At 33.3% G+C, this 124,584-nt stretch overlaps 8 protein-coding genes and 5 pseudogenes across 11 annotated transcripts; 8 read left to right on the top strand and 5 right to left on the bottom strand.

The window, feature by feature from the left end:
- Positions 1 to 3,748: 3,748 nt before the first annotated feature.
- On the bottom strand, positions 3,749 to 6,786 carry LOC120161448 (farnesyl pyrophosphate synthase-like). Its single transcript, XM_039171693.1, has 4 exons — positions 6,351 to 6,786; positions 6,139 to 6,225; positions 5,862 to 5,955; positions 3,749 to 3,840 (listed from the first exon to the last, which is right to left on the bottom strand). The coding sequence occupies exons 1-4, from the start codon at positions 6,459 to 6,461 to the stop codon at positions 3,749 to 3,751; spliced, it is 384 nt and encodes a 127-aa protein (XP_039027624.1). The 5' UTR covers positions 6,462 to 6,786.
- A 2,578-nt stretch (positions 6,787 to 9,364) lies between these two features.
- On the top strand, positions 9,365 to 12,047 carry LOC120162359 (protein CWC15 homolog). Of its 2 annotated transcripts, none has more exons than XM_039172520.1 (8): positions 9,365 to 9,463; positions 9,989 to 10,155; positions 10,737 to 10,843; positions 10,965 to 11,006; positions 11,085 to 11,172; positions 11,450 to 11,546; positions 11,685 to 11,785; positions 11,891 to 12,047. In XM_039172520.1, exons 2-8 carry the CDS (start codon positions 10,025 to 10,027, stop codon positions 12,012 to 12,014), a joined length of 690 nt encoding a protein of 229 aa, XP_039028451.1. In that variant the 5' UTR covers positions 9,365 to 9,463; positions 9,989 to 10,024; the 3' UTR covers positions 12,015 to 12,047. The 2 variants fall into 2 exon arrangements, with proteins under 2 accessions (XP_039028451.1, XP_039028450.1); XM_039172519.1 differs by having other exon boundaries at positions 11,447 to 11,546.
- A 3,958-nt stretch (positions 12,048 to 16,005) lies between these two features.
- Positions 16,006 to 20,744, bottom strand: LOC120161447 (annotated as a pseudogene).
- Positions 20,745 to 23,162: 2,418 nt separating this feature from the next.
- On the top strand, positions 23,163 to 25,603 carry LOC120161903 (heterogeneous nuclear ribonucleoprotein 1-like). Its single transcript, XM_039172110.1, has 6 exons — positions 23,163 to 23,311; positions 23,478 to 23,518; positions 23,733 to 23,896; positions 24,140 to 24,239; positions 24,339 to 24,508; positions 24,789 to 25,603. The coding sequence occupies exons 1-6, from the start codon at positions 23,256 to 23,258 to the stop codon at positions 25,296 to 25,298; spliced, it is 1,041 nt and encodes a 346-aa protein (XP_039028041.1). The 5' UTR covers positions 23,163 to 23,255; the 3' UTR covers positions 25,299 to 25,603.
- Positions 25,604 to 39,813: 14,210 nt separating this feature from the next.
- Positions 39,814 to 40,497, bottom strand: LOC120161446. The gene is made up of 2 exons (XM_039171692.1): positions 40,111 to 40,497; positions 39,814 to 40,020 (listed from the first exon to the last, which is right to left on the bottom strand). The coding sequence occupies exons 1-2, from the start codon at positions 40,495 to 40,497 to the stop codon at positions 39,814 to 39,816; spliced, it is 594 nt and encodes a 197-aa protein (XP_039027623.1).
- A 576-nt stretch (positions 40,498 to 41,073) lies between these two features.
- LOC120161905 (ER membrane protein complex subunit 8/9 homolog) lies at positions 41,074 to 43,456 on the top strand. 3 transcript variants are annotated; one of them, XR_005519510.1, is made up of 5 exons: positions 41,074 to 41,436; positions 41,658 to 41,804; positions 41,916 to 41,975; positions 42,948 to 43,121; positions 43,220 to 43,456. XR_005519510.1 is itself a non-coding variant. In XM_039172113.1 (4 exons), exons 1-4 carry the CDS (start codon positions 41,227 to 41,229, stop codon positions 43,229 to 43,231), a joined length of 429 nt encoding a protein of 142 aa, XP_039028044.1. In that variant the 5' UTR covers positions 41,074 to 41,226; the 3' UTR covers positions 43,232 to 43,456. The 3 variants fall into 3 exon arrangements, 2 of the variants coding, with proteins under 2 accessions (XP_039028044.1, XP_039028043.1); XM_039172113.1 differs by lacking the exon at positions 42,948 to 43,121; XM_039172112.1 differs by lacking the exons at positions 42,948 to 43,121; positions 43,220 to 43,456 and adding an exon at positions 42,600 to 42,931.
- A 1,154-nt stretch (positions 43,457 to 44,610) lies between these two features.
- Positions 44,611 to 47,912, top strand: LOC120161902 (annotated as a pseudogene).
- A 2,881-nt stretch (positions 47,913 to 50,793) lies between these two features.
- On the top strand, positions 50,794 to 54,487 carry LOC120161908 (annotated as a pseudogene).
- A 675-nt stretch (positions 54,488 to 55,162) lies between these two features.
- LOC120161904 (SEC14 cytosolic factor-like) lies at positions 55,163 to 63,828 on the top strand. The gene is made up of 11 exons (XM_039172111.1): positions 55,163 to 55,444; positions 55,569 to 55,597; positions 56,386 to 56,469; positions 56,586 to 56,639; positions 56,786 to 56,863; positions 56,995 to 57,048; positions 61,985 to 62,044; positions 62,132 to 62,227; positions 62,482 to 62,583; positions 62,672 to 62,752; positions 63,323 to 63,828. Exons 1-11 carry the CDS (start codon positions 55,390 to 55,392, stop codon positions 63,644 to 63,646), a joined length of 1,017 nt encoding a protein of 338 aa, XP_039028042.1. The 5' UTR covers positions 55,163 to 55,389; the 3' UTR covers positions 63,647 to 63,828.
- Positions 63,829 to 79,308: 15,480 nt separating this feature from the next.
- On the top strand, positions 79,309 to 79,958 carry LOC120161444 (annotated as a pseudogene).
- An 860-nt stretch (positions 79,959 to 80,818) lies between these two features.
- On the bottom strand, positions 80,819 to 83,189 carry LOC120161907 (protein NOI4-like). Its single transcript, XM_039172114.1, has 3 exons — positions 83,102 to 83,189; positions 81,263 to 81,445; positions 80,819 to 81,126 (listed from the first exon to the last, which is right to left on the bottom strand). Exons 1-3 carry the CDS (start codon positions 83,105 to 83,107, stop codon positions 81,082 to 81,084), a joined length of 234 nt encoding a protein of 77 aa, XP_039028045.1. The 5' UTR covers positions 83,108 to 83,189; the 3' UTR covers positions 80,819 to 81,081.
- Positions 83,190 to 98,540: 15,351 nt separating this feature from the next.
- Positions 98,541 to 99,515, top strand: LOC120161443 (annotated as a pseudogene).
- Positions 99,516 to 100,042: 527 nt separating this feature from the next.
- On the bottom strand, positions 100,043 to 102,411 carry LOC120161898 (protein NOI4-like). The gene is made up of 3 exons (XM_039172106.1): positions 102,335 to 102,411; positions 100,484 to 100,666; positions 100,043 to 100,349 (listed from the first exon to the last, which is right to left on the bottom strand). The coding sequence occupies exons 1-3, from the start codon at positions 102,338 to 102,340 to the stop codon at positions 100,305 to 100,307; spliced, it is 234 nt and encodes a 77-aa protein (XP_039028037.1). The 5' UTR covers positions 102,341 to 102,411; the 3' UTR covers positions 100,043 to 100,304.
- Between the last annotated feature and the right edge of the window lie 22,173 nt (positions 102,412 to 124,584).

The raw sequence follows: 124,584 nt of genomic DNA, 5'->3' as shown, positions 1-124,584 counted from the left end.
GGCTGCACTAGGGCAAAATATAAAGACTTTACGGGTGTATGGAGACTCAGCCTTAGTAGTCTATCAGCTCCGAGGAGAGTGGGAAACCAAGGATATAAAGCTGTTAGAGTACCGAAAACTAGTGTTGGATCTGCTCGAAGAGTTCGACGAAGTCACCTTCCACTACGTGCCTAGAGAAGAAAATCAAATGGCTGACGCTTTAGCTACCTTGGCAGCCACATTCAAGGCTGGCGGGGAGTCTGAAATGATGCCAATTAACATGCAGTCATACGAGTACCCAGCTCATTGTTACCAAATTGAAGAAGTGAAAGACACTAAACCTTGGTACTACGACATTCTGCAGTATATCAAGCATCAGAGTTATCCAGAAAAAACCACTGAAATCGAGAAGAGAACCCTTAGAAGGTTGGCAGCTGGATATGTCCTTGACAGAGAGGTTTTATACAAGAAAAGCCATAACCAAGTTCTGTTAAGGTGCGTCGATGCCGAAGAGGCAAAAATGATAGTGGAAGAAGTACATGATGGGGTTTGTGGAGCACATGCAAATGGGCATATGATGTCAAGACAAATATGAGATGCGGATATTTTTGGTCCACACTGGAAAGTGATTGCATCAACTATGCTAGGAGATGTCATAAATGTCAGATTTATGGAGACAAGATAAATGTTCCACCCCATCCACTTCATGTAATGACGTCACCATGGCCTTTTTTCGTGTGGGGCATGGACGTTATCGGGCAAATCCATCCGAAGGCTTCGAATGGTCACCGTTTCATTCTCGTAGCAATTGATTATTTCACGAAATGGGTAGAGGCCGCGTCATACGCCAGTGTCACTCAATCCACTATTTGCAAGTTTCTGAAGAAAGAAATTATATGTCGGTATGGTCTACCTGAAAGGATTATCACCGATAACGCAACAAACTTGAACAACAAGATGATGAGTGCTGCTTGCGAACAATTCAACATAAAACATCACAATTCCACTGCTTACAGACCAAAGATGAACGGAGCAGTAGAGGCAGCAAACAAAAATATTAAGAAGATAGTGGAGAAAACAACTGAAACCTACAAAGACTGGCATGAGAAGTTGCCTTTTGCTTTGTTCGCCTATCGAACCTCGGTACGTACATCGACTGGGGCAACTCCATTTTCACTAGCCTATGGAATGGAAGCAGTGCTACCCATTGAAGTCGAGATTCCGTCTCTCAGGGTCTTGTCAGAAGTAAAACTAGATGATGCAGAGTGGGCACAATCCAGATATGATCAGCTTAATCTGATAGATGAAAAAAGACTGAAAGCCATTCATCATGGTCAAATCTATCAGAAACGAATGATCCGAGCACACGACAAAAAGGTGCGCCCGAGAATATTCCGTGAGGGGGATCTAGTGCTAAAAAGAATTTGGCCAGTCCAGAAAGATTTCCGAGGAAAATGGACGCCAAATTGGGAAGGACCTTATGTCGTGAAGAAGGCTTTCTCCGGAGGAGCCCTTATCCTGGCTGAAATGGACGGACCTGAGCTGCCACATCCCATTAACTCGGACGCAGTCAAGAAATACTTCGCTTAGGATGAAAACCCGAGAGGGCGTCCTAAGTTGAAAAAAAAATGAAAAAGAAAGAAAAAAAAAAAAAAAAAAGAAAGAAAAAACGTTTGGGGTGAAAACCCGAAAGGGCGCCCTAAATTGGAAAAAAGAAAAAAGGAAAAAAAAGAGAAAATAAGGTGGGTTCAAGATGAAAACCCGCAAAGGGCGTCTTGCAACTAAGGATGGGTCCAAGTTGAAAACCCGGAAAAGGCGATTTGGTTATCAACGGTGGAAACATCCCGGCACATGAATCTTCCACGAACTCAACAAATCGGAGAAATGTTGCACCCTCCCAAACGTTGTCGCATTTTCAAAGATCCTTTGGCAAAGGCTGCATTCAAAGTCACCAAACGGCTTTTCAACTCAGAAGTGCCCACGTTATCGAGGTCTAAGACATTCATTTACACATCATTGTGTATTCGTTTTCTAGAATGTTTGCCATGTATTATTTGTTCTTCTCCTCCCTTATGAATAAAGACCATCTTTCCTCCAATACCTTTTGAGCATCTTGAATTAGATTTAAACCTAATGGTTTATTTATTTTTATGAAAGATAATCACATATTGTTGTACAAAGATTCATTGAAAAGTACAGGTACTCAGAAGCCGATCAAGGCTCATGCACATGCTTGAGATGGTTGAGGGGCATCTTCAAAAAAAAAAAAATCATCAAACATTTGAAGAATTTAAGATCAGAGATCGGAACTTCAAGCTCAAGAGTCAACAACGACAGGCCACCGGAGATCGAGATTACTCTCCAGAGCTCAGAATAACATATGTTGCATATGCATTTTAGGCATACCTAAGAGCATGACATCCATAACATCACATATATGCATATCTTTGCAGGTTTTACCCAGAGCCAATTTCAACTTCACAACGAAGGATATTGGACTCCAGACAACGCAAGTTCAACTTCACGACGAAGGGACCGCTGGTTGTCAACAAACATTTCTCAATTTCAGAGCCAATTTCAACTTCACAACGAAGGATATTGGACTCCAGACAACGCAAGTTCAACTTCACGACGAAGGGACCGCTGGTTGTCAACAAACATTTCTCAATCCCAGAGCCAATTTCAACTTCACAACGAAGGATATTGGACTCCAGACAACGCAAGTTCAACTTCACGACGAAGGGACCACTGGTTGTCAACAAACATTTCTCAATTTCAGAGCCAATTTCAACTTCACAACGAAGGATATTGGACTCCAGACAACGCAAGTTCAACTTCACGACGAAGGGACCGCTAGTTGTCAACAAACATTTCTCAATTTCAGAGCCAATTTCAACTTCACAACGAAGGATATTGGACTCCATACAACGCAAGTTCAACTTCACGACGAAGGGACCGCTGGTTGTCAACAAACATTTCTCAATTTCAGAGCCAATTTCAACTTCACAACGAAGGATATTGGACTCCAGACAACACAAGTTCAACTTCAAGACGAAGGGACCGCTGGTTGTCAACAAACATTTCTCAAATTCAGAGCTAATCTCAACTTCACAACGAAGGATATTGGACTCCAGACAACGCAAGTTCAACTTCACGACGAAGGGACCGCTGGTTGTCAACAAACATTTCTCAAATTCAGAGCCAATTTCAACTTCACAACGAAGGATATTGGACTCCAGGCAACGCAAGTTCAACTTCATGACGAAGGGACCGCTGGTTGTCAATAAACAATTACCCAATTTCAGCTTCACAACGAAGTATCTTTGGCTAGAAGACGATCCATGAGCTACCTCCAGAACTCTGAGTTCGATTTCAACTTCACGAGTTCGATTTCAATTTCACGACGAAGGATTCAGGCTCAGAATCTTCCAGTTTTAACTCAACCTCACGACGAGGGAGTCATCTCGTGTTTTAAAAACCAGTCTCAACATCGAATTTCAACTCTACGACAGAGGATATTCGATGTGGACGAAATTTATGTCTTTTAATCTTTGCTCTATTTTCGTTACACGACAATGAGCAAAGAGGGGCAGCTGAATACACAAAATTTCGTCCTTATATATATATTTATATTATAAATTATATTATATATTTATTACATTTTTTCTTTTCTTTTCAGGGCCCAACAGCACCAGGCCCAAACCCACGTCAAACCCGTGTAGACTTAGGGTTTCCAGAAACCCTAAGCGCCGCATGCCCTCCCTCGATCTCATCCAGCGCCGTTCTGCTCAAGGATACCATGACCAAATTCCTTGATCCACAGCCCCCACGAGTCTTCGCCATACACGCCTCTATCCCATGCTTCTCGGCAACAGATCAACATCGTGGATGTTTAGGACACCAAAATAGCAAATAACAAGTGTTTTAGTCCAAACAAACCTCTTAAAATTCGGAACTAGAGATAGCATTATTATGTGTATAAATACCCATGTAATCAACAATATCAGGGGGTGGATACGATTTTACAAAAAGATTACACGAAAATTACCCAAGAACGTTAGCAGAGATACGAAAGGCAAAAGCAAGCATTTTTTTTTTGTAAGATTCCTCGGAAATAAATAAGAGAAGGTATCGTTTTTACCTTGTTCATTTGTATTTCACTCTTGCATGTTGATTCCTCCTCGCGATTTAGCTCGAAAATACCAAATAAAAAATTTTGGCCGATGAACGGGAAAAGTTTCTGAGATCTATCTTTGTAGATCTAGCAATCCCGAGGCCCGATCAAAAAAAAACTATTCGGATTTTGGAAAACCAGAGGAAAAGAGCTTCGAAAAAAAAAAAAAAGGGTTTTGCCGCCGATGAACGGCGGCCGTCCCGTTCAGCGGCGGCGGCGAGGCGGCGCAAGGTGGCCATCGGCCGTTTTCTGGATTTCATGGTGGCCGTGTTCTTCAGTTGAAGAACACGGTTGAATGTGGAGAGGAAATGAGAGGGACGAGTATTCGGGCGAAAGAAGAAGAGAAAATGAAATAAAAAAGCATTTGATCCGTTTATATCAGATCCGCGTTTTGCAATAAATTAGGGTAAACTACCCTTTTGGTCCCTCGCAGCTTTTAAAGAGTTATTTTGACCCCGAATTTGCTTTTGAATTGGTCTCTAATTCTGATTTTCTTTCACTTTAGCCACCTAACTTGTTTTTTGATTCAATTTAATACTTATACTAACCTTTTTTTATTTATTCCATATCATGTAATTATATATCTATATACGTATTTTCTATATATTTCATCTATATACTTAGTGTTAATACATATATTATTTTAATTAACTTTTTTTTATCTAGCTACTACATCTTATAATTTTATACGTTATTTATGTATTTTTTATTATTTACCAATCTTACTCATTTTATCTTATAATTATATTTCTATTAATATATATATATATATATTTTTTGCATTTACATATGTATATACATATATATATATATATATTCATTTTACCTATTATTGATATTTTTCCTTTTTAATACTTTAATATATATATTTCTTGTTTCATTCATTAATTATTTATTCCATTTTTATTTTATTTATTTCCCCTTTTACTTTTTACTATTATTATTATTTATTTATTTATGCTATCATATTATATTTTTTATTATTATATACGTATATGTATTACTCATTTTTTACTCTTTATTTCTATATATCTTTTATGTATTTTTTATATTCTACATATATATATATTTTATTTATTATTTTCATCATTATTATTTCATTACTATTTTTACTATTATAATTGTTATTTTTATTATATGTATATTACGCATATTTTTTTTTCCTCTTTCTTTTTTTTCATTTTCATTGCTTTATATTTTATTTTATTATGTGTATTTTTTTATCCATTTATATTTTATTATATTTTCTTCTTTTTCTTTATTTGTATTTTCGTTTTTTTCCTTTGCATATTTTATTTTATATTTAGTCATATTTCATTCTTTTTTTATACATTGTTTTTTTTTATTGTTTCGTTTGTTCGCCCTATTTTTCTATTTTATTACTTCCATTACCTAACATTTTCCTTGGCTTTTTGAGAGAACTTCAAACAATTAGTGGTAAGCAATTTGGATCAATATTTTACCTTTTAATTTAACTTTCAATTTTCTTAATTAAAGACAACTGGAAATTACACAGTACCGAAAGGGCAGTTCAAGGGTGCTAGCCCTTCCTTGACTGTAACCGACTCCCGAATCCGACACATCTCTGGTAAGACGCAGATCAGGTAAGAAATAGGGTATCCGATCAACCCATTTATTTTTAAATAAATGATCGGTGGCGACTCCAATCCCCATTTTCCTAAGTCGAAGCCCAATTCCGGGGCCCAACCGAAAGACGGTTCCGACACCGTGAAGTGCCTCTTGAGAATTCTGAAGATCTGATTACGTAGAATTAGCCCGTCGTTGACAGCAATCATTCCAACCTACAATGAAACTGTAAGAAACCGGAGTTTTTCACCCAATCAAGAAAGCTAACTGACTAACCTAGGTCGAGTTCCTAACTCGTCCAACAGGATCAAATGGTTTGCAAACCAATTTAAAAATGAATTAAAGGGTTTCACTTTGTACTAATACAGAGATAGGGTTATTCTGGTTATATCATATACCTTTGGAAGCCTGAACCAGCACGGTCGACCTCTGCGAGTATGAGATCGATCCATGATATCATCATGAACGAGAAAATATTCTTGGAGCTGCACAAATCGATGTTAAAGGAAGTCAATAGCAGTACAACAGATATTAAACAACTCTTTAAATTATTGATGAAAACTGAAAACGAATATGACTAATAGAGCGTTTATGTATCCTTCAGCCACACCCATTCAATGCACCAACCAAGGGCACAAGCAAGAAAAACTTCATCATCACTCAGTTCTTTTCCTTCTTTCATTGACTTGAACACGTCGATGACCGACAATCCTCGGTTCATCTTACCTGGAAACAGTATAGTCAGTAAGCAAACATTGATTCCGATACAAAGCCTATTTACTACGGATTTCTGGTTATCGAGAACCCCAATCAATCCGCACCTTGAGGTACATTGTAATCGAGCACCAGCAACAAAAGGAGAAACCAGACTATCATGATTTACATTTTTCTCAGTAAGAAACCACTAAAGAAAGGAGATGAATGAAAATAATTAGTTTCACATAATAGGGTATATGCTATTTAAATACCAGAGTGCACGTATAGCCTAAAAAAACAGAAAAAAAATATGATGCATCAATTCATGATCAGCGTCATTTTATACTGAATGCAAAGTTCAATAATGAAACCATCGACGACGGACAATAACCACACGGCTAAAACCAACGATTATAACTCCCCCCACCTCCCACTGACAAGTGACAAACATGTTCATCAAAAGCTACAACCATGCAACACTAAATTCAAAAGAATGAAATTTTAACAGAATCCAAACAAAGAACTCCATAAACTATAAAGCATCCACTTTTAAGACTTAAGAACAAGAACCAAACGTGAAACCATCGACTACCAACAATAACAATAGAAAGAAAGAGAGAGAGATGGGAAATTACACGCTCTACCCACTGTCGGGAATCATCGGTAAATTCAAAACAAGTGTCATTAAGAAGCTCTGATTTAAGTACAGAATAAACCTGCATAAACTTGGATTTTAACTCACTCGTATCTTGGATTTCCACTCTATACCTTCTTTCCGGTGGTGGAACTAGAAGAAAGAAAGAAAGAAAAAAAGATACTAGAACTGAACTGAGATTCTCATAGATATTGTCATTGTTATTACAAAGAGAAAGTGGTACTCAAACCACTTAGATACACGCATTCCATGAATGCATCCATATATATAAGGTTTAGTTTAGTATTCTAACCTAAAAAGGAGTTTGGAAATAATAAAAGTTTTGATATATTGAGATAATAAGATTAAAAACACTAATTTCTTAGTTATTTTAATTTGGTTTGTCAAATTACCACGAGTAGCTAAAACATTTTTACTCATTTAGTACAACTTTTATCATGCATCGAGTTTTCTAAATTATCATGAACGAAAGATACTACATTTGTGTGCAATTAATGAAGTTGTAATCTTTGATTGTATGCAAGTTCAATAAAAGGTTTTAGCTTGTACCTGTTATTGAATAAGATCGGATCGAATTCGGATTGAATCCATGTAAAATATTTATATTCATTTCCTTTGTTCAAGTTCGATTCAACCCAAAATATGGATCGAGTTCTGTCCAAACCCGGCCGCAATACAGATTTGAGAACCCGTGCTCGACTTGTTACGCTCATATTAAGCTTAAACTAAATTGAGTCTTTTGTAAACGCAGCCAGTACAAGGATTAAAGCCTTCAAAATGGATCTGCAAAAGCAATTAAAATTTTAAATTAGCATATAAATATATTCTAAACATTCTGTAGTCTGTACTAACTCAATAATTACTTCTAAAAGCAAACAAAGTTTACTACAAGAAACATATATATTTAGACAATAAGTTGCCTTTTTCTTTTGTCGCAAAAAATTAAATAATAATAATAAAGAGTGAACCATTCTCTTATTTTTCTCTACTTCATTATATATTTTAGACAAGTTGTACCTAACGGAGTAAAAATCAAATGGTAAAGAGAGAATAGAGCATACCAGTAAGTACTTTACTCCAACGCAACGCTGCAAGATAGCTGGGGACAAAAACACTGAGATTTAAAGGTCGGTATTGCAGTTGAAGATAGTTTTAGACTTTTAGATTTTGTTTCTTACATTAAAATTAGGTTCCGGGTTGGGTTTGGGGCCATTTGGACCTTTGAAGTCAAGTGTAAAAATGGGTTTAATTAATTGTTTATGTTTTAAATACAGTTTAAAAAGACAGAACATATACGAAATGTAAATTTTTTAGGGAAAATTATATAAATAAATTTTCGATTATAGAGGGTTACTTTATTGAGTTATTATTATTAAAGTTATAAAATAATTTTTTAACAAAGAGTGGTTGGAAGAGGTTGCCTCGTCAATTGGATCAAGTAGGTTTTTGCTAACCTAATCACCTTGTTTTGGAATATATGAAATAGGCACAAGAAGTGGATTCATGATAAAGAATTTCAAGTGGATAAAGATGTTAATAATGCACTAGTACTTGCTACTGTTTTTTTCAAGGCCAGTACAAAAAATAGCACAACAGCTTCCACCACGAGCACTCACTAGTGTCATTTTTGGAAGTGTCCAATCGATTGTTTAAAAATAAATATAGATGGAGTTTTTATTGTGAGAATTGATGAAGCAATCATAGATGAAGTAGCTTGTGATCATCATGGTATCGTCCTTTGTGGTTTCGCTCATAAGCTTGAGTCTCTTCAAACTCTTGAATCGACTGAAGCAATTGTATTTATTCATGGTTTAATAATGACGACCAAGAATGACCGGAAGAATGTTTTTTATTGAAGGAGACGTAATCACCATTGTCAGCCGTTTGATCAATTGAAGAAAATATATCTTGGTCACTAGATTGTTGTTCAAGGCACACGCAACGCTCATTAATTATTCAAATTTCAAAATGTTTTATAAACATCGAGAGGCGAATAAGATGACACACATCTTGGTACATCAGATCTTCTCGAGGATCAATTCTCTGTTTCCTTTATAATGAACCTAAATGTATTAAAAATGATGTAATTCTTAATGTTATTTGTATTTAAACGAATACATTTTATCTTAAAAATAAATAAATATACGTCAGAAGGCCCAAACAAGACACGGTCCAATATTAAAGTAAAGAAATTCAATTGAGCTGATGTAGACCCAAGTCGAACAACCCGTTTAACCGACAATACCTTGCTCAGATTCGAAATCCGAATATTGTTTATTTATTTGGCTTTCTTGTGTGAAGGAGAAATTCTTTTTCTCTTCCTCCCGCGAGCTTTCTTCGTCCTGTCGAATTTATTGGCGGTTCAGACAAAGGTAAAACTCTAATTTTCCTTTTGTTTTAATTTATTTTCTGATTTAGGGTTTAATCTGATCGTTGGAACTTTTTTCCCTTTACTTTTTCTGTTTGTTTGCAATGGAAATTAGAATCGGAAAGAGTTGGCGTTTTTTCGTATGTGATCAAATTTTTGTTTTAAGTTGAATCAATTATTCTAGTTAGTTGACTCTTTACTCTTATTTTAGTTTTTTAGACTTTTATATGCCCAGCGTCCCCCCCTCGATTATTTTGCATTGATTGTTATAAGAATATATGTTGAATTAGGCGGATTATGGTTATTTGGTATGCATCGATTCATCGAATGAATATTAGGGTTCTGCACTTGTTCTGATATGATGAAGTTTGTTTATAAATTAAACCAACTGTTCAAATTATTTAGCTTTTTCTGCTTATTCCCAATTGTAATTTTTGAAAAATTGTGTCTTTCTTAGATACCCAGAAGTTATTTCTTTTCCCCATTCTTTTGCATTGAACGTTAATAGAATATATGTTTAATTAGGCAGGTTCAGTTTATTTGTTGATAATATTTTGAAGAAAACATGACAACTGCTGCTAGACCAACATGGCAACCTGCCAAAGGTGGGAATGAACAAGGTGGTACTCGCATTTTCGGCCCCTCTCAGAAGTATTCGTCGCGGGACCTTGCAGCTCATACTACTCTAAAGCCTAGGTAATTTTTTTAACTTCTCTATAATGTATATACTTGTTTTCATATGCATTAGGGTGTCAATGGCCCAAGAATAAAATTTAGGATATTAGAACATGTTTTCATTATGTTGCTAGTTTTGCTTTTGTTCTTAATTGAATGTGTGATGTGTGTAGATAGAAGGTAAATAATTCTGGCTGAGACTAAATCTTGTTTGTTCATCAAATATTTACTGTTATCCTACTCTTGTTGTCATTTCACCTGTATGATGTTGGCGTAATGTGTTTTTAAGGGTTGATTTTGGAGATTTTCCATATTCGAAACCTATGTTACTTGAACTTAGGTTTGAGGTATTGGATATGAGTATGTCTCACATGGGTATAATCAATATTTTCTATGTTTCATGTATTTGGAGGATTTTTGGAGGTCATATCGCCATACTCTGTATTAGGCACAAGTGTCAAATGCTGGTATTCAAGAAAAATGGATAGTTGGATCAACATAGTTCAAAATCATACTTCTAGGCATTAAGAGATGTATTGTAGCTCTAGTTGTATCATGAATGAGCTTATTTATCGGTTTGTTTTGCATGTGCGGGAATGCAGAAAGGATGGGCAGGACACCCAGGATGAGGTGCAGAAGAGAAACCTCCGTGATGAGCTTGAAGAACGTGAACGGAGGCATTTCTCATCAAAGGACAAGTCATATTATGGTAAAGAGGAGAACATTTTAGCAACCATTCTTTGTATATTTGCATGAATTCTCTTCTATATTTATGGTCGCCATAAATTTCCTATTGTTTTGATTCTTAATATGTGAGTATATTTTTGTAGATGATAGAGATCATAGGAAAGGGAACCATCTTCTTTTGGAAGGTAAATTGCCAGCTGGCCTATTGTTATCGAAATAATGAGCTCTTAAAGCACTTTACTAACTGTGAATGTCACTTGTAGGGGGGAAAAGGGAGATTGAAGACCGAATTGTTCCACGCAGTGTTGACGCTGATGATTCTGACGTGGAAGTCAACAATGACGATGAAAGGTTCTATTTGTTGCCTCTATCTATGTTTTTTATGCTAGCACAATTCATCTCTCTGATGATTGAATTCTAAGTTTTTTGGAGTGTTTAGAAAGCCGACTGTAACATATGGCATATAGTTTCATGATTTCTGTCTTTCTGAAGTCGATAAAACACTAAAATGCAGAAACCTATAGTTTCATTGTGTGAAATCTATAAAAGAATTATCCCTGTTGTTGGTAACTTGTGATATTGCTGTTTTTCTACACTATTTTTAAAGATCTAATTTTTGTCGTAGTGATGATGATGATGATGATGATGATGAGGATGATGGAGAAGCTCTTATGGCAGAGCTTGAACGAATAAGGAAAGAGAAGGCCGAGGAGAAACTCCGACAGGTAAACTCTATGCATACTTTCATTGCTACTTACTCTAGAGTTTCTATGCTGTTAGATATCCTCCTGATTTTACAGATATAGAGTGTATCATTTAAAATATTTCATCAATACCAAAAGAAATGCTTTATGCTTGTGCAGGAAAAACTAGAGCAAGAAGAACAGCTAAAAACCAAAGAGGCTGAGCTTCTTCGGGGAAATCCACTACTCAATAACCCAACCTCTTTTGGTGTAAAAAGAAGGTACCTTGCATGAAATATCAAAACTTTCCCCATTGTGTTATTTAAGTAAAGCCTGACATTGCAAATGGCTTAAGTTCTTTCATGATCTTTGTTTATGTGGTTTAGGTGGGACGATGATGTGGTCTTCAAAAACCAAGCCCGTGGTGAAAACAAGCCTCAAAAGCGTTTCATTAACGATACCATAAGGAACGACTTCCACAGGAAATTCCTACTGAAATACATGAAGTAATTCACTTGTCCAGTAAAGTTATTACGAATCAAGTAGAGCTTACCGGTCTTAAGTAGTGTGCATTTCTAGCGGATTTGATAATGGTTTTGCTTTCCTAGAATGTGCGATGTTGTGTGTTAAACCTATATCTCCTAATGCATATGGAAATGATGCGCGTTTCCTTGAATTGGTTTAGACTTGCTGAAAGATCTATCGACATATTGTTTTGCTTTACTTTGCTAAATTTAATTCGGTCGGTGAGCTGTTCCTGGTTCTAGTAAATACGGGAATTGGTTATAGCAATCGATACAAAGAATGGTGACCGAATTTTTGGTTTCAACAGATGGTTAAGGTTTTTGAATTGAAAGCGGAGGTTTGTGCATATTTTATGACAGTTTACTAGGACTCAAAACAGTTCAAATTTTCATAATATTCATGTTTGGAGAGTTATTGGAGGATTATGTTTTAATATTCATATTCGAACGTGTATTGAGTGTACTTTAACCAAAAACAAAATTATTTAACCAAAAACTAATTTACTTATTTGAAAACTTAACTTCTGATTTTTTTGAGTTAATTATCTCTCTAAATTATGATATTTATTTGAAACTGGTTTTCATATTTTTAAATGTTTTAATTATATCATTATCTTTATTTTAAATTGGTTTCGAACATTTTGAGTGTTAATAATTTATCTCTAAATTATTGGTATATGTGTTAATAATTTTATCTCTAAATTATTGGTATATGTTAACTGGATCTCTTATTAATAAAATGATGTTATATAAACGATAAGTAGTGTATTATATCTTCGAAATTATTACTTAAGAGTGAAATTATTTTTTAATTTATTTATGTTTAAAATTAAGTTTTATTTAAATCCAAAATAATTATTTTTATATCACATTATATTATTATACAGTATTTTTATGATAATTAATAATTTTTATAATGATTTTATTAATAAAGAATATGATTACTGTATTCTGATCATTTAATATGAAATTAGAAGGTTTAGGATAAAATTAAAATATTTAGAATTAGAATCATAGTTTAAGGGGGGGGTAAATTAAAATATCTAAAAATTCAGAGATTGGTTAAAAATAAGAGTCATAGTTTTAGGATGTGTGGATAATTCAATTTTTTTCCTTTGGTTTTCTTTTCAAATAAGGAAAAGCATTTATATATTTCGTCCATAAAAAGCAGATGTGAAATAATAAATTCTAGGGGATTTTAATTTTATTTACAAAGAGGGGCACAATGCTTAATTCCAATTTTTTGGGGTCAAATTGGGCATTTTAAATCCTTGAAAAGCCTTAATCGTAAATTTGCAAAAACCAGCACCTAAGTCTTTGATGTACTTGCTCGACATTTGTCACCATCAAAACGACAGGATTTTGTTTGTATCTTAGCTTCGAATTCTCTTCAGCTCAAAGCTTTTATTTTTATTTTCCAAAACAACAATGGAAGTCTCAAGAGATTCTGCTAAAATCTTTAAGTAGCTTCGGCATTTTTGTCCCGCAAAACGTTTCGTTGTTTAACGAATTCTCTACGACAACGTTGATTTCTATCTGCTGCCAATCACTCAACATCCTCGGGAAGGGAACAACGAAGGCGACGATCAAAACCACATATCGTTTCCCGTTCCATTTGAAGAATGTTTTCATGGCCGACAAGTTGAAGATCTATTCCGACATCTCGCTGGCTTTTAAGAATCTGGATTATGTTGTTGATATGAACTATCACTGGATCACAAGGTACTGTATTTTTCTTAGCTGTTTTAAAAATAAAAATCATGTCAAATGTGGAGCTGAATTTTAATGGAACTATACTGATTTTATGCTAGAGTTATTATATTTTGGATTTTATAGTGATAATTTCTTATTGGCTATGGTGGATTTTGCTGAACCATTTTAGTTTTATGGTTGAATTGATTTGGGAAGCCGAACCTTTCCCTGAAAAAAAGGAAATTTTCCGTAGAAAAATCTGTTAAAATTTTCTTTATTGAAGGAAAATTTAGAAACAGATAAATCTAAATACTGGCTTAATGCAGAGTTGTAGCTCTATTTCATGCACTATAAATTAAATAAAATATTTAGTTGTCATGGATTTTCGTTTGATTTCGGTTTTTTTTTATTGTTCTGAAATTATGTTTAAACAGATTATATGTATTGCTTTTACGCCAGTTCTTGTATCCAACGGAAGGGGACTTATATAAGTTGGTAATGTTCTTGGTGGAGAAGCTTTCTGGTTCATCTGCAGCTGTAAAAATTTCTGGGGAAAGAAATGCCGATTCTAGACACAAATTCAAGGACTATAACTTGGAGCAAGTTTCAGTCTTCTACTCAAAATCTGTACGAGGAAGAGGTCAATCAAAATCTTCAAAAGGTTGAAGCTATCTTACAAGTTCTTAGAGTAGACGAATTCTCAGAATCAAGTTAGAGCTTTTAAGTGTAAATATCTATGGAACTTGAGCGGAGCTTCAAGAATCAGATTTGGGTTCAAGCTGGAGCTTCTTAACAGGATATAGAACAAAAAGCTGTTCATTCTTCTGTGTACGACCCCATTGTTTTACCAAACACAGTATGGAGCACAAAACTTGCTTTCTCAAGAAAAAGTGCTAGAGAAGGAACTAGAACCAAACACTTGACAAATGCGATATCTAGAGGAAGAGCTTGGATCGTGGAAGGCGACAGCAGATATAGCATTCGATGGAAGTCATCCTACGGATTTTTTTTTCTTGGAGCAACTTAACAAGCGGATTGATGCCCAAATGCATAACATTCTGGAACTGGAACCACAGTGGTATGATAACACTGTTCATAAGAATCTTTTCATGTTTTTCACAGCCACGATTTAGATCGTGCAAGTTAAACTCGCTCAAGTTATTAGTAATAAAGATTGCCTATATGCAATAGAAAGAAGAGCAGTATTTTGGGAGCATACTATCGAAGGGGATAAAAAGAAAGAAAGAAATCTTGAGGAACGTTTATATACAAACATCCGGAGGCTCTAGATAAACTCTAAAAGTTAAAGGGAAACCGAGCTAGAAACCTCATCCCAAATTAGAAAAAGGTGTGTTTTGCACAATGTCGTTGTTATTGAAATCAAATAATACATATTACAAAGGAACTTTTATCCTTGAACAACACTGTTTTACAGCCGAAAATCTTTAAACAATCGGCTTAACACATTCCCTAAATTACTCTGCTTTGATGTATACCTTATATCTTGGTAATTTTGTAGGGTGGGAGAACGCTTGAAACTAGCTGCAGATCTCAAGAAGCAGCCCGAGGTTGCATCTCGGAAGTCCTATATCGAGCGGATAAAGGAGATCACGAAAAGTAGTGGCAAACTCGACTCTGACATAGAACACATCTAAAGAGAAACTAGGGTCAATTCCATTCAGGAGAGCCACCTATGTTGTATTGGATGAAATTGTCTTCCTGTATGGGCTGATGTTAATTCAGCCCTCTTGGAGCTCCTCCATTTCCGGCTTTGGGGCCTCACTATAGGCGATATATTAAAAGAAACTCGATTACACTTTTTCCTTAGAAAGAACTTTGTATGTGCAGGGAAGCAAAGATAGACGTAGACCGGCAACAGGTTTACAGACTGCTCGCCAGCATCCATGAAATCTCAAAATGTTTTCATCCAATAGAATTACAAGAGAAACAGCTGTTCTTGAAAATACAGACGAACTACAACCTGACATCGACACCATTCTGAAGGAAAATGAGTGCCTGGAGCAACAGCTTCGACACAATTGAACCAACTGTACATCACTAGAATCCATTTTTTCGATTGAAAGTGATTTTGTTATTGGTTGTAATCATATTTTTGTTTGGAACTTTGAATTTAACCACAGGTTTGTGTCTCATTATAATGCTTGGAGAACAATAATTACAACTGTGACCTCTTATGTGAAGCAAGAAGAAAATTATGAAGTGGCAGAAAAAATAACTAAGTTCAGGAAGAAACTGAAAAAAGAAACTAGGCAGCTTTTGATTTCAACTAAACAGATATAGAAGCTCCTCATATACCAATTACAGCTTTATATCGTCGTTTCCTCACTATTCAATTCAAAATTTAATATACAGGTGAAACATAATCGAAAAGAGAAGGAAAAATTGGCAAAACCCCACCTAATTCAAAAATCTAATTTACCTCTTCAATTCCTATAGAGTTCTCTTACGACAATAATTAGAGTTCCAATTGAACAACAAACAAAAGGTTTGCTACCCAGGAAAACACAAATTGCGGGGCGAAAAGGCAAAACAAAGTCAGCAACAAACATATTTTCCCCACCACACATCAACTCTAATGTATGAGATGCCTTTCATATATACATTCCAAGAGTAGGACAGAGTTTCAGTGTTTTACCTTCCGAAAGTTCCTCAATGGTTTTCTTCTAGATTGCATCATCGCAGGATTATTATTGGTTCAGTAATTAGTTTTCCAGTTTACCTGTTCAAGTTGAGGGTGCTGATAAGGGCCCGTTGGGGACCTACAGTTCCGACAGCATCAGCCATAGGTTGAGACTGTTGTAGTAGGGTGTTAATGTTGGAAGGAGCTGCCATTGTTTGTGGAGGCGACGGATAAAGTCCAGAAAAAGCAGCATGACCAGCTTGTTAGGAGAGTAAGGAAGCTGCTGGCCATGAAGGGAAAGATTGTATAAAGAATTAACTTGCAAGTTGGATAAATCTTGCCCCGGTGCAGGCATCCACAGAGCTGAACCTTCATTCTGACCCACAAAAAAATTAATTAACTTGCTAATAGAAGTACAATGAATATAACAATCTACTATATGCATATGCAGACAAAATAAAACAAAACCCCCAGTACTACAATGCATATAATCCATCATGGTAAAACAGAGAAAGTATAAAAGGAAAAGGACAGCAAAACCAACCAGTGGACCAGTTGTGTATATATGATTTTCCTTCAACTGCAATGCTGCAATATCCTCCTTGCTGCTAGAGCTTGCAGAAGTCACTGATGGAACAGGTAAACTGAAACCAATAGGTGGGGAAGTCAATGGACCGTAGCCAGATGGAATTGCGAGGTGAGCCGGATTTCCTGCAAGAGTTCCAGGCTTGAACTGTGGTAGAGGGAATTTGACCTCAGGTGGAGTTGCTCCAGGTGGCATGTATACATTGCCGGTTGAAGGTTGCTGAGGAAGCCCAGTGGGGCTTAGAAACTGATGCATTGGATGCATATAAAAGGGTGACAGATAGTGGGGAGAAGGGAAGTGATTAGGTGGAAATGGCTGTCGGAAAAGATGTACTGCCTGTGGGGCAGCAGCAACAGAACTCTGAATAGGTGAAGCTGAATTGCCAGATGGAGCTGGGGAATTACCACACTACAAATTTGACAACACAAGTGTAAGAAGCATGCAATTATAATATAGTACAAAGCACATTGTAGGAGCATGCAATAACTGATTCTTTTTCTCATCATATTCCAAACTACTCAAGATCCATGAACCATAAAAGTAAACTAGAAGCTGAAGCAAAATACAAAAAGTACATATGCCACATTATATTAATTAATTTTTTTAACTATAGCCAATGAGGGGATGAATGGAGTACTATAACCAATTAAATCAAATGTATATACGATTATTACAATTAAGTAGCAAGTGCTTACAACAAGGTTTCTCAGACGAGAAACATCATGGTTCCTTGCATCAGGTCCATCAAACTGTGCAAGGTGGGCTGCCGATGCTGGCATGAAACTGAGCCCATAGCTTGGCACATTTGGAATGATACTATGATTACTCTCTGAATGCATATGCATTTCTTGATTGGACTGATCAACTTTCAAGTCAGTATCAGATAAAATACTGCAATCTGATTCGGGCACTTTCTCAAACTCAAGAGGAGCTTCTTGTTGATGAGTGTTGTCCCCATCCACAGCCGGTAAATACCTTGGCTACTGCAGAAATCATAATGGCTCAATAAGATTTAATGATTAAGGAACAAAATAGATAACTCAGATTATTGTCTAATGATTTCCAACATTCTAGCATTTTGTGTGTGTAAATCAATAGCAAATCAGGTGCATTTTAAACAACATATGTTATCCAAACATGATTTCATTGGTTAGTATCAAACAGAACTATTTTCGTCTTGACTTAAAACAGCTGAAGGACAAAAGACCAGGTAGCCATTACCAGTCCCTCCCTGGCTTATGTAATCGCTTCAATCCACTAAAGAATTAGAACTGCTTTCTTTCCCCGGCTAACAGGCATCAAACAAGTGTAGACACAATCAAGGCCGGTTTCTTTCCTTGGCTAACAGGCTTGGCCTCTTGCTGGTTTTCACCCGTAGTAATTTAGAAATTGGAAAACTTCAATTGGGAGGGTTTTTTCAATCTGAGGCCTTACAAAAGAGTATGCACCTGACCAAGTGTGATGTTCCTGAAATAGCCTACAGTGCTTTCATTGTCTGGCATTAAGATGCAGCAACCAGCTGCACACCTTAATAACACTGCCCCAAAAAGATATAAATTGAGTCAGCTAAGCCACTGATGTAGTGGCAAATGACCTAGGTTGCTTAAGTCCTTGTTGACATCAAATCCTGGGATCAAACATTGGACAACCCTCCTACCCCTGAGCCAAAAAATTATGTGTATACATATATATATGAATTCAAATAAATATTGAAGCTAATATTCACCAACCATGAAGCAGGCTCTCCAGCAGCACCATCAACACCCTGAGAAGTTTCAACAGGCCTTGCAGAATTAATTTCCAAATTAGTGACATTAGAGGGTTTCAATACTTGTCCAAAACTAGCATCAAAGCTTCCAAAAGTTAAGCAATTTTTCAATGCTTCAGAAACTTGGAAGTGGGTTGGGAAAGTAACATGTTGACCATTGCAGAAATTTGAACTGGCAAGCAATTGATAACTTACTTTACCAGCGACGGTTGTAACCTCAGAAGCGACGACTGTTTTAAAACAAGAGCAAAGTCAAATAGACAATTAAAAAAAGAGCACCTAAAGGCACAGTAAGACAACTTTTATGTCAATATCTAAGCAAAGATGCTTCAAAAGCAGGGAAAGTAATAAAACAATATATGAATAAATTAGCAACATTAACCACCAATGCTTCAAAAAAAGGTTCTCTGACAACTGTTTGCTCTGAAATATTTTCTGTCTTGTTTACAGGTAAGCCACCTTTAGTTTCACTAATTATACCACCAATGGATGATCGGGGTCCACGTCCATGACTGGAGTTCCCATTTGGTAAAGTAGGAGTACCATTGGGTATGGCAGTCGATGTTCTGTGAAAGGAGAAATATTCTATATAAGATGTAGAAGTATTCCCTAGAATTAACAAATTAACAAGGACATAAAACTCATGCTAAGATACAAAAAACTGTCATTATGCATATTTACTTTTTCATGTGAGATGATGCATTATTTTTCACTTTCTGAGATACTTGGGAAGGCATATAACCTCCATCTGCAGAATGATTAACCCCATTCTCTCTCCTAGGAAATGAATTCCTTCCACCTCCAACATCTTAAGAGAACAAAACTTGTCACATTAGCAACTTACAAATAAACAAATATGTTAAATTCATAAATTGATGTATAAATTGAGGAGGTAAAAGGAACCAATACCTTTACCAGATGATGAATAATAGCTCCGTCGACTGCCCTGGCCCCTTCGTTCTTGTGTACCAGAGGTCTGCATGAGGAAGAATTCAGTTACAATTCACAATTTACCAAGCTAACTAAAGCAAAATTCAACCAAAAGAAAAAAAATCAAGGAAAAGAAGACTTGCCTCCTTTTTCTTGTCACGCTTTCTTTTCACATCATGAAATGTAAACAATGGGACAGTCATACTTTCAAAAAGTAAACTGTAAGATACATTAAGCAGAGACAATATGGGCTAAATGAGATAAGAATACCCAAAAATGATAAGAAAAAGACTAGAGAGAAGCTAATCACAGTATGTCAATTCAGAAGGTAGAAAGCTACCTTCGATAGAAACAATAAGAATTTGTACCTATGTAAAATGGAAATTTTGAATTTTAGAATATTGATTTGTTAACTAGAATAAAATTATGATTTTATTATGATGGTAAAATTATAAAAAATAACTATTGAAACATAAAAAATATTAATTAAAGAGGCGGGCTGCTATAGCTGATAAATCAAAACAAAAGGCACAGGTTATTGAAAGGATTGAATTTCCCAACAAACAAAGAACATCCATAATCAAAGAAAAAGACCTAACAAACCATTTTACTTTAATAAAAACATAAAAACTAGCCAAAACCAACTTTCTTCATTAGCCAACACAAAACACGATATCAACAACTCAAACAATGCACAATTCATTTTTCCATTAGTCAAAACATAAGAGAGGATGAAAACGCCACCTCTCAAAAATCCCAATTTTCTAACGCTTTTCAACGCAAAATTTCGTACAAAAACAAATAGCTCATTAACCCAGCAAACACGTGGGAACCGAGAAACCCGAAAAGGACATCGAAAGCATCAAAAGAGCAGGTAAATAAGTCCATAAATAAGCATTTAAATCTTGATTCGTTTTACCCATGTAAATAAGCTTTTGGGCAGTTTCATTGGGATCCATAAAACAATCTTTGAGGATTGCATAGATTTCTTCATCGCTGTGTCGTTTCCCTGTGATCTCCCTTATGCTTTGGATCGTTTTCTTTGCATTGACGGGGATCGAAACTCTTGACCCGTCCCGCCGCCACCTTGGCTGCTCATGGTAGTAGAGAAAGAAAAGGAAGTAAGAAGCGAAGAAACAATGAGAGAATTGAAAGTCTTTATGCAATGACATTTACATTTATATTTATCCGATAAAACATTTATATTTTATATTTATAATAACTAGGGCATTAATACGAAAAGATAAAACTAACTAAATAATCAGTTTACATACTGTATATTTAATGTGAATTTTTGTTAATTTATTATAATAATATTATTTATTTTTATATAAATAATATTTAAACATCATTATTTATCTAAACAATATTTTTTGACAACGACTTGCGTGAAAGCATTTTTAAAAAAGCTCATCTTAAAGGGTGTGTCTTTGCTTATATGCTGGACATACGAGTGGTTTCTTCAACGCTGATATCATTCATGACTAAAATAAAAATAAATAAAAACTTTAAATCAAAATATAAATGATAGCGACGTACGTGTATAGGTGATATCTTCAATTACGAAGCCAGAGACACTCACTCCAAAATAAGCCTTTTGAAAATTGCTTCCACGTAAATGTGTCTTTATCTAAATAGTGTTGTATTAGTAAATAATATTGTTTGGATACCATTTTAATAAAAGAATTTTAAAATATGTTATTTTAATAAAATTACCGTAAATTTTAGTTTACATAAATGAATCGATTATAATAATAATAACATGTGTATTATATAAGATTTACGTGTTTAAATTCTAAAATCTAAAATTTAATGAAATTTTTTAAAAAAAATCAACTAATTATTTTACATAGTTTCAGTGGCGGATCTAGAAATTTAAAAATGGGATTTGAAATTTTAATTTTCTTTTCTTAAAAATAATGGGTATGTAAAAATTGTAATTTTTTTTCCTTAACGCATTAAACTAAATTTAACCAATTTTCTAAAATAATAGGGATACACTTGGCCCCTATGGGGGCGTAGTACATCCGCCGCTGCATAGTTTATGTATCCTACAAAAAGTTACTATGATTAATTAATTAATTAATTTTCAAAATTATAATTTTTTAGTTGTGTAAAAATTGTCTTATCTTCATTCATTTCTTTAAGCCTCTTGCGGGGTCCATTGCAACAACAAAACCTAACAACTTCGAGTGAATAATATATTATATTTCATCAATTGTAGTTGACGTACAAAATCTTCATGCAGCTTGCAAGGGCTCTATAGCCGAATCTTTCCATCATCGAGTTTTGCCGCTCAAACTGAGAACCAATCCACCATTGTCAAAAATCGGATCTTCCCATTTGAACCTCATCGCAAATCTTAATTTTTTAAATCCAAACTTCACCAAATGATCATATCCACCCAACTACCCTAATCAGATATAATTTTTAAATACAACTGAATTAGCTCATAATCAAAAGATGAAATCATAATTCATTCTCGATTACCTTGCATTCTCAATGTTTGGAGATTTTTTTTAAGAAAATCACTATTACAAATTAAATTGTTTCGAATAGAAGGACAATATACTTGAAAATTAAATTCATATGATGAGATATAATAAAAGTAGTTAACAATTATAAAATAAGTGGTTAGAAATTTTCAGATGACGCTCCTCTTCTTCCTTAGATTGTGTGTTCAATACACGTTATAAAGTAAAATTTTTGTTCTCTTACCTTAATAAGGAATTATTAAAAAAAAGTACGAGAAACAAAATTAGACTCATTTTATAATTTAGAAAACCTAGAAATGACTTTAAGAGAAAATAAATTCATAGTAGAAAAAGAGAGGGGGACAGTGAATTTTTTGAGGATGTAGTTAGTCGAAGAAATTACTGTTACTAACAGAAATAACAGCAGAATTAGAAGAAGCCATCAATGATAAAAAAGAAAAATCATATTGAAAATAAAGATTTTTGTATAAAGAAATGCATTGAAATCTGTGAGATATTTTCTTTAAAAAAATAATTAAAACAATGATTAAATTGATAAATATTTTAAGGTGAATGACTTATTTTATGGATTATTTAAAATTCTATTCGAATTGATAAACGTATAAAATCAAAATTATATATGTTTTTAATTTAATTAAAAATCATATAAATATTTATTTATTATTTAACTATCATTTACTTAATTAATAAATTTATACTATAATGCTATTATTTTAACTGATTTTATTTTTTAATGATCAGAACATATCATAATGTAATGAATAGATAATTAGTTTCCCCTTATAAACTATATTTTAATATTTTATTCAAAATTGGTAATTTAGACAAAAGCATGTAAATTGATACCTTAAACAATCGAGCCGACAAGACAACAGCATTTTGTCGTGTCGATATCTATGATATAGCTTACGTGGCAGGCAGATAAGCCGGTCGGTAGGATATATTAGTCCATTAATTTTTATTCGAAGGCAAAATAGTCATTCCAAGAAAAGAACCGGCTTTATTTATTCTTCTTCACGTTCTCTTGTTGAATAGAAAACCTAATCCCTTTCGTTTTGCCCTCAATTGTTATTGATACTTATTTTATCGAGCAATAAACAGAGCGAATTAACTCCATGGGTTCCAAATCCAAGAGCGATAACCCCCTCAGTGGAGATGGAGCTAGCCCCGGGTTAGTATTTATTCTTTTCCCCTTTGTACTCAATTCAAAATTTCCCCTTTAGATCCTCAGAAAAAAAGAAGGATAAATTCTTTATGCCTTGTTCAATTCGTGCGTTTTTTAGCTATCCAATTTGTCTGGAAAATTTCTTCAAGTTGAATTTTGTTTCTTAATGCAGGAAGATATTTATCGGCGGATTGGCCAAAGATACTACTTTTCGTGAGCCTTTATATTTAGTTTTGCTTTTATTATTTTGTTCTCAGATTTTTTTCTTTGAAGTAAAGAAAAAAAATCAAAATTTGTGCTAGCAACGAATTAGAAAAAGCACTAAATTGGATTTAGTTTTGTTGATTATTAGATTTTATTTGTTATTAGTTTAAGGATGAAGTTATTTACTTGATGACTTTAGGTTTTATTTTAAATGTATATTCAGCTCAATTTAATAAGCACTTTGGAAAGTATGGGGAGATAATCGATTCTGTAATTATGAAAGACCGATACACAGGCCAGCCTCGAGGTTTTGGATTTATTACATATGCTGATCCATCTGTTGTGGACAAGGTCATTGAGGAAGATCATATCATCAACGGAAAGCAGGTAAATTATATCTTTAAATTACCAAAGACTAGGTTAAGATAGATTCAATATTTCATTGTCTGGAGAATGCTATAACCGTGGGTCAAATCAATATAGGGTCAAAAACAATGAAATTTGTAGCCTAATTAGGATGGCGGTAAAAGTTGTGGTCAATATAACTACGATTACTTATAGATATATTTGTATCAGTAAGTATTATTTAAACAAACTAAGGATGATGCTCACAAAATCAACTTTAAGCAGGTTGAGATAAAGAGGACAATTCCTAAAGGCTCTAGTCAGTCAAAGGATTTTAAGACAAAAAAGATATTTGTTGGTGGTATACCATCCTCAACCACAGAAGGTATGATTGCCAAGTTAGGTGTTTTGATTTTAGTTGTAGCGTGATTATGGAAGTGTGTTCAATGTTAATTGTTGTTTTTGTGGTGCTTTTTTTATTCAGTTGAATTTAGGAATTTCTTCTCCAAGTATGGAAATGTGATCGAGCACCAGATTATCCGTGATCATGCAACCAATAGGTCTCGTGGATTTGGCTTTATAATTTTTGAAAGTGAAGAGGTTGTAGATGATATGTTATCAAAAGGAAATATGATTGATATGGCAGGTACCCAGGTAAGCTTAGTGAAATTGGACATATCTTCCGAGGAATCGGCATGTAAAAGGTGTTTGGTGGGATTTGCATAATTGCATTCTTCATTTGTTGTATTAATGTAGATATTAATAGCCGTCTTGTTAGTTTGGTTAATCATCTCTTCATAATCACATAATACCCCTGTGGTCTGTGTCAAATTATAGGTGGAAATTGATATAGGTTTAGATCTCCCTCGGCAATGGCCTATCAATTTAGTTTACATGCAGCCAAATCTAGGTTAACTGAATTGCTTTATTGTAGGTGGAGATCAAGAAAGCTGAACCAAAGAAATCCTCAAACCCACCACCTGCTCCTTCATATGGTAGCAATTCTAGGGGCCGTTCTTACGATGATGGTTTTGGTGGATATAGTGGGTCATATGGGGGTTTTGATGGAGGGTTTGGTCCTGGTCCTTATAGAACACACGGGAGTCTTGGTGGTAGACTTGGTGGTGGTTATGGTTATGGTAGCGGTGGTGGTGAATTTGGTGGAGGTTATGGCGGTTTTGGAGGGAGTAGCTTAGGAGGCTACCGAGGTGAATCTTCCCTTGGTTATTCTGGCCGCTTTGGTTACGTTGGTAGTTTTGGTGGGGGTTATGGTGGAAGTGGTGTAGGTGGCTATGGTCGAGGAGCTGATGGTTATGGTGGTTATGCAGGTTCAGGTTATGGTGGTGGTTATGAATCTGGTCCTGGTGCTAGTTATGGAGCAGGTGGGATTTATGGAAGGGGGGGCTATAGTAGCAGTAGTCGATACCATCCATATGCAAGATAGAATGGAGACGTTGTGATGAAGTTGCTTAATGTTTGCCATAGAAGTTCCATTCAGGCTTTAGATCTGCACTGTGCATCACTAGGCACTTTCTCACAAGTACTAGAAGCTTCTACTTATAGCATGTGGGAAAGGCTTTCAAGATCAGAGGACATATCATGTTAGACTATTGTTCTATTGTACGGTTTAGAAAACCTTCATATACGTGTGTGATTGCCTTGTTCTAGTCTATTGTTATTTGATTTATTATGTAGACTATAGCAAGATATTCTGGACTTCTCTAGTTAGATATTTTTTTCCCCTTAGTTCTGTTTTAGCTTCTTATCTACCAATGTTAAATCTTTAGTTTAGTCTATCTTTTTTTTAGTACTCGTCTAGATTGCTGCAAATGTCAACTTATCAGGGATTAATGCTGTCGAGGGAAACAAGCTAGATTTGCAACTTTCGGTGCTAGATTATTTTAGTTAGTTTGACTTAGTCTATCTTTTTTTTAGTACTCGTCTAGATTGCTGCAAATGTCAACTTATCAGGGATTAATGCTGTCGAGGGAAACAAGCTAGATTTGCAACTTTCGGTGCTAGATTATTTTAGTTAGTTTGATTTTTCAGTCACTTAACTTGCTACTACTATTATAGGATCAAAATAGGGATGGTTGGAAAGTGTGAGGATCTTGTAGGGACATTGATCCAATCCTGTCAGCCGTATTCCTAATGTTCTTCTGAGATATCATTAGGAAGGAACATTTTACTACTTGCTTTAATTTATGCTTCTTTTGGGTTTTTTAGTTGTAATTGCTCTTGTTTGGTGATGAAGATTGTTCTTTGGTGGTTATGTTTTTTATTGATGAAATAGCGAAGTGCTAATCTATGAAACTTGTTTTTTTAATCTCATCAAGTCGAAGAGGAAGAGAGAGAGCTTGTTGGTTTGTACCTTCCCTTTTTTAACCTTTAACTGTTGTTGTACCATGAACATCTCGTATTTAATGAAAAAAGAACTTGTTGCCTTACTATTTTGGAATACGATTGATAATGATTAGGATGTTAATGCCTAAGGTTTGCTATCTCATAATATTATGCATATTGATGGCTGGAAAAAACCCCTACTTCTGAAATGTGTTGACCATTGTTATTCCGTTACCTGTGTATGCATATTGCATCAAAGGTACCTGTAGCCTGAAAGACTTGGTCACCATAAAAGTATAGAGTCGTGTTCCTCTTATCTCAAGTGTCCTTTTGCCGACAAAAGCATTTTTGTCCAATTGCTTGAAACTCCCTTGAAACCCCAGCTTGTAATTCTCCCGATCGCCGTGACAATGCGTTCTATACGTGCCAAAGTTTGAGTGCCTGGCCATTACATAATGAGTTTAATTATGTCATGTTATGAAAGTATTGTTTAACCTTGCTAATGGATAGGGATAGTCATTACATAGTGAGATAATACATGCTTCATGCATGCATGTTCGAACTCAATAGTTCTGTGCCAATCAATAAATTACTATTAGATTATATAACTGGATTCACAACATTATAACATCAATGATAGTAATTGCAATGGTACCGAAGCTTAATAGGAATTAACCTAATATTAGGATACGTTTGAATGGAATTGTCAAAATATGAGATTACACGCAATCGTTCTGATTCTATTATTATTAATTCTGTCTGTCTATGTTAATTTTAGGTTTTGGGTTTTACTTTTGGTTTTATTATATTTTAGTTTTCAGATGAATTTGTTTAATTGGTTTTAAGAAACGTTTTATGTACTTTAATGCCATCTTTATTACTAATAATATATTTCAATCGGCCTCTTATAAGAAAATGGATATTTTTATCTTGTTAAGAGGAGGATCATTCTTCAGAATCTCTTTTTATGTTTTATAGATGTTTACTTTAATTAAATGTTTTTGCAGTGACTAGTTTCCTTATTATCCTTTTAGAATTGTATTCTTACATTTTTATTATATTTACAACATTTTAAATAACATTTACAATTTTTTTTACTAATATATAACTTTTAAATGTTTTATATTTTCAAATAATTTTATGATGTCCAAACATTAAATATTTTAATCATATTTTAATATTTTACATTTTTATGGTATTTAAGTTTTTTTTATTCAAACTACATCAATATTAGTGAAGTGACAAAATAATTGATGTGATTGTAATAGTTTTCTGTTTTCAATTGATTCAATTTGAACTTTTTAGAAGTTCAATGATAAAAGTAAAAAATCAACAATTAATGTAATTTTTTAGATAATTCACATACGAGAAAAGTCATTATGTTAATTTTCAAATAATTTATATAGATAATCTTACGTTATTTCGATTTCAATATTGTAAAACCAAGCAACTAAACCACAGTAATAATTCAAACCGACCATCCATTTTGTATATTTCACATATTATGAATGAGAAAATTAAAATTACTAAAGAATATTTAAAGAAATAGAGTGAATAATGTGTTAATCGATAGATAGGTTTAAAACGCGCGACGCATACTGTAATGTACTACTATTACGGCATACCTAAACATACAAGTAAATTTGTCCTTATTTTATAAGTATTAAAAGTATAAAAATTTATTTAAAATTAATTATTTATTAATTTTTTTTAAAATTAATTATTTATTAAAATGTATTTATAATTTTAAGTAGAATTGTAATTAAATTATAACATTTTTATTAAAATAATAATTAACTTAAGTAATTTCATTTGTTTAAAATTAAGGTTTTTAAATTATATAAGTTAGAACCGGCCATCAGCACCAGTCTCTGTTGGTAACCACCTTAATTCGTCGAAAAATAAACTGTTACAACACCCAACGTTTTCGTTTGTCGTCGTTCAATAACAAAAAGTGGATAAATCACACGTTTAGTGCCTAAACTATTATTTTTATTTTGTTTTAGTAACTCTACTTTTAATTTTTTTCAAAACCATACCTATCGTTTACTTTTTGTTTCATTTTAGTATCACGCTACTAAAAATTTAATAGGACAACTGAGGTGGTATTTTTCTATTTGGGTAAACTACACAGTTTATCATTCAACTATCTTCTCACTCCTATTTTGATCACTAAAGTTTAAAAAAAATGAATTTAATAATTAAACTTTTGAATTACTTCTATTTTGATCATCTCTAATGATGTGGACTATATTATTATAATTTTTAGTATAATATGATAAATTAATTAATATTTAATATCAAATAAGATTTAAACAAATAAAAATAAAAATTTATAATTTTAATCTAACTCTTAATCCCCAATCGTCGATCCAAACCCCAACCCCACGAACATCACCCTCCGACCATCACATAAGAATCCATTGAAATTTTTTTTGTGAACCGGAAACAAATGAACACAGAGAAACAAATTTAAGTGTCAATGATACAACAACCACCATCACCCTCACAAAGACAAGTTAAAAAAATGTAAACATTGTTCAATGTCCATTGTTGAAACAACAAAAAGCTCAAATTATTTTATATAAAAACAAAAATAGCAACAATAAGGGAAAACACATGAAGTGGATGAGAAAGAAGTCGCCATCCATGCTTCTTCATTTTCTCTTAAAATGTTACAGTTCCAGAAAAAGTAAAACTAAAATAAAGAAGACATAAAGAGTATAAAACAAAAACAAAACAAAAAATCTAGATTTCTGCTTATACTTATTTTATTGCACTTTCACTCATTTTCCAGACAAAATTAAGATAACACGTTTCACTATATCACCAATCAAACAAAAGCAGCATCACCTCCTTTTTACTTTTACGGACCTAATCATAAAATCAAAATGAAAAAGGATAAAAAAGAAGAAGAATAAGAACATGATGAAGATAGGTATGGACTGCAAGGTTATTTTTTCATTTATTGTATAGTTTCACTTAATCGTATCAATGCCTCATGCAAGGTAAGAGAAGGAAATGAAGAAGAAAAAAACAAGGGCTAGTATGAGTTTTTGGGTATTATTTGTTTCATGAAGATGAAGTTAAGGATGAGTTTATATTGGTGTTGTGGTTTGGATATTTAGGATTAAAATTAAGGATTTTGATTTTAAATTTTATTTGACATTAATAATAATAAATTTTTGTCATACTAAAAATAATAATAAAATAATCCACATCATTAAAGAGAGATCAAAAGACAAGTTATTTAAAAGTTTAATGATTAAATTGAAAGTTTTTAAATTTTAGTGACCATAATATAAGTGAGAAGATAGTTGAGTGATGAATCGTATAATTTTTCCAAATAAAAAACACCACGCAAGTTGTGCCGTTAACTTTTGAACTGTGGGGTACTAAAATGAAAAAAAATAAACATTATGTGTGATTTAAAAAAATGAAAATTGATGTACTAAATCGGAATAAAAGTGATAATTTAAGTACTAAACATGTAGTTTACTCTAAAAAATTATAATTTAATTATAATCCTATTAAATTATAGTTAAATTTTAATAAATGATTAATTTTAAATAAATCTTTATAATTTTTAATATTTACATAATAAGGATAAATTTACTTGTAGTTTATTTCGGTATGTTATTTTAGTGGTACGCTACGGTATTCGACGTGGGCTATAGAATTTTTTGTTAATCTATAACTTTTTTAGTGAAATCTGTCAGTGTATTTAAGTGAAATAATGTCATATATAGTGGGAATTGAAACAATAAAATATAATAATATATTTTATTAAAAAATGTATTTATTTAATTATATTTATAAATATATTATATGAAACAATTCGTTGGATGTATATATTAAAGATTAGGTGAGTTTTCATGTTCATGTTGGTGATGCGGGGATGATTTTAATTTTTTTTTGGATAAGTAAGATTTTTATTATTCAAATAAGAGGAAAGTACAGAAATTTCAATCAAGGATCAAAGACTAGCTATTTACAACAAAAGAATGGTTAGCCTATTGTAACATCCTCCATGCCGGGTTAGTGATTAATTTGCAAAGTTTCAACATTTGGTGATTAAAGTAGAACAATTATATGGTTTAAAAATAAAGGTTGGTAAATATGAGATTAAGGTGAGGACCAAATGGTCATTTGCAAGGGGAATTTTTAATTAAATAAAATGCTATGGGGTATATGAGAACACGTGTATTCCAGAACCTCCCATTTCTTCTCCCTTCTTCCTCATTTTCTTCTCTTCCTTCTCTCAACGTTGGGCTTGCATTTAAGGTAAGAATCTGAACTTGATAGTTTCTTTGATGTTTTATGATTGGAAATGAAAGCTTGGATGTTATATAAGCTAAAGGAAAGCTTATATGACATTAAAACAACAAGATTAGGGTTTTAGAGATAGATTTGGAAAATGAGTTTATAGATGAGATTTTGATATGGATGAGGTTTTGATGTTTGAATCAGAATTTTGACTTGTCAATAAGCTAATTAAGAAGTATGAGGGGTTAGAATTCAAATTAGAACATATTGGAATTTGAGTTGGATTCTTAAATGCTACATGGAGAATTAGATTTCTAAGTTTTAGAGGTATTTAATGGATAATAATTAGTTTAAGTAAGTGTATGAGAGCTAAGAGTAGTAAAGGGATTGAAATATGTATGTTTGAGTTGAAATTAGATGATTTTCGGGCTAAAAATAGGATTTCTGGGTTAGGAGAATCGGTACCCATTCAAGGGGAACCGATACCCCTTCAACGAATATGATTTCCAGAATGCTAGAGGGGAATCGGTACCCCCAGGGGGGGAACCGATACCCCCTCATCGTATATGAATTCCAGATTGCTTAAGGGGAATCGATACCCCAGGGGGGGAACCGATTCCCCCATGAGAAAAAGAAGAAGAAAGAAAAGAAAGCAAGACTAAGCTATTAATTCTTTTAATTAGTAAGCTATTAAAGCTTAATTTCAAGACACAGACGTCTGATGATCATCTTAAAAAAATTATGTTTATGTAGATACCGAGCCTACTCGAGTTCGGGAACAATCTACAAGTAGGATCGATCGAGGAAAAGGCAAAGAAGTATAGGTGAGTGCATATGCATAGCATGAATACAGTAGTATATTCAGTTCTAGACTTGTGATAAGTCTAGATTCCATATTTTGACACATGATTACATTCCATATTATGATACATGACATGAATTTGTATTAAATGTATTACATGACATGAATTCATCTTATATGTATTACATGACATGAATATGCAGAAAAGTTCTATGCACTATGTGATAAAAGTATGTAAATGATATGCCTATGTGTTAAAGGTATGGAATACTATGTCTACGCGATATGAACTACGGGAAATGTATAAGCCCATGTTATGTAGATGAGAACTCTAGGTATAGTTGGCATGCCAAGGGTAGAGGGTATACTCGGTTCTTTAGGACATATGTATATCCTTTGGAACCTGTGTGAAGTCTCGAAAGACACATACTTGATCCATAGTATATGTATATGATTCTTAAAGGATTCTACGTGGTCCTTATGGACAAAATTCTACGGGCACTTCGGTGTAATTCTACGGGCACTTCGGTGCATTTATACGAGCTGTGGTGACAGCATAGTGCACAACCTCACATTACTCAAATACCTTAGGTTCTCAATATGCTATCATGGGCCAATAAACTTATTAATACTGAATAATGAATGTTACAGTCATACGCTTACAGGTATGGATATTGTTAAAGTATACTACATTGATTAGTTACATGTTTGCATCTCATCTCATATGATCCTGACATATTCAGTACAATACATTGCCTTATTATTGTTGCCTCACTAAGTCGATGACTTAGCGTGTGAGTGTTTCACACGTAGGATCCGAGGAAAATAGAAGAGACAGGTGAAGCAGCTTGACAGTATTACTCCTGCAACCATCAGATCAGAAGCAACTTATCAGTAGGTTATTTTGTTATGTAAATAGCAGTTGGCATGTAATTAAAGAGTTAAGTTGTGTATGCTCTGAATATTTTTGTAAACTTATATTACAGTATGTATATTATTGTATTTTCTTAATACAAGTCCCAATATTTTACTATTATTTATTAAGAGTGTGTTTTAAAGTCAATGTAGTATCTCTGACTCATATCCGGGTCGGGTATGGGTTGGGGGTGTTACATTTAATGGTATCAGAGCTATGGTTTAGCCGATTCTAGGCATAAACCAGAGTCTATGGAGTCTTTAAATGGAATACATGCCAACAAATGGTGATAACTTCTGATCTGGTATAGTATGAGTATGCTGTTTTGCTAATAGAACAATGTGTATATTCTTATTAGATGTCCGGACATAATAGCTCCCGAAGTGAAGCGGGAGAAGATAGACATGCTGAAAGCAGTAATTCACCTGCCCTGGCCAGGCAAGGTGAAGAACAGGCATCTCAAGGAGTGCCTGTGCAAGATCAAGATACGTTCTTCAGAACGTTAGACGCTATTCTGACGCGTCTTCAACCTCCTGCTCCACTAACTCCACAAATTAATGTAGCAAAAGAATTGAGAAGTTTAGGAGCTCCCGAGTTTAAGGGAGAAGCTGATGAAGGTCCGGTGTCAGCGGATCTTTGGTTGAATGATTTGAAAATCATGTTAGATGGTCTCCACTGTTCCGAAGTGGAGAAATTAGATGGAGTTGTGTCTTTACTAAGGGGTCAGGCGAGGATATGGTGGACGAATGTCACCATGAGGATGTCAACCGACCAGTTGACTTGGTCTTTGTTTTTAGAAGAATTTAAAAGCAAGTACATTGGGGATCAGTTTATCCGCCAAATGAAGCAGGAATTTATGAGTTTGAAGCAGATGAGCCGCTCTGTGTATGAGTACGAATGTGAGTTTAATAAGCTGAGCAGGTTTGCAGCCGAGCTTGTGCCTACTGAGAAAGATGCTTGCGAATGGTTCGTGGAGGGCTTGCGCCCTAGGCTTAAGGAAATGTTGATAGTATTAAACTTGTCCTCGTTCCAGGAGGTGATCAATCGTGCAAAAGCTCTTGAAAGGGCTCAGAATGAAAGATTTGGGGACTCAAGGGTTCAGACATCAAAGAGGACGACTACTTATTCTGGTTCAACACCAACAAAAAGGGGAAGAGACTCGGGATTTCGATCACAAACTAGATCAGAATCAGTTGCATCGTCTGCTAGGGGAGCAAGTCAGGCAAGACCTAGACAGACGCAGTCAGTAGAATCTGGTGCTGGGAGATCTACTCCGGGTCAAAGGAAACATTGTGAGCACTGCGGGAAAAATCATTATGGGGAGTGTCGTATGGCAGCTGGGACTTGTTTTCGATGCGGGGATGCTGGACATTTTGTCCGGGACTGTCCCTTGATGGTTGGGGAGCCGACACCATCTGGAAGAGCTGGTTCTTTTTCACAAAGAGGCCGAGGAAGAGGCAGAGGAAGGAACCCGTCTGAATTCTCTGCTCAACCTGAAGTTCGATCCACTGCTCGAGTATACAACCTAAAGACAAGTGAAGACCGTGATGACCCTGATATTATAGCAGGTACTTTTCAGTTGTATGATAAATTGGTATTGGTACTGATTGATCCGGGTTCTAATTATTCTTATATTACAAGTAAGTTAGTAAAGGAGTTGGGGATTCCCTTAGAAGCTACGAGTAATGAGAATATAGTAACAACTCCGTTAGGCCAGAGTGCCCGGGTGAATAAAGTTTGTAAGGGGTGTCCCATAAAGATTCAGGGAATTGAATTCCCTGCTAATCTGATGGAATTACCCTTTGACGAGTTTGAAGTGATTCTGGGAATGGATTGGTTGTTTCGGTATTATGGAGATGTTAGTTGCAGATTGAAAAAGGTAACTCTGAAAAGTCCAGACGGAATAGAGATAAGTGTGAACAGTGAAAAGTTTAATCCGTTAGCAAATGTAATATCAATGATGTCTGCCAAGAAATTATTGCTACAAGGATGTCAGGGTTTTCTGGCAAATGTGATTGATTCAAGAGCTCAAGAGAAAAAGTTAGAGGAAATTCCAATAGTTCGAGAGTTCCCTGATGTTTTTCCTGCTGAATTGCCAGGATTACCTCCGGATAGAGAGGTAGAATTCCAAATAGAAATAATGCCGGGAACAGCTCCGATTGCAATGGCACCTTATCGAATGGCTCCGAAAGAATTGCAAGAGTTAAAGCATCAATTACAAGAATTGCTAGAGAAGGGATTTATCCAACCAAGTGTATCGCCTTGGGGAGCTCCGGTGTTATTTGTTAAAAAGAAGGATGGATCAATGCGTCTTTGCATTGACTATCGACAGCTCAATAAGGTGACCATCAAGAACAAGTATCCCCTTCCGCGCATTGATGATTTGTTTGATCAACTAAAAGGAGCTTCGGTATTTTCAAAGATCGATCTACGTTCGGGTTATCATCAATTGAAGATCCAGGAGAAAGATACTCCGAAGACAGCTTTCAGAACGAGATATGGTCATTATGAATTCATAGTAATGCCATTCGGAGTAACGAATGCACCTGCTGCTTTCATGGATCTTATGAACAGGATTTTTCAGCCCTACTTGGACCAGTTTGTTGTTGTCTTTATTGATGACATACTGGTGTACTCGAAATCCCATGAAGAGCATAGCACACATCTGAGGATCGTCTTGCAAATTTTAAAAGATAAAAAGTTGTATGCCAAATTGTCCAAATGTGAGTTCTGGTTAAGGGAAGTAATTTTCCTGGGGCATGTGATCTCGGCAGTTGGGATTAGAGTAGACCCTCAGAAAGTTAAAGCTATAATGGATTGGGAAGTTCCTAAGAATGTGTCTGAAGTTCGGAGTTTTCTGGGACTTGCCGGTTACTATCGAAGATTCGTTAAGAATTTTTCGATGATTGTGCTGCCTCTAACAAAGCTAATGAGAAAGAACGTACCATTTGTTTGGACTTCCGAATGTCAAGAAAGTTTCGAAGCTTTAAAGAGAATTCTGACGGAAACTCCGATATTGGTTCAACCGGAATCTGGCAAGAATTTTGTAGTATATAGCGACGCATCCCATAACGGGTTGGGGTGTGTACTAATGCAAGAAGGAAAAGTGGTAGCGTACGCATCGAGACAGTTGAAAACACATGAAAGGAATTACCCCACACATGATTTAGAAATGGTTGCGGTAGTATTCGCTCTCAGGATTTGGCGTCATTATCTTTATGGGGAACGTTGTTACTTATATACGGATCATAAGAGCCTGAAGTACCTGATGACTCAAAAAGAATTGAATTTGAGGCAACGTAGATGGGTAGAGTTCTTAAAGGACTACGATGTGATAATTGACTATCATCCCGGAAAGGCTAATGTGGTCGCAGATGCTCTGAGTAGAAAGACGTTTGCAGCTTTACGAGCTATGGATGCAAGATTATCTTTAACGGGAGACGGTGGTCTTTGTGCAGAATTAACCCTTAAACCAGCATGGTTGGAACGAATAGGGAATTGCAAGGTAAAGATGAAATGTGTTTGAAAAGAATTGAGCAAGTAAAGAATCAAGAGATTAAAGACTTTGAGATTAAGTCAGATGGAAATATATATTGTAAAGGAAGAATTGTAATACCTGACAATGAAGACTTGAAGAAAGAATATTAACAGAGGCTCATTGCAGTCCGTTAACGATGCACCCGGGTGGAACCAAGATGTATATGGATTTGAAGGATCGATTTTGGTGGTCAGGGATGAAGCGAAGCATCACAGAATTTGTGTCTAAATGTTTGATATGTCAACAAGTCAAAGCCGAACATCAAGTTCCATCAGGATTATTGCAACCGCTTTTAATTCCTCAATGGAAGTGGGAAAATGTTACGATGGATTTTGTTTCGGGGTTACCCTTGACTCCGAACAAAAGAGAATCAATCTGGGTAATTGTTGATCGATTAACTAAGTCAGCGCATTTCCTCCCTGTTAGAACGGATTTCTCTATGGAAAAGTATGCAGAGCTGTATATTAGAGAAGTTATTAGATTGCATGGAGTACCTGTTTCCATAGTCTCTGATCGGGACCCTCGATTCACTTCTAGATTCTGGAAATCTTTGCATGGAGCGTTGGGGACTCGTTTAAACTTTAGTACGGCTTTTCATCCTCAGACTGATGGGCAATCAGAGAGAACTATTCAGATATTGGAAGACATGTTGAGAGCGTGCGTAATGGAATTTAAAGGATCATGGGAAAAGTATTTACCGCTGGCAGAGTTCGCTTACAACAATAGTTATCATTCGAGTATCAAGATGGCTCCCTATGAAGCATTATATGGAAGAAAATGTCGTACTCCATTAAATTGGTATGAACTCAAAGACCGAAGTGTTCTTGGTCCGGATTTAATTCAAGATGTAGAACAGAAAGTTCGAGAAATTCAGCATAACCTCAAAGTGGCCTCTGATCGGCAAAAGTCCTATTCTGATCTTAAAAGGAAAGAAATTGAATTTCAAGTTGGAGATAAGGTGTTTTTAAAAGTGTCTCCATGGAAGAAGGTGTTGAGATTTGGTCGGAAAGGAAAATTGAGTCCTCGGTTTATTGGACCATATGAGATTGTAAAGAGAGTAGGACCTGTAGCATATCATCTAGTTTTACCCCCTGAGATGGAAAAGATACATGATGTTTTTCACGTTTCAATGCTTCGAAGATATAGATCTGACCCTTCTCATATCGTGACACCAGAAGAGATTGAGGTTCGTCCTGACTTGACTTATGAGGAAGAACCGATTCAAATTTTAGCCCATGAAGTTAAGCAATTGAGGAACAAGACCATTCCTTTGGTCAAAGTGTTGTGGAGGAATCACAGAGTAGAAGAAGCAACGTGGGAGCGTGAAGAGGATATGCGACATCAATACCCTCATTTGTTCGTGCAATGAAAATTCGAGGACGAATTTTCTTAAGGGGGAGAGATTTGTAACATCCTCCATGCCGGGTTAGTGATTAATTTGCAAAGTTTCAACATTTGGTGATTAAAGTAGAACAATTATATGGTTTAAAAATAAAGGTTGGTAAATATGAGATTAAGGTGAGGACCAAATGGTCATTTGCAAGGGGAATTTTTAATTAAATAAAATGCTATGGGGTATATGAGAACACGTGTATTCCAGAACCTCCCATTTCTTCTCCCTTCTTCCTCATTTTCTTCTCTTCCTTCTCTCAACGTTGGGCTTGCATTTAAGGTAAGAATCTGAACTTGATAGTTTCTTTGATGTTTTATGATTGGAAATGAAAGCTTGGATGTTATATAAGCTAAAGGAAAGCTTATATGACATTAAAACAACAAGATTAGGGTTTTAGAGATAGATTTGGAAAATGAGTTTATAGATGAGATTTTGATATGGATGAGGTTTTGATGTTTGAATCAGAATTTTGACTTGTCAATAAGCTAATTAAGAAGTATGAGGGGTTAGAATTCAAATTAGAACATATTGGAATTTGAGTTGGATTCTTAAATGCTACATGGAGAATTAGATTTCTAAGTTTAGAGGTATTTAATGGATAATAATTAGTTTAAGTAAGTGTATGAGAGCTAAGAGTAGTAAAGGGATTGAAATATGTATGTTTGAGTTGAAATTAGATGATTTTCGGGCTAAAAATAGGATTTCTGGGTTAGGGGAATCGGTACCCATTCAAGGGGAACCGATACCCCTTCAAAGAATATGATTTCCAGAATGCTAGAGGGGAATCGGTACCCCCAGGGGGGGGAACCGATACCCCCTCATCGTATATGAATTCCAGATTGCTTAAGGGGAATCGATACCCCAGGGGGGGGAACCGATTCCCCCATGAGAAAAAGAAGAAGAAAGAAAAGAAAGCAAGACTAAGCTATTAATTCTTTTAATTAGTAAGCTATTAAAGCTTAATTTCAAGACACAGACGTCTGATGATCATCTTAAAAAATTATGTTTATGTAGATACCGAGCCTACTCGAGTTCGGGAACAATCTACAAGTAGGATCGATCGAGGAAAAGGCAAAGAAGTATAGGTGAGTGCATATGCATAGCATGAATACAGTAGTATATTCAGTTCTAGACTTGTGATAAGTCTAGATTCCATATTTTGACACATGATTACATTCCATATTATGATACATGACATGAATTTGTATTAAATGTATTACATGACATGAATTCATCTTATATGTATTACATGACATGAATATGCAGAAAAGTTCTATGCACTATGTGATAAAAGTATGTAAATGATATGCCTATGTGTTAAAGGTATGGAATACTATGTCTACGCGATATGAACTACGGGAAATGTATAAGCCCATGTTATGTAGATGAGAACTCTAGGTATAGTTGGCATGCCAAGGGTAGAGGGTATACTCGGTTCTTTAGGACATATGTATATCCTTTGGAACCTGTGTGAAGTCTCGAAAGACACATACTTGATCTATAGTATATGTATATGATTCTTAAAGGATTCTACGTGGTCCTTATGGACAAAATTCTACGGGCACTTCGGTGCAATTCTACGGGCACTTCGGTGCATTTATACGAGCTGTGGTGACAGCATAGTGCACAACCTCACATTACTCAAATACCTTAGGTTCTCAATATGCTATCATGGGCCAATAAACTTATTAATACTGAATAATGAATGTTACAGTCATACGCTTACAGGTATGGATATTGTTAAAGTATACTACATTGATTAGTTACATGTTTGCATCTCATCTCATATGATCCTGACATATTCAGTACAATACATTGCCTTATTATTGTTGCCTCACTAAGTCGATGACTTAGCGTGTGAGTGTTTCACACGTAGGATCCGAGGAAAATAGAAGAGACAGGTGAAGCAGCTTGACAGTATTACTCCTGCAACCATCAGATCAGAAGCAACTTATCAGTAGGTTATTTTGTTATGTAAATAGCAGTTGGCATGTAATTAAAGAGTTAAGTTGTGTATGCTCTGAATATTTTTGTAAACTTATATTACAGTATGTATATTATTGTATTTTCTTAATACAAGTCCCAATATTTTACTATTATTTATTAAGAGTGTGTTTTAAAGTCAATGTAGTATCTCTGACTCATATCCGGGTCGGGTATGGGTTGGGGGTGTTACACCTATACTCCAATTGGTACAAAGTTGTATATTAACAAAATCAAGCCTATTAAGTTCTCTATTCCTAAGTTGAGAATCAACAACCTCCTTAATAGAAATAAGCAAATCATCCATGGTTCTAACTCTTCCTTGGAATAGACGTCTATTTATTTTTTCCCAAACAAAGTAGATGAAAGAGCTCCAAGCGATCTTCATAATAGTGGAAAGAAGAGATTTACCTTTCCAACATGTAAAAACCCAAGCAAGCTTGTTATCCTAAGACATATGAGGTTTAGTTAAGAGAGAAAGATTTAGAATTCTATTCCAGAGTGAATCAACCATAGCACAATCAACAAACAAATGATTTCTTGTTTCAAGGTCATCATTGCGTAAGGTATAAGGACCTTCAGTGGTTATCCCCATTCGAATAAGTCTTTCCCGAGTTGGGAGCCTATCAAGGATTGCCATCCAAGTGATGATACTGAATTTTGGAATATGAAGGGGAAACCATACAAGTTTATGCCAATGAACCTTTTCCTTTTTGATTCAAATCTCATCCCAAATATCTTTGGTTTTAGTAACTCTTGCATTAAGAATAGGGATGGCCTCAACTTTTAATTTTAACAGCCTGTTGAAGCAATTGATGTATGTAACGCTAGTAGGCATTTGTAAAAATTCTTTGGATTTAATAACGTAGTTATAAATCCAAGCAATCCATAAGGAACCTTCACCCGCAAGAAGGTTACGAATGAGCTGTATCATGCAAACTTTATTCCAGGTTTTTAAATCTTTTGATCACAGCCCACCTTCAAATTTAGGACAACAAATGTTACCCCAACATACTCTTGCACCGGTGGCAACGGAGTCAGTGCCTTTCCATAAGAATCTAGAACAAAGCTGGTTAATCTTGTTGATAACAGCTTGAGGAAGGAGAAATTGTCTGCACCAGAAATTTGCTATGCTTTGGAGGACAGCTTTGACAAGTTCAAGTCTTCCTACATAGTTAAGATGTTTCCCAGACCATTGATGAATTCTTAATTTGATTTTATCAATAAGAGGAGTACAATCTTTAGTTGTGAGTTTTCTGGTGACAAGTGGAACTCCTAGGTATCTCACTAGAAGAAGACCATTTTTGAATCCCGTAGAAATAATGATGTTATGAAGGTTCCTAGGGGAAATTTCAGCAACAAAGAGATCAGATTTGGCAGTATTAAGCTGAAGCCCTGACATTTCAGATTTTAATCTTGTATGTCACAAGATAAAATGATTTTGAGTTTTATACTCATAAGGAGTCATAAATGGAAATAGAAATGAAAATATTTGGTTGAACAGGTTAATTACGTTGAAGGGATTAAACTAAAAGAACTAAAATTATAAGGGTAAAAAAGCTTTAAAATTTTGACAAAAAATTACATGTATTAATTTTTTTTATAAATATTGATATTATTCTATTTAAAATTAATTTTTTAATTACGATAAAGATAAAAAATGAAATTTAAAATTTAAAATCAAAATAATGACAATTATTTATTTTATATCATTACAATGCTATTTTTTAAAATTTTAGATTATAATTATAATTTAAACATTAAAATCTAATTTAAAGATACTCATTATTTTCAATTTGTTGATTTATGAAAATTTATGTTTTAATTTCATATTATAATTCTCTTACAATTTAATCTCAAAATTGTAAAAAAAAAAATGGAGTTGAAGTATCGTCAACTACCAAGGACTTGGCAAAATTTAATTTTTATCTGCTGTAACTTCATCAATGATTGCTCATGTAAGCATCAAAAGCACCGATCTCGAAAATTTGCAAAGAAAAGAAAAAATCAAATCGACTTCACTTGAACCTTCAGTTAGACAAAAGGAGGCTTAGTCGGGGAAGTCTCACGTACGTGCGGTAGCCTTAGTATACGGCTTAGTGAGTCAAAAGCAAATCAAGAAAACCAAAAAATGGCGGCCGACTTGAAGTACGAGATCTCTCAGAACGCTTATATTAAGTTGGTTCTACATGCTCTGAAGCACAATACCACGGCGGTCAATGGCATCTTACTCGGTCGAGTCAACCCACAAAATGAAAACGTCGTTGAGATCATTGATTCAGTCCATCTCTTCCACTCTAATCTTGCTTTGTTGCCTCCTCTCGAGATCGCACTCATCATGGTATTCTCTTTTTAGGGTTTAATATTTAGTTTAGTTTTCATGTTCTTATTAAAGTTTCGTTCTTTAGTTTTAGAATTAGAGTTTCATGGTGGTTAATTATTGGGGTAATGGGGTTTCATCAAAAATTCAATTGGGCAGCTAAAACTTTCATTGCTTTTTTTGGGGGTAAAGCTCTCTCTTAAAAATTGATGCTAATATACATGGTCGGTTGGTTTGATTAGATTGAGGAGCATTACGGATCTCAGGGCTTGGGAATTGTGGGATATTTCCATGCAAATGAGAGGTTTGATGATGTGGAGCTAGGCATTGTGGCAAAGAACATCAGTGATCATATTTGCCGGTACTTTCCTCAGGCAGCCGTTCTTTTGGTATGTATTTTGATACATGCTGGAATTGGATATATTGTTATATATGCTGCTTTGTTTGTTATGGTATGTAGTTCTCAATTGTTTCCTGGTTTGTGATTTGGTCTTCTGTAGTTAGATAACAAAAAGCTTGAAGCTGTGCCCAAGGGCAAATGCCAGAGTCCCGTGATGCAGGTTTGTGTTAACTCGGTGTTTTAATTGTTGCCGTTTGGTTTTGTTTGATGTTTGGTTTGAGCGTAAAGTGAAGGGAGTATGGTTCCACTGCTTGATGAATACTATCGACGGTCATTTCTAGCTTACAATTTAGTTTAATAGTAGTTAAAATCAGTGATCTTGAAGGTGTGCTTGTCTGCTTGAAGGTTCTGTTCTTTATAATGTATATAAATCTAAGGTAGTTTGACATATTTGCTTCCCGTGGCCTGTGCTGTCTTAATGTTTTGCTGAGTACCCGGACGACCTTGAGTTTCTTATATTTGGTTGTGGATGTTGGCATGTGTTGTAGATTTGTAGTCTGATATATTGCGTTGGCTGCAAATGCAATTGCTCTTCCTAATTTAGTGGTATAGAAGTTCCACAGCTCTCTTAGTTAGAAGATGTGTTGCCTTAAGGAAGCAATGACCCATTGGCATAAAAGAGTTTTGGGAGGGACTTTGGCCAAAAAATAGTAAAGGAACTAATGTGGATGTTGTGACTAATTATCTATTTCTCATTGTTAGTTGGATGGGTTGTCACTTGATTAGGCTTTTTTTCATTCATATGTGGCTTTCTGAAGTATTCCCTTTTTCCATTTATTTTCAGAAACAAATTTCCCGTTGCCCACTCGTTGACACGGAAGTGTCCGGAGACATTTTCCCTCATGCGTTGTGTCTCTAGGTATCTTATAGATGATTTATATTAGCTGTTCCTTTGTGCGTGGACTTTCAACTTTGCTTTAAATGTCTTTGGAGTCCATCAGATTTTGTGTGGTGCTTACGGAGTATATTACCTCCTGTGCTAATGTTAAACTCGGATTTCATTTTTCGAAATTGGCCATTGATGCTATTTGCGGTCATTTTCCTTCAAAAGTTGTTTGGTGAATGGATGCATTCATGGATCAACAATTTTTTACCTTGCCTTCTAGTAATATTTATCTCATCATGCATTTAGCTTTATATAAGGGATGCATCCAAGAGCTGAAAACTGGCTGCGTCTGACTGAGGAAGCGGATTGGTAATCAAGGAGCTGGCTGCAAACGTTATTTTGCCCGATTACATTTCATCTGGGAAATGGCAGGGTATTGTAGATTTTGATGACCATCTTGACAACATTAGCCCATAAGTCGTATGGTCTTCTCATCTCATAAAAGCCAAGATGTTAGAACATTTGATGTATTTTTGATTGGTTGAGTGTGATCTTACATGTTATCTTTCTGGTTGCAGGGACTGACTTAATCCAGAACTCTTCAAGTAAGATCCTTCATTGTTCAAGTAATGGCTGATGCGGACAACTCATCTCCAAGACTGAAGAGTTGACAATGAATTTGATGAGCGATGAATCTGAGTTGAGCTTAAACAGCTTGAGCTCTAAACTCATCTACTGAATCGATTTCAATATTTGAATACTTTTACTCAAAGAGCTTTTTATTTTTATTATTAATGAACAATTTCGATTCAAAATTGAGCTCGAACATAAAAAAAAAAAATGGAGTTTGAATTCGAACATGGAAATCATGTTCATTTTTAACTTGTTAAGCAAACTTGCAACAAATCTAATCGAGCGAGTTCACTTGTATTTTGACTAAAATAGCTATCCTCCTCTTCTTCCTAATATTAATTAAACTTCTTAAAATAAAGAATAAAGTACCTATTTAGTTATCCATTTATTATTTAATTTCTTTTTCGGTTATTAAACTATTGTTTTTTTAAATATCTAATATTACGTCTGTATTCTATTTTAATCATTCGTTTTTTAAATTTTGTTGGTATGTTAATGCCACATTTATTTTTTTAATGACAGATGATTAAAATAGAATCAAAATATAATATTAGTTATAATTAAAAAAATAACAGTAGGGTGACTAAAATAAATATTAAATAATGAATGAGTGATTACAAGAGTAATTGACCCTAAAATAATAAAAAAAATCCTTCAAAACTTGCAGGTCCAAATGTTTTCTTGTTATATCGATGTTGTTGTTTATCTGTCCACTTTCATGGTAGATCCATCCAATCTCTCTCTCACAAACAAAAGCCTTTTTCTCCTCAATTTTTTAAAATTCTTTCTCTCTACAGTATTTTGTAAGTGAATGTAAGAGTCGACATTCGATCAAGTCGAGTCGAGATAAGTTAAAAATTTTGAATTATTTGAGTTGATGAGTTCTATTTTATAACTCGGAGTTGATTTAAATTTTTTTCGAGTCGAGTCGAGTTAAATTTTTAAATTTCTATTTAAATTTAATTGTAAATATTTATAATAATTTAAATGATATTTTATAATCATAAACAATATATATATATATATTATAATTTTTTTGTGATTTATATATACTATACAAAGTCGAGAGAATTAACTTAAGTTTCGACTCAAACTTAAAAATTAATCTATTAATTAGTAAAAATTTTGAGTTATTTGAGTTGTATTTAACAAGCCGATTTGAACTTAATTTTTTTTTGAGTTGATTCAAATTTATGAAATTATTAAATTTTTTTGAGTTGATTCCAATTTATAAAATTACAATTCAAAATTAATACAAGTCAAATTTGTTCAAATCAAATCGAGTTCAAAAAATCAAATTTTTAAGTCTGAGTTGAATTTTGATTAGTGAATGACCCAGATAAAACTGCTATCTTTTTATGCTCCACTGCTAAAGCAATGGCCTCCTAAAGTTCCCATCTTTGAAAACTATTTCAGGTACAATTTTCATTTTCCTTCTCAAAGTTTCCCCTTTTATTTGTTTATAGCTTTAACTGGTTTTTATGATTTACTTGCTGGGTATTTTTTTAAGCTTCTACGTTGTCTTTTAGCATATGGTTCATAGTGGGGGTTTTGGATCCAAAGGTGGGTCTTTTGTATTTAGTGAGAAATCTCTATTGAATCTTCTCTTTTTCTTATATTTTTCGAGAGAACTATGAATCAATGACTGCATTTTTTTTTGCTGTGATTTGATTGATTTCTTTTATCCCTATTTTTATTTTGTCTGCACCTTTTAATCCTGGTGACTCTAAAGGATTGCCATTCTAGGTAGATTTTCTTGGTTATTTTGTTGCTTTTAGGGGATGTTTTGATCTAGTTTTGCATGCAATTCTCTGTTTTTGGTCAATTTGTGTTGCCTTTTTCCTCATTGATTTTCTGCTTATCTATCCGATTAATTGATTTGGGTTGTCTATAGTACTTAATTTTGAAAAGGGTGTTGTAAAAATCTAGGGTTTGATACTTGTTTCATGGATCACCTAATGTTTTCATGCATAAATCAAGCCACTAGTTATTTCAATTTTGTAGATCAGTTTTTAGATGTTGGAGTTGAAGATGAAAGTAACTAGAATTGCTGGTGGATGGAACTTTGTGTCGATGATCGGGGGAGAATAATGGGTTTCTGTAGTCTGATCTAAGTAACAAGTTTGCCTTCTTTTTTATGGCCTCGAAATCTGGCGCCAGAGCTTCCCCAGGAAAGCAGAGGGAACCATTTGGTAGCCAAATGGCCACTGAAGCTGATTCTTTTTGGTCTTCTCCTATGCAGATAGCAAAGACGAGCAAATTGGCTTCTGTTACACCAAAGGCTGTGCCGCAAATTGCTGCCAAGCAAGTTTGTGTGGGGATCAGGGACGATGTAAACGCATTGAAAACTTGTAGATTAGAGTCCGTTGATTCGTTGACAGAGAAATTAGATTCAGGTCTATCATTGGGTAATCGGAAAGAAGTTCCAACTCATGTTGGTTCCAAGTGTGTCAGGATGGTGATTTACCAGAAGGTTCTGGTAAAGAAGAAACAAAAGCATTGGAACATGGAATTAGTTCAGCTTCGGCTAAATCGAGTGATGGGGCCACTGGCCTTGTCAAGACTAGTGGAAGTGCCAAAGTTGGTGATTGTGATTATACCGAGAGTGGTAAGAGCAGTATGTGTAGAGGTAGCACCAGCAGTGATGTAAGCAATGAAAGTTCGTATTGCAGCTTAAGTAGCCGGATCAACAGACCTAATAAGACAAATGATATTAGGTGGGAAGCCATACAAGTTGTCCAAGGAAAAGAGGGTGTACTGGGTTTGAACCATTTCCGATTATTGAAGAGATTAGGCTGTGGGGATATTGGAAGTGTCTATCTTTCAGAACTAAGTGGAACAACGTGTTATTTTGCAATGAAGGTGATGGACAAAGCATCTTTAGCAAGTCGTAAGAAACTACTTCGAGCTCAAACTGAGCGAGGAATACTACAATCCTTGGACCATCCCTTCCTCCCAACATTGTATTCCCATTTGAGACTAATAAATTTTCATGTTTAGTGATGGAGTTTTGCCTGGTGGTGACTTGCATACACTACGACAGAGACCAGGAAAGCATTTTACGGAGCAAGCAGTAAAGTATGTGAATTCCTCCTACTTATTAACATCTATAGAGTTAAATGAGTATCGAGTTTGTATGATTTACTTATCAGTGTTTGCTTTTATCGGTATTGGTTTTAGTAATACTTTTAGTATCATTGCAACATGCCGCCTTATAGGTTTATCTGTTATAACTGATAATAGGTATATGAACCAATATATAGATGAAACGGTATAGTTTATCACAACATTACTCCGACTCTCATGTTCGATGCATATCCAGATTATGGAGACAAGACCCTCCAGATACATGCAAAACTTGGAAATATCGAGCATACTCGTGTTGGTATTTACACCCGTGTCTGAGTAATATAAGTTCTGTGTTTTGTGTTTCTTTCTAGCTGAAGAAATTAATTTATTGTGATAGTTCTGACGGGTTATTTTATGACCAGACTAGCTTAGACTGTATTTCTCTTCTATGCATTTGTGGATCTGTCGATCTAAGAATTGATTCGAATTAAAGGTTGAGTTTCATATAAGAGAACAACTCCAAATTCTTTTACCCGTAGATATTTTGACAGTCTTTGATTTGCTTAATAATCATGTGGCAAGGGGGATTTGTTTCCTTGTAACTTAATAAGATGAAACTGAAGTCCAATGGTCATTGCTTCGATATGCAGGTTCTATGTAGCGGAAGTTCTCCTTGCTTTGGAATATCTCCACATGCTTGGTATCGTTTACTGTGATCTCAAGCCGGAAAATGTTCTTGTTCGAGAAGATGGACACATAATGCTTTCAGACTTTGATCCTTTCCTCCCTTGTGCTGTCAGCCCCACTAGAGTCTGAACCCTTGCTGAAGAACCCAGTTTATTGCGTACAACCAGCTTGCATCGAGCCCTCATGCATTCAGCCATCATGTGTGGCTCCCACGACATGTTTTTCTCCACTCTTCTTTTCATCAAAATCAAAGAAAGACCGAAAACCGAAGAATGAAATGAGAAAACAAGTTAGTCCATTGCCTGAGCTTATTGCGAGCCAACCAAATGCACGTACCATGTTGTTTGTAGGAACCCACGAGTACTTGGCACCTGAAATTATCAAAGGTGAGGGACATGGAAGCGCAGTTGATTGGTGGTAAAACTCCTTTCAAAGGGTCTGGGAACGGAGCAACACTGTTCAACGTTGTAGGGCAGCCGCTGAGATTTCCCGAATCACCCGTTGTAAGTTTTTCAGCCAGGGATTTGATAAGGGGCTTGCTAGTCAAAGAGCCACAGCAGAGATTAGCCTATAAGTGAGGTGCAACGGAGATTAAACAACATCCTTTCTTCGAAGGCGTAAACTGGGCTTCAATCCGTTGCGCGAGTCCACCAGAGATTCCAAAACCAGTTGAGATCGAGCGGTTTCCCGCCCCCAACATCATCAGCTGGTAATAAACCTGCTGTTCCTGCTACCAAGGATCAAAATAACTATCTGGAATTTGATTTCTTTCAATTATTCTCCACTTCTCAGAACCTTTTTCCAGTGTGTTTGTTTCATTTCAGAAATGTAGAATTCATGAAATGTTGATGATGTTATGAAAAAGGGGTCAGCCATTGAAAGTGTCTTCATTTCACCATAACTCTTTACTGTATATTTATAAAGAGAAACAATCGGTCCGTAATAATTACATGCAAATGGTTTGAGTTTTGACTCATTAGCTAAAATTAAGCAATAATTGTATGAATGAACAAAAATCTATTCTGTTAATATGCTTTATTATTTTTAAAAAATGTTCAATTTAAAATTATAAATATAAAAAGGCATCACCCATAGAAATATTTGGCCAACCATGTTGGAATATATAAAGCAAAAGAGAATAACAAATATTTGCAGGAATCTCGTAGGGCTGCCATTTTTATGAATGGACTAAATCCCATCCATCAGAGTCAACATAACACATGCAGTTCCAAAGTATTGAGCATCTTGCTCATGAAAATGCTAGCAAGGTTAATACATTTATTTGATTAACAGAATCGAATTAAAATAAATAAAATTGTAATTAATATATTTTGCATAATAAAATATAAATAAATAAGTTAATAATTAGAATCAATTACTAGACAACACACTTTCTGAGTACCATAAACGACAAAGCTCAGCATCTATTCCTGTTTAAAAAAAGTTAAATTTTCGCACCTGCCTCTCGTGTTTCGGAGATCGGAACATTCCCCCCCCCCCCCCCAAGCTTCCTAACATTACACAAACATGTCTAAACGAAACTTCCTACGCCAAAGCTTCATTATTTAATAGTATTCATGTTTTATTACATAGGGTAAACTACAAGTTTAATACTTTAATTATCACTTTTGTTTCGTTTTGATCATCAAACTCTTAATTTTTTTTCAAAATCATATTTAACGTTATGTTTTGGTTTCATTTTGATCCCCAGCTGTTAAAAGTAACATAATTTTGTATCTGACAATTTTTTTTTCTATTTTTTTCAATGATAATATGACATTACCTTATAATGACACATTAACATCACCGTTATTTTTTTAACAATAAATGATCAAAATGAAACCAAAATACAACATTATCATGATTTAAAAATAAAAACAATTAAATTATGAAAATGGAACAAAAGTAATAATAAAGATGTTAATCGTATAGTTTACCCTTTATTATATAAATCATTAAGCTCCATCAAATATATTTTTTTTTAAAGATTAAATATACTGAAATTAGAATACATACCGACTTGCTATATTTATTCAAATCCAAATAACATAATTTTTTTTACTAATTCAGTGATTTTTTTTTCAAAATATTTTTAATTATAAAAATAAGCAAATTAAGTCTCAACTCTCTGTTTTTTAAAATTAAATTAAATCTTAACTCTTGTTTTTTAAGTCAAATTAATCCTTAATGTTTAACGAACTTGGTCAAAAGTCGCAGCCATTATAGACATGGAAACAACGAGAGATTTTAGAGGTCAAATATTTGGTTTACGATCCTCAAATAAAAACCATTTATTGTCTTCTCTTTTGATATTAATTTTAAGCTAATATTTAATACAAGTAAAAAAAATCTTTTATAAATAGAGTTGAAATGATATTAAAAATATAAAAAACATCATATGATTATTTTTTAGTTATGTTTGTGAATTTTTTTCTTTCCATTAACAGTTTATCTAATACTAATATATACTATTCAATAAATAATAATACTATATATTTATATTTGTATGTCTTGTCGTGATATAATTATGTAAAAAAATCTTTTATAATTATATAAATTTAAATATATTAACTAATATTATAAAATTTTAAAAAAATATTCATAATTTTGTATGTTATATTCGTATTATGTCAATACTAGAAATTTACGTTGCAAGTCATGATCACCTTTCATTATCCCAATTATTAATTTTTTGGTATTATCTCCCAACTATTAATTCAAAATCATATATATTTACATGTGTTGTTAATAGTTGAAAACAAAATAAATGGTGAATCACCTCTACATATATTGGTCAAGATAATTTTATTTATAAATTAATATTTAGCACATACTATTTGATTATTTTAATTTTTATAAATAATATTTCCACAAATTTTTTTACATATTTAATTTTTTTCAACACCTTAGTCTATCCCTATCATATACCGAACCACTGATAATGTCTTTTTTTCAAGGTAGTGTCTTTTATCATTTTAAAACAAGTTTTTCTTTTTTTTATTTATACACTGATAATTTATTTTTTGTGATATAAAAAATATTTTTTTTTAATTTTTTAACCAAAAATAATTTTTATATTTGTAATATTATATATATGTATATATTAATTTACACCACGGGTGTGTTAATTCAAATATAATGTGTCTCAGCAACTACCCTATATTACAACTCACACAATAGCTACCCCTCTTTAATACTACCGTTGATTTTCCTTTATACTGAAAGAAAAAGAAAATTAAATACTCAGATATTTTTCTTTCTAATTTTCTAATTACTTCAAATTCTTTCTATTTTTTAACCAAAGTTATGCCTGCTTTTTAAACACTTAGGGGGCGTTTGGATGGAGGTATTTAAGATTCTCGGTAAGAATATTTTTTTTCTTAACAAAATATACCCATATTTGATTGAGTATCATTTCTCAAATCAAGATAATATTTGTTTTCCATCAATGAATATTCCTGGGAATATTATTCCCTCACACCCGTTAGGTATTCTTTCATTCCGTGTATTAAGGGCTAAAATACCCTTGTTTTTCCGTTTCTATCGCGATGTCTTTGTATGTCTCTCTGTCATTTTCGTGATCGTTTATCATCCATTTTCGTGTGTTAAGGCCTATGCAGTCATCATCCCAAGCGAAGCATCACGCCGTTGTCGCCTGTTTGTAGACACCAACATGTATGTCTCTCTTCTCCTGGTAAGATTTATTCCCCTCTCCCTTTCTTCTCCTCTCACTTTCTTTACAATGTTTTACTTGTTTAATTTTTCCAGAAAAATTAATGTAGTCGATTTAAGTTAACCTTGAGCGATAGTTTCCTTATAGTTGTTGTTTTGCTTGGATCCATTCTACCATTTTTTTCATAATCTTGTGCAGTATTTGAGTTTTAATGGAAGATTGAATAGTCTTAAAGAGGGGTTGTAAACTGTAAAGTAAAAGCAAGGATATTTGATAGGGTCCAGTTATATTCATAGTTGAATCAATTAGGGTTCTTCAAAAAAAAAAATTAACGCTGAGTTCTTTTCCTTGGTTTTATAATCCAAAATATTTTCCACTCCGTATATCAATTTAATGGCTGTATCGTCCTTCGATTCACTTCTGTTGTCGTCTTTGTTGTTCTGTTTGGATTATTGTTCAGTTTTTCGTTTCGTCGATAATGGGTTAATTTCAAAGCTATCTCATTCTTAGATTTTTAGTAGACCTTGTAGTTTCTAACATATTACAACCGAAGGCGGAGAAGTAATCACCGATATGGGTAAACGTAGGATTTTTTGTTCCGAAATTCTTTCTTTGCGTAATTTTTGCTAATTAATTTGATTAACGTTTTGCTTTTACCTTCTTTTCTTATATAGTTTATGGGTTATTATCTCTCCAAATTGATATTAATAGTTGCGTTTGAAGAATAAGAATTTTCTATCATTTGTTTTGGGGTGTGTTGGCGTTTATTTTATTTATATTTCGTTTAGGGTTTTTTAGCTAAATAAAAGGAATATATGAATTTTGCAGGTAAAAATCAGCGTAAGAATAAGATGATGCTAGATAGTGACGATGATAGTAGTAGTGTAAGTTCATCGTCTACCATGCAATCGGATCAATTCTCAGTTTCTGGAACTGAAGAACTCGAATTTAAAAGGATAGTTTACTTGATGAAGCTGTGGATACTTTGTACGAAAAGAGGTCTGATATTGTTATTTTTTTGCTATATCAGCTTACTTATGTTTTGGATGAAAATTTGATGAAGAATTGTTTACATTTTTTAGGGAAGAATTGTTTGGTTAGATGAAATTAGTTACGTAGCCATATTTTAGAGATTTCTCAAATTTTTTAGAATTATTATAGTTTTGAGTTGGATTTGACTCAATTAGTGTTTTTCACCTTTGTTGATGAAGGGGTTCTACGCTTGAGAAGGCAATGGCCTCGATTATTGAGGCTTTCAACAGCGACTTGCAGCATCAGTTCGTGGAGAAGAAGTGAGTTGCTCTTTTTCCAAGTGTTTCTTAATCTTGGTTTCGATTTATTTTATTGCAAGGATTGCCCAATGTATTAGGACCATGGTTCTATGAGATTTCATGTAGTTTTGATTGGTTGGCGAGAATTCATGAATTGGTTAAAACATTGGCGCCCGAAGAATTAGAACTATCTCTCATTTAGTGGGATTCATTTGTTAATCAGACTTCAGATTCAATACGTTACATTAGATTGTGATTTTCTATTGCCGAGCAAATTTGCAGTTGTGGTTGCAAATGTTTCTTTTGATTTAAAATGTGGTTTGAGTACTTGAATCTATGTGCCTCTAATGGTCATGTTATCTTTTTCCGTTGTTCAGATTTGCTACATTACTGCAGCAGTGTCTGAATTCTATCAAAAAGGGCTCCAACAAAGAGATATCTTTAGCTTCCCATGTTATTGGTTACTTTTGAAAGCTTTTGCAGATTCTAATGCATAATGCATGGAAGAGACCACACGAATTAAGTATTCAATCTGATAAATTTCTTTTTGTAGGTTTGCTGGCTTTAACTGTTGGTCCTGGAGATAATGCACGGGAAATATTGGAGGAGTCGATAATGCCTATTTCACAGGCTTCTAAATCTGGTTCTGAATCTTCTAAGATAGCTTCGGTATGCAAGAAGTTCAATTGAGATTTGTTCTACTTCTAGTATTTTGTTGGTACTACAATGCTTAACCAGTTTCTTTTTACCTGATTTCCTGTTATAGTTACTGGAGTGCTTGGCTATTATCACTTTTGTTGGGGGGATCGATCCAGAGGAAACAAAAAAATCAATGCAAATTATGCGGCAATCTGTTCATCCTAAGTTAGGTTCTAATGTAAGTATCCTGATTTTCATTAATTGAAAAACATCGAATAGTGTATTGAGGTTCACTGCATCAGTTATTGTTTTAAATTGTTCTTTTTCTAGTGGGGTGTAGTCTTAAATTCTCTTCATATATATCATGGTTATAAATGTACTTTTGAGTTTAAATATCAGAATAGTAGGTTAAAAAACCTTGTGAGACTTCAATGTTTCCCCAGTATAATGGGATGAGACTGATCAATCTTGGAAAAATATGCAGATCCATAGCATATTTGTCTACTTTGCTAGATAAGGATGACCGATCTTTCCGCATTGCTGCTGGAGAAGCACTGGCAGTAATTTTTGAGATGGGAAGCTTAGAGAAGTTTGTTGCTGAAGCTAAAGGTTCAAATATTGGCTCAATATCTGAAGGAAATAAATCTAAAGAAGGATTCTTACAGATACAAGGACTGAGGGGGGAAATTCTGAATCAAGTCAGAGACCTCTCTGTGGAAGCTGGTGGTAAAGGTTCTGCCAAGAAAGATCTTAATAACCAGAGGAATTTGTTTAAAGATGTTTTGGAGTTCCTCGAGGTACTAATATTGTTGTCTTTCATGTTCATGACTTGCAATTCTAGGACATCTCATGTTAACTTTTATCATCTTGGTGATGTTAGGATGGTTATTGCCCGGAGACATCAATGAAGATTGGCGGGGATTCATTGCAGACATCAACATGGTCTCAGTTGATTCAGGTTCCTCTTCTTCCTCTTCCTGTTCTTTGGTTTCTTACATTAGTTATATGCCATGAATTCTTATTATATAAAACTTCAATGCTACAGCTGAACTTTTGAGGCACTTTCTTGGTGGAGGTTTCACTAAACACATGCAGGTCGGTCTTCTTTTAGTGAAGTTGATGCTTCTTGGTGCAGTTTGCTTGTATTCTATTTTCCGGTTGATTAAGCTCGACATATTTTGTTTTACTGTGTGCAGGAAAACGAGTTCTTTCGAGTTGTTTTTGGTTTTACTCCGAAAAGGAGGAATCTTCTAGGCAGTGCACATATATCCAACGATCAAAAGGTCGGTTAGCTTGACCAGAATATTTAATTAACGATGTTAAGTGTTTTGTCTTTGAATGCTTTCTATGATATTCTGATTATAGGTATAAGATATTGGTCTATAATTCATTAGGCCATCACTGAGGCATGAACCGCTATATAGTTTTGACACAATATTTATATTCTAGGTTGACGTATGTGACTAGACTTTCTCGGACATGCGAAATTGATATAGATTTATTGGGATTGTGTGGTACAGAGAATGTTGAAATCACCAAATTCAGTTATCAGCAAAGCAAGAACCCAGATCTTGAACAAGCAGCGGATGCAATCTAAGGTAGGTTTTTTCTGTGTTTGATGGGGGACATGGATGTAGTGTTTCCCAAACAAAGTTCCTGGTTAATGTTTTTGTTTTTTTCTTGATGTATTCAGGATAGGAACTTTGGGCACTTTGCTGTAAATGCTGGTGAAGACGACGCATAATCTTCTATATGACAGTGATTTATTGAGATTCAAAACTGATAATGTTAAATTTTTTATTTTATATTATATAGTTTCATTATTGTGTAACGTTGATTGGTTTGTACAAGGCACCAATGAGAAATTTGGATCGGAATTGACATATAATGAATAAGCAGTTAATCCGCATGATCACTTCTGTAATGATCTAATGATGTATCTATTGAGTTGTGTTTACATAATATTACTAGGATCGTGTTATAAATTTATAGATAAAGTATGCAGAATTAAGTATAAATATAAAAGATAAATAAATAAATTATTGTACATATAAAATATAATAAATATTATATCTTAGATAACAAAAATAATTTACAACTTTTTATTATTATGAATGTCTATGATAAATTATTGTATATAGAAGAATGTTGAATGTTGATGTAAAATTTTAATATATTTTTACATAAATTATGTAAAATTTAATATTAATTAAAATTAAAATAATACATGATATATTTAAATACTCAAGTAATATATTATCAACAAATATAATTTTTATTTAAATATTTAGAATTTCACTTGTTAAAAAAATATAGAACAAGAATAATTTGGTAAAATATACGTTTCAGTAATCTTTTATTCCTTTAACCAAACACTATAATTTTACATTCTTGCCAAACCAACCAAACACAGTAATATAACATTCCCAGTAATTCTATTTCCTGATAATCTTTTATTCCCACTGATAATCTTACATTCCATGAACCAAACGCACGCCTAAAGCAATCTGATAAGAAAAAATTCAGATTTCATTAGATTCAAATTTATTAAATTATTATGTTTTTTCTGTCTGAAAAAAGTTCTCTCCTTTCTTATTTGTTGCTCTCTTTTGGTGATCCTTAAGCTTAAAATCTCCAATTTAAAGCTGTAAAGAGATCAAGGAGGAGATATCAAGTAGAACTCGAGCTTTAGTCAGTTGAAGCTCTAGTTTTTTTGTTATCAAAATTTGTTCTTTTACAGTTTCTTTTTGTTAATTTGTGAGAGAGGGAAGACAAAATGAACAATGTTCATGAAGAAGCCATCAAAAAAATTCTGTCTTTGATGGAAAATGGTGAGATTTAGGTGTAAAAAGATTGATTTTTTAATCTTATCTTTCTGCGGTTTCTCTCGTTGTGATCTGCAAATCACTAACTACCTTTTTTGTTTGCCAATTTTCCTTTTGGAAAATTTAACAGTTGACGAGAAAATGAAGGGCACATTCCAGGTTAGATTTTTTTTTTTTGGATTTTCTTTTTATATATTTTGGATGCCGAGACAAGGGGCCGCTGATAAGAAATAGGAGCCAATATGTATTTCCGGTAATAATTTGCTTAGTTGTTTAAGCTGATTTCAGCTGTGGACTTGATCTGATTGCTTGCTTTTTTCTGCAATTTCATGGTTAAGAGTTTTGTGTTCTTTGTTGGTTCTGATCTATCTCAGTTAACTGTTTTTCTGTTCTGTGAATTTCTAGTTGATTCCATTTGGAGAGTTGTTTGCTCTTACTGTTTACTATTCTATGGTCGATGTTACTCGGACTCTTCGTATTTCTTGGATCTTCTTAATACATGAAACATACTTAGAAAAATGAGTATACATGTGTCAGATATGTACCCTAATTCGAAACTCCCATCTAAGCCCGAGCGGTGAGTATCATAGTTGTGTAAATTGGAAAACGCTTAGTTGCCAGTTGCTAATTTTAGAAAAGTTTGGTAGTTATCATTCAGCTGTGAGGTGGTATTATCGAATTGTAAGATCATCCGAAATTTTATGAGTGCCACAATGATCTAGAGCTATATGCGTCAGTATAGATAAATAAAATGCCGATGATAAGGTTTCCCTTCCAATTAACCCTTTTTCTTATATATATTTGAGGTGTTACGAAGAAATTTTGCTTGTATCAACCTGTTTTTATGGAATTGTGTGGATCAAATGGATGAATACAGCGTTTTAAACCTGTGTTTTATACTATGGTCTGCCGAAGTTAAGTGTAAAGTTGAATTCCTTGGTCTGCAGAACATGCACCATGGGTATCTAACTGAAACTCTAGTGAGATTTTTTAAAGCAAGAGATTGGGATGTTCAGAAAGCCTATAAAATGATGAGTTCCTCAGGTTCCCTTAAGCAATAATAAAATGTTGCGTACGAAAGATCTCTTCATTTTTGTCCTCATTCCCCGATTCTCGTTTATTAACTCCTAAATTTTGTGTATTCCAGTTAACTGATTGCTTACAATGGAGAATACAGAATGATATTGACAATATATTATCAGTGAGTTTTTCTGATTATATACTAATCAATTACTATTATTTTATCAGTTTATGATACTGCAAAACTATACTGCTGAAACAGTACGATTTATTGTGGAAATTGGTGATGCCTAAGATAATTCTTTATATATATATATATATATATAGAAACCAATTATTCCAGCTGACTTATATAGAGCAGTGCGAGATTCTCAGCTTGTAGGATTGTCATGTTACTCAAAAGAGGTATTTACTTGTGGGATTGTCGGGTTTGATTGCCCTGCTAGTAGATTTGATGCCTCAAATTTATTTGGCAACATTATGTTACATTCGAAAGTAGTTCCATGATGATTAACTCATGCTCTTGATATTTCCAGGGTCTTCCTGTCATTGCTCTCGGTGTTGGGCTTAGCACATATGACAAAGCATCCGTAAGGACTAAGGAGATCGGAACATGTTCCAACTTAAAATTTGCATTTAAGACTGTACAACCTGGGAATAAGAGCTTTTAATCGAGCTTGCTTAAAGCTGTTTTGAAAGAAATCATCCGAAGCTTGCTATTGAGCTTTTAATTAACAATATGATTCTTTACAACATTACTTTGGTATAGCCTATTAGGATAATGAAAGTTATATTTGTTTTTGAAACGTACTCAGAAATTCAACCGGGCATACGATGATCCGCACTCGTTTTCCTTCTTATGGATTTCTTCCATTAAGGTCCTGTTTGGCTCAGGGTATATTTATTTCCTGGGAGGAATATTGTTTTCCTGGATGAATATACCCATGTTTGGATAGGTTGTATTACCAAGTGTAAGGAAAAAATTAATACCAACAGGAATTTTTTTTACTGCATTCCCGGGAATGTCTATCCCTCCTCTCCCTTGGGTATTTACTCATTCCCGTCCCCGTTGTCTAAAATAGCCTTCTCCCCTCCCCTTCGTTCTGTTGAAATCTTCCTCTTCTTCTTCGATTTAGCTTAGATATTTGCTTCTGGCGTTCATATTTCAGTTTTTACATACTTATTGGTTATGAAAGAACACAAAAAAAGAACCGTGCACCGCTTATCCTTCACTTCTGTGCTTCTTGGTGTGAGGCTTCAAAACAAATGGACAAAGTCTTTTCCCATCTCTCCATTGATTTTCTAAACGCTCACTTCTATAGGGTTCCTCTTTGAATTTCCTCGTCAAAGCAAATGGACAAAGTCTTCGGGCTTCGTGATCGAGTTTTGGTTTTTGGTCGAAATTCCGTTATACCCATGGGAGTGTTCCGAAGAGGAACTCGTCGAGCTCTGTAAACCCTTTGGGAAGATCATTAACACTAAGTGCAATGTCGGCGCCAATCGGAATCAAGCTTTTGTTGAATTTGTAAGCTTCTAAATCTTTCCATTTTTTTTTGAAGTTCTTTGTTTATAGTTTATGGATTGCTTTGTGTCAGCGAAAAATAATGTTCAATTTGTGTTACGTAAGGGCAATCAATTGTTGATTGTCTACTCTTTTGGGAATTTGATTTTCTAGTGTAAATTTCAGTGTGTTCCTTCAATTTGTCGAAGTATGAGTTCTTTTTGCGAGATTTGTTTTCTTTGCATACGTTTATTTTTTAGCTGATTTTTTAATGTTTTGATGTGTAAATTTAATGGTTAATTGCAGATTTGCAAAGTGTTATTATTACTTTTTAATTTGGTGGTGAATTGGGATGGGGGAACTTATGCTTTTCACATTTGAAAGTGTAAAAGAAATGTTATTATGTAACCCGAGTTAGAGCAGTTTTGATAGCAGTTGTGTGTGAGTTTATTCTTATTTAAAATCAGATACATATACAACCTTGTAATCATATTAGAATCTTCAAGAAAAGAATGTGTAAACATTGATGTGTTACTTCACCGCCAATCGGGTTGGATTTTGAATTTTCTTGGATGATGGTTTATTTTGATTTGTCTGGGGTTAACTTATCATTTGGGTTCTATTCTTCTTCTTCTAGGTTGAATATCGATGGGTTAATTTCATGCAGTGAAATTTAGATAATATTTGCAGGTTGATCAATTAGTTTTTATGTTAATTATGTTACTTTTATTTTCAGGTAGACTTAAATCAGGCTATTTCGATGGTTTCATATTATGCTTCATCATCAGAGCCAGCACAGGTTTGTGGAAAAAATGTATATATTCAATATTCAAACAGACATGAAATTGTCAACAACAAGAGTCCCGGAGATACCCCAGGAAATGTTTTGCTAGTTACCATTGAAGGTGTGGAAGCTAATGATGTGACCATTGAGACGATTCACTTGGTAAGTGCTTATTACTGGCATGCATTTCTCAACTAAATGCCTTCAATTGTTACATATTCTCTATTCTATTTCTGCTATAAGAATTGGCTCTCTAGAATTTTTAAAGCCTCTTTTTGCTTCAGGTGCTCTAGATTAAGGAGCATATTTGTATGACTAAATGGAGACATCTTGAATTTCTATGTCTAGACTCTAGAAGTGGCCTAATTTAGTTCGTCAAAATCTTGTGAACTGTCATGTATAAAGTATCACTTCTATTTTCGTGTGTTATTTCTTCTACGACTGATGAGAGATGCTTAATTTTCTTAAATCCTGTATTTTAAGGAATATGCTTTTTAATAGGAGAGCACAAGACCGTTTCTTATAGATTTGAAATGAGTTAAACTGTTACCTTTGTTGGAGATGGCAGTTTTTTTATCGAAATCAGTTGAATCACAGATGGTTATGCCCCTTGTTTATATTCCTTTGTTGGAGACAGTTTGGAAATATTATCATGTACGTCATACTCCTTTCTAAGGTCTATCTTGAGCCATGTATGCACAGGTGTCATTCTGCACTTATTTCTTGTCCATTTGGATTTGTTAACAAAGACTTTTACATTATACCCATCTTTGTGACGGTTTCTAATGTTCTTTTCTTATTTGTATTTGTGATATGTATCTGTTTCTGATTTAATTTTGTTCCAGGTATTTTCTGCATTTGGTTTTGTTCACAAAATTGCTACATTTGAAAAGGCTGCGGGATTCCAGGTGAGATGGCAAAAGTGCATTTAGATTTTTGGATCTGTGGTGATTTCATTTTTTTCAATATGATCATATTTATTACAATTGTTGGCAGGCATTAATCCAATTCACTGATGCTGAAACTGCTTTTTAGCGAGGAATGCCTTGGATGGTAGAAGTATTCCCAGGCATGTACTTCTTCCTTGCAACTTCTTCCTCCTTCCACACCAGCACATTCATTTTCTCATTTCTCTAGCGTCATCTAATTCTCTTCATATTGATTATAAATGTATGGTTTGAGAATTGTTGGTCTAACTGCTACCGTCTTTCTTTGTTTATATATTTGTTCATTTTGAAATAGAAATAATTCATTTAATTTAAATGTTTCTACCTACGTTATTTTTCTTCTGTTGTGGGAGGATTGACATCTTCATTAAACCATCCTATTACCTCAGCTCATAATAATTCTCCGCTATCTTATAAAAAAATAGACGACAATGGCTGAAAACAACCGCTTTCATTTGTTTAGTTCTTCAACGATTGAAATGTTTGGAGTTGTCTGATACTGAAGTTGGAAGCAATGGCCTTCACCATCTTTCTGGTTAGATATCCTCCTTTCTCATAGTATGACATTCTCTATATTTTGCAGTTGTTATTTTCTGTTTCTAGTTTTGGTGGTAAAGTGCTTCTTTAACTCTTTTGTTGCATATAATTATTTTTCTTGATTTGATTCTCTGTTATCGCTACCTTGATTTGCTATCCTTCTTTGGAAGCCTTCTCAAAACTTAGATGATTCTACATGGAAATTTTTTTAAAACAATTGAAGGCACCTATGTTAGACATATACCTGGATCTGGCATTCTCATATGAGTCAGCATAACAACATTGTTCATTTAGTAGTCTGAGGAGCTTTAATCATTGAATAAGCATATAAAACTAATATCTTCCCAAACAATTGATTCTTATATATGATCATCCGATTTCTTTTGGTTCACTTGTAGGTTTGGTTAATCTGGAGAGTATAAACCTGTCATTTACTGGAGTTACAGATGGTGGTTTAAGAAAATTGTCTGGACTCTCGTCTCTAAAATCACTCAACCTGGATTCTCGTCAAATCATAGATGTCGGACTTGCAGCTCTTACCAGTATGACTGTTCGGAGTGCCTATTTCAGTTCTTTGAATTGTTCTTTTAGTTCTTTAACATGATTCATTGTGAAATAATAAGTTGTCACTTATTATATTGGTGATTTGATTTTATTGTTGTCAAAGATAATAAATTAGTTCTGATTAGTTCTTAGTTTATTGTTGAGAAAGAGATTAATGGAACACAATTATTTTTAGTAATTATGCTTATAAATATGTTTTTTTATTATTATAATAGCGATCATACCAATCAAAGTAAATATTTTAGGTTATATAATAAGGATAATTCACAGCTTGAGAAAGAAAAACTAAATTATTAGCTTTAAATAATTTTTAAGTAAAATAATATTTTTAACTAATCAAACAGGGTCTTTAGGTTATATAATAACAATTAAAATAATTAATTAATTGCATTTTTTCAAATAAAAATTTAATTGATTCATAAATTTTCAAATATGAAATATTTTTGTTTAATACTGACTTATAATTAGATGTAACGTGAAACAATAAATTTAAACAATTGTACTCGGTAATAATGTGCCAAAATTAAGATTAATGAATTTGAAAGTATTTCATTTGAAAGACAATTTCTATCATCTTTTGGTAGACTTCCAAAAATAAAGCCTTTGTCTTTTGAATACTTTGAACAGACCTACACATATAGTTAAATGTTGATGTAAAATTTTAATATATTTTTACATAAATTATATAAATTTAATATTAATTAAAATTAAAATAATACATGATATATTTAAATATTCAAGTAATATATTATCAACAGATAAATTTTTTATATAAATAATTTTTATTTAAATATTTAGAATTTCACTTGTTAAAAAATATAGAACAAGGACAATTTGGTAAAATATACATTCCAGTAATCTTTTATTCCTTCAACAAAACACTGTAATCTTACATTCCTGCTAAACCAACCAAACACAGTAATGTAACATTCCCAGTAATCCTATCCACCAGTAATCTTTTATTTCGACCGGTAATCTTTCATTGTGTGAACCAAACGCACACTAATAGTTTTGGCTTGATGGAAAGCCTCCTTTGGCTATGTTGCTTTGATTCTTCATTTTTCTTGAATTTTTTATATCCGAGTAACATGGTCTTTTAGCACTCTAAGATGCATGTATCATGTATGTACTCCAGCTGCAGTGGATGGAGTTATTTCTGTTATACTCAAATTTGTAATCCTTTTGTGTTCTAGGTGAATTACTATGTACAGTCGCACATTCAAATGAATGAATATAGAGATCGCGTAGTACTGGTGAGTACAGACTATGTCAACGGGATATTCCTCACTTTACACGCGCACTTACTTTTGATATGGTCTAACATGTTGCTTCTATTACAGCCTGCTGCCACAGAGAAGTATGGACGACATATTGGCACATGTCTGAAGGTTTTGGATACGACTGGCTTGAAGCTTTCGGCATTGAACCAAATAAAGGTGTGTTTATCACTGAACATTTTCACTGACCATCTGATTTCAACATTGTCTCCTTAATCGACAACTTAACTGCTCATCTGATTTCAATGTAGCAGTTTGACTGTTGTGAAGTGATTTATCTATTCCTGTTTAAATAAAGCCTAAATTTTGCTCCTAAGAACTTAAGACCCTTTTCCAGTCGTCGTTATCCCGTTGTTATATATCTATTGTTTTTTCTAATGCTGGTTGGTCTCACTGGTTGCATGCTGATGCATCTACCGACTACTATATCGACAATTGATGACTTGAATTATCCGGAGAAGACGGAGACATATTATATTGTCAATGCGCCATACATATTTTCAGCATGTTGGAAGGTTTTTTTTTTATTTTCTTGACATTTCCGTTGTTATCTTAGCTAACTTGTATGAAAATATATTTCTAATGCTTTTCTACGAATGGCAGGCTGTTAAACCTCTCTTGCAAGAAAGGACGAAGAGGAAAATTCAGGTGCTTCAAGGTTGTGGACGGGATGAGTTACTCAAAGTAAGGGAAAAAACATCCATGCATGTTCGTAAAACTCTCTTGAAAGCAATTTTTTGTTTTTCGAATAGCAGCAATACTATACACATTCCTTTTTTTGATTTTTGGTACAAAGGAAACTTCAGCCCAGGAATAGGAAAAGGGGCTGCAGATGTTGGGATTTGAATCCCAAACCGGCCGAATACCACCTCTTATTGATGGTTGTATGAACTAACCGCGCTAGGTTTCGGGTTTTCTTGTGTGCTTTCCTTGCACTCTTATTGAAATAATTACTTCGACTCAGACCGTCAGACGTCAACTGGTTTCAGATATTAGCTCCCATAATGTGAAGGGTATTGTAGTATGTCTCTTTAGTTTGAAGTCAACCATATTTGATAGTTAGTACTTTCGATTATACAAAAATTAATTTGAAATCACCTTACTTTCCCCATCCCAACTAAACTTCATTTCATGATTTTGTGTACTGTTTCATTATGATGTACAAGGTTGCTTCATTGAATTAGTTCTCGCGGCGGTTCCTCTTGTGATTTTGTTTTCTTACTACTTTTTGACACATTCATTCCAACTATGCAGGTAATGGATTATTCATCCCTTCCACATTTTTGTCGCAAGGAAGGTTCCGGGTCATCACGAAACAGCAGCAGCAACGGAACCATAGATAATTGCTTCTCATTGGACCACACCTATCATCGACAGCTTTACGATTACATAAAGCAAGAAGCTACACTTATAGAGACTGGTAGGCCAATCAAACAGGGATCAGTTCATGTAGATTTTCCCGAGCTGGATCCAAAAGATGCCAAGATCGCAGAAACCATCGAATCTGAGTTCCAGAAGCTTGCAGACCAAAATGGTAAATGCAACTCCCTAAATGGCGTCAAAGTAAATGGTGATTAGATCTTTTACATACTACTGATTACATAAATTGTTGCCAATGTGTTACTGGAAAGTCGGCACTTTGACAGGAAAATGCTAATCAACGACATCAGAATGAGAGGCCTTGTGGTATTTCAATTATCTTATGTAATAGCAGAGCTTTCTTGCATCTTATCGAATCAGATGTGGGTGTGGCATACTAATCTGGTGTATCTTGATATGCCACCTTAGGGTGGATAATAATAGCACATGAAAATTATCTGTAGGAAACATGGCGTTTACGTCATAATTGTTTCTGGAATAATTTTCTTGTTAGCGCCCTCTTCCATATTTTTCTGAAACATGCTTTAATGGGAAAATTAAATTAGTAATATTAAAACATACACTTTGACAATTTGTGTATTCATTTAATATTTGTGTTATTTCCATGAAGTTAAAAAATTAATTAAAATTTATTAAGTGATATCAGAAGGGGGGACAATTGAGTGAGAAAAAAAAAATTCAAAGCGAAAATAAAACCCTTTCCGTGTCTTTAAATAAACAAATCATTAATTTTAATTTATAATGTTAAAGTTCGTAAATAATTATTTTGATTCTTATTATATAATAAAATACTTGTAATTAAATAAGAACCGTTAGAGAAACATCATTAGTCCAATACTTGGCTTTAGATAATTAAGAGAAGTAGTGAATATATGAAATATTTATGGGAAATTAGATGCAAATGTCAAATGTGGGATGCCAATGAAAAGCATTACAATATTGTTAAATTTTAGTAGAAGATACAGTAAGATTCTCTCTTTATAATAATATAATCATTATTTTGTCAAATATATTCTTCCTCTCTTCTGAAATAGAGGAGTAAGAGATGCAGATTTACCCATATATAAAAGCCAATCGGAGAAAGGTATGATAGTGTGAGACAAACCGTTTTGAAAGAAAGAAAAAAAAGGGGATGGGTACAAAAATATAAATTATTAGAAAGTGAAGTACACTGAGCATATTCCAAGCTAATGTTGCTAGATTCTGTCTGCCATGCCAACCTCAGTACATTTTGCTAACATTGGGAGTCTAAACAATAGCTACCCATTTATTGCAGGAATGTGTTCAAGGATTACCCAATTTCTAACTACACCCTGTGTTGGGTTTGTTTGCATTTCTTACCCATAAATTTATGCTTCGGCCAATTTATTTAGGGCCAATAGTGGACCAGTTTTAAGCTAATTTTGTTTTGGTTTTGGGTATCATAATATATATTATAGAATTTCTTGGTTTTAGGTTCAATTGTTTTCTTTTTTAAATTATTGTTTGAAAAAGTTGTTTTTTTAAAAGATTTAGATTTAAACCGTTGTATTAGTAAGGTGTGAGTACTTTATTAATAATAAAAAATTTTCAATATATACTATTTTATAATAATCACATACTGATAAAAAATATTATTATTATTTTTTGTCTAATTAAGAGTATCTAATTGATTCGATTAAAAAATTATTATTATTTTTGTCTAATTAAGAGTATATATTTATTCATCGTACTGAATCAATTTGTTGTTGCTTCTTTAATTGCATAACAAGTGTCTTTTCCGCGAAAAGTGTTGGGAATACTCTTAGATGGTGGTTGAGATACGTACTTGCAACGTAAGCTATAGAAGGCCTATACTGTCGGGTTTCTGTCTAATTTCATGCCTTTGCCCCAGCAATTTAACTCCAACAACTTGAAAACGTCTCGTTTTCCGCGTTTGCACAGTTCGTTTTCCCCACTATAAATAACGACATTCTGCATATCAAGAATCGCAAGCCCTACAAAAGACGATGAAGAATGCACGTGTTGAGCAAATGAAAGAAATGAGAGAGGAACAAAATTGAATAAGAAAGGCAGGAGGAGTTGGAATTTTCCACACTTTATAATTCAATGCCTTCAAACTCTGGGTTTGCCCTTTCATTTTTGTTCCTCACTTATTTCTTCCATTTTCTTCTCTCTTATAGCCGTCTTTACTTAACTCTTTTGTTGTTCATCACTTTTGTTGATTTCTTAAGCAAGAATCTTGATATTATGAATTGAAAAAAATTAAATTGGGAGGATCGCTATCATAATAAACCTTCACAATACTCGATCTTATAACCTTAACATATGTTTTGTATAAGCATTGTGGTAAAAAATTCTTTTAATGTTGGTTATTTTCTTCAATTACACTCTTAAAATATTTTAATATTTAATTTTTTTGGAGTACTTTAATATTTTAAATTTACTTTTTAAAAAATAAACTCATTTTAGACAATTAACTATCATGTAATTAGTCATCAATATTTCTGTTAATATAATACGATAATATTAAGGGTACAATTGAAAACAAATCAAACATTGATATATTTTTACTATTATAGTTTTTTCACTTTTATTTATAATTTTATAAAAAAAAATAAAACAATTACAATCCACCTACATCTAGGATAAAACTTTTAATTTTTCATCCTTTTAGGGTCATTGAATATTTGAAAATAGACAATTGAGATTATTTTCTTATTTTTTCCTTGTGAATATATTCTCATTTCTTACTTTTACCACACTACACACGATCATTCATTGAATAATTTTTACAAATATATTTTCATATAAAATATTTTTTACCATATCATAATTGCCATAAAATTTAGTGTTTATTAATTTAAAATTACGTGTAACACATTACATGCTATACAACCAACTATAAGCTCCATAATATCTTATTATATTTAAAAATAAAAATATTTATTATCGTGATAAATTTATTTAAGAGAATAGTATAATCTGATTCATAATTTATTATTTATAATCTTATACTTCTTTCAGTTCAATTTTTGATTTACTTACATATTTATATTTCATTATCATTAAAATAATATTAATTTATACAAACAAATAATATTATAAAATAATCTCAGACATTTTAAAAAATTATAAATGGGTTATATTTTTTGTATCTCTCAAAAGTAATACATGACTATTGTTCCTCTGTCTGCCTGTCGAGCATTGAGATCTTCAAAGTTACTCTAAAGTTTTATATCCTCTAAAGATCTATATTTTTCAGAGTTCTCTGAAGTTTTCAGAATTTTACATCTTTCAGATAATTAACAATCCCCTAACATGGTCATTGCCAAACTTACATGATCAATCAAAATCAATTCTACTACCTGATAACTAGATCTGTAAGACTCCACTATATATTTCTCTCTTTTTAAAACCATTCATAATCATACAACAGATCTATGAATATTTTTAAGAGTGGATATATATATATATATATATATATATTATAAAACTTTTGTATAGAATAACACAAATAAATTTTTAAATTGAATACAATCAATAAATAATTAATTAAATAATCGAATTTCACACTAGGCACGTGTATATCCTCACCCAAATTAAAAGAAAAATCAACCCTTCTACCCTCTTTTATCTTCCTATTTCATTATTAATTATAACTCTTCCACCCAAATTAAAAGAAAAAAATCACTAAAAACTGCCTCAACATAAATAAAGAGTGAAATAGAAATAATAAAACAAAACATTAATATATGATCGTTTTTGCAATTTTTCACTAACAATAAGCTTAAATAATTTATCAACAACAATAATAATAGGGAAAAGCAAGTACAAGAATTGAAACATATTTTAAAAAAAGAATTGGTCTTTACTCAATTATGTGTGTTAGTTGAGAACCTGAGATTCCTAGAATCGAGCCGCGTCACGAAATTTCTCCTACAACCCTCTTCTTATATTTTTCTAAACCGTGTAAAATCCGTGTCGAAAATCTTATATAAACCCTACATGCCATGTAACTCGAAACTAGACAACAAAAAGTTCATGTGAAGAACATCAAATGGAGTGCATAGTAGTGCAGGCTAAAAGAAGAAGAGAAATGACCCGAGAAAGAAAACTTGATGGACGAGAAAATGAATGAAAAGGAAAAGGTGAGTATCAGAGAAGCGCAAAGGCAAACGTTAGAGAAAACTTTGAAGACAATGAATATGAATCTGAACAATTCCAGCAGGTTTTTACCATATACTGTGAATATGGTAGATATTTGGTGGAATTGTTTATATTTCATATTCATTGGCTTCAATGTTTCGCTAACTTGTCTTTGCCCTTCTTTGATGCTTTCTTTTCTCTATCTTCTTCTTGATTTGCCCGCAAGATTATGCGTTTCATTTGGTCTGTTCTTCCCTAATTTACTCCATTTGGAAGTCGAAGATAACCATATTGTTCTTTTTTTTCTCCTGGTTTTCATGAAAGATACAATGTGTTGCAGATTTCAATGGAGATGTTAGAGTCCATTCTTGACTTGTCTTTGATGTTCGTTGAACTTGAAGAGATGAAAAATATTGTATTTTTTTCTCTGGAGAATATTCAAAGCTCTAATGGTGTAAGAGAGAGAATACCTTTTTTTTTTACTTTCTTTTTGGCTTCAAAGCCTAAGGATGACTTATGATCCAGCTTTGATTTGTTAATTTCTGTTGTTGGAAATCACTTTATTTTCAATATATTATATTTATCTTATATTTTTCAAGCCTATAGATATATAAGATTATATTTATATTTAAACTTGCATTGCATTTCATGGTAACATTTAAAAACCAACAACGAATATCAACTGCAGACATATCAAATCCAGGGGGCCACTGCCCATGTGCTATATATATTTAATTTTTATTTATTTCCTGGTAAATAATTGAACCTCTCATGGTTTACCAATATGATCAACCCGTTCACTTTTCCACACCGCGTGAATTATATATATAAAATTTATATTTTACCATTTCCATTCCTTTTTAATATAAAAATTACTTTGTAATTCAACCTTCTGAGTGTATGAGCAGCTGTGTTTTTATTTTATTGCAGTGTATCCATGCTCTGTGTTATCGTGTTTATGTTTCTGGTTTTGTTTTGCAGAGTGTTGTGTTCCTCGATCCTCGTGTGAGTAAACTATGCATCAGTATTCATGGTAATTAATTATTATAATATTTGAGGATCCATATCAAACACCCACACCTTTCCTATTTTTATCATGTCGCTGTTTAAGAGCATGGAAGGAGGTAGGCCACAATGGCGGCTACAATAATAAGTACAAAAGTTAATGGTTTGTTAACAGTTCTTCCCTTTAAAATTTAATCTTTTTTATTTAATTCTTCATACATTTTTTTTATTTCCCTTTCTTTAATTAAAAGAATGGCAAATAATAATTAGGTTAAGTGGGAAAAATTAGCCCAAGAATGAGTTATAATCGTTACCAAACCCAAGCTCTTTTTGACAACTTCAGCGCTTAGTCCCATTTCGTTTGAATCAGATTTCTTAATTTTCTTTTCCCAAAATTTTATTTTAATAGATTTTCCAAGGTCCAGTTTCTTCCCCGTTGATTCTGCAATACATGCACACCATTGGTTACTGAGTCAGCCTCTTGGAATATTTATATTTCGAGTCATATGGGTTCGGGTCAATTTAAATAACACGCTTCCGAGTTCAATTTTTTATACAAGTATTTAATTTTATATATTAAAGGAGAGTATGTAATATAAAGAAATAAAATAAATAAGAAATATTAATGATCCACGGTTAACATCAAAAAAAGAAAAAGAAAAAAAAGGTAAACGTCCATGTCGAGAGAAAAAACTAGGTATTGAAGGGAGTGACGAGTTCAAACTTTTTCCTTACGGAAATTTAAATTCCTCATTCCTTTAATAAATTTAAAATATAATATTATAATCTTTTTATATTGGAATACATATTTCATAGATATAAATAATTAAATGAAAAAAGGAATTTCTTTCAAATAAAGAAAACGGAGAAGGAAGTCAACGAATGCTTCTATGAAAGAAAGAAAGAAAGAGTTTACAACGAGGTTGGTTCAAGCGATAAGTAGCTTGATATTATTTAAATAGGTCTCGAGTTCAAGTTCTTATGTAGAAAATCATCGCTGGAAGACTCACCTATCAAAATTATGTGTGCGACACAGATTAGTCAAGATAAATTAAGGTGAAGCCTTGAAAACCGAAAGGACAACCAAAAGAAAAAAAAGAGAGAATGAAGCCGACAAGAAAGAAAGACATGAAAGAAAAAATGGAAACCAAGAATACAATCAAAAGAAAAAAGGAAACTAACAAGAAAGAAAAATACGGAAAAAAAGAGAGAGAACAAGGAAGAGAATCATATTTAAATTAAATAAAAAAATTAAAATACATTTAAATAAAATATAATTTTTATATTTGAAAAAAATATTATGATCAGATGGCTAAGTGAGTTTCGTATTTTAATTTAATTAATACTATAAATTATAAGTATATAAGAAGGAAGAGCCCTAGTGAGTTTCTTTCTCTTTCCAAAACCGTTATGAAGTGAGTCTAAGATTTAAGCTTCAACCCCATTCTGTCACCTTCCTACACCGTGTAAAATACATGTTGAAACATCATATATAAACCCTACATATGCCATGAAATTTGAAACCATACAAGAACGTAAATTAATCATTAAATAATAAGAATATTCATTATCGATAATAAATCATAAGCATCATCAATACTAATATATAAATGATTATAACAATAACAACACAATGGCAAATGATCTTATAATATACAAATGATTATAACAATAATAACATAATGACAACCGATCTTATTATAACTCAAGAGTAACCTATATGAAATGACTACTAACATCAAGAGATAATCGATTTAAGAGATAATCAATTTTAGAGTTCAACTCAATAATAAATTAGTAAAAAATCAAATAAATATCAACCGAAAAGGACATCATTAAAACAATCAAATAAATATCAATTAAAAAAGTTAACGTCTAATTTAATCCTAATTTTTTTAGGAAAATATTACAATCGAAGTAGAGAAGATGCACTAAGCGGGAAAAAACCCCCACTGTTTCCATTTAAAAAACAAAGAATTATCAAATAAAATGACGCTAAAAATCAAATATACAAAAGAGTAAAGGGTTGAAAAAGATAAGAAAAGCAATAAAGATTATAACAAAACATAAATGACAGACATTTAATTAAAAATCAACGATGTTATTTTCTTAAATCTTGAATAAATATTTTTAGATTTAAATTCAATATATATATATATATTTAAATATTGAGATGTCTTAGTCGAGTACATAAATGTTGTCATAAATTAATATAGAAAAGAAAATCATTGGTGCCTTTCCTTCCTTCCTTATGATCGCAAATGAAATTGCGTCACTATTTCCGACAAGTTACGTTGTGTTTTGCCTTCTAATAAATTTATTAATTCCGTCTCCTGATATTCCCAATTCCTTCCTCACCCGATTTTAACAACTTTTCATTCCTTTGTTTTCATCGACCTTTTACGCGTTGTGGGATACAAACGATACTTTGCAACATAATATAACCACTTTTTTAAATAAAACTTCCACACGGTATCAAGGCTTGCATTTGATGTATGGACAAATTATACACTTCCACATACTATCAAAAATGCTAACGTTTGATTCTATTAAATAACATCATTGGCAAATAAAAATATTAACGTTTGTTTCTCTTTACAATACTTGAATTCAAGTAATTATGTCATCAATATGTTAAGAAATTTTTTAAATAGATAATATGTTATAATCATCTTGGATTATTTTAAAATATGTTAACGCTCGTATGAATCATTAATATATATATCTTTATACCTATTATTAAAATAAATATAAAATTCTCTTAATATTATATTTAAATTTAGGACAAATACTAATTATTTAATTAAAAAATGGTTTCCTTCTTGACAGCAGGTTTTATGGACAGTTTGGGTTAACTTTCGTTTCATTTGTGTAGAAATTGTGTGTTATTCTCCAACGAATGCCCTATAAATACTAGTGAAGGAATAGCCGAAGATCATAGGCATCCAACAAAAAGCTAGCTTTTCAATCCAATTGCTTTTGATCCAGCTTCATGCAATATTCTTTTTTATTTAGGGTTCCAATCTCTTCATTTGCAACCCTTTATCTCTCCTAAAGCTATGACCCATTTGTTAAGCTATAGGCAGAAGATATTAGAGAAAAGGGAAAGACGAGTTAAAACAAGATATTTAAAGAGGTTTTCCTTTAACTTGTCTTTGTCTTTTTCTCTGCTATATTTCTAACTCTTAAAATTGATAGAAATTAAGATATGACTTGTTGAGGTTCAGTATTGTAACAGAGAATGGCTAAGATAAAGTTAAAAAAAAGAAAGAGTTTTGCTTATTGATTGATCACTTTTTTTCTTTCTTTAACTTGTCTTTGCCATTCTCCTAATGTAATACATATTTCTCCTACTAAATTCAGCATTTAATTAATTGAGTCACAAGTGGAGTTAAAAATAATATTTGTGAAATTATTTTTTATTAAAAATATACCAAAGAACCCCGTTTACCTTTTTCAAAACGCGTTGTTCTGGTGTGAAAGCCTGAAAGATTAGTTTTCCTTCCACACTTTATGATTGGTGGTTCGGGTCTGATATTTGTCTGGGTTTCGAGTTAGGAGGGGCGATTTAAGGTATGGGTCTGGGGTCGAGCCGGTTTAAGGGAAAGGGTTAATATTTTGTTGTGCAGCGAGCGGGTAGCTTTGGTGAGTAGGAATGGCGGTGTCTGGCAGTAGGGTTGCGATGGCGTGGCTTGAAGCTGAGTTTGGTGGTTTGGTTCGAGGCACGGTCGGGTTGAAACAAATTGTAGTTCCACGACCCAATTATCAGACACCTTTCTCATCTCCCTGTTAAAAGCTTGGAATGGCGGCTACAGGAATGTGTACGAAAGATGTTGGCGTTTTCCACCCTTGCTGACAAAAAGTGGAGTGTTATTTTGTTAAGTATTTTTATTATTAAAAATTATAAAATAATTTATCAATTATAGGGTATTGTTTTATTAAGTTCTCTGACTATTAAAAATTATAAAATGATCATCCAATTATTCTTATGTTTTAAATTCATCATTTTCTATTAAAAAATTGATGGTCGTCTGAGTTAGATGTTAACTCGTTGAATAAAATATGATCTCAAAATCGTTTGAGCTATATTTTGTGGATCAACTGTCCGTTTATATTATGCCGTTGAGCTAGTGCTTGAAACATTATACCATTGAGCTAGTGCTTGAAAGCAAGGACAATGCCAATATAGATCATGAAAATATAATTTTATCATATCAATAAGTTAACGTTCAACTCATACAATCATCAATTTTTAACGAAAAAAGATGAGTTCAAAATATATGAATAGTCAGGTGACCATTTTATAATTTTTAATAGTCAAGGGACTAAAAAATAGTATTCTATAATTGAGGGACTATTTATTTACTTTACCCTTAATTATAGAAGATTTTAATCTGATCATTGATATTTCAATTTTATCAATTAAATCATTTAACTTTTTAAATGTTGTCATTCAAATCACCAATCTTTAATTTAGATGATGACGTGATAATTTAATTTTTTTATAATTACAAATTTGATCCATGTTACTTACATATTCTACAAATATGGGTCTATTTTTAATTTAATAAATATAATCCTATAATTAAATTAAAATTATGACCAAATTGATTGAATATATAAATAATAAAAAATAATTACGTAGTTATATTAAAATTTTTTCACTATCACATCACCCACTCACTAAATATTAACAATAATAGATGAAGTTTCAAATAAAAATTTCAACTCGTAAGAAATAATTAAAAAAAATAAATGTTCCGTGTATACCTAAATTTTAAATAAATTGTATTACGTGAAAAACATGGAAAATCCTAGCTGGAGTAACTACAGAAAACCTACGGAAGATTTCCAGACTGGGACCGACATGCGTGCTTACAGGAGGGAAGGATGGTAACATACCCATGCAAGATAATGTCATTGAACTTCATCATAAGGCGAACAAGATTGATGATCCTATCTCAACGATTCATCAAATAGAAAGGAGGAAATCATATGCCGCTATGGTAATTGGGAGTTCCAAGTCCAGAGTAACATCTTGTCTAATGCCAGAAGAAGACGAGATTACCTTGAACGAAGATGATTACATTATAGACAATAATGGGGAATACCCCACCATCCGATTTTCTAAGTGCATACATAGTTTAATCGACAAAAACATACAAAAGTCAGTGATAGTACGCCTTATTGGTAGGGCTATAAGATTCAAGGCATTAGAATCAAGAATACAAACTCTCTGGCAACCACAAGGGAGATTCAACTGGTGGATCTAGAGAAAAATTATTTTATCATTAGATTTGAAAGCGAGGAAGATTACGTTAAAGTATTAACGGAAGGCCCCTGGACAATTTATGTTAGCTACCTTACAGTACAATCATGGAGCCGCTCATTCTCTACTCTGAAAAAGCATCATTCACACGTAGTGGTTTGGATCATACTACCAGGGCTACCTTACAGATACCACACAAAATCGTTATTCAACATGATTACCTCAACGATAGGAAAAGTTGTGAAGGTAGATTACAATATGAGTAACGGTGAATGGGGCAAGTTTGCAAGATTAGTTATTCTAGTAGACCTCAACAAACCCTTACTACAGTGCATATGAATCGATTGCTTCATCCAAAAATTAGAATATAAAGGTCTTCAACTTATCTGCTTTAACTGCGGCGTATATAGACACACAAAGGAGCATTGTCCATCACTTGATCATCTGATGGGTCCTGCCCAAAAAGAAGGAATGAGAACTCCAAAGAATCACCAACACAACCAACCGGAACATGTATGGTCCATGGATGGTGGCAGAAACTAAGCGTCGCTGACCACGAAAAAAGCTGCCAATACCAATGTTCACGTCAACAAAGGCGAGTACAACAAAGGATCGAGGTTTGCAGTCTTACAGGGCGATGAACACACAGGCGAACCGGAACAACAAATTACAGAAGAGGTATCGAGTTTAGAGGATAAGAACCAACATGACAAAGGAAAACAAGTAGTAACCAGGGGGAAAATGAAAGAATTAAGGGAAATACAAACCTAAACAGATGCCAAAGATCCTTACGAAGAAGCAGAACCCATAAGACACAACTCAAAAGGAAAATATTGAAGTAATAGATATAAAGAACCATACTCATTGGTAAGAGCCAAGCTTGACCTGAAAAAAACATGAAAACATCCGTAAAGGAACATGTGAGGAAACTAGAAGAGTCTATGTTAGAAAGCATTAAGGTGGTGCCAAGCCGAGAGGGACAAATACCCGAGGTGGTAATACAAGAAACAGCAAAGGGAGAGAGCAAACATGTTGCGATAGCATATTAGAAAAGGGGGCGATGTTAAAGGAGAACGAAAATAAAGCAAGAACTTAGGAAAAGGAGGTCCCATTCGATCAAACAACGAAGGATCGAAACGATGATTAAAAATTAGGAAGCATTATGACCTACGACCTCCGAATAAACCCAAAATCATGGACTGGGTGGATTCAGTAGCCAACCGGTTGAATTCCTTCATATCTCCAAGCCACGACACCACAAGTCCAGAAATCAGCGAATTGGAAAAATTCAAGGAGTGCACAAGTGTTGAGGATTTGGATCATGAAAGGTAAGATAGTGAACTGGTGGAAGTTGAGGTTCAATATGGAACATATTTGTGAAGTAGAAAAGCATATAATGCATTCATAAACAATTTTTTCAATGATTAAGTTACTGTTTTGGAATTGCCAATGGGCAGCTAGCCCTTCGTTTAGAAGAATAATTAAAGACATGATCCGAAGAAACAAACCACAAGTGGTGGCACTAACGAAAACCAGAACCAATAAAAAGGCAGCAGAAGATGTTATCAAGAAATTGGGCTTTGCAAACTCCTTTTGAGTTGAAGCACAAGGTTTCAGTGGCGGTATCTGGACACTTTAGGGGGAGAATATAGATATGAAAATACAACAGGTAGCCAACCAATTTGTACATGAAAGATGCACAACAAAAGAAAGCAAAAAATGGTTAGTATTTATTGTAGTCTATGCAAGCCTACAAGTAGAGTTATGAAAGATATTCTAGGACAAACTAAAACAACTTGATATTGGTTGTAACGAAGCATGTGTTCTAGGAGGTGACTTCAGTGCAATTTTGAGTTGGGACGAAAGGAGGGGTGGATCTCCACGAGGAAATGGGACAAGCAAAGCTTTTGCAGATTTCATCTTTGACCTAGGACTACATGACGTACGTTTCGTGGGTCCCAAATTCACTTGGCAAAGAGGCAACTTGTATCAAAGGTTGGATAGATGCTTAACCAACGAGGGTTGGCTCAAACAATATCCAAATTCTTTGGTTACACACCTTGATAGGATGGGGTCAGACCATCGTCCTATAATCCTCCAAACAAAAATATAAGAGAATGAACAAACAAACCATCCATTCTGCTTTATAGCCGCATGAAACGATCATCCTCTTTTCAGGGAGTTCTTGGAAAACAATTGGGACAAGGATAAGGACACAATAACGAATGTGGAAAAATTCAAAGCTAAAATATCAATTTGGAACCAAGAAACCTTTGGTCATATCTACAGGAAGAAAAAGGAACTGCTCGCAAGGTTGAAAGGCATAAAGAAAACATTGGACAAAAGCATATTCAGACTTTCTAATTGAGCTTGAAAAATAATTGAAAATAGAACTTGACATTATACTGGACCAGTAGGAAAAACTTTGGTTCTAAAAGGCAAGACAAAAAATGGATCCTCCATGGAGATAAGAATACCAAATTTTTTTCATGCATCCACTATGAATAGGAGACGAAAAATACGATTGTGACACTTAAAACAGTAGAAGGAACATGGTGCACCGATTAGGAGAAATTGAAAGCAGAGGCGGTTGAATATTACCAAAATCCTTTCACTAGTTCGGGTGTAAACGGACATGGGTACGAGGTGTGAAAAAATTTCCCAATTATTGAGCCAAAAATCAATTAAGCACTACTATTGCCAGTCACTAACGAGGAAATCAGGAGAATAGTGCTAGAGATGAATCCATGGAAAGCGCCGGGGATGGACGGCATACATGCAATATTTTTTCAATGGAATTAGGATAGTGGGGGAATCAGTTTGCCAACTAGTCGGAAAATTCTTTAAGGATGAAACTCTAGATGATAGTCTAAACCGCACACTTCTTGTCCTACTTCTAAAAGTCAAATCCCCAGAGTACATGAGGCAATTTCGACCGATAAGCTTATGTGGAGTATTGTACAAAGTAATTACAAAAATCTTGGTTAATCAGATCAAACCATGCCTTCCAGAATGGATTTCCCAAACTCAGGTTAACTTTGTATTGGGTCGCTCTATAACGGAAAACATTATCATTACACAAGAAGTGATATAAAAATGACTTTGAAAAAAGCTTATGACCGATTAGAATGGTCATTAATCGACGACACACTTCAGGACATTGGAATACCACATAAATTAAGAAGACCACTCATGCAATGTGTGTCCTCATTATCTACACAAGTATTATGAAATGACTCCATAACAGAGTCCTTCAAACCTACAAGAGCCATTAAACAAGGCGACCCTCTATCACCATACCTATTTGTGATGTGCATGGAGAGGTTATCTCAAGTAATAAACGGGGAAGTACAGAAAAAACTTTGGAAACCTTTTAGAACAAATAAGGATGGTCTGAAGATTTCACATTTATTCTTCATCGACGATATGATCTTTTTTGATGAAGCATCAACCAACCAACTAGAGGTTATAAAAAGTTCTTGAGCACTTTTGTTTAGCCTCCGGATAGAAAATTACCATTGATAAAACAAACATTTTTTTCAAAGAATGTAACTATTAGGATTTGATATCAAAATATAGTTCAACAGTAACAGAGTGTGAGTGAAAGTCAATAAGCGAGGATTTTGGTTTCAAGGAGGTAAAAGATCTAGGTAAATACCTAGGAGTGCCTCTAATTCATGGAAATGTGATAAGAACCACATACCAATACCTAGTGCAAAAGGTGCATACAAAGTTGGGTGGTTGGAAAGCCAAACAACTTTCTCTAGCTAGACGAATCACCTTGGCCAAGGCGGTGTTGGCAACAATACCTTCCTACATAAAGCAATCCACTTCCTTACCTAAAGGTATATGCTTGGAAATAGAATGAATTATAAGGAGGTTTGTGTGAGGTCATTCGAAAGTTAAGAAATGAACCAACCCTGTGAACTGGGATGCATTATGTAAACCAATAATGAAAAGAGGCATAGGATTGAGAAATCTAATACCACAAAATGAGGCTTTCCTCATGAAAGTCGCATTCCAGTTACTCAGGAACAAGAACAAGTTGTGGGTTCAATTGCTCAAATTTATAGAGAGGGCTAACCAAAATTTGGGAGGACGTACGCTCTGGAGTAGTTTGGAATATAGGTAACGACCAGTCAACAAAATTTTGGAAGGATTCGTGGTTGCAAGAAATTGGTTCTTTATACAACCATATCACGGGCGACGAATTGCTGAGCATAAATTCAAAATCAATTGCTTCCATGGTGAATGAAGAAGGTGAATAAAAGTGGGATGAAATTAAGCCTTATCTTTGACAACGAATTCTTGTAAAGATTACAGAGATCAAACCTCTACGAGCTTCATTCCAAGATGATTCACTAGGTTAAAAATGGAACAAAGATAAAAGATTTTCAGTCAAATCCACTTATGAACCTTGTACAAAGCAAGAAGATGACGGAGAGAAAAAGATATGGAAAGTGATGTCACGATCGGGGGAGAAGGGAGAAGAAACGAAGGACGCGAAGAAGAAATTGGGAAAAGTGGAAGTCAGGGGTTAGGGATTGATAGTGAATTGGGGAAGTCAATTACCCAATAAGAGAGTTGAAGTCCACAAACAGATCAACTAGCTCATTTAGTGGTAAAATACTTGAGGAAATAACAGAACGATTATTCAAAGACAACAGCTGTCATTTAGTTAGATTCTGTGGTACATTGTAAGCAAATAAAACATTAATGTGTAAAGAACAAATCAGACATATTTTGAATGAATTCAGATTTCTACTGCTTTATCTCTGCTTTTCTTCTTCTCTATTTCCCTAATCTATCTAAGTCATTACAATTGGTATTCAGAGTCACAACTCATGGCAAAGCAATGGTTGCATCATCTGTTTTTTCTGCGATTCAACAGCAGATTGAAGACTTATCAAAGCTAGTGAAGCAAGATCAGTACTTGGAGACAAGGATTGCAATGAACAAGGGTCGTTTGGAGGAGATTCTAAAGGACTTGTCAGGACAGATGATAAGGAACCACTAAGCCCGAAAACTGAACAAATTAATGGAGAAAAAAAAAAGGGTCAGTTTTCACTTGATGAGTCTAAACCCTTCTTTACTCTTAAAAAAATATTATCAGTGACAATAAAAGAAACATATGATGTTTCGCAAGTGTTTGATAAAATGTCAGCAAGAATAGATCATGTGGTATTCCCATCCATCACCGGTTCCATGAAGGTTGATTCACGGCTGCAGTAGAAACAAACCATGGAAGATGACAAGGCTGTTATGAGGGCTGACTTAAATTTTGAACAGGGACATCAACATCAAAATCAAATGAAGATTCCAGATGCACTAAGAAAGAGAATTTCCACTTACTATGATACAGGATGGAGGAGAAACCATCATCAATTGAGAAAGATGTCTAAAGATCTAACAAAGGAGCTTCAAGGTTTAAACAAAGATAAAGATATGTTGGAAATTCAACAAGCAGAAGCAATAAAGAAGCAAACTGCACTTGAGATTGATGTAAAAGATTTAGAAGAGAGGATGTATGGCAACATGCAAGCCAAAGATGATGCAATCAAACAATTTCAAATGCTGCAGAATGAAATACAAGAGTCAACAGAGGAGCTTAACAGGATTAAACCGCTCTATGACAACCAATTAAAAAAGGAGGAGAATATAACAAAAGGGATCATGGAGCGTGAAAAGCAACTTAGCATCCTCTATAAGAAACAAGGTCGTGCTATTCAGTTTTCTAGTAAAGCTGTTCGTGATAAATGGCTTCAAAAGGAAATTGAGGATTTGGAAAAAGTGCTTTATTCAAATTCATCTCAGGAAAAAAAGCTTTAGGAGGAAATTTTTGGGCTTAATGAGGAGTTGGAACGCTTGGATAGTTCTATTGAAAGACGCAAAGCTGAAATCAAAGAGTTGGAATCTTCAATTTCCAAGTCTCGGTTTAATTCTCAGAAAACAGAAAGAGATAAGCTGCAGGATCAAAGGAAGTCCTTATGGGAGAAAGAAAGTAAGCTTTCTGCTGAAATTGATAAGCTGAAATCAGAAGTTGAGAAAGCAGAGAAGAGCCTTGATCATGCAACTCCTGAAGTTGATAAGCTGCGGTTCCTCTTGTGATTTTGTTTTCTTACTACTTTTTGACACATTCATTCCAACTATGCAGGTAATGGATTATTCATCCCTTCCACATTTTTGTCACAAGGAAGGTTCCGGGTCATCACGAAACAGCAGCAGCAACGGAACCATAGATAATTGCTTCTCATTGGACCACACCTATCATCGACAGCTTTACGATTACATAAAGCAAGAAGCTACACTTATAGAGACTGGTAGGCCAATCAAACAGGGATCAGTTCATGTAGATTTTCCAGAGCTGGATCCAGAAGATGCCAAGATCGCAGAAACCATCGAATCTGAGTTCCAGAAGCTTGCAGACCAAAATGGTATATGCAACTCCCTAAATGGCGTCAAAGTAAACGGTGATTAGATCTTTTACATACTACTGATTACATAAATTGTTGTCAATGTGTTACTGGAAAGTCGGCACTTTGACAGGAAAATGCTAATCAACGACATTAGAACGAGAGGCCTTGTGGTATTTCAATTATCTTATGTAATAGCAGAGCTTTCCTGCATCTTATCGAATCAGATGTGGTTGTGGCATACTAATCTGGTGTAACTTGATATGGCACCTTAGGGTGGATAATAATAGCACATGAAAATTATCTGTAGGAAACATGGCGTTTACAGTCATAATTGCTTCTGGAATAATTTTCTTGTTGGGAAAATTAAATAAGTAATATTATAACATACACTTTGACAATTTGTGTATTCATTTAATATTTGTGTTATTTCCATGAAGTTAAAAATTAATTAAAATTTATTAAGTGATATCAAGGGGGGGGGGGGAACAATTTAGTGAGAAAAAAAAAATTCAAAGCGAAAATAAACCCTTTCAACAAGCATGACAATTAAAGAGAATAAATAGCTCAGTTTCTAATAATATATAACCCACCAAATCAATACATACATACATACATGTGTTTCTTTGTCTTCTTTACTCTTTCATTTCATCCCACCAAAATCAAATTTTACACCATAAATTAAATATTAAAAAAAAGTATAAAAAAAACATAAAAATTCCAGAAGGGCTTATTCCAGCCCTATAGGGTTCTATCTTGTTTGGGATGGTGGGGTTTTGAACATTCTTGTGGAAAGCTCTATTATAGGCAGGGATATTTTAAGATTCTGCAGGCGGGGCGTGCATGCAGCAAAGCCATTTTTTCTGAAGAAAAAAAAAAACAGCACCGAATCAGGATAGAAATCGAGAGTAGCAATAGTTTATAACAATTATGAGTTATGGCCACTGCCTAGTATATGCATTCCGATGTGAAGAAGTTCAGACATTAGAGGTTACTTATAGGCTGGGTTTTGGTGGCTTCTGCTCCAGGCTTGCCATTATTATTACCTCCTGAAGGTGGTTCGACTTTTCCTCCAGTTTTCTTCTCGTCCCTTGCCTTGTTAAAGATCACGGTAAATCCCTCGGCTGATGCAGGATCATTGACATCCCATTCACCAAATTTTGGCAATGGCCGACCCTTATCCTATAGGAGCAAAAATAAAAGTAAAATGCAACACATTCCAGATCATTATCTGCTTCTAAATTTCAGAAAATAATTGAAACACAACTGCCGATCTATTTTGTTCTGAACTAGCAACCACTTCATAGATAGATACGAATAGAATGCAGCACATTCGATTAAATATAAACATCACTGAGAAAAACCACCAACCTCTATCTCATATATGCCAGAAAAGCTCCTATAAATGAGAGCTCCTTGACACTATGAGGCTCTCACATAACTTCAGTTTCAGCTTAATATAAAGTAAGTTTTATTCAACAACCGCAAATTAGTTTGCAAGCTTTGCAATATTGAGGGCAAACAACAAGCCTATCTGTACCATTGGAATTATTACAACTCATTTATGGACTTAAACAGACCACAGACCGCAGTCCGTTGTAGCTACATTCAAAATGGGATATGACTAACAAAAACAATCATAAATGGTTCACAAAACAACTGTTCTAAGAAACTATATCATTGATTGGTGACAATTATTTTGCAAAAAGAAATGTTTGCGAGTACAGCAGTGGAATAAAGACAACCTGAGATAGCAACAATACAACGAATTAAACAGTTAAAGAAGTACCTTACAAATGAGCAATTATTGAGCACAATTCACAATAATCATTGGAGGACATGAAAAAAGTTTCCACATAAAAAGCATATAACATTTATCAAAAACCACAGCTGGATACTTGAAATGATCACATTCGTGGAGATACAGTGAAAAGCTTAACTTATCTTGAAACAGTATAAAACGGAATTGACCACAACATCGAAGAGACATAAACTAACAATCAAATTATATCAAGTCATTGAAATCCAAGCATAAATTAGCCACATCCTTCGAAATAAACATTGCCGTAGATCTCGGAATATGAACAAATTTTGTAGGCTAATGACATCAATGGTCAAGCTGTTATCTACGGATTAGAAGATCAAACATTCCTGAAAAAAGCTAATCAATATTCCAATTCTTGATACGTTCTCAAAGAACTTCAAGGCAATCCTAACTTCTCACGCCTTACTAACGGGATTCAACAATTAATCAGAAGCTACATTTTCAACACAAAACTAATGGTAAATTAATTGAGCTTTTCTGGTTCCTGATAAGACCGAGATTCTGAAATCATGCCAAGATAACTCAAATATATTTGCTAATGCATCCCATTTTCATTCAACATAAATATAAATTCCAGCTTCCAGAGTTCTTATTGAATGAAATTACTTTTAAAAGAAACAAATTTTCAACCAGAAACACGTTATTACACAAGAAAATCGATCGAATTAAACAAAATAAAAAGATCAAAACCAATTTCCAGAAAAGCTCATGAAAGAAAACAGGAACCGAAAAGATATAAAACAGGGTCAAATATTAATCATAGAAAACAAAACGTGCCCACTCAGGGAGAAAAACTTTGATTAGCAACTACATCAAGCTTGATTCATTTTTACAAGGAAAGGGAAAATACAGTAGAACCAATAATCAAAAACCCAAAAGCATATGAATCAAAGCAATCTCAGAAGCTCAAATACCATTAAGAACAAGAGAAATCAAATCAAACAACAAAACTCAACCTTTTATCAACAAATTTTGACAGAAATTTTATTGAAAACCCAGAAATGATTGCATACCGACATGAATTCTTGGACGATAGAGAGATAGATAGAAGCAAATAGAGAGAAAAAAATGATAGCTTTTTAGGACGAGGAGGAAAATGAAAATTTGTAAGACGATAAAATATGAATAGGGAAGAGGAAGGCGGAAAATAATAATATATCCGGAGCAAGGGGTAAACCGTAAACGACGTTAGTTTTGACGGTTAACGGAACTGATAAGTAATAATGGAAAGAAAAAGAAGAAGAAGCGTCAATGGAACCGTATGTCATGACGTGGAAAGTGCACAAATAACGGGGAACGGTACGATGAGCTGGCAAACGGCGCGGTTTCAGATGTTGGGTAACATGGAGGCAAAGAGGACAAATGATTACTGGCACTGTTTACCAATTTGGAGTTTTGAAGATTAATTTAATTAATTTGCGTGTCTTTAAATAAATAAATAAATAATTTTAGGTTTTTTTTAAAATTTATATTGTTAAATTTCTTAAATAATTATTTTGATTCTTATTTTTTTATTATATAATAAAATATTTTAATTAAAATAAAAATCGTTAATTAACTTAGAGAAACATCATTAGTCCAATACTTGGCTTTAGATAATTAAGAGAAGTAGTGAATATATGAAATATTTGCGATTTACTTATTCGCATTGCGAATTGGGAAAATCGCAACGCGAAATTGAAAAATCGCATTGCGATAGTCATAATCGTGTTGCGAATCTGGAAACTGATTTGCGATAATGGAGATCGCGTTGCGAATTATAGATCGCATTACGATTTTGTTGGTCATTTTGGCAAATCCAGAAAAAGTTGGTTAAAATCGTATATTATATGGGATTTTTGGTCACTGAGGTTATTTTCTCTAATATATATTATAGAATTTCTTGGTTTTAGGTTCAATTGTTTTCTTTTTTAAATTATTGTTTGAAAAAGTTGTTTTTTAAAAGATTTAGGTTTAAACCGTTGTATTAGTAAGGTGTGAGTACTTTATTAATAATAAAGAAAATTTTCAATATATACTATTTTATAATCATCACATACTGATAAAAAATATTATTATTATTTTTTGTCTAATTAAGAGTATCTAATTGATTCGATTAAAAAATTATTATTATTTTTGTCTAATTAAGAGTATATATTTATTCATCGTATTGAATCAATTTGTTGTTGCTTCTTTAATTGCATAACAAGTGTCTTTTCCGCGAACAGTGTTGGGAATATTCTTAGATGGTGGTTGAGATACGTACTTGCAACGTAAGCTATAGAATGCCTATACTGTCGGGTTTCTGTCTAATTTCATGCCTTTGCCCCAGTAATTTAACTCCAACAACTTGAAAACGTCTCGTTTTCCGCGTATGCACAGTTCGTTTTCCCCACAATAAATAACGACATTCTGCATATCAAGAATCGCAAGCCCTACAAAAGACGATAAAGAATGCACGTGTTGAGCAAATGAAAGAAATGAGAGAGGAACAAAATTGAATAAGAAAGGCAGGAGGAGTTGGAATTTTCCACACTTTATAATTTAATGCCTTCAAACTCTGGGTTTGCCCTTTCATTTTTGTTCCTCACTTATTTCTTCCATTTTCTTCTCTCTTATAGCCTTCTTTACTTAACTCTTTTGTTGTTCATCACTTTTGTTGATTTCTTAAGTAAGAATCTTGATATTATGAATTGAAAAAAATTAAATTGGGAGGATCGCTCTCATAATAAACCTTCACAATACTCGATCTTATAACCTTAACATATGTTTTGTATAAGCATTGTGGTAAAAAATTCTATTAATGTTGGTTATTTTCTTCAATTACACTCTTAAAATGTTTTAATATTTAATTTTTTTGGAGTACTTTAATATTTTAAATTTACTTTTTAAAAAATAAACTCATTTTAGATAATTAACTAACATGTAATTAGTCATCAATATTTATGTTAATATGATACGATAATATTAAGGGTAAAATTGAAAACAACACAAATATTGATATTTTTCATCCTTTTAGAATCATTGAATGTTTGAAAATAGACAACTGAGATTTTTTTTTATTTTTTTATTTTTGTGTGAATATCTTCTCATTTTCTATTTTTACCACACTACACATGATCATTCATTGAATAATTTTTACAAATATATTTTCATATAAAATATTTTTTTACCGGATCATAATTGCCATAAAATTTAGTGTTTATTACTTTAAAATTACGTGTAACACATTACTTGCTATACAACCAACTATAAGTTCCATAATATCATACAATATTTTAAAGTAAAAATATTTATTATCATGATAAATAAAATTAAGAGAATATTATAATATGATTCATAATTTATTATTTATAATCGTATACTTCTTTTAGTTCAATTTTTAATTTAATTACATATTTATGAAATTATCATTAATATGATATTAATTTATATAAACAAATAATAGTATAAAATAATCTTACACATTTTAAAAAATTATAAATGGGTTATATTTTTTGGATCTCTTGAAAGTAATACCTGACTGTTGTTCCTTCGTCTGTCGAGCATTGAGATATTCATAGTTACTCTAAAGTTCTATATCCTATGAAGATCTATATTTTTCGGAGTTCTTTGAAATCTTCAGAATTTTACATCTTTCAGATAATTAACAACCTCCTAATATGATTATTGTTAAACCCACGAGATCTATCAGAATCAAATCTACTATCTAATAACTATATCTATTTGTTCGATCTACTTACCCTATCAGTCTACATATACTGATCATCACCCCTTTCTATATGACTCCACCATATATTTTTCTCTTTTTAAAGCCATTTACAATCATGCAACATATTTATAAATATTTTTAAGGGTGGACACATATATTAACTATATAAAATTTTTGTATACAATAGCACAATTAAAATTTTAAAATGAATGTAATTAATAAATAAATGATTACAAAAAAATCGAATTTCACAATAGGTACGTGATATCCTCACCCAAATTAAAAGAAAAATCAACCCTTTTATCCTCTTTTATCTTCCTACTGTAAAATCAATTATAACTCTTTCACCCAAATTAAAAGAAAAATCAACCCTTTTATCCTCTTTTATCTTCCTATTGTAAAATTAATTATAACTCTTTCACCCAAATTAAAAGAAAAAAATCACTAAAAACTGTCTCAACATAACTCTCCCTCAACATAAATAAAGAGTGAAATAGAAATAATAAAACAAAACATTAATATATGCTTGTTTTTGCAATTTTTCACTAACAATAAGCTTAAATAATTTCTCAACAACAATAATAATAAGGAAAATTAAGCAAGTACAAGACTTGAAACATATTTAAAAAAGAACAGAAAAAAAGAATAGGTCTTTACTCAATTATGTGTGTTAGTTGAGAACCTAAAATTCCTAGAATCAACCGCGTCGCCTAATTTCACCTGCAACCCTCTTCTTATATATATATTTTTTCTAAACCGTGTAAAATCCGTGTCGAAAATCTTATATAAACGCTACATGCCATGAAACTTCAAACCAGACAACAAAAAGTTCATGCGAAGAACATCAAATGGGGTGCATAATAGTGCAGGCTAAAAGAAGAAGAAGAGAAATGACCCGAGAAAGAAAACTTGATGGACGAGAAAATGAATGAAAAGGAAAAGGTAGAGTATCAGAGAAGCGCAAAGGCAAACGTTAGAGAAAACTTTGAAGACAATGAATATGAATCTGAACAATTCCAGCAGGTTTTTACCATATACTGTGAATATGGTAGATATTTGGTGGAATTGTTTATATTTCATATTCATTGGCTTCAATGTTTCGCTAACTTGTCTTTGCCCTTCTTTGATGCTTTCTTTTCTCTATCTTCTTCTTGATTTGCCCGCAAGATTATGTGTTTCATTTGGTCTGTTCTTCCCTAATTTACTCCATTTGGAAGTTGAAGATAACCATGTTGTTCTTTTTTTCTTTCTTTCTGGTTTTCATGAAAGAAGCAATGTGTTGCAGATTTCAATGGAGATGTTAGAGGCCATTCTTGACTTGACTTTGATGTTCGTCGAACTTGAAGAGATGAAAAATATTGTATTTTTTTCTCTGGAGAATATTCAAAGCTCTAATGGTGTAAGAGAGAGAATACCTTTTTTTTTACTTCCTTTTTGGCTTCAAAGCCTAAGGATGACTTATGATGCAGCTTTGATTTGTTAATTTCTGTTGTTGGAAATCACTTTATTTTCAATATATATTTATCTTATATTTTTCAAGCCTATAGATATATAAGATTATATTTATATTTAAACTTGCATTGCATTTCATGGTAACATTTAAAAACCAACAACGAATATCAACTGCAGACATATCAAATCCAGGGGGCCACTGCCCATGTGCTATATATTTATTTTTTATTTATTTCCTGGTAAATAATTGAACCTCTCATGGTTTACCAATATGATCAACCCGTTCACTTTTCCACACCGCGTGAATTATATATAAAATTTATATTTTACCATTTCCATTCCTTTTTAATATAAAAATTACTTTGTAATTCAACCTTCTGGGTGTATGAGCAGCTGTGTTTTTATTTTATTGCAGTGTATCCATGCATGCTCTGTGTTATCGTGTTTATGTTTCTGGTTTTGTTTTGCAGAGTGTTGTGTTCCTCGATCCTCGTGTGAGTAAACTATGCATCAGTATTCATGGTAATTAATTATTATAATATTTGTGGATCCATATCAAACACCCACACCTTTCCTATTTTTATCATGTCGCTGTTTAAGAGCATGGAAGGAGGTAGGCCACAATGGCGGCTACAATAATAAGTACAAAAGTTAATGGTTTGTTAACAGTTCTTCCCTTTAAAATTTAATATTTTTTATTTAATTCTTCATACATTTTTTTATTTCCCTTTCTTTAATTAAAAGAATGGCAAATAATAATTAGGTTAAGTGGGAAAAATTAGCCCAAGAATGAGTTTATAATCGTTACCAAACTCAAGCTGTTTTTGACAACTTCAGCGCTTAGTCCCATTTCGTTTGAATCAGATTTCTTAATTTTCTTTTCCCAAAATTTTATTTTAATAGATTTTCCAAGGTCCAGTTTCTTCCCCGTTGATTCTGCAATACATGCACACCATTGGTTACTGAGTCAGCCTCTTGGAATATTTATATTTCGAGTCATATGGGTTCGGGTCAATTTAAATAACACGCTTCCGAGTTCAATTTTTTATACAAGTATTTAATTTTATATATTAAAGGAGAGTATGTAATATAAAGAAATAAAATAAATAAGAAATATTAATGATCCACGGTTAACATCAAAAAAAAGAAAAAGAAAAAAAAGGTAAACGTCCATGTCGAGAGAAAAAACTAGGTATTGAAGGGAGTGACGAGTTCAAACTTTTTCCTTACGGAAATTTAAATTCCTCATTCTTTTAATAAATTTAAAATATAATATTATAATCTTTTTATATTGGAATACATATTTCATAGATATAAATAATTAAATGAAAAAAGGAATTTCTTTCAAATAAAGAAAACGGAGAAGGAAGTCAACGAATGCTTCTATGAAAGAAAGAAAGAAAGAGTTTACAACGAGGTTGGTTCAAGCGATAAGTAGCTTGATATTATTTAAATAGGTCTCGAGTTCAAGTTCTTATGTAGAAAATCATCGCTGGAAGACTCACCTATCAAAATTATGTGTGCGACACAGATTAGTCAAGATAAATTAAGGTGAAGCCTTGAAAACCGAGAGGACAACCAAAAGAAAAAAAAGAGAGAAGGAAGCCGACAAGAAAGAAAGACATGAAAGAAAAAATGGAAACCAAGAATACAATCAAAAGAAAAAAGGAAACTAACAAGAAAGAAAAATACGGAAAAAAAGAGAGAGAACAAGGAAGAGAATCATATTTAAATTAAATAAAAAAATTAAAATACATTTAAATAAAATATAATTTTTTATATTTGAAAAAAATATTATGATCAGATGGCTAAGTGAGTTTCGTATTTTAATTTAATTAATACTATAAATTATAAGTATATAAGAAGGAAGAGCCCTAGTGAGTTTCTTTCTCTTTCCAAAACCGTTATGAAGTGAGTCTAAGATTTAAGCTTCAACCCCATTCTTTCACCTTCCTACACCGTGTAAAATACATGTTGAAACATCATATATAAACCCTACATATGCCATGAAATTTGAAACCATACAAGAACGTAAATTAATCATTAAATAATAAGAATATTCATTATCGATAATAAATCATAAGCATCATCAATACTAATATATAAATGATTATAACAATAACAACACAATGGCAAATGATCTTATAATATACAAATGATTATAACAATAATAACATAATGACAACCGATCTTATTATAACTCAAGAGTAACCTATATGAAATGACTACTAACATCAAGAGATAATCGATTTAAGAGATAATCAATTTTAGAGTTCAACTCAATAATAAATTAGTAAAAAATCAAATAAATATCAACCGAAAAGGACATCATTAAAACAATCAAATAAATATCAATTAAAAAAGTTAACGTCTAATTTAATCCTAATTTTTTTAGGAAAATATTACAATCGAAGTAGAGAAGATGCACTAAGCGGGAAAAAACCCCCACTGTTTCCATTTAAAAAACAAAGAATTATCAAATAAAATGACGCTAAAAATCAAATATACAAAAGAGTAAAGGGTTGAAAAAGATAAGAAAAGAAAGAAGAAAAGCAATAAAGATTATAACAAAACATAAATGACAGACATATAATTAAAAATCAACGATGTTATTTTCTTAAATCTTGAATAAATATTTTTAGATTTAAATTCAATATATATATATATATTTAAATATTGAGATGTCTTAGTCGAGTACATAAATGTTGTCATAAATTAATATAGAAAAGAAAATCATTGGTGCCTTTCCTTCCTTCCTTATGATCGCAAATGAAATTGCGTCACTATTTCCGACAAGTTACGTTGTGTTTTGCCTTCTAATAAATTTATTAATTCCGTCTCCTGATATTCCCAATTCCTTCCTCACCCGATTTTAACAAATTTTCATTCCTTTGTTTTCATCGACCTTTTACGCGTTGTGGGATCCAAAAGATACTTTACAACATAATATAACCACTTTTTAAATAAAACTTCCACAAGTTGTAACTTGTATTAAAGCTTGTATTTGATGTATGGACAAATTATACGCTTCCACATATTATCAAAAATGCTAACGTTTGATTCCATTGAATAACATCAATGGTAAATAAAAATATTAACGTTTGATTCTCTTTACAATACTTGAATTCAAGTAATTATGTCATCAATATGTTAAGAAATTTTTTAAGTAGATAATATGTTATAATCATCTTGGATTATTTTAAAATATGTTAACGCTCGTATGAATCATTAATATATATATCTTTATACCTATTATTAAAATTAATATAAAATTCTCTTAATATTATATTTAAATTTAGGACAAATACTAATTATTTAATTAAAAAATGGTTTCCTTCTTGACAGCAGGTTTTATGGACAGTTTGGGTTAACTTTCGTTTCATTTGTGTAGAAATTGTGTGTTATTCTCCAACGAATGCCCTATAAATACTAGTGAAGGAATAGCCGAAGATCATAGGCATCCAACAAAAAGCTAGCTTTTCAATCCAATTGCTTTTGATCCAGCTTCATGCAATATTCTTTTTTATTTAGGGTTCCAATCTCTTCATTTGCAACCCTTTATCTCTCCTAAAGCTATGACCCATTTGTTAAGCTATAGGCAGAAGATATTAGAGAAAAGGGAAAGACGAGTTAAAACAAGATATTTAAAGAGGTTTTCCTTTAACTTGTCTTTGTCTTTTTCTCTGCTATATTTCTAACTCTTAAAATTGATAGAAATTAAGATATGACTTGTTGAGGTTCAGTATTGTAACAGAGAATGGCTAAGATAAAGTTAAAAAAAAGAAAGAGTTTTGCTTATTGATTGATCACTTTTTTTCTTTCTTTAACTTGTCTTTGCCATTCTCCTAATGTAATACATATATTTCTCCTACTAAATTCAGCATTTAATTAATTGAGTCACAAGTGGAGTTAAAAATAATATTTGTGAAATTATTTTTTATTAAAAATATACCAAAGAACCCCGTTTACCTTTTTCAAAACGCGTTGTTCTGGTGTGAAAGCCTGAAAGATTAGTTTTCCTTCCACACTTTATGATTGGTGGTTCGGGTCTGATATTTGTCTGGGTTTCGAGTTAGGAGGGGCGATTTAAGGTATGGGTCTGGGGTCGAGCCGGTTTAAGGGAAAGGGTTAATATTTTGTTGTGCAGCGAGCGGGTAGCTTTGGTGAGTAGGAATGGCGGTGTCTGGCAGTAGGGTTGCGATGGCGTGGCTTGAAGCTGAGTTTGGTGGTTTGGTTCGAGGCACGGTCGGGTTGAAACAAATTGTAGTTCCACGACCCAATTATCAGACACCTTTCTCATCTCCCTGTTAAAAGCTTGGAATGGCGGCTACAGGAATGTGTACGAAAGATGTTGGCGTTTTCCACCCTTGCTGACAAAAAGTGGAGTGTTATTTTGTTAAGTATTTTTATTATTAAAAATTATAAAATAATTTATCAATTATAGGGTATTGTTTTATTAAGTTCTCTGACTATTAAAAATTATAAAATGATCATCCAATTATTCTTATGTTTTAAATTCATCATTTTCTATTAAAAAATTGATGGTCGTCTGAGTTAGATGTTAACTCGTTGAAAAAATATGATCTCAAAATCGTTTGAGCTATATTTTGTGGATCAACTGTCCGTTTATATTATGCCGTTGAGCTAGTGCTTGAAACATTATACCATTGAGCTAGTGCTTGAAAGCAAGGACAATGCCAATATAGATCATGAAAATATAATTTTATCATATCAATAAGTTAACGTTCAACTCATACAATCATCAATTTTTAACGAAAAAAGATGAGTTCAAAATATATGAATAGTCAGGTGACCATTTTATAATTTTTAATAGTCAAGGGACTAAAAAATAGTATTCTATAATTGAGGGACTATTTATTTACTTTACCCTTAATTATAGAAGATTTTAATCTGATCATTGATATTTCAATTTTATCAATTAAATCATTTAACTTTTTAAATGTTGTCATTCAAATCACCAATCTTTAATTTAGATGATGACGTGATAATTTAATTTTTTTATAATTACAAATTTGATCCATGTTACTTACATATTCTACAAATATGGGTCTATTTTTAATTTAATAAATATAATCCTATAATTAAATTAAAATTATGACCAAATTGATTGAATATATAAATAATAAAAAATAATTACGTAGTTATATTAAAATTTTTTCACTATCACATCACCCACTCACTAAATATTAACAATAATAGATGAAGTTTCAAATAAAAATTTCAACTCGTAAGAAATAATTAAAAAAAATAAATGTTCCGTGTATACCTAAATTTTAAATAAATTGTATTACGTGAAAAACATGGAAAATCCTAGCTGGAGTAACTACAGAAAACCTACGGAAGATTTCCAGACTGGGACCGACATGCGTGCTTACAGGAGGGAAGGATGGTAACATACCCATGCAAGATAATGTCATTGAACTTCATCATAAGGCGAACAAGATTGATGATCCTATCTCAACGATTCATCAAATAGAAAGGAGGAAATCATATGCCGCTATGGTAATTGGGAGTTCCAAGTCCAGAGTAACATCTTGTCTAATGCCAGAAGAAGACGAGATTACCTTGAACGAAGATGATTACATTATAGACAATAATGGGGAATACCCCACCATCCGATTTTCTAAGTGCATACATAGTTTAATCGACAAAAACATACAAAAGTCAGTGATAGTACGCCTTATTGGTAGGGCTATAAGATTCAAGGCATTAGAATCAAGAATACAAACTCTCTGGCAACCACAAGGGAGATTCAACTGGTGGATCTAGAGAAAAATTATTTTATCATTAGATTTGAAAGCGAGGAAGATTACGTTAAAGTATTAACGGAAGGCCCCTGGACAATTTATGTTAGCTACCTTACAGTACAATCATGGAGCCGCTCATTCTCTACTCTGAAAAAGCATCATTCACACGTAGTGGTTTGGATCATACTACCAGGGCTACCTTACAGATACCACACAAAATCGTTATTCAACATGATTACCTCAACGATAGGAAAAGTTGTGAAGGTAGATTACAATATGAGTAACGGTGAATGGGGCAAGTTTGCAAGATTAGTTATTCTAGTAGACCTCAACAAACCCTTACTACAGTGCATATGAATCGATTGCTTCATCCAAAAATTAGAATATAAAGGTCTTCAACTTATCTGCTTTAACTGCGGCGTATATAGACACACAAAGGAGCATTGTCCATCACTTGATCATCTGATGGGTCCTGCCCAAAAAGAAGGAATGAGAACTCCAAAGAATCACCAACACAACCAACCGGAACATGTATGGTCCATGGATGGTGGCAGAAACTAAGCGTCGCTGACCACGAAAAAAGCTGCCAATACCAATGTTCACGTCAACAAAGGCGAGTACAACAAAGGATCGAGGTTTGCAGTCTTACAGGGCGATGAACACACAGGCGAACCGGAACAACAAATTACAGAAGAGGTATCGAGTTTAGAGGATAAGAACCAACATGACAAAGGAAAACAAGTAGTAACCAGGGGGAAAATGAAAGAATTAAGGGAAATACAAACCTAAACAGATGCCAAAGATCCTTACGAAGAAGCAGAACCCATAAGACACAACTCAAAAGGAAAATATTGAAGTAATAGATATAAAGAACCATACTCATTGGTAAGAGCCAAGCTTGACCTGAAAAAAACATGAAAACATCCGTAAAGGAACATGTGAGGAAACTAGAAGAGTCTATGTTAGAAAGCATTAAGGTGGTGCCAAGCCGAGAGGGACAAATACCCGAGGTGGTAATACAAGAAACAGCAAAGGGAGAGAGCAAACATGTTGCGATAGCAATATTAGAAAAGGGGGCGATGTTAAAGGAGAACGAAAATAAAGCAAGAACTTAGGAAAAGGAGGTCCCATTCGATCAAACAACGAAGGATCGAAACGATGATTAAAAATTAGGAAGCATTATGACTTACGACCTCCGAATAAACCCAAAATCATGGACTGGGTGGATTCAGTAGCCAACCGGTTGAATTCCTTCATATCTCCAAGCCACGACACCACAAGTCCAGAAATCAGCGAATTGGAAAAATTCAAGGAGTGCACAAGTGTTGAGGATTTGGATCATGAAAGGTAAGATAGTGAACTGGTGGAAGTTGAGGTTCAATATGGAACATATTTGTGAAGTAGAAAAGCATATAATGCATTCATAAACAATTTTTTCAATGATTAAGTTACTGTTTTGGAATTGCCAATGGGCAGCTAGCCCTTCGTTTAGAAGAATAATTAAAGACATGATCCGAAGAAACAAACCACAAGTGGTGGCACTAACGAAAACCAGAACCAATAAAAAGGCAGCAGAAGATGTTATCAAGAAATTGGGCTTTGCAAACTCCTTTTGAGTTGAAGCACAAGGTTTCAGTGGCGGTATCTGGATACTTTAGGGGGAGAATATAGATATGAAAATACAACAGGTAGCCAACCAATTTGTACATGAAAGATGCACAACAAAAGAAAGCAAAAAATGGTTAGTATTTATTGTAGTCTATGCAAGCCTACAAGTAGAGTTATGAAAGATATTCTAGGACAAACTAAAACAACTTGATATTGGTTGTAACGAAGCATGTGTTCTAGGAGGTGACTTCAGTGCAATTTTGAGTTGGGACGAAAGGAGGGGTGGATCTCCACGAGGAAATGGGACAAGCAAAGCTTTTGCAGATTTCATCTTTGACCTAGGACTACATGACGTACGTTTCGTGGGTCCCAAATTCACTTGGCAAAGAGGCAACTTGTATCAAAGGTTGGATAGATGCTTAACCAACGAGGGTTGGCTCAAACAATATCCAAATTCTTTGGTTACACACCTTGATAGGATGGGGTCAGACCATCGTCCTATAATCCTCCAAACAAAAATATAAGAGAATGAACAAACAAACCATCCATTCTGCTTTATAGCCGCATGAAACGATCATCCTCTTTTCAGGGAGTTCTTGGAAAACAATTGGGACAAGGATAAGGACACAATAACGAATGTGGAAAAATTCAAAGCTAAAATATCAATTTGGAACCAAGAAAACCTTTGGTCATATCTACAGGAAGAAAAAGGAACTGCTCGCAAGGTTGAAAGGCATAAAGAAAACATTGGACAAAAGCATATTCAGACTTTCTAATTGAGCTTGAAAAATAATTGAAAATAGAACTTCACATTATACTGGACCAGTAGGAAAAACTTTGGTTCTAAAAGGCAAGACAAAAATGGATCCTCCATGGAGATAAGAATACCAAATTTTTTTCATGCATCCACTATGAATAGGAGACGAAAAATACGATTGTGACACTTAAAACAGTAGAAGGAACATGGTGCACCGATTAGGAGAAATTGAAAGCAAAGGCGGTTGAATATTACCAAAATCTTTTTCACTAGTTCGGGTGTAAACGGACATGGGTACGAGGTGTGAAAAAATTTCCCAATTATTGAGCCAAAAATCAATTAAGCACTACTATTGCCAGTCACTAACGAGGAAATCAGGAGAATAGTGCTAGAGATGAATCCATGGAAAGCGCCGGGGATGGACGGCATACATGCAATATTTTTTCAATGGAATTGAAGGATAGTGGGGGAATCAGTTTGCCAACTAGTCGGAAAATTCTTTAAGGATGAAACTCTAGATGGTAGTCTAAACCGCACACTTCTTGTCCTACTTCTAAAAGTCAAATCCCCAGAGTACATGAGGCAATTTCGACCGATAAGCTTATGTGGAGTATTGTACGAAGTAATTACAAAAATCTTGGTTAATCAGATCAAACCATGCCTTCCAGAATGGATTTCCCAAACTCAGGTTAACTTTGTATTGGGTCGCTCTATAACGGAAAACATTATCATTACACAATAAGTGATATAAAAATGACTTTGAAAAAGCTTATGACCGATTAGAATGGTCATTAATCGACGACACACTTCAGGACATTGGAATACCACACAAATTAAGAAGACCACTCATGCAATGTGTGTCCTCATTATCTACACAAGTATTATGAAATGACTCCATAACAGAGTCCTTCAAACCTACAAGAGCCATTAAACAAGGCGACCCTCTATCACCATACCTATTTGTGATGTGCATGGAGAGGTTATCTCAAGTAATAAACGGGGAAGTACAGAAAAAACTTTGGAAACCTTTTAGAACAAATAAGGATGGTCTGAAGATTTCACATTTATTCTTCATCGACGATATGATCTTTTTTGCTGAAGCATCAACCAACCAACTAGAGGTTATAAAAAGTTCTTGAGCACTTTTGTTTAGCCTCCGGATAGAAAATTAGCATTGATAAAACAAACATTTTTTTCAAAGAATGTAACTATTAGGATTTGATATCAAAATATAGTTCAACAGTAACAGAGTGTGAGTGAAAGTCAATAAGCGAGGATTTTGGTTTCAAGGAGGTAAAAGATCTAGGTAAATACCTAGGAGTGCCTCTAATTCATGGAAATGTGATAAGAACCACATACCAATACCTAGTGCAAAAGGTGCATAAAAAGTTGGGTGGTTGGAAAGCCAAACAACTTTCTCTAGCTAGACGAATCACCTTGGCCAAGGCGGTGTTGGCAACAATACCTTCCTACATAAAGCAATCCACTTCCTTACCTAAAGGTATATGCTTGGAAATAGAATGAATTATAAGGAGGTTTGTGTGAGGTCATTCGAAAGTTAAGAAATGAACCAACCCTGTGAACTGGGATGCATTATGTAAACCAATAATGAAAAGAGGCATAGGATTGAGAAATCTAATACCACAAAATGAGGCTTTCCTCATGAAAGTCGCATTCCAGTTACTCAGGAACAAGAACAAGTTGTGGGTTCAATTGCTCAAATTTGTAGAGAGGGCTAACCAAAATTTGGGAGGACGTACGCTCTGGAGTAGTTTGGAATATAGGTAACGACCAGTCAACAAAATTTTGGAAGGATTCGTGGTTGTAAGAAATTGGTCCTTTATACAACCATATTACGGGCGACGAATTGCTGAGCATAAATTCAAAATCAATTGCTTCCATGGTGAATGAAGAAGGTGAATAAAAGTGGGATGAAATTAAGCCTTATCTTTGACAACGAATTCTTGTAAAGATTACAGGGATCAAACCTCTACGAGCTTCATTCCAAGATGATTCACTAGGTTAAAAATGGAACAAAGATAAAAGATTTTCAGTCAAATCCACTTATGAACCTTGAACAAAGCAAGAAGATGATGGAGAGAAAAAGATATGGAAAGTGATGTCACGATCGGGGGAGAAGGGAGAAGAAACGAAGGATGCGAAGAAGAAATTGGGGAAAGTGGAAGTCAAGGGTTAGGGATTGATAGTGAATTGGGGAAGTCAATTACCCAACAAGAGAGTTGAAGTCCACAAACAGATCAACTAGCTCATTTAGTGGCCAAATACCTGAGAAAATAACAGAACGATTATTCAAAGACAACAGCTGTCATTTAGTTAGATTCTGTGATACATTGTAAGCAAATAAAACATTAATGTGTAAAGAACAAATCAGACATATTTTGAATGAATTCAGATATCTTTTTCTCTATTCTACTGCTTTATCTCTGCTTTTCTTCTTCTCTATTTCCCTAATCTATCTAAGTCATTACAATTGGTATTCAGAGTCACAACTCATGGCAAAGCAATGGTTGCATCCTCTGTTTTTTCTGCGATTCAATAGCAGATTGAAGACTTATCAAAGCTAGTGAAGCAAGATCAGTACCTGGAGACAATGATTGCAATGAACAAGGGTCGTTTGGAGGAGATTCTAAAGGACTTGTCAGGAAGGACAGATGATAAGGAACCACTAAGCCCGAAAACTGAACAAATTCATGGAGAGAAAAAAATGGGTCAGTTTTCACTTGGTGAGTCTAAACCCTTCTTTACTCTTAAAAAAATATTATCAGTGACAATAAAAGAAACATATGATGTTTCCCAAGTGTTTGATAAAATGTCAGCAAGAGTAGATCATGTGGTATTCCCATCCATCACTGGTTCCATGAAGGTTGATTCACGGCTGCAGCAGAAACAAACCATGGAAGATGACAAGGCTGTTATGAGGGTTGACTTAAATTTTGAACAGGGACATCATCATCAAAATCAAATGAAGATTCCAGATGCACTAAGAAAGAGAATTTCCACTTACTATGATACAGGATGGAGGAGAAACCATCATCAATTGAGAAAGATGTCTAAAGATCTAACAAAGGAGCTTCAAGGTTTAAACAAAGATAAAGATATGTTGGAAATTCAACAAGCATAAGCAATAAAGAAGCAAACTGCATTTGAGATTGATGTAAAAGATTTAGAAGAGAGGATGTATGGCAACATGCAAGCCAAAGATGATGCAATCAAACAATTTCAAATGTTGCAGAATGAAATACAAGAGTCAACAGAGGAGCTTAACAGGATTAAACCGCTCTATGACAACCAATTAAAAAAGGAGGAGAATATAACAAAAGGGATCATGGAGCGTGAAAAGCAACTTAGCATCCTCTATAAGAAACAAGGTCGTGCTATACAGTTTTCTAGTAAAGCTGTTCGTGATAAATGGCTTCAAAAGGAAATTGAGGATTTGGAAAAAGTGCTTTATTCAAATTCATCGCAAGAAAAAAAGCTTTAGGAGGAAATTTTTGGGCTTAATGAGGAGTTGGAACGCTTGGATAGTTCTATTGAAAGACGCAAAACTGAAATCAAAGAGTTGGAATCTTCAATTTCCAAGTCTCGGTTTAATTCTCAGAAAACAGAAAGAGATAAGCTGCAGGATCAAAGGAAGTCCTTATGGGAGAAAGAAAGTAAGCTTTCTGCTGAAATTGATAAGCTGAAATCAGAAGTTGAGAAAGTAGAGAAGAGCCTTGATCATGCAACTCCTGAAGTTGATAAGCTGCGGTTCCTCTTGTGATTTTGTTTTCTTACTACTTTTTGACACATTCATTCCAACTATGCAGGTAATGGATTATTCATCCCTTCCACATTTTTGTCACAAGGAAGGTTCCGGGTCATCACGAAACAGCAGCAGCAACGGAACCATAGATAATTGCTTCTCATTGGACCACACCTATCATCGACAGCTTTACGATTACATAAAGCAAGAAGCTACACTTATAGAGACTGGTAGGCTAATTAAACAGGGATCAGTTCATGTAGAGTTTCCAGAGCTGGATCCAGTAGATGCCAAGATCGCAGAAACCATCGAATCTGAGTTCCAGAAGCTTGCAGACCAAAATGGTATATGCAACTCCCTAAATGGCGTCAAAGTAAACGGTGATTAGATCTTTTACATACTACTGATTACATAAATTGTTGCCAATGTGTTACTGGAAAGTCGGCACTTTGACAGGAAAATGCTAATCAACGACATTAGAACGAGAGGCCTTGTGGTATTTCAATTATCTTATGTAATAGCAGAGCTTTCCCGCATCTTATCGAATCAGATGTGGGTGTGGCATACTAATCTGGTGTAACTTGATATGCCACCTTAGGGTGGATAATAATAGCACATGAAAATTATCTGTAGGAAACATGGCGTTTACAGTCATAATTGCTTCTGGAATAATTTTCTTGTTAGCGCCCTCTTCCCTATTTTTCTGAAACATGCTTTAATGGGAAAATTAAATAAGTAATATTATAACATACACTTTGACAATTTGTGTATTCATTTAATATTTGTGTTATTTCCATGAAGTTAAAAATTAATTAAAATTTATTAAGTGATATCAAGGGGGGGGGGGGGACAATTTAGTGAGAAAAAAAAATTCAAAGCGAAAATATACCCTTTCAACAAGCATGACAATTAAAGAGAATAAATAGCTCAGTTTCTAATAATATATAACCCACCAAATCAATACATACATACATACATGTGTTTCTTTGTCTTCTTTACTCTTTCATTTCATCCCACCAAAATCAAATTTTACACCATAAATTAAATATTAAAAAAAAGTATAAAAAAACATAAAAATTCCAGAAGGGCTTATTCCAGCCCTATAGGGTTCTATCTTGTTTGGGATGGTGGGGTTTTGAACATTCTTGTGGAAAGCTCTATTATAGGCAGGGATATTTTAAGATTCTGCAGGCGGGGCGTGCATGCAGCAAAGCCATTTTTTCTGAAGAAAAAAAAACAGCACCGAATCAGGATAGAAATCGAGAGTAGCAATAGTTTATAACAATTATGAGTTATGGCCACTGCCTAGTATATGCATTCCGATGTGAAGAAGTTCAGTCATTAGAGGTTACTTACAGGCTGGGTTTTGGTGGCTTCTGCTCCAGGCTTGCCATTATTATTACCTCCTGAAGGTGGTTCGACTTTTCCTCCAGTTTTCTTCTCGTCCCTTGCCTTGTTAAAGATGACGGTAAATCCCTCGGCTGATGCAGGATCATTGACATCCCATTCACCAAATTTTGGCAATGGCCGACCCTTATCCTATAGGAGCAAAAATAAAAGTATAATGCAACACATTCCAGATCATTATCTGCTTCTAAATTTCAGAAAATAATTGAAACACAACTGCCGATCTATTTTGTTCTGAACTAGCAACCACTTCATAGATAGATACGAATAAAATGCAGCACATTCGATTAAATATAAACATCACTGAGAAAAACCACCAACCTCTATCTCATATATGCCAGAAAAGCTCCTATAAATGAGAGCTCCTTGACACTATGAGGCTCTCACATAACTTCAGTTTCAGCTTAATATAAAGTAAGTTCTATTCAACAACCGCAAATTAGTTTGCAAGCTTTGCAATATTGAGGGCAAACAAAGGTGGGTTCAACAAGCCTATCTGTACCATTGGAATTATTACAACTCATTTATGGACTTAAACAGACCACAGACCGCAGTCCGTTGTAGCTACATTCAAAATGGGATATGACTAACAAAAACAATCATAAATGGTTCACAAAACAACTGTTCTAAGAAACTATATCATTGATTGGTGACAATTATTTTGCAAAAAGAAATGTTTGCGAGTACAGCAGTGGAATAAAGACAACCTGAGATAGCAACAATACAACGAATTAAACAGTTAAAGCAGTACCTTACAAATGAGCAATTATTGAGCACAATTCACAATAATCATTGGAGGACATGAAAAAAGTTTCCACATAAAAAGCATATAACATTTATCAAAAACCACAGCTGGATACTTGAAATGATCACATTCGTGGAGATACAGTGAAAAGCTTAACTTATCTTGAAACAGTATAAAACGGAATTGACCAAAACATCGAAGAGACATAAACTAACAATCAAATTATATATAGTCATTGAAATCCAAGCATAAATTAGCCACATCTTTCGAAATAAACATTGCCGTAGATCTCGGAATATGAACAAATTTTGTAGGCTAATGACATCAATGGTCAAGCTGTTATCTACGGATTAGAAGATCAAACATTCCTGAAAAAAGCTAATCAATATTCCAATTCTTGATACGTTCTCAAAGAACTTCAAGGCAATCCTAACTTCTCACGCCTTACTAACGGGATTCAACAATTAATCAGAAGCTACATTTTCAACACAAAACTAAAGGTAAATTAATTGAGCTTTTCTGGTTCCTGATAAGACCGAGATTCTGAAATCATGCCAAGATAACTCAAATATATTTGCTAATGCATCCCATTTTCATTCAACATAAATATAAATTCCAGCTTCCAGAGTTCTTATTGAATGAAATTACTTTTAAAAGAAACAAATTTTCAACCAGAAACACGTTATTACACAAGAAAATCGATCGAATTAAACAAAATAAAAAGATCAAAACCAATTTCCAGAAAAGCTCATGAAAGAAAACAGGAACCGAAAAGATATAAAACAGGGTCAAATATTAATCATAGAAAACAAAACGTGCCCACTCAGGGAGAAAAACTTTGATTAGCAACTACATCAAGCTTGATTCATTTTTACAAGGAAAGGGAAAATACAGTAGAACCAATAATAAAAAACCCAAAAGCATATGAATCAAAGCAATCTCAGAAGCTCAAATACCATTAAGAACAAGAGAAATCAAATCAAACAACGAAACTCAACCTTTTATCAACAAATTTTGACAGAAGTTTTATTGAAAACCCAGAAATGATTGCATACCGACATGAATTCTTGGACGATAGAGATAGATAGAAGCAAATAGAGAGAAAAAAATGATAGCTTTTTAGGACGAGGAGGAAAATGAAAATTTGTAAGACGATAAAATATGAATAGGGAAGAGGAAGGCGGAAAATAATAATATATCCGGAGCAAGGGGTAAACGACGTTAGTTTTGACGGTTAACGGAACTGATAAGTAATAATGGAAAGAAAAAGAAGAAGAAGCGTCAATGGAACCGTATGTCATGACGTGGAAAGTGCACAAATAACGGGGAACGGTACGATGAGCTGGCAAACGGCGCGGTTTCAGATGTTGGGTTACATGGAGGCAAAGAGGACAAATGATTGCTGGCACTGTTTACCAATTTGGAGTTTTGAAGATTAATTTAATTAATTTGCGTGTCTTTAAATAAATAAATAATTAGTTTTAGTTTTTTTAAAATTTATATTGTTAAATTTCTTAAATAATTATTTTGATTCTTATTTTTTTATTATATAATAAAATATTTTAATTAAAATAAAAATCGTTAATTAACTTAGAGAAACATCATTAGTCCAATACTTGGCTTTAGATAATTAAGAGAAGTAGTGAATATATGAAATATTTGCGATTTACTTATTCGCATTGCGAATTGGGAAAATCGCAACGCGAAATTGAAAAATCGCATTGCGATAGTCATAATCGCGTTGCGAATCTGGAAACTGATTTGCGATAATGGAGATCGCGTTGCGAATTATAGATCGCATTACGATTTTGTTGGTCATTTTGGTAAATCCGGAAAAAGTTGGTTAAAATTGTATATTATATGAGATTTTTGGTCACTGAGGTTATTTTCTCTAATATATATTATAGAATTTCTTGGTTTTAGGTTCAATTGTTTTATTTTTTAAATTATTGTTTGAAAAAGTTGTTTTTTAAAAGATTTAGGTTTAAACCGTTGTATTAGTAAGGTGTGAGTACTTTATTAATAATAAAGAAAATTTTCAATATATACTATTTTATAATCATCACATACTGATAAAAAATATTATTATTATTTTTTTGTCTAATTAAGAGTATCTAATTGATTCGATTAAAAAATTATTATTATTTTTGTCTAATTAAGAGTATATATTTATTCATCGTACTGAATCAATTTGTTGTTGCTTCTTTAATTGCATAACAAGTGTCTTTTCCGCGAACAGTGTTGGGAATATTCTTAGATGGTGGTTGAGATACGTACTTGCAACGTAAGCTATAGAATGCCTATACTGTCGGGTTTCTGTCTAATTTCATGCCTTTGCCCCAGCAATTTAACTCCAACAACTTGAAAACGTCTCGTTTTCCGCGTTTGCACAGTTCGTTTTCCCCACTATAAATAACGACATTCTGCATATCAAGAATCGCAAGCCCTACAAAAGACGATGAAGAATGCACGTGTTGAGCAAATGAAAGAAATGAGAGAGGAACAAAATTGAATAAGAAAGGCAGGAGGAGTTGGAATTTTCCACACTTTATAATTCAATGCCTTCAAACTCTGGGTTTGCCCTTTCATTTTTGTTCCTCACTTATTTCTTCCATTTTCTTCTCTCTTATAGCCGTCTTTACTTAACTCTTTTGTTGTTCATCACTTTTGTTGATTTCTTAAGCAAGAATCTTGATATTATGAATTGAAAAAAATTAAATTGGGAGGATCGCTATCATAATAAACCTTCACAATACTCGATCTTATAACCTTAACATATGTTTTGTATAAGCATTGTGGTAAAAAAATTCTTTTAATGTTGGTTATTTTCTTCAATTACACTCTTAAAATATTTTAATATTTAATTTTTTTGGAGTACTTTAATATTTTAAATTTACTTTTTAAAAAATAAACTCATTTTAGACAATTAACTATCATGTAATTAGTCATCAATATTTCTGTTAATATAATACGATAATATTAAGGGTACAATTGAAAACAAATCAAACATTGATATATTTTTACTATCTTAGTTTTTTCACTTTTATTTATAATTTTATAAAAAAAATAAAACAATTACAATCCACCTACATCTAGGATAAAACTTTTAATTTTTTATCCTTTTAGGGTCATTGAATATTTAAAAATAGACAACTGAGATTATTTCCTTATTTTTTCCTTGTGAATATATTCTCATTTCTTACTTTTACCACACTACACACGATCATTCATTGAATAATTTTTACAAATATATTTTCATATAAAATATTTTTACCATATCATAATTGCCATAAAATTTAGTGTTTATTAATTTAAAATTACGTGTAACACATTACATGCTATACAACCAACTATAAGCTCCATAATATCTTATTATATTTAAAAATAAAATATTTATTATCGTGATAAATTTATTTAAGAGAATAGTATAATCTGATTCATAATTTATTATTTATAATCTTATACTTCTTTCAGTTCAATTTTTGATTTACTTACATATTTATATTTCATTATCATTAAAATAATATCAATTTATACAAACAAATAATATTATAAAATAATCTCAGACATTTTAAAAAATTATAAATGGATTATATTTTTTGGATCTCTCGAAAGTAATACATGACTATTGTTCCTCTGTATGCCTGTTGAGCATTGAGATCTTCAAAGTTACTCTAAAGTTTTATATCCTCTAAAGATCTATATTTTTCAGAGTTCTCTGAAGTTTCCAGAATTTTACATCTTTCAGATAATTAACAATCCCCTAACATGATCATTGCCAAACTTACATGATAAATCAAAATCAAATCTACTACCTGATAACTAGATCTGAAAGACTCCACTATATATTTCTCTCTTTTTAAAACCATTCATAATCATACAACAGATCTATGAATATTTTTAAGAGTGGATATATATATATATATATATATATATATATATATATTATAAAACTTTTGTATAGAATAACACAAATAAATTTTTAAATTGAATACAATCAATAAATAATTAATTAAATAATCGAATTTCACACTAGGCACGTGTATATCCTCACCCAAATTAAAAGAAAAATCAACCCTTCTACCCTCTTTTATCTTCCTATTTCATTATCAATTATAACTCTTCCACCCAAATTAAAAGAAAAAAATCACTAAAAACTGCCTCAACATAAATAAAGAGTGAAATAGAAATAATAAAACAAAACATTAATATATGCTCGTTTTTGCAATTTTTCACTAACAATAAGCTTAAATAATTTCTCAACAACAATAATAATAATAGGGAAAAGCAAGTACAAGAATTGAAACATATTTTAAAAAAAGAATAGGTCTTTACTCAATTATGTGTGTTAGTTGAGAACCTAAAATTCCTAGAATCAACCGCGTCGCCTAATTTCACCTGCAACCCTCTTCTTATATTTTTTCTAAACCGTGTAAAATCCGTGTCGAAAATCTTATATAAACGCTACATGCCATGAAACTTCAAACCAGACAACAAAAAGTTCATGCGAAGAACATCAAATGGAGTGCATAATAGTGCAGGCTAAAAGAAGAAGAAGAGAAATGACCCGAGAAAGAAAACTTGATGGACGAGAAAATGAATGAAAAGGAAAAGGTAGAGTATCAGAGAAGCGCAAAGGCAAACGTTAGAGAAAACTTTGAAGACAATGAATATGAATCTGAACAATTCCAGCAGGTTTTTACCATATACTGTGAATATGGTAGATATTTGGTGGAATTGTTTATATTTCATATTCATTGGCTTCAATGTTTCGCTAACTTGTCTTTGCCCTTCTTTGATGCTTTCTTTTCTCTATCTTCTTCTTGATTTGCCCGCAAGATTATGTGTTTCATTTGGTCTGTTCTTCCCTAATTTACTCCATTTGGAAGTTGAAGATAACCATGTTGTTCTTTTTTTCTTTCTTTCTGGTTTTCATGAAAGAAGCAATGTGTTGCAGATTTCAATGGAGATGTTAGAGGCCATTCTTGACTTGACTTTGATGTTCGTCGAACTTGAAGAGATGAAAAATATTGTATTTTTTTCTCTGGAGAATATTCAAAGCTCTAATGGTGTAAGAGAGAGAATACCTTTTTTTTTACTTCCTTTTTGGCTTCAAAGCCTAAGGATGACTTATGATGCAGCTTTGATTTGTTAATTTCTGTTGTTGGAAATCACTTTATTTTCAATATATTATATTTATCTTATATTTTTCAAGCCTATAGATATATAAGATTATATTTATATTTAAACTTGCATTGCATTTCATGGTAACATTTAAAAACCAACAACGAATATCAACTGCAGACATATCAAATCCAGGGGGCCACTGCCCATGTGCTATATATATTTAATTTTTATTTATTTCCTGGTAAATAATTGAACCTCTCATGGTTTACCAATATGATCAACCCGTTCACTTTTCCACACCGCGTGAATTATATATATAAAATTTATATTTTACCATTTCCATTCCTTTTTAATATAAAAATTACTTTGTAATTCAACCTTCTGGGTGTATGAGCAGCTGTGTTTTTATTTTATTGCAGTGTATCCATGCATGCTCTGTGTTATCGTGTTTATGTTTCTGGTTTTGTTTTGCAGAGTGTTGTGTTCCTCGATCCTCGTGTGAGTAAACTATGCATCAGTATTCATGGTAATTAATTATTATAATATTTGTGGATCCATATCAAACACCCACACCTTTCCTATTTTTATCATGTCGCTGTTTAAGAGCATGGAAGGAGGTAGGCCACAATGGCGGCTACAATAATAAGTACAAAAGTTAATGGTTTGTTAACAGTTCTTCCCTTTAAAATTTAATATTTTTTATTTAATTCTTCATACATTTTTTTATTTCCCTTTCTTTAATTAAAAGAATGGCAAATAATAATTAGGTTAAGTGGGAAAAATTAGCCCAAGAATGAGTTTATAATCGTTACCAAACTCAAGCTGTTTTTGACAACTTCAGCGCTTAGTCCCATTTCGTTTGAATCAGATTTCTTAATTTTCTTTTCCCAAATTTTTATTTTTATTTCATCATATTATACAGGTATTTAGAATTTTTATTTAGTTATGTCTTGTATCCCCTTCTAATAGATTTTTTAAGGTCCAGTTTCTTCCCCGAATACATGCACACCATTGGTTACTGAGTCAGCCTCTTGGATTTATATTTCGAGTCATATGGGTTCGGGTCAATTTATATAACATGCTTCCGAGTTCAATTTTTTATACAAGTATTTAATTTTATGTATTAAAGGAGAAGATGTAATATAAAGAAATAAAATAAATAAGAAATATTAATGATCCACGGTTAACATCAAAAATAAAATCGTCGACTCTTACCCAAAAAGAAAAAAAAGGTAAATGTCCATGTCGAGAGAAAAACCTAGGTATTGAAGGGAGTGACGAGTTCAAACTTTTATCTTACGGAAATTTAAATTCCTCGTTCCTTTAATAAATTTAAAATATAATATTATAATCTTTTATGTTGGAATACGTATTTCATAGATATAAATAATTAAATGAAAAAAAGGAATTTCTTTCAAAGAAAGAAAGAAAACTGAGAAGAAAAGGAAGTCAACGAATGCTTCTATGAAAGAAAAAAAGAATTTATAACGAGGTTGATTCAAATGATAAGTAGTCTGATATTATTTAAATAGGTCTCGAGTTTAAATTCTTATGCACGTAGAAAATGTTTATTGAAAGATCCACCTATTAAAATTATGTGTGCGACACATATTAATCCAAATTAGTATTGAAAATCAATAGAACAACCAAGATAAGAAAAAAGAAGAAGAAGAAAACTGACAAGAAAGAAATACATGAAAGAAAAAAATGGAAACTGACAAGAAAGAAAAAGACGGAAGAAAAGAAAGGAGAGAGAACAAGGAAGAGATTCATATTTAAATTAAATAAAAAATAAAATTATTAAAATATATTTTTTGTATTTGAAAAAAATATTATTATTAGGTGGGTAAGTGAGTTTCGTATTTTAATTTAATTAATACTATACATTATAAGTAAATAAGAAGGAAGAGCCGTAGTGAGTTTCTTTCTCTTTCCGAAACCGTTAAGAAGTGCGTCTAAGATTTGAGCTTCAACCCCGTTCTTTCACCTTCCTACACCGTGTAAAATCCGTGTCGAAACATCATATATAAACCTTACATATGCCATGAAATTTGAAACCATACAAGGAACGCCTACTGGACTGCATAATTCTGCACACAACAAGTAGAAGACAAACCGGAATTTAAAGAAAGAAAAGTTGAAAAGAAGAAAATAGTATATATCAGACAAGTACAAAGGTAAACGTTAGAGAAAACTTTCAAGACACTGAATATGAATCTGAACAATCTCACCACGTTTTTACCATATACTGTCAGTATAGTAAATATTTAGTAGAATTGTTCATGTTGGTAACCACATGCCTCGAATATTTTTTTAGCAAATTATGGATTACATTTCTCATAAAATCATTTAAGAACGTAAATAAATCATTAAATAATAAAAACATAATTATATATACAAAATTAATCCAATAAACTCAAACAAAACAAACAAATATCATTATCAATAATAAATCATAAGCATCATCAATACTAATATACAAATGATTATAACAATAACAACACAATGACAATTGATCTTATAATATACAAATGATTATAACCATAACAACATAATGACAATTGATCTTATTATAACTCAAGAGTGACCCATATGAAATGACTACTAACACCTATCAAGAGAGAATCAATTTAAGAGTTCAACTCAATAATAAATTAGTAAAGAATCAAATAAATATCAACTTAAAAAAGCTAACATCTAATTTAATCCTAATTTGTTAGGAAAATATTACAATCGAAGTAGAGAAAATGCACTAAGCGGGAAGAAATTCCCACTGTTTCCATTAAAAAAACAAAGAATTATCAAATAAAATGACGCTAAAAATCAAATATACAAAAGAGTAAAGGGATGGAAAAGAAAGAAAGAAGAAAATGGAAATAAATATTATAACAAAACATAAATGACAGACATTTAATTAAAAATCGACGATTTTATTTTCTTACATATTGAATAAATATTTTTAGATTTAAATTCAATATATATATAAGGATAGTCTAAATGTACCAAATGTTTTACTAAACATACTAATTCTTTTAATAAAATAATAGAAAAGGAATGCTTTGTCAGCATTTGGACAGCAACCCACCTTTTTCTATGTTTCACACGCGCTGAACTCAACGTACCCAACATCCTCCCATTCATTCCAACCGGATCTTGCACAATATATATTTTCATAAATTAAATATTATAAAAATTTATTACAGATAATTTTTTGCTCTATTTTTTATTCATTATATTGGATTTCAATCTTTAATTCCAATTAAAGAAATCAATATTATTTATAAAATTGATAATTTAAATTAGGATAAGTCTACAAAGTACGTTGTATACCGCTATATATTATTAAAGTGACATATTAAAATATATTATTAAATAAAATGTTCTTATTAAGTAAATATTAAATAATAAATTATACATGTAGTATTTACTCTATTATTTAATTATACATATATGTATAAAAAATAAATATTAAAACATTCATTGATAAATATCAAATTATTTTAAAAGTTTCGATGTTTGAATAATTTTATATTTTTGTTGCAAATCATTTACGTAATTACCTACGACTCCCTTGGTAGGCCGTAAGCAGACTTCTTTGAAGGCTACGATTTGTCGAGCGGTTGATATCAGCGGTAGGAATGGGCATGAGTTGGATAGGGTAGTCCAACCAAACCTGAACTTTGTCTTTAAAAAAATCTGACACGATCTGAATCTAATTTTTTTTTTTTTAAAACCCGACCCGATAGTTTGAATTAAATTTGTCCAAATATGATTTGAATCAAACATCAATCTAGTTTTAATCTGGTAATTAAATTAAATCAATGAATATTTGATTTTTATTATTATATTTTTTAGTAAAATGATAGTGAATAAAAATAGGTTTAGTAGGGCCCTAGTAAATATTAAAATATGATTTTTATTATTATATTACAAAACGCCACGTGTAGTCTAATAGGGCCTGGGGAAATAAAACTGAAAACGGGTTAGTCCACTAATTGTTGTTTCCAACATGACTAAATTTTTTATTATTTTTTGATATATTTAGTAATTGTTGGTAGGTTTAGTAGTACCCATATATATATATATAATATATATATATATATATATATATATATATATATATATATATTTAAATATTAAGATGTCTTAGTCGAGTACATAAATGTTGTCATAAATTAATATAGAAAAGAAAATCATTGGTGCCTTTCCTTCCTTCCTTATGATCGCAAATGAAATTGCGTCACTATTTCCAACAAGCTACTTTGTGAAAACTACGTTGTGTTTTACCTTTTAATAAATTTATTAATTCCGCGCGTGTCCTGATATTCCCAATTCCTTCCTCACCCAATTTTAACATCCTTTGTTTTCATCGACCTTTTACGCGTTGTGGGATACAAACGATACTTTGCAACATAATATAACCACTTTTTTAAATAAAACTTCCACACGGTATTAAGGCTTGCATTTGATGTATGGACAAATTATACACTTCCACATACTATCAAAAATGCTAACGTTTGATTCTATTAAATAACATCATTGGCAAATAAAAATATTAACGTTTGTTTCTCTTTACAATACTTGAATTCAAGTAATTATGTCATCAATATGTTTAGAAAATTTTTGAGTAGATAATATGTTATAATCATCTTAAATTATTTTAAAATATGTTAACACTCGTATGAATCATTAATATATATATATATATATATATATATACCAATTATTAAAATAAATATAAAATTCTCTTTAATATTATATTTAAATTCAGGACAAATACTAATTATTTAATTTAAAAATGGTTTCCTTCTTGACAGCAAAGTTTTATGGACTGTTTCGGTTAACTCGTTTCATTTGTGTAGAAATTGTGTGTTATTCTCCAAGGAATGCCCTATAAATACTAGTGAAGGAATAGCCGAAGATCATAGGCATCCAACAAAAAGTTAGCTTTTCCTTCTTGTATGGAATCCAATTGCTTTTGGTCCAGCTTCATGCAATATTCTTTTTTATTTAGGGTTCCAATCTCTTCATTAGCAACCCTCTATCTCTCCTAAAGCTATGACCCATTTGTTAAGCTATAGGAAGAAGATATTAGAGAAAAGGGAAAGACGAGTTAAAAGAAGATATTCAAAGAGAATTTCCTTTAACTTATCTTTGTCCTTTTCTCTACTATACTTCTAAGTCTTAAAATTGATAGAAATTAAGATATGGTTGGTTGAGGTTCAGTATTGTAATAGAGAATGGCTAAGATAAAGTTAAAGAAAGAAAAAGTTTTTCTTATTGATTGAACATTTTTATTTCTTTAACTTGTCTTTGCCATTCTCCTAATGTAATACATATATTTCTCCTACTAAACTCAACATTTAATCAATTGAGTCACAAGTGGAGTGGCAAATAATATTTTTAAAATTATTTTTTATTAAAAATATACAAAAAATAACCCGTTTATCTTTTTCAAAACGCGTTGTTCTGGTGTGAAAGCCTGAAAGATTAGTTTTCCTTCCACCCTTTATGGTTAGTGAAGATACTAATTTTTTACCCATATTAATTTATTTATTATTATTATAATTTATTATTATTATTATTATTATTATAATTATAATAATAATTATTATTATTATTATTATTATTATTATAAATATTATTATTATTAATAAATATATATATATATATATAATAATAATAAATTATTACAAGCCAAATTTTCGGCCCAAACTAAACTGAAACCCAAAACATTTAGGGTTTCCTAACCCTAATCTCTAGCCGCCTCTGCCTCCAGCCGCCTCTGCCTCCACCGCTGCCACGTCCCAACCGAAGGCTCCAGAAGCTCCAACTCCAGCCGTCCACGCCATGGCTATGGGGTGAGTCACCACTGGTAGTCCGGTGACTCACCGAAGGGTAGTCTATTACCCGGTCCGATGACCACACCGGTGATGGCTATAAAGCCATCACCCCATCTGCGAGCAAAAGAAGAACACAGAGACAGAGACAAAAAAGAGAGACAGAAAATACAAAGAGACAAGAGAAATACAGAGAAACAAAATACTACCAACGATCTCAACAACAACGCAAAAAAAAAAACAAAAAAGAAAGAAAAGGAAGAAGAGAAGCTTACCGAGGAAGCCACCGGACCGCTTCAAATTTCACCAAAACCTTCGAAAAACCGAAGGTATTTCTTTAGATTTGCTCCGATCGGGGGCTATTTAGGAAAAAGTAACACCGGAACCGTCCTTAGGACGGTCCGATCTACCCATTAGTGTAAAATAAAATTTTCCGGCCACCGGATGCGGTGGCCGGCGGGAGGTGTCACGGCGGCAGACGGTTGCCGTCCGGTGACCGGCTTCCCTCCGGTGAGGGAAGCTAGAGAGAAGAGAGAGCTTTGTTCATTCTCTCTCAGTTAGAGAGAGAATGAAATTTGAAAAATGAAATAGATGGCCCGAAGGGCCGGCTGTCTTGGGCATTAAATAGCCCTTCCCAAACGACGTCGTTTTGGGGAGGGCTATTCGTGTAATTAAAGAATAGTTAAATCATTTCCGCAGCCATTCCAATTTGTAATTTTTACATTCTAGTCACTAAATCAAGTTTATAATACTTTAGTTTGATCTGTAAATTTTAATTTTATTTATTTTAGTCCTTTATATTAAAATAATATATTTAGGATAAATAACAGATTTAATCCCTTAATTTTAATAAATAATATTTTAATCCCTAGTTTATATTTATTCTAAAGTCTGAATTTTAAATAATTTTATTTTAGTCACTAAATAATTATTAAATAAGAAAATAGCATGTTTAATCCCTGTAATTTTGATTAATTATGAATTAGGTTTTTATTTTTAATTTTACTATAAATTAGTCATTTATTTTAAATGTTTTCATTTATTTTACTGCTTTTAAATATATCGTTAGTTTTTTTATTTTTTAATTTTACTTGTTTATATTTTTAAATATTTTTATGTATTCATAAATATATATATATAATAAATAATAATTAATTTTTTTTAAATAAATTATTTTAATATTTATTTTTCAATATCGAAGAAAAGGACAGTCTTAATACAACTGGATGTCCTATTCTGATATTTTAAAATTTAATAATTATTTTTTTTAAAATATTATTTAATTTAAATTAACATTTATCAATATCAAAGAAAAGAGCTGTCTTAAGGCACATAGAAGTCCTTTTCCGATATTTTTAAATATTTTTTATAATTTTGAAATAATAGGATTATAAATTAAATATATTTTAAATTTTTAATATTTTTAATAATAGAGACAATTTATAATTAAAAAGTACCAATTTTGGGCGTTGTAGGGGTGCTAATCCTTCCCTAAACGTAACCGACCACGAATCCCTTTTTATTATTAAAAAGAACGAATTTTTGGTTAAAACGCAGATCAGTTTATCTTTTAATTGATGTTTTCTTAAAAACTCTTTTAAAATATATTTTTTAGGTATTCAACCTACCTGACCCAAAAGGCCGATGGCGACTCCCAAATTATTTTCAAAACCATTTATTCACATAAATTTTCCCGCCAAGTAAAAAAATATTTCGTGCCCGGGCGAAAACCGGTTACGACAGCTTGGCGACTCCGCTGGGGACTGGTCAAACTTTTAAAAATCAATTATAAATTGTCTCTATTAATTATAAATTAAAATTTCATATATTTAATTTATAATTTTTTTTATATATATACATATTATTTTTATAGTATTTATATATATTATTAATATTTCATTTTATTTGCAAGTATTTTATTTCATTATTTATTTTTCTGTCAAAGGTTTGAACATTTCTCCTCACACACAACAATTGCATTACATTACATAAAGCTCTATAATTGAGTTGTCCCTTTTAAGTGGGAGTGAAAGCGACGTCTTCGTGAGAATTTATTCTCCGTGTCAGACCTAGCAAGTAACTTTCGGGGTTCATATGCTCTATGTCTTCGTGAGAATTTATTCTCCGTGTCAGGCATAGAGAAATGTATCCCCTCGAATTGAACTCGATCCACTTTAGTCTGTGATGGACTAGGATTGAGGGTTAGCAACCCAAGGGGGCACTAACAAGGACAATTCGGGTACCTTTATTCTTAGATCTGAAACCCTGCATATAAAAAACCCTAGAAACTCTTCCGATCTGAAGTCATGCCAAAATTTTGTCCAAAATAGGTGTACACACAGGAGAAATGAATTCTAACTTTCCTGTTAATTTATTTATTTTCTTTACTGATTAAATTACATGTATATTCAAATTATTTAAATTTAGAAAAAGCATGTTTAAATAAAAATATTTAGGTAAATGTTATTATTAAATTTCTTTATTATATAAACTAATTCATTTCTTTTTGTGTGTTCTTTATTTTTCTATTTGCATAGCATCATACAGGATAAAAGGAATTGATCCTAGTGTTAATTGTCTCATTGGAAAGCCTTCATCTATGGATAAAAAGTGTTCAAATCAAGTAATTCTAAACTCAGAAGTAAGACAGTGGGCTGAGGACTTACAAAGACAAGAAGGAGACAGCCTGCAGGATGATTATGTATCTGACTTGGCCAGTTATGCTCCAGTTTCGCTAAAAAGAAATGATATGCAAGATTTGCGAAGTATTTGGAAAAGTTGGGATTCAAACAAAAAATTACAGTTTTATCAGACTTACGGAGACATCCCATATTTGCTCTATGTCGAAGTTGATGATGAATTACTCAGAGCCCTAGTTCAATTCTGGAATCCAGGGTACAATTGCTTCACTCTCAATAAGGAGGACTTGGTCCCTACTATTGAAGAGTACACAACTTTGCTACATATAGAAGGGGCTTTGGAGAATCGAATCTATTCAAAGTCAATTAAAACTCAACCCTTTCGAGTTAAATTAGCAAAGATTGCCGGGGTACGAGAAGAATGGGTGGCATCCCGTACAAAACAAAAAGGCGAAAGCGAAGGCATTTCTTGGACCAACATTAAAGAACTTATTCAGAGTCATCCAGATATTAAAGTACGATTCGATTTATTTGCTCTGGGTATGTATGGTATGGTCATCTTCCCAAAAGTATTGGGATATGTTGAAGCTGCAGTGGTAGATTTGTTTGAACAGCTACCGAAAAAGATTAATCCTGTTTCTGCAATCCTAGCAGAGACCTTCAGATCGTTAAATGCTTCTAGAAGGCTAGGAGGTGGACGATTCTCAGGGTGTACCCAGTTGTTATATGTTTGGATCCGTAGTTATTTCTGGAGGACAGAAAAGGTTTCATACCGACGCTTTAATACGGATTATTCACCATTAAAAGAATTTCTGGAGCAGGAATGGCCGAAAGAAATTAAGAAAGATATGTGGATTAATGCCTTTCAAAATCTGCAAAGCAATGACATTGTTTTGCGAGCCCCGTGGCAAATACAAAGGGAATTCTTTTACAAATGTGGAGATTACAACTGGATAATGCTGCTCGGATTATGGGGAGGAATTGGATATGCACCACTTCTGGTCATAAGACAGTATGAAGGTCGTCAATTTGTACCTATCACTGCTGGATTACAGTCATCTGAGTTCGCATTCCATAGCAAAAATTATAAAAGAAATATCATGGAAGCCATTACAGCTTGGAAAACAACTTTTTGTATCCGAGCTAAAGCAGCAAAAGAAATGTTAACTCCTGATTATGAAGAATGGAGATATGCCAGGAAAAATGAAAATATTCCTCTACCAGATCAAAAAGAGGATATCTCTATGGAAGATCGCATTAAGGTGGTTCCATCAGAGATTGAAATCCTGAGAGCTGAGTTTAAAGCAGAAAGAGAAGGCTGGTCGAAAGAATTAGAGCAAATGAGACAAGATAAAGCTATGTTAGGTGTGGACATTGACTTTCATTCATCACAATGTGCAATGTTGAGAAAAGATAAAGAAAAAGTTGATGATGAATTCAGAGCATTACAGAAAAATTACCAGGAGTTATATAAATCCCGGAAAGCATCAGGATCAAGCTAAGCAACAATACAAATGACCAGAGAATTGAACATCGAGAAAAGTTGAGTTGAACATCTGAAAGGAAAGAATAGCCATCTACTTAAAAGCCTTGAGAAAGGAAAGCAAAAAATGGAAGATTTTGAGGTCGACAGAAGAGAGCGAATTATAAAACACAAGGCTGAACACCGTGAGATCATGAATGAAATGCGAAGAGAAAGGGATCAAGCCAAAGATTTAGAAGAGATGAAGAATGACATCTTTGATAAATTTGAAGGTGAGAAAAATATCATGTTCAAGGGATTTGAATATGAAATGAACCAGCTGATTGCTGAACTTGAAGTCAGAGGCCAAAAGATGGAAGAATCCAATATTGAAAAAGAAAAATGGGAGCTAGAAAGAAAAAATTTCAACACCAGACTTGAGGTAGAGCAGGAAGTGGCTAGCAATTGGATGCAAAGATGCAGAAACAAGGATGTTCAAATCCAGAAGCTTAATCAAAGAACGCAAGAAGCACGAACAAAACTCGAAGAAGATTTGGATCAGTCTAGAAACAAAAACTCAGAGTTTAACGCTTACATTTTGCAACTTGAAGAGTCATTATTTCAAGAAAAGGTTCGTCTAGGACCTAATGATCTCAAAGAAAGTAATGAGGAAAATGCTTCACTGCGAAGACGCATTAGAGATCTTGAAAAAATTCTGCACAATTGTCAAGTCAGAATCACTGAGTTAGAGCAAACTCTTGAAGGAACGAATGAACAATGGCAAAAGTCAACTGATTTCTATGTGGAAAGAAGTGAGGAAAGAAGTAATATGGTGTTCGAGGCCATGGTACAAATGAGTGAAGTTGCTAGATATGTTGGGGAACTAGCTGTTGAAGCCAAAATAATTGAGCATCACGTTGATCCAGTTTCTAAGTGCGGAAAGAAGGTGTCATGGTTAATGAAAGAAGTTATAGAGCTTAATAGGAAAGCTATGCCTTATCTGTAGTTATGAACTATTATAAAGAAACTTTTGTATGCCGATGAAAGTTGTTCTATGACAGTTAACTTTTTGGGATCAATACCTTTTTGCATACATGCATTTTGCATACATTCATTATTCATTTCATGATTTTCTTTATGTATAATTTTTTATTATTAAAGATAAAATTCATTAATTAAAATTTGGAAAATAATATTAAAAGATTTTTCAATCGCAGTTATTCTGGCCAAAAGAGAAATACAACATCACTACGGTACTAGACAAGCTACTAAGAGAATTATGGAGGATAAAATACAACGTATTGAGGAACAACATAATAAAGAACAAGCAGAAATGAGAATGAAGCTAGAGAAAATGGAAGCCAATATTGCAAATTCACAAGACAGTATGATGCAGAAAATAGAGGATATGTTTAAAAGGCAGGCTATCAGTGGAAAAATGCATGAAAATCCTGTAACTTTCGACCAAGAACCCATATATCCTCTAGGTTTTCCACCAGAACCAATTTATCACTCTGGTACTACACCTATACAAATCAATGCTCGTACATCTGCATTACAAGAAGCCAAACCACATGAAAATCAACAAGTGGATCCTGCATCTTCAAGCAAAAATCCGCTTATATCAGATGTGAAAATAGGGGATCTTAATACTGAGCATTTAATCCCAGATTTGAATGAGCTGAATGAGAAACAAAAAGTAAATGAAGAATTGACCAGACAGATCAAGAGCTTAGAAGAACGAATGAAATCCGTGGAAATAACTGAATCATTCTATGGGTTTGATGCTAGTGAGTTGAGTTTGGTTCCAGACTTAATCCTCCCTATCAAGTTCAAAGCTCCCGAATTTGATAAATATGACGGTACTACATGCCCTTCATCCCACATTACAATGTTTTGTCGCAGAATGGCAGGATATGTGAAAGACGAGAAATTGTTAATTCACTGTTTTCAGGATAGTTTGACAGGACCGGCTTTAAAATGGTATACTCAATTGACCAAAGCCAACATTAGATCCTGGAAAGATCTGGCTAAAGCATTCTTAGAGCAGTATCACCACGTAACAGACATGGTTCCTGATAGATGGACTCTCCAAAATTTGGAGAAAAAGAATAATGAAACATTTAGACAGTATGCCCAGAGATGGCGTGACACGGCAGCCCAAGTTCAACCACCTTTGTCAGAAAAAGAGGCCACAGTAATATTTGTTCATATATTGAAGGCTCCTTATTTAAATCATCTAATGGGGAATGCAACCAGAAATTTTGCAGATTTGGTCATTTCTGGAGAACTCATTGAAAATGTCTTGAAAAGTGGCAAAATTGAATCAAATGAGGGGTCTAGTTCCAAAAGACCTATGTACCGGAAAAAAGAGAATGAAGTTAACAATGCAAACTCTTACAGTAAGGATTCATCGAAAAGTGTTACAATAACCCAGCCAAGGGTTAAGAAAGAGGAAACAAACACTAATCGAGCAGATTCCAGAGGATCTCGAAAAGAAAATGAAAGGTTGTCTTTTACACCTTTACCAGTACCATATGCTGAGATCTATGATTCACTGTTAAAAGAAGATGTCATACGGCCCTATCCTTTGGTTCCCATACAACCACCATTCCCTCCTTGGTATGATACAAAGGCACACTGTGTTTACCATGAAGGAATTACGAGTCATTCTATTGAAAACTGTTTGGCATTCAAAATGGTGGTCCAAAATTTGATCAACACTGGAAAGTTGGAATTCAATACACCATCTGCATCAAATCATCCATTGCCAAACCATGGAGATAAAAGCGTGAATGCAATTCAGGAAGAGAACAGAAAGAAAGCAAAAACTGACATTTCTGAAATTAAATCTCCTTTTGTTTGGGTATTCCAACAACTCTCTTTAGCCGGTATAATTCCACAACAATTTAGGCCAAAGCAGAATGAAGGCAAGAATTATTGTGAATATCATCAGGAGAAAGGGCATAAAATTCAACTATGTCCTGAGTTTAGGGATTTGGTGCAAAAATTGATGAACAACAGAGAAATAGAATTCTTTGAAGAAGAACCAGGGAAAAAAGAAGATGATGTTTGCTCATCAGAGGATTCTAAACCTAATCAAAGAATAAATGATCATGTGATCATTAATGTGAAATCATATACGGCGATTCCTGCACCAATAAAGCCGAAAGTAGTTATCACCACTCCTCTACCATTTCCATACAAAGATACCCGCAGGGTACCTTGGAATTATACTACCAATGTTTCAATGGTAGGAGGATCTGTTTCTCTAGAAAAAACAGAAGAGAAAATACAGAGTTTGGGTACAACATCGACGTCTGAAGCAATAAGCGAAGTCGGTTTCTTTACAAGAAGTGGGAGATGTTACTCTCCCGAAACATCCAATGCTTCAGAACAAGTGAAAGCAAAAGGAAAGCCATGGTAATACCTCAAAAGGTATTTGAGGATGAATCCCTTCCAGCATTTAATGAGCATGTGACAGAAAAACAAGCTCAAGAATTTTTGAAATTCTTGAAACATAGTGAGTATAGTGTGGTTGAACAACTACACAAACAACAAGCGAGAATTTCTATTCTTGATTTATTGATGAATTCAGAAGCACATAGAAATGCTTTGATGAAAGTTCTCAATCAAACATTTATCCCTGAAGATATATCCCTCAATAAACTTGACAGAATTGTGGGACATATAGCCGCTGACAATTATATAACGTTCACAGATGATGAAATACCGGAAGGCGGAATGGGGTCAGAAAAAGCTTTGAACATCACGACACATTGTCATGGTCATGTGTTGCCAGGAGTATTGATTGACAATGGGTCCGCTCTCAACTTGATGCCTCTAGTCACACTTCAAAGAATGCCTGTGGATCAAACACACATGAAGAGTTATCAGAATGTAGTGCGAGCATTTGATGGTACTCAAAAAGAAGTGCTTGGGAAAATGGAAATACCGTTGTTAATTGGACCAGTCGTGTACAATATTGACTTTGTGGTGATGGACATCCACCCTACATATAATTGTCTATTAGGGAGGCCATGGATTCATTCAGCAGGAGCCGTTCCTTCTTCATTACATCAAAAATTGAAATTTGTTGTTGATGGACAACTAATATGCGTAGGAGCTGAAGAAGAAATCATTGCGTCGGTAACAAGTGATGTTCCATATATCGACACCAATGATGAAGCTCTTGAATGCTCTTTCTGAGCTCTTGAATTTGTCAATGCAACCTTTATTGCAGAAGGAAGCAAAATTCCATATCCCAGATTATCTGATTTCACCAAGATGACGGTACGACAAACCTTAGGCGTCGGAGCTAAAGCTGGGAAAGGGTTAGGAAAGAATCTTCAAGGGATTTCAGTTCCTGTAAGTATAAAGACGAAGAAAGATCGTTTTGGGCTTGGGTTTAAGCCCAATTTTCAGCAAAAGAACAAAGAGATGAAAAGAAGATGTGAAGACAGAAAGGCAAGGTTGAAAGGGAAAGAAATCCTTTGGGAACACATGTTTTTCCCACAGTTGAAGACCACATTCAGATCAGGGGGAACAATTAATGTAGAACAACAGCTTGTTGAATCCTTTAAAGAAGAAAAGTTGACGAAAGATCAAGACATAGTTGAAGAAGCTATGAATGGCAATCATTCTTTACATTTTCTTACATTTTTACATTTATTTATTTCATAAATTTACTATATTCTTTCGGAAATATGTCTGACTTAAATTTGCAGGTGTCACCATGTTAATAGCATGTTTATTCCTAAATTTAATCCAGTGATAAATTTAGAGCAGCCTATATGTCTGGAAGAAATCAATGGGTGTGAGGATGAACTGGAATGTGATGTTCCTACTGAACTATTAAGATTGGTAGAAAAAGAAGACAAACAAATTCTACCCCACAAAGAAGAGATTGAGACTGTGAATTTGGGAACAGATGAAGAAATAAAAGAGGTGAAAATTGGTACTACTCTGACAATCCAGATAAAACAAGAATTGATAAATCTCCTTCAAGAGTTCAAAGACATCTTTGCCTGGTCTTATCAAGATATGCCTGGTTTAAGCACAGATATAGTGATACACAAGCTTCCAATCAATCCAGAATATAAACCGGTCCAACAAAAGCTCAGACGAATGAGGCCAGAAATGTTGTTGCAAATCAAAGAGGAAGTGATGAAACAGATCAATGCAGGTTTCCTACAAGCAGCTAAATACCCAGAATGGGTAGCCAACATTGTTCCCGTACCAAAGAAGAATGGGAAAGTTCGAATGTGTGTGGATTACAGAGATCTCAACAGAGCTAGTCCGAAAGATAGTTTTCCATTACCCCACATAGACACATTGGTGGACAATACTGCAGGGCACGCATGGTTTTCATTTATGGATGGCTTTTCAGGATATAATCAGATAAAAATGAATCCTGAAGACATGGAAAAAACAACATTTGTAACCATGTGGGGCACATTCTGTTATAAAGTGATGCCATTTGGATTGAAAAATGCAGGGGCAACGTATCAAAGAGCCATGGTAACTTTGTTTCATGACATGATGCACAAAGAGATTGAAGTATATGTAGATGACATGATTGCCAAATCCCGAACTGAAGAAGAACATATTCAAAATCTGAGAAAGCTTTTCCAGAGATTGAGGAAATATCAATTAAAGCTCAACCCCGTAAAATGCACTTTTGGGGTAACTTCTGGGAAACTTTTGGGATTTGTGGTCAGCAAAAAAGGAATCGAGATTGATCCAGATAAAGTAAAAGCAATTCAAGAGCTCCCACCACCTAATACAAAAAAAGAAGTTCGAGGCTTTTTGGGAAGATTAAATTATATATCTCGGTTCATTTCTCAATTAACTGACAAATGTGATCCAGTGTTCAAATTACTTCGAAAGAATAATCCTGAAGTCTGGAATGAAGAATGTCAAGAAACTTTGGATATTATTAAGAAATATTTATCCAATACCCCAATTTTAGTATCACCAATGCCTGATAGACCATTAATTCTCTACTTGACAGTCTTCGAAAATTCGATGGGATGTGTACTAGGACAACATTATGAATCTGGAAGAAAAGAAAAAGCTATTTATTATCTGAGCAAGAAATTTACTGATTGTGAAATTCGATATCCACCAATACAAAAATTATGTTGTGCCTTGGTGTGGGCTACTCGAAGACTCAGACAATATATGTTATACCATACTACTTGGCTGATATCAAAACTTGATCCTTTGAAATTCTTAATGGAATCACCAGCTTTGACAGGCAGAATGGCTAGATGGCAGATGTTATTATCTGAGTTTGATATTGTATATGTCAACCAAAAAGCAATAAAAGGAAGTGTAATAGCTGATTTTCTGGCCAGTCGTGTATCAAATGATTATCAGCCTTTGAGTTTCAATTTTCCTGATGAAGATTTATTATGTATATCCATGAATGAAGAAGTCAGAACAAAGGACACATCTGCATCTTGGAAGCTTTACTTTGACGGAGCATCCAATGCTTTGGGACGAGGAATCGGGGCAGTGTTAATTTCTCCAGAAAATGTTTATTATCCCTTTACAAGTAGACTGGAGTTCTTTTGCACCAATAACATGGCAGAGTACGAAGCTTGTGTCATGGGATTGAAAGCAGCTATAGAAAGAAAAATCAAATGTCTCAAAATATATGGAGATTCATCGTTAGTGGTGTATAAATTACGAGGTGAATGGGAAACAAAAGATCCCAAATTGTTGGAATACCAAAATTTTACCCTCGAATTAGTGAAAGAATTTGAGAGAGTTACCTTCAATTATCTCCCTCGAGAAGAAAATCAAATGGCAGATGCTTTGGCTACATTAGCTGCTATGTTTCAGGCAACTAAGAAAGTTGATATGATGCCAATCAAAATGCAAGTATATGAAATTCCTGCACATTGTTATAGTGTGGAAGAAGAGGAAGATGGTAAACCATGGTATCATGATATCCTGCAATATATCAAAAATCAAAGTTATCCACCAAATGCATCGGAAATTGATAAAAGAACTTTGAGAAGAATGGCTGCTGGATATTTTCTTGATGGCGAGATTATGTATAGAAGAAGCAATGATCAAATGCTATTGAGATGTTTAAATACCAGCGAAGCTAGAAACGTCATTGAAGAAGTACACAGTGGAATATGTGGAACACATGCAAATGGTCTTTCCATGGCCAGAAAAATAATGAGATATGGATACTATTGGGCTACCATGTACACAGATTGCATTGATTATGCAAGGAAATGTCATAAATGCCAGATATATGCAGACAAGATTCATGTACCCCCATCTCCTTTACATGTAATGACAGCACCCTGGCCATTTTCTATGTAGGGAATATACGTCATTGGAGTAATCACACCAAAAGCATCGAATGGACATTGTTTCATTCTTGTGGCAATTGATTATTTTACCAAATGGGTTGAAGCTGTTTCATATACCAATATTAAGAGATCCACAGTCTGCAAATTCATAAAGAAAGAGATAGTTTGCCGGTATGGCCTACCAGAAAGGATCATTACAGATAATGCTCTGAACCTGAACAACAAAATGATGACCGAACTTTGTGCACAGTTTAAGATCAAACATGCAAACTCAGTGGCATATCGTCCAAAGATGAATGGGGCAGTTGAAGCAGCAAATAAGAACATCAAGAGAATCATTACAAAGACTACTGAAACTTACAAAGATTGGCACGAGAAGTTACCTTTTGCTCTATATGCATACCGAACTACTGTTCGAACATCTACTGGTGCAACACCTTTTTCTTTAGTCTACGGGATGGAAGCAGTCTTACCAATTGAAGTTGAGATTCCATCGCTTCGAATATTGAGAGAAATAAAATTGGATGAATCTGAATGGATCCAAGCTAGATTTGATCAATTGAACCTTATTGAGGAGAAAAGATTGAAAGCTATTTGCCATGGACAGATGTATCAAAAACGGATGATGAAGTCTCATGACAAAAAAGTACATCCAAGAGAGTTCCAAGAGGGTGATCTAGTACTAAAAAAGATTTTGCCTATACATAAAGATTTCCGTGGGAAATGGATGCCTAATTGGGAAGGGCCATACGTTGTAAAAAAGGCCTTTTCCGGAGGAGCATTGATCTTAGCAGAAATAGATGGAAAAATTCTGAGAAATCCAATAAACTCGGATTCTGTCAAGAAATATTATGCTTGAAAAAAAAAAGAGAAAAAAAAGAAAAAAAGGGGGAGGGGTCAAGG

The sequence above is a fragment of the Hibiscus syriacus genome, unplaced genomic scaffold, assembly GCF_006381635.1.
Source record: "Hibiscus syriacus cultivar Baekdansim isolate YM2019G1 unplaced genomic scaffold, ASM638163v2 tig00111402_pilon, whole genome shotgun sequence".
Lineage (NCBI taxonomy): Eukaryota > Viridiplantae > Streptophyta > Magnoliopsida > Malvales > Malvaceae > Hibiscus > Hibiscus syriacus.
This window is presented reverse-complemented; position numbering and strand designations above follow the sequence as displayed.

Coding starts and splice junctions, on each gene's coding strand:
- LOC120161448 (XM_039171693.1), bottom strand. CDS start 6,461: ATGAACCGAGGATTGTCGGTCATCGACGTGTTCAAGTCAATGAAAGAA. Junction 6,226..6,350: donor TTGGTTGGTGCATTGAATGG/GTGTGGCTGAAG, acceptor CGATTTGTGCAG/CTCCAAGAATATTTTCTCGT. Junction 5,956..6,138: donor GCTGGTTCAGGCTTCCAAAG/GTATATGATATA, acceptor GTTTCATTGTAG/GTTGGAATGATTGCTGTCAA.
- LOC120162359 (XM_039172519.1), top strand. CDS start 10,025: ATGACAACTGCTGCTAGACCAACATGGCAACCTGCCAAAGGTGGGAAT. Junction 11,547..11,684: donor CCGAGGAGAAACTCCGACAG/GTAAACTCTATG, acceptor ATGCTTGTGCAG/GAAAAACTAGAGCAAGAAGA. Junction 11,786..11,890: donor TCTTTTGGTGTAAAAAGAAG/GTACCTTGCATG, acceptor TATGTGGTTTAG/GTGGGACGATGATGTGGTCT.
- LOC120161903 (XM_039172110.1), top strand. CDS start 23,256: ATGGGTTCCAAATCCAAGAGCGATAACCCCCTCAGTGGAGATGGAGCT. Junction 23,519..23,732: donor GGCCAAAGATACTACTTTTC/GTGAGCCTTTAT, acceptor ATGTATATTCAG/CTCAATTTAATAAGCACTTT. Junction 24,240..24,338: donor ACCATCCTCAACCACAGAAG/GTATGATTGCCA, acceptor TTTTTTATTCAG/TTGAATTTAGGAATTTCTTC.
- LOC120161446 (XM_039171692.1), bottom strand. CDS start 40,497: ATGTCAGGGCTTCAGCTTAATACTGCCAAATCTGATCTCTTTGTTGCT. Junction 40,021..40,110: donor CCGTTGCCACCGGTGCAAGA/GTATGTTGGGGT, acceptor TGCATGATACAG/CTCATTCGTAACCTTCTTGC.
- LOC120161905 (XM_039172112.1), top strand. CDS start 41,227: ATGGCGGCCGACTTGAAGTACGAGATCTCTCAGAACGCTTATATTAAG. Junction 41,437..41,657: donor TCGAGATCGCACTCATCATG/GTATTCTCTTTT, acceptor TGGTTTGATTAG/ATTGAGGAGCATTACGGATC. Junction 41,976..42,599: donor GCCAGAGTCCCGTGATGCAG/GTTTGTGTTAAC, acceptor ATTTATTTTCAG/AAACAAATTTCCCGTTGCCC.
- LOC120161904 (XM_039172111.1), top strand. CDS start 55,390: ATGAACAATGTTCATGAAGAAGCCATCAAAAAAATTCTGTCTTTGATG. Junction 56,640..56,785: donor ATATTGACAATATATTATCA/GTGAGTTTTTCT, acceptor ATATATATATAG/AAACCAATTATTCCAGCTGA. Junction 56,864..56,994: donor TGTCATGTTACTCAAAAGAG/GTATTTACTTGT, acceptor TGATATTTCCAG/GGTCTTCCTGTCATTGCTCT.
- LOC120161907 (XM_039172114.1), bottom strand. Junction 81,127..81,262: donor AAGCCACCAAAACCCAGCCT/ATAAGTAACCTC, acceptor TTTTTTCTTCAG/AAAAAATGGCTTTGCTGCAT.
- LOC120161898 (XM_039172106.1), bottom strand. Junction 100,350..100,483: donor AAGCCACCAAAACCCAGCCT/GTAAGTAACCTC, acceptor TTTTTTCTTCAG/AAAAAATGGCTTTGCTGCAT.